Raw genomic sequence first — 144,179 nt, forward strand, 5'->3', positions numbered from 1 at the left:
CCCACCTTGGTTATCGTGTGTGGCGGTGGATAGGTGCATGTTTATGGTGAAGTACTAGTGATAGATATTATGGTGTCCAGTGGTCAACTCTCAAGATCATCACTGGACTAGGAATGCTCGCAAACCCTGTGTTAGACCCACATTGGGTGTGTTGGTTATGCCCTTTGGCCTTGGTGTCCCTATTGGACTTCTATGTGCTCACAGGTCTTAAGTGTTGGATTAAGGGACAAGGTCCCCTAGATTGTGGCCTCACTGGTTCATAGCTCCAATCAAAAGAAAAATATTACCAATAAAAAAATCAACATAAAATTTACTAGAAAATAATAGTGGAATTTGTCAACAATTGAGTGGTACAGATCACGTAATATTGATATTGATCATTCCCAAAAATACATCATCTCACATAGTGCTAATTATGATCATTCCCAACAACATAGTTCAAAAAAGGAAAATAGTGAATGATTATCAAAAAATTATAGCTCATAGTATGTCGCTCTTGACAACTCCCAGCCACAAATGCCACTAAAGAGAAGCAGCTAGCATCAATCCATAATAGTGCATGCTTACTCAAGAGAGTCTATGACATAAGTATTACAATCAACCTGAGCTGAATCTAAAGTGTGTATCTGGAGGAGAAATGTGCATTGCTAGAAAACTATCCCCATTACAAATATAGCATAGGCTTATTGGTAATGGAGCCAAACAATATCTAATTCAAAGATTTTATTTCAATAGTATTCATAATCCATACATTTAATTTCAATTGTGTCCAATTAAGTACCTGCCTAGTCCATGAAATACACTTCTACATTAAGTCTTTTAAGACAAAAAAAAATTTATTACCAAAATTACCTATTAATTAACATCATGTTCTCCACAAACTTGTCTAAACATATATCAAATGATTTCTCAAATTTCCCTTTCACATCTCTTCGTAGTACCTATTGCACACCACAATACATTTAATAGTATATTATAAATTCAATCATTAACCTAAAGTTAAACTTCCTACCATGACAACTACCATTCCTCATTAGTCGATAGGCTACCTTGTGCGAGGACACTTGTCGTCTTTCAATGTTAGATGCCAAGAATTTGTGCTAGAAAATTCAAAGTTAGACGACCAGTTTTGGTGTGGTGAGGATGTCACATATTTTTCTCATCCGCTGATAAAGGATGTTAGTCGAGTTGTTAAAGAGATTTACGCATTTGTTTATATGGATAAACAAAGGGGATAGGATAGAATGAGACACCCAAGCATGTAATTGGCATGTGTAAAAGAGACAATCAAGTACGTCATTGTAACGTGTCATTTGAATGAAAGCCATCGTTATAGGGAAAAGACATATAGCATAGGTATTTTCCTTTTCAATTTCATTTTGTACAATTCTATTGTTGCTTATACAACTTTATTAATTCAAGCTTGCAGTAATACATAGTGGAAATTGATATTCCTGGTTGGTGAACTTTCTTTATGGATTTCCTTTCATTTTAGATTTTACAAAAGAAGTATGTTTCTGATCACATCCACAGAGTTGATAGATTTGAACATGTGCCTCTACTAGAAATGATTGCTGAGGTAGAACTGGGGCTTTGATCATGGAACACAAAAACCATTTCATTGGCAATTTAGATTTGGCTACACTTAAATTAGGGTGCGACTATCCTCCCTACAAATTACACCATTGACTAAATTTCAAAAAAAATGAAAACATTATGGAATTGGTTGAAATTTTCAGCATTTGATCTTCATGATTTATATGTTTTGTGATCAAAAACATTAAAAAAATTGAGAAATTTTTGTTGTGTTTTTGTGAATCTGAAAAAGGAATCATGTTTAACTTTTTTGTGTCTTTGGTGCTTTTTGTCTGGAGAGTAGCCAACGCCCTTAAATTAATCCTTCTTCACAAAGGAAGAGTGCATAATTGCCATGGTCATACACTAGTATCCTTTGACATTTGATATGGAAAGTATGTTATGTGAATTGATTTGCAAAATGCACGAAGAGTTTATTCTATTATGCTTATGTTAAAATGAGGGATGGAAAAATAGAGTTACGTCCCACACTTGGCCATTTTGTTTGGGCCTTTGGAAGAAGTCAACTTCACCAAAAACATTTTGATAGTATCCCAATTTTGGTTAGATCAACTAGTAGAATTAATGAAAAAAGATTTGTATCATAGTTGTTATGCATGTCAAATTTTCATCCACACTGGTTTAGACAACTGTTGTATGGCCTACAACCTCATGTTTCAATCAAGTTTTTTGGACCCTGAATTTCAAAAGATATGCAAATATTGAAAATGTATGGATACCTTTCTTTTTACTGGTATCTTCTTCTTTGGACTGATTTTCCCCAAAAAATAGTATAACAACAAGAGACTCAAACTAACAAATGACCCTTTCCCCTCCAACAATCATACTTGAAGGTTCCCCGTCATCTCTAGATTTTTTCCTTAGAATTTGCTAGCCTCTCTTTCTCTTAATCTTTCAGCAATTTATAAATCTAACTTATGAATTGAGAAGATTTGATCCATTATAGTAGGACAACCTCATCTAAATGCCAAAAGAATGATTGGTCATGGAAGACATCTCATTAATAATTTACTGAAACTTTAAGAAAGCCTCAGATGACTGAAAATGTTGAAGTCGCTATGCTAACATTCAATAGTCAATGCACATATTGGAAGCCGAAGAGGACAAAATAGGGTATTTGGCCATGAGTGATTGACTGTCAGCCACAACACAAGTGACAAACTATTATCAAAATATGTGGCAGCAGGTATACTAATTAACAAAATTAGAATTTACAATATTAAAAATTAATTAATTAATTAAAGAAAATGTTTTTGACAAGTATTATTATTATCCAATTAAATCAATCAATAATATCAAAGCCGAGGCGAATTGAGTATCAAATTTACGTGTTAATATAAGAATATCAAAAACAAATATTCACATTAATTATAAATATTTTTAAAAGTTAATTGTAATTGATTGGAAGCTTGGCTGACAACCAATTCATCAAATAGTTCCAAATATCGATAAAGACTGATAGCTTGATAATGATACCACCCACATCACTTCCATGCTGCATTTGCTTTTGAACATTTTCTCTCTCTACAAATTTAGATTTTGAATTATAATTTAGAAGCAGGTTGTACTCAATCCTTGAACATACTTCTTTCGATTCTCTGATGGAATTCTCGAGGATTCTAGATCACTACTTATATTCTTAGTACAAATCATTACATATTACATTAACATTATAATAGATATCATTTCTTAACATTATAATAAATATAATTTCTTAATAATTGGAGATTCATGGTTAGGACAAGGGCTTCTCAAAAAACTAGGGGATATCTTGGATGAAAGCGTGGGACCCCGAAAAATATGATCTCATGTTTTCTTTCTATCCTTTTGAGAAACTTCGAACTCAACTCAACTCATATAGACGCTAATGGCAATGAATCAAAATATGTATGAAGGCCCAAATACACTATGTCTTTCTATCCTTTTGAAAAACTCCCAACTCAACTGACCTCCTATAGATGCTAATGATAATGAATCACAACATGTATGATGCCCCAAATACACTGTGTCTATAAAGAAGGATTGGAAGAAAACAAATAGTTTGAAAAGTATTAGTTATTAGTCAAATAAACGAGACTAATATGTGTCTACCTTCATAATAAAATATTAAAAAACATTAATTGAGTATCTTGCATTTTATATTTTAGTGACAAGAATTCATTAAAGTTATATAAAGAAGTTGAATATATTAAATTATTATATTTTATTTATTTGTCTTTTTAAAAAACGTTAATGTTCAATCATAAAATAAACATATATGAAGAAAAAAAAATGTATGTCATATATATATATATATATATATATATTTATTTATTTATTTATTTATTTATTTATTTATTTATTTATTAATTTTTTTCTTTTGTAGTGTGAGAGGGCTCAACAACTTGAAAGAATGATCTATTCAACCAATTTCTATTTCTCTTTCCTACATTTATAACTATAAAATAGTCGATCCATCAAAATATAATGTAAAATTTCTTCCCGTATTGATCTTTTGACTTTTCAATACAATAAAAAAATATTAAACAAAACATAGTTTTCTATCAGCCTAACCAATGTACCATGGTGGTGCAAGTGCTGGTTATTAATCTAAATAAAAGTAACCCCCAAGGGAACCTCTTAAACAACCCATGAATTGTTTCCATAGTCCTCACAAATTTAATGTTTTCATAAAATGGTGGAACCCACATTAGAAAATATGAGAGGAGTACGGTCTACTTACATGCATTCCACCATAAACAATAATAAGAATCTCAACTTCCAAAGAAAAGGACAACATAAAAGAGATGGAAGGAAAGCAAGGTTGGCGCGATGTTAAACCTTACCTTTTTCCTTAGGCAATGCATAGACTTCAGCGTACATACAATATTTCTCACTTTTTCATTTACTTTACATCATTCCTTTTTATGTTGACACGTACTATCAGTTTGTAAGATCGGGACCTTTTAAATCATTTTATGGAGGTTTGCCCAATGATTAATCTTCTATTTAAGTCTTTTTGTTGTTTAAAGAATCTTCCAACTACTCTAATTTTTTTAATAATATGGGTAAGAGTGATTAGATTTTCAAAATTCATTATGATAAAAAAATTCTTCACGTGTAATTTTATTTTTATCAATAGTTCAATTTTTTTAATGTATTGTTATGATAAGAATTGTAGAATATAATAAAGATTATATATATATATATATATATATATATATCAATGATTAATGTCATGTTTAAAAAGGACCAACCACCCCATCAACCTCAACAGTGATGGCAGTTGGATCCTTAACTCCGCATGGCAGTCTATGCTTGCTTCCCAGTATTGTCTTGAGGGCTAATCTTTTTCTGCCCCCCTCTTCCTTCTGCTTTTGTGCCTCCTCTTCGTCAATTGGTTCCCTTGGCTCTCTCTGCTACTTGGGCGATATGTGCCCCTTCCTCTAAGATGGTGTCTCTTCTGTGTTTTGCATGTTCGTCTTATTCGTCTTGCTCCTTTCTAGTTGCTCACGTGCTTTGTGGCCTATGCTTCTCTTTCGGCTGTTGTGCCTTTGGTTCAGGGTCTAGGTCCTAGGTTGTGATGTGTATTTTGTTGGTTTCTTCTCTCACTTTCCATTGTTTTTTGTTTGTTTTTTTGTTTTTTTTGTTTAAAAAATAATAATTAATTAATTAATTATTTTTCCCCTCGTGTATTTGTATATTTATATATCTTTATGGTTTGCTCATTTGTCTCGATATATATATATATATATATATATATATATATATATATATATATATATATATATATATATATATATATATATATATATATATATATATATATATATATATATATATATATATATATATATATATATATATGCTTTTATGTTGATATTCACACACACACAACTCGGCATAGGCTTTGTGTTATGAGCGGTTTGCTTGGTTTACTCATTTGTCATTTCTTTTTATTTTATCTTTGCATTTTTCATTTTTACATTCTTCCTTATAGTTTTTATTTTATTTATTAGTTCCTGCCGTATGGCAGGATACTATAGCAATCGGGTTGTTGTTATTTGTCCACTAATGTTGATCAATGGGAGAACTTTATTTTTTTCCCCATGACCTATTTTGCTATGTTTTGCTTTTCTTCGGAGTTAAATTATTTTTCACAAGTGCTTTGTTGTCACATTCTCATTGGTGAGTACTGCAAACAGTAGGGTTTCCACCATCTTGTGATGAAATGGTGACATTTCATCTCGTTGATGGGTATTTTGCAGTCTTTAATTTCATGATTTTGTTTTGTCTTGTTAGTTTTAATGGCTGTGTCAGGGAGGGTGCAGAAAATCTAACCAAAATCTCTTCCTTTGTGGCCTAAGTACAAATCATGAACTGTTGTGTTGGCATATGATAGCACATTTTGGGATAAAATAAGGACACGATGCATTTGGTCTTACACTGAGAATTGACAGTGTTGAATATTTGCCTACAATTCTCTATCATCATTATTTTTAAATCTTTCATTGTCCTTGCACCCTTGCTCATTCTTCTGAGTAAACAGTGACATTATTAAATTTCTGAATCTTCAATATCCCTGAATCCACGGTTGATTTTTTTTATTGGTCTCTGTGGATGTCGGTGTGCGTGAGTTACAAATAGAGAGATGAGCAGATTCTGGGGTCATGAAAACCAGAGAGGAAAGATTAGAGAGTGCTTGTTCCTTCTCAGGTAAGCATGCTTTGCATTTGCCATTCGATTCTGTGTTTTTCTTTTTGCTTTGTGTTTGAGCTGTCTTTGTTTACACAGCGTGTTATAGTTGAAACCTGTTATATATCTACATGTATATTTAATTGCAGTAGGATGGGTACAGGCGAAAATGGGTTCTTGTTTATACTCCTTGCCATACATGATGTCTATTTTCAGATTGTTCTTCTTCGTTGTCGTCCTTCTCCTCTTCTAGCTATTCTTGTTCATATACATCTGGCTGTAGCTGTACAGATCTGCACAGTTTGCTTCTGACACTGCACTTGCTATGATTTTGGTAAAGGATGCATTTTTTCATAGAATATGACAACTTTAGTTTATTGTTAGCTCATTTTGGCCATTTTTATCAAACTCGAGCATACCCACAAAGAACCCAAAAATGTCATGAGCTCTTTTCTCAGACACTTACCAAATCACATTTAAAAGTAAAAAGCCCATGCCTCCAAGTAATCAACAAACTGTTATGGAAAGCAGTTATCACCCCAATATGCTTCCGATCAGGTCCTATGGAATTTGAGCGCTTAATGGACTGTTCCGGAAACAACAAACCTATTTCTTTCTCTTTTATAATTGAATCCAAATTTTGGTGGTAGAATAAGCTCGAATATTGCTTCATGCGCTTGGATGACTCTTTGTAGAATAGAAAGAAATTATGTTTGAGCGTGACTGTGAGTAAGCGCTTACAAAAGGTATTTAAGACTGAAAAACAGTGAATTCTGTTAAGACTGAAAAACAGTGAATTCTGTTAAGACTAAAAAATAGTGAATATTTTCAGCCCTCTTGCTCTTTTCCCAAAGGTGCACGCATCTTTTCAAATCTTGCTTCGATGGGGGTCTTGGTTTAATAGCTTTTTAAAGTGCGTACTAGAGTTTCTGCACCTATATTGATTGCTGGTCAGACTATTATTAGTGAAGTAGCAGGTCGCATAAATCTTTTCATCCAAAAGCATCTGCAAGTTAAATTAGGCTGAGATAATTTTTGTTCTCCTTTAATTCATTGGTCTCCACATTGGCAGAGTGGTTGAACCGTCAAGTTTACACAAAGTAAAAATATAATCCCTCTGCCAAGCGCCTAAAAGGAATGATGGCTCTTGACACGATGTCAGAGGATTTAGCAATCAATTCTTGCCGCCATCATCTTGGGAGAATGTAAGAAGGGCACTTGCCTAATTTAATGCGGTTGACTATGCTAAAAGACCTTCCTCCTTGGGCAGCGAGCACATTCAAAAGAGATAACAAGGTCTTTATGGTGGAGGGTGTCTTGGAGGACGCACCCACTTTTCCACCTTTCTCTCAACGACCTCCACTCACTCATTTACGTATCCCCATACATTTTAGACTGCCATAAAAGTTTTCGCTTGAAATGGGATTGGCCACCTTTCCACAAAACTTCATAAAGTTTAGAAAACAAATATATATATATATATATATAAAATGAAAGGCAATGTAATTAATATTTTTTTTTTTGAAAACGTTACTCCCATTCTTTTTTGCTGCAAACGTACCTCAACCTGTCGAATGCAGGCGTGACGTGGGGAAACACTAAAGTCTCTGTATTTTATGCAGACAAACCTGCACACCCCACTTTGTTTTAGCGTATCCTCCGACTTCATCCTCGAACCACGTACAGGGTGTTTGGAATGTTTATGGGCGTCAGTTTGAAACCAAGGGCGAGCAGAGTTTGGAACTAAAATCTTTGGATTTAATGCCAGGATAAATCTTGCCCATCTCTGACATGACCAGGAACTTAAATCTTATCTTTTTCCCCCCTCCATTCGAATTTCTACTCAGACACGCATGTCACATGTAATCTGTATGTGTTGGAGAATTAAAAGGCCAAGTCTTCTAGGAAACATTTCGCTCACATTTCTTTAGATAGTTAATTATGTGTTTTAAGGGAAACTAAAAGGTCAAGTCTAGGAAATATTTTAAATTGGTTGACATTTCTTTAAATATTTAATTATGTGTTTTAAGGAAAAATAAAAGGTAAAGTCTAGGAAATATTTTAAGCATTTCTTTAAATTGTTTTATACTATTTAGTCATTAGGATATACTATAGTATCGATGGTTGAATGTTGTATGGAAGTTTTGACTTCTTATCAATGATGATCATAGTAAGTAGGAAATTTTAGTTATGCAACATTGACTAATTGATGTCATGGTGCATCTTGCTAGTTAGATAGTTATTTCTCATTTTATAGTTTTATAAAAACTTAGTTTGTGGGCATGTGTAGTAATAACTTATATACGTTCTCTTCTTACAAGGAAATAGTTTAATTGGTTGTCCTGCCTTAATATGGCATCGTTTGCAGTTCTATGAGAACCTAGCTTAGTGGAGAGAGGGTCTTATAGTGGAACACACAAAATTTTATGTGATATTTCATATCATTCTCAATCTTATACATCTACTTACTTGTCAAGTCTTCTATCAAAACAATTGGTTTCGAACCCCATGATCATATGTAATGACACATCAACATTTTGTTTTGCTAAGGCATCCAAAATGGTCTAAAAATCCTAAGATCACAGTTGTGCTTATTGGTACATTAATGTGGAATCACATTATTGGTTGTATAAAACCTAGTTTATGGGTATTTGTAGTAATGATTTATATCTATTCTCATATTCTAATGAAACATTTTAATTTGTTGTCTTGTGTTAATATAGCCTCATGTATGGTTGTATGAAAACCTTGTTTAGTTGAGAGAGTCTTATAGTAAAACATCCAAAATTCTATGTGCACATTTCGTATCATTCTTAATCTTGTACAACTCGTTACTTGGAAAGTCTCATTTTGAAAAAAATGGCTTCAAGTCTCACCTATCATATATAATGGCACATCATCATTTTTTTTTGTCTAAGGCATCCAACATGGTTTTAAAAATGCAAGATCATAGTTGTGCACTAAGTCATTGTGCTTATTGGTACAGTAATATGGAATCACATAATTGTTTTTTTAGATTTGTCATTTCTTTTTGGGAATAAGTATTCATGTGACACTTTTTGTGCTCCAATAAAGGACTAAGTATGCCCAACTACTATGCCTATTATTGGACCACTACCAACTCTTCTTTTATTATGATTTATACCTTATACCTATATACTTAATTTTATTTTAATTAACTTTTTGTTATGAGTAGGTTTGAAGAGATTCTATATTTGTTTATAATAGAAATCAGGAAACATAATTGAAGCTAGCTAATATTAAGATTATAGTCTAGTTAAAGTTCTCAGAATTTGTTTGCAGGAAAACACATATCATTAACATATTTAACATAAGTTGATAACAACTAGGCATTTTTCTACCTCAAAACATTAGTTATAAATATCATCGATTATAAGAATAGTTTAATAAATATATGAAATAACTATATTTGTTTCAATTAAAAAATGAAATATATTGATTTTATTGTTTTATTATTGTAAATAATTGTCAGTATATTTCGGTACAAATTATTTCAATGAGTAATATTTTTAAACAATTTTAATAACTATTTATGTTAAAATGATGAAATCTGAACAAAGAAAACAAAAAAATTACACGTAAATGATTTAAATTTTCTATGAAATTGAATATTCAACTTTCATTGATTTATTTACTGACATGTTTTAGTAGTAATTCTTTTGAAATTTGTATGGGTCTAATGTGCCAGTATTCATGAAACTAGTATCGGTTTTCCCAAAATGTAGTTTCAAAAGTCATGACACTATTCGTAGTTTTTTGAAATAAAGAACACGCTCAGTATAGCTTATGTTGTAAGTTGAAAAATGGTTTAGTTTGTTTGTAATGATGAACAAAAGCTAGTTATAGTCAAAGATCAATGCTTTCAAAGTCTAAGGGATCATATTACCATTGTCTACTGAAAAAGTTTCAAACTCCCACAAATAGCTTGCCATTTTATTTTAATTGCTTGTTTATCAAAGGCTACCAAAAGTGTTTGGGACTAGTATTTGAAACTTTGACAGTGTTGAATATTGAAATCTTATGAGCCTTCTCATGGCCACAATGAAATTGTTTGACTAGAATCTGTCAACTTATACTTTCTGCATATAGCTTCACATTAGGGTCAAAGATCTGGTAAATCAATGCATGTTTTCCCATATTTGGCATTTAATCAGTTCTTTCTCCTTGGCATTCGAAATACCCATTTGATTAATGTTCAAGCAAAGCACAACATCACCTTATTCTCTCTATATTTGCCTCCATGTGAGAAAACTAGCAAATGATTTTAATAATTTCACAAATAATGAGTCAGAGCATTGGATACCAGAGACAAATTTCTCAAGTTCAAGTTCATGAAAGTGAAGAAATAATTTAGCAATCATAGAAGACACAAACAACATTTTCAAGGGTGAGTAGTCAAATCCATTTCAACAAGGCCAATAGACTAATCAAACAAAATTACAGTATCATTCGCATTGCAAATACGTCAAATAAGAATACATTATTCCATGTCTAAAAACATATTAATTATTATCTATAACTCTCTTTTTTAATCTAATTTCGTAGTCACTTCTCGCAGATTTGGACTTTCAGAATGTGTGACCGAATTTTTATTCCATGCCCAAGTGCACAATGGACTTCTCCAATTATTGGTGCAATTGACTCAAGACATTTGGAGACTGTGTTTATTATTGAATGCCCAAATGTTGAGAAATCTTTGCGCATAGTGCTCAGTGAAGAATTCTTGCAGAATAAATCTAGTTCAACACATTATGCAGACATTGTTTCTAAATTCTTGACCAATTGCATGGACCTTTTAGAAGATATACAAATTGTGAAGCAATTAGCAAACGCATATGTGAAGCATTACTTCAAGCCTGAAGAAGACTATGATCCATACATTGCTGCATATGTTATAGAGATGAGTAATGACCTTATAGGTGGACTGTTTTCACTAGAATCTTTAAGTTCATGTGCTGTCACAACTTGTGTGTACAATTCCCTAAAAATTGCGATTAGTAGTAAATATAAGGCAATTGTTGAGCATGCCTTGCATGCTCATTGTTCGCATTTTTCACAGTAGAGTGCTTTGAGAATCTCAGCCGTATGCAATGCACTCATATTCCTCCAAATGCATATGTCTCCTCCTCCAATCAGAACTTATGCACAAAACAATTGCTCCTTGGCAGAAATGACTACTTCTTAGCTCGCCAAAATTTGAATACATGACTTGTTATCATAGATAACATGTCATGATTCTATGTACATATTCCATAGCATATGTAATTTGTATACAATAATTTGTATACACCTCTAACCTTGCTAGAAAAATGAATTCTACTGCTTTGTAAAATCAATGCTATAAATAGTAAACTGTTATATTTTGGACTAGTCTTTAACTATGTGATCTTTTAAATCAAAGCCAATGATGATCAAATTTAATGCATATACATTAGATAGGAAATTATTATTTGATTAAGAATAGTATTGAAAATGCTCTTTAAATTCTGAACATTTGATGTCGATAAATTAATTGACATGTTTCTTGTGTGGTAAATGTTGTATCCATAGTTAATAATATGTCTTTTTGTTCTCCATATTGCAAAGTGTGATTTTTTTTACGAAGACTTGTTGCACTGAAGTAGTTTGTACATTAAGTATTACATGTATTAGTAGAAATGGAGAAATTTGAACATAGATTGAAAATCATTACACCAATTAAACAATGGGTATGTAGCATGATAAATAATGCCTAATTGCCTCATAAATTATGTTTTCCTTTGCATATTGTCATACTTCATTGTAAAAAATGTATTCTGATAAGGTGAAAAAAAATTATTTATGGATTATATGTCTTATATTGGTGACTTTTGAATTTTGTAGATTTCGCAGATGTTTGAACTGTGCTAGGAGTTTTGGAATTTGTTCAGACAGTTGACATTGCCAGCTACAAGTAATCGGTATGTTTCAATTCAGAGTTTTCAAACTAAAAGTCCAAATTTTATTTGTAATTGTAATCATCAAGCAGTCGTAATTATGACAATAATTTATAGAACAGTAATATTTCATTAGTACTGATATTTTGGGAAATTTATCTACTTGGTTTTCCATATTCTCTTCTAAATTATTGATTGAGGGATGTTTGTATCAATTGTCACTTAGAGAAAAGAATTGATGTTTCAAATTCACATGGTTTAGATACCATGAAACATAGTTTTTCAAATTCACATTGTTTAGATACCATGAAACATAGTTTGAACATATTTTCTATCGTGTGTAGTCAAAAAAATTATGTATATAAATCCTACCCATAAAACAATGTTTATTTACTTAGATTCGATATATATTTAAGATACAAAATAGCTTCTAATAAAGGATAAATGAACTGAAAACTAACTAAAACCAAAAAAAAATCATAGATTATAAACTGGTTACAGATATTGAAATTTTAGATAAACAAATATTCAATTATTTGAAGAAATCAATTCATTATCATTTTGTACTATGTAATGAAGTTAAGCTATGTGTTAGAATTCATTGACGCTTAGCAAAATCTAAGAATTATTGGCCATTGTTGACAGGTTTCCTGTACTTCTATTGCATGAATATGAACACTCTAAATGCATCAAATACAATAAACTACCCATCAGATCATGAAAATCCAGAATCTGAGGTCCTTGAAAGAATCCAACAACTTCCAAGTGAATGTCAAAGGAATATATTGGAAAAATATTTTTATGAAAACCATGATGCAATGTTTCAATACAATGGATGGGGAAACATTCAGACAATACCAGAGACCAATCAAATTCATGTCTTATCTCCATTCATGACAAATGGAGAATTGATTTACTTGAAATATCTTGTGCGAGTATATACTGAAGCTCATATCATAGTTCACTGTCAAGATATTGTAATCCATTTTCCTTATGAGAATCATAGTATAGAACAATTCATAAATGTTTTTAATCCAGCATGCAAAACACTATTCTGTCAGCTATCACCATTTAAAACCCCTGTTGAAAGTGAGACACTTGTATGCATAATAAACCTTCTCATATCATATCCAACTCTCTCGCTTGAATGGATTATAACATATGACAGTATACAACTTCTAGGAGAATGGTATGATGGTACTACAGGTGCTATAGCTACTAAAAGCATAAAGCACCACTACTCATACCATTATTTGTTTGTATTTCCAAATAACGAGATGCCACCTGGCATTCATCTTGTAGCAGATATTGGAAGATGGCGCATCCTCTATGGATGAATTAATTTTTACAACATGGTTGTTGCCAAAAGTAAATACTTATAATGTATAAGTATATGCTCCATTGTGCTATAGAAATAGATTATTCGATAATTTGTACAATGGCAACCAATGATAAAAGAATCAATTTCATGTAATATTTTGATTCCATGAGAAAAAAGTTGTATTCATGTCTCTTTGTTGTTGAAATTCCAAGTTTGCAAAGCACATCAAATTTGCATATGATTTGTTATGCTTGCTTTCAAGCATCATAGGATACTTCAACTATAATTACTACAATTTCTTCATGAAAAATTTATGGAAATTGAAAATTCATTACGGCAATTATAGCTTTTCGATCTGCAAAAGCATCAACGACATCTGTACGTAATACCTAATTTTTTACACTACAATGTCACTTCAATGTAATTTTTTACAGTTTTCCACTAATAGCTATAGATGTAGTTGCATTGGAGAACGAACATAGCATAATGATAGAAGACCCAACCATCCATTAGTTAGTAGAAACAGTCAGTATTTATTATTTTAAGTTGTCATATTATTCAATATTTGGCATTAGAACATTGACACAATTTTTTGAGAAAATGCTAGAATTAGCATTGCATATTAAAAAGACATTAGAACTAAGGACATTCATGGGTGTCCACTAAGAAAAAACCAAATTTTGAATATTGCACTCCACATGAAACTGTGCGACAAATTTATGTGACTTTTAATCGGAGACAAAAAATAGCAATGTCAATCAATAGGCCTTTCAATTTATTAATTATAATACTATTTGAAGATAATGTTAAATGATTTATAATTACATGGTCTACTAGACAGATAGCAATAGGCATGTAACAAAAGGTTTCAATATTCATATGACAGGGTAGACAAGCTTTGAAGACATAATTGTGGTATATAAAGTTCAAGGTTCCACATACAAACAAGTTCCCCAAAGCAAATTGTTGTGGTGATTCCTAAAGGCACCATGCCTTTACCTGAATTGTTCGCGGTACTTAACATATGCATTCTCTTAATGCTATATTTTACTGTCAAGGAAACACCTTTGTTCATATTCCTATTAGCATTTGACGTAATAGTTTTTTATGTCACCTTGTACATAATGGAGAAATATATGTAGTTTTTAGGAGCTCGAAGGACATAACATAGAGACTAGTATACATTTGGAGTGTCAATTTTTGAGAATCATGTAATTTAATCAATGCGAACATATATAATTTAAAGGAAGTGTCTGGCTACAAAATACTTGCTGCACCAAGAACATAACATCAAGTCATGTTAGCTCTTTGTTTTCTTGGACCCACTTTTTGAATTCTTATGCAACTTTTATTTCATAATGGATCTGGACCCTTACATGATCTGCATTGATTTATCTAAAGAAGTGTTAGACCTTAAACATCATCTAGTCTTACTGATTCACAGGATCAACTCATGTTACCTGTTTCTTTTGTTGCATCCATTTTCTGAATTCTTGTGTAAGTTTATTTTTATACTGGATCTGGACCCTTACATGATGTACATTAATCTGTCAAAAGAACTATTAGAATTTAAACATTGTCTACTCTTATTGTTTGGTAAAGTAATAATAAAGGATTGCAAATTGAAAAAATTAGATAATTAGATCTCATTACTTCTAATGAGATCTAAATTACTATATTCAAAATAACAAAATCATGGTAAACATTTTGAATTGTTCTACATAGCATTTTAGTAAAAAGATACTATATCGATATCTTTGTTTCTTTCATCTATTCAATTGGTCTACTTTGTCTAAATTGTGCACCATCTTTACAGAACCAAGAATATAGATGACTTGTTTCAAGGCAAAAAGAATTATAGATTTGGAGAATGAAGACACGTCCACCTTTAAAGAAAGCAAAAACTTGTCTTCCAGGTCCAAAAAATGTCCAAAGCATAGGAAATACAAGGGTATCAGGAGACATCCTTGGGGTCGATATGCTGCAGAGATAAGGGATCCAGAAACTAAGCGACGCCAATGGCTTGGAACATTTGAATCGCTAGAAGAAGCTGCAAATGCATATGATGAAGCAGCACTTTCTATGAGAGGAGTGATAGACTGTGCAGACTGCTATAAGAAAAGTGCAATAGAAACCAGTGATACATTAGTGCATATTAACCCATTAATAATAGAAAATCCGATCTACCAGACCACAACCCATCAAGAGGAAAACATAAAGCTTCATTGTGCACCATTGTCTAATATACATGATGGTACACTATCACAAAGACCATCCTTAGATGACATCCCATTTGATAGCACAGTAGTACCTGATGTCCATTGTGTAATGACACCTACAAATTACAATTTTGATGCAGTCCAACAAACTAAAGATTGTCAATCATCAACAATTTTTCCTAATCAATATCAAACTAGTTATCTCCCACCATATACACATACATCATCGGGATTACTAGGAAACATAGTTGCCCATAACTGTGTTGGAAATGATAGCATCAACGATGCATACAAATTGGACAATACTTCGAACATGCATTCAAGCTTTCAAGGAAAACCATCGTCAACCTACGATTCCAATGTTGCAGGTTCAGATTTATTGCAAAATGCTATTGAAATTTTGAAATCTGAGCACTTTCAATATAAAGGAGTACAACAACAAAATGGTATTTCCTTTTACCATTTTTGATGCATTTTCTAATCATAGTCAATGAAAAATATTAGATAGTGTAGCCAAGTAATTAGAATCATTTGCACAAATAAACGTGAATCAAATACATTTGAACATGAAAGATATCTAATTATATTTTTTGAGAAATTGTAGGGTACGAGAACATGAACAACCGCAAGCTTAAACCAATGCTCCCATGGAACACAAAAAGTGGACCTAAAGAACTAGATTCAAGCACCTATGATATGAGTCTCTATAGTATGAATGAAACAGTGGACTACAAAAGCAATTTTGTGGATGCAGCAGAACATAATATAGGTTGCAGAGCATATGGAACTCTTCTCTTGACAAATAATGTTGATAAGAAAGTTTTGTCAATTAATGACAAGATAATTTTGGAGATTGGTATTCTAAAAAGTAAGTTATCTGAAATTGTGGATGTGATAAATAATATGGAAAGCACACTCCTCAAACATATACCTGCATCTGTGCATCCACTATAAGATCTTTGTGAATATACAAAAGTGTTTGCACTTAGAGATTAATGTTGAAGATGCTTGCACACATAAGCAAAAATCTTGAAACATTTCATTGAATTCTCTATAGTCAGTTTTTACAGCTATATTGTAATGCTTGCGCATATATATTTATATCTTGGTGATTATAAACAGTATAGTATCTATGATTTGTTCTAAGACAATCGTTCTTTTCTTGTATACTAGGATAGATTATGAATAGTACATATTCAAATGTGGCAAACATAAATTACTAAGTATTGTTAATTAGTAAGAAATATTTTCTTCCAAATTTGTCTAATGTCTCTTGCAACATGATCATGTACATATTCGTGTCTATATGTTGGAAGAGTCAAAACAAAATTATTCATCACAAAGTTGAAAAGTGTAATTAAACAAAACTAACAAAGTATCTGTCTTGCATGCGCAGGCTAAGACACGATAGCTAACAATTAACCAAGGAATCCAAAATTCATAGAGAAGTTGACTAGTTTCATACAGTGCATTCCACCCACTTCCTATGAAGATCATTATCATATGTTAGAAGTTACTATGTCTTAAATGCATTAAGTACAAGTGTGCATTGCCAACAAATACTCATCAATTGCAACTTTTGATCATCAAATATTCACATTGTCAACATGACTAATAAAGATCAATCATGCAACATTGATATACAGTTGGCAAACCAAGGACTTTGTAGACTACAAAAATTCAAATACAATGTTGGCGACTGCTTGTTTGACTCTATTGAATACTTACTTCAGTTTACAAAAACTGTCAAAGAGCTACGAAATGGTACAATAGACTATTTTTCAATGTGCCTTGCAAAAGCAGATCCAGAAGCATTACATGCATACAATCATGAGTTGCATCCTCTTCTGATCAAAGACCTCCATAATGTAAACGACCAGAACACTTACTTGCGACGAATGCATCTATCTGCAAAAGAAGTAAACAATAGTAATGAAACTGGTTTATGGGGAGACATATTTTGCATTCACTGGCTTTCCAAGTGGTTAAATATTCGTATTTGTGTCTTTTCACTGAAAACAGGAAAACAATACCTAGACTTCAATAAAACATTGAACACAGAACCATATCGTATACTATTTCATGATACGAATCCTCAAAGTGGCCATTTTGAACCTTTGTTGCAATTGCAACCAGTCCAACACATAAACCATACAATCAATTTTCATAAGTTTAAAGAATTGCTTGGTCAGAATATGGACATGTTAAAAAATCACAATATTAGAGAACAAAAAATGCAAAAAGGTCCTAAAAACAATAAAGAGCAACAAAATATGCATTCTGCTAAGGAAATTATTTCGCAATCTCTCAGAAACACAAAAAAATTCATTAGATCTAAAATGATAAGCAATGAAAGTAGTCTACTCTGCAATAAACCTAGTTTGAATAGTCATAAACAACAATTCAATATTAATGTTGTACCTATATCACCAAAAACTATATCACCAACAACTAATAGCTTAAAAAGAAAGCAAACAAGATCAAAGAAGACACCAGTAGAAATATATGAATTTGAAATACAAGACACTCCGAAACATACCTGCCCGATTTGTCAGACTTTGCATTTCAAAAAAAATATCAAACATGTAAGAGCAAAGGAAAAAGATATATACAAAATGTTGACCCAACGTAATTACCCAAATGATAATGCAAACATATGCAAAATATGTAACAAATCACTTAAACAATCAAAGCTTCCAAAATTTGCAACACCAGAAAACATTGGAACAAATAATCCTTTACAACATGTAAAATGTCTGAGTCAACTAGAGGAAAGACTAGTGTCCTTGAGAATTGCTTTTGCTCAAATATGGGAACTAGGACATAGAAGATCGCAAATTGGTCTAACCGGTTCTATCATAAATGTGCCTGTCAATTTGAACATTGTCCAAAACGCTTTGCCCCTATCATTCAATAACACATCAACTGTTGCAGTCTCTCTTAAGCGACGACTTGAATATAAAAGTGCCTTTCAAAAAGGAATGGTAAGGCCTAATCTTATTATGCAAGCTCTTCATGAATTGGAAGACACAACATTATACAAATTAGAAAATGTTCAAATCAATGATGCATTGTTGTAATTACTAGAGGAAGAGAAACAAGATAAAATATTATGTCAATCTATGTCATCTGATTCTTATTCAGAAAGTAATAGTGACAATGCTAACCCATTAGAAACACTGATACATGGATTTATAGATTTAAGAAGCATACAAAACATGCATGACAAAATTATTGAAATAGCACCTGCTGAAGAATCTTATCCAATAGGAATATTCAAAGATAAACATGCAGAGGAAATGAATTTTCCTACACTATTTTTTGGAGAACCACGAAAAAATCATGTTTTAGAAAAATTAAGTTATCAAAAAGTAGCACAATGGGAAGTCTTAAACAGTCACCGTAATTTTGCACTGCATACAACAAATCTTTTCTTCAAAGCAATCAAGATACTAATACATCAAGTATTGTCAACAATGTGGGTCAGAATAAGAAAAGGTCAACTTAAAGGAAGGAAACTCATTGCAAAAGACGTCAAAAACAAGCCAAACTTAGAGAAGATATTGAAATCAGACATTGGCTATGTTGACTTCAAAAGGATACGAATATCTCCGGACTACTGCCAACAACTCAAAAAAAATGCCTTTGCTATGATACGTCAATTGGGACCACCAACTTTTTTCCTTACTTTTACAAGTGCAGAACAAAATTGGGAACCATTAACAAAAACTTTACACTCTTTGCACAAAATGAATGAATCAAAACCAGAGAACAATGAAATAACTTCTGAAAGTAATACTGACATAAACACCCTCATTCGCAAAGACCTAGTTACATGTGCACGTTATTATCGCCATCGAACAAAAGCTATCCAAAAATTAATAATGACTGATGTCTCCTTCTTTGGTAAGGTTTCTGACTTTTTCTCTATAACAGAATTTCAAAATAGAGGTAATGAACATGACCATCTTCTGATTTGGGTACATAATGCCCCAATCTATGGGAGAGAAAGCAACATGGACATAGTTAATTTTGTCAATAACTACATAACTTGTAGTACAGAGCACTTACAACAATCTTTAGCAAAACTGCAAATACATAACCATACAAAACGATGTAAAAGATCACAAAAAAGAACATGCCGATACAACTTTCCCATCCCTCCTTTTCCAAAAACAATGATACTTGAACCTTTAGCAGAAAGCTCTAATACAACATCAACAAATGCAGCAAACATATTCTCAACACTAGAAAAAGCAAACTATGATAGTTCATTCACATATGATATGTTTCTAGATGAACTGCAATTGACAGAGTACGACTATGTCAACTCAATTAGGTCAACATTAGATAGGCCTACTCTATTTCTCAAACGAAAACCTTGTCAAATATGGAATAACAGTTTCTCAAAGAAAATGCCATTGTTATGGAGAGCAAATACAAATGCACAATTTGTACTAAATGCATATGCCAGGGCTATGTATTGTAGCTCATATATGGCAAAAGTAGACAGATCAATGACAAATGCATTCAAACAGATTCGAAAAGACCACCAAAGAAATAATATAGATGCACTTCACATGATAAAAAAACTAGGAAATGCTTTACTAAACTTGCAACAGATGTCAACACAACAAGCTGCACATTTAGTCCTCTCAATGCCACTCAATCAAAGTTCCCGAAGATGTATATTCATTGACACAAGACCTGATGATGAGCAGATTTTTGTTCTTAAATCTTCAAAAGAGTTGAGAGAAGAGCCAGATGAATCTGAGAATATAATGGCAAAATCTTCACTACATTACTATGTTAACCGTTTAGAAACTCTAAACCACATATGCTTTGCCGAATTTGTTTAAGAATATAATGGAACTAAACATTTTACTAGAAAGAAAAAAAAACTTGCTATAATACGTTTTATGAATTACAACATCCACATTGATCCAGAAAACTACTATAGAGAACAAGTCCTATTATATGTTCCATTTATAATAAGTATTCAAACAATCTTTGAAAATTTCAGCTCTTCGCAATTAGCATATGCATACCATGAAGAAACAATTATAAGAAATCGTGCAAAATTTTGTTATAATATGAATAGCAAATGGGGAAACATTGAAGAAGAGGAAAATGAACTACAGCTCAAAGACTCCAGTAAACAAAACAAGGAAAAAGGAAAAAATGACATAATACATGAAGCTTATGACATATCAACAGACATTCCAACAAATTCATATAAAAACTTGTATAAATCATCAAATGTTGGATTTGACATAGCCAAACACCCACAGATAATGAATAACATTGACTACTTCAACTTGCGTCGAACACTCAATATTGAGCAACAAATGATAGTTAAAGACATCATAACCAAGAAACAAAAAGATAGGGTCACACCAATGCACCTTTTCCTCACAGGTGGTGCTGGCACTGGCAAAACATTTACAGCTAAAGCTATTTACCATGCATTGCTACGTCTATATAGTAATAACATCAATGACGACCCTGACAAACCAAAGGGATTGATAGCTGCATATACAAGAAAAGCTGCCTACAACATTGGCGATGTTACAATACATTCTGCATTACACATACCATTTAATAAGTCTGAATTTATCCCTCTAAATAGTGATACACTTGACAAAATGTCTAAGCATTACTGTCAGCTTCGAATCCTACTCATAGATGAGATATCCTTAGTGGGATCCTGTTTCTTGAGATACATTGACTTACGTTTGCGTGACATCATGCAAAAACCTACTATTTATTTTGGAGGATTAGACATGATCTTCTGTGGTGACCTATACCAGGCATTACCAGTTCTAGATTCAAATGTCTTTGAAAGCAAACCAACAGGCAAAGACTTGATGCCTTACAATTTCTGGAACGACAATATAAAGTGTTTCTCTTTGAGAAATACAATGCGTCAAAAAGACACCACATTTTTTCACATTCTAAACAGAATCCGTATAGGTGAACAAACAATAGAAGACATAGAATACCTTAATGACCACTGCATAAAACCCATACCAACTGACCCCACTCTTCCTTTCCTATACTTTAGGAGATCGGATGTGGATAAACACAACAAGAATATGTTATCAAGTATGCCTGGAAATACAATTACACTAAGAGCAATTGATGATTTTGAGGAAAACTACAATGCATTACGACTTTATGCTCATACAACATGCCTTCCTACTGAAATAAATGTGAAGGAAGGAGTGCTCATAGAAATTTATTCAGGAAACTACAACACACAAGATGGTATTGTCAATGGCTCTGACGGAATTTTCAAATTATACACTAGAAATAATGAGCACGACATTGTATGGATCAAATTTAACGATGCAAACATAGGCCACCAACAAAAAACAAAGTATATTACATACTACAATGATGAAATTGAACAAGATTGGGTACCAATTCTACGCATTGCAAGACCAATCCTTAAAACAACTGCAAATAAAAAAATAACCATACGAAAACAATTTCCAATTCAACTTGCATGTGCTCGTACTATCCATCGATCTCAAGGACTAACAATGGACGTGCTTGCTTTTGACCCAACAGGAGTGAAAAATCACGGGCTCGCATATACAACACTTTCATGAACAAGAACAATTGATCACTTATACTTCGTGAAGCCTCTTACAAGCAAAAATTTCAAAGTCAAGCAAAAAATAATTAGAGAAATGGAAAGGCTAAATACAATTGCACAGTGGAAACTTCAAAATCATGACATATGCTTGGAATCATTACAACATTTGACCATTTGCTCACTAAACACTCGTGGATACCATGCACATTTACTTGACCTCTCAACTGACTATGACATCGTCTCTTCTGACATCTTATGCCTACAGGAAGCCAATAGCAAAATTGATGCCTCAAAACCTTTTACTGACACATACAACTACTTTTCTATTCATGGTATCCATGGTTTACTAACTTTGACAAGAAAAGGATTATTAGCAACCAAGATCAGTGAACACATTACAGAAAATGTAGAAATACAAAGAATAATAATAACAAGCTTCAAGAATAAAATTAATATAATCAACTTATACGCAAGGCCAAACTCCGATATAGATGAGATACAAAGAGCTCTAAATTATGTACTAAACAACATAGAGCAAAATAACATATTGTACATATTAGGAGATTTCAATATAAATATGCAAACAACAAACAACCGAGCTAAAACTCTTAATAATTACATGCAACACCACAAACTTAAATTTCTCTTACAAGATACAGACAATATGAACACTCCACTTATTGATCATATTTGGTCCAACATAACTACAAATATATGCAATATTTACAAATCAGAAGCATACTGGACTGATCACCTATCAACAATATTAAAAATCCATCCGACAAATGACAACTTTTCCCAACATGACCAGAATTACTGAAAATTCACCCAACAACATCCTACATTTCTCCAAATACATTTATCACCAACAACTATCTACTCCACATAATCACATCAAACTCACATAACTAGACAACATAACAATTCCTTTTCTCATTTCTTGTTGCCAAAAAAACAATGTAGTACAACAAACAAAATATGCAATATTACAATGTTTAAAACGAAAACAAGTTAGAATATTCCATGGTAAACAATTTAAGACAAAGTAGTTTAGTAATTACTATACTAACATGAAACTTTCAGATTCAATAACCACATTATACAAATTACAAAATATCTACATAGCAACAAAGAATTTGATGCACTGAACAAATTTTTTCTACCCACAATTTATGCAGACAAATCAATGGATGCAAACAAAAGAGCAGGAAAGGCTACACAAATTAGACAAGAACAATCTACAAAAAGGTAACCTATATTTTCTTTTAACAATTTTTTAGTTTCATATTCAGACGAAAAATACACTAACATACGTACCAATGCAGGACAAAACTGAAAACACTTGGCTGCATTTCTATAGAAGACTTGAATGCAAGAAAAGGAGGCAACACATTTGAAGGAGATGTCTTGGTTGTCTACAAAGTGAACCTTGACAAAGTCAACAAAACACGAGAAGTGCTACGGGCAGACCTAACAGATCCTAAAGCAGAAATGACAATAACAGTGACTGTTACTGAAAACTTAATCCACCAATATGAGGACAAAATAATCCCAGGCATGGGTGTCTCTATAACTGGATTTGAAATTCAATCAAAATCAGACTATGATAGAGGTGATTGTGATTGCATTCTTGTACTAAATGAAACAAGCATTGTTGAAACAATCAATCGCATATGCAATGACTACAATTTCATCCCCAACACTACAATAAGGAACCTGTTAAATAGCACAAGCAACTACCCTATTGGAACAGTAGGTGCATTGGTCGTTGCAGCACAAAAGCAAGGCAACCTCAACATTCTAGAAATAAAGGATGGTCATTCTGAGGAAGACAGGGCACAGGTAACAATTAATACAAATTACTTCTCCAATTGTACTTTTTCAAATTAGCACACTATTTATTATGGAAATATTCAATTCAATATTTTAAAGTCTATCTGTATATTCTACGCAGTTGGAAATCCATCCAAATTTTATTCGGCACTACATCTCAGCAGAAGAACATCTTGTTCGAAATGAAACACCAACATGGCTTTTTAGAAACATTGTAAGAAGGACAGACCGAAAACAAACACTTCGAATAGGCCTATCCACATTTATTTGCAAGCTAAATGACAAAATGACATTGCAAATGTTACATGACATAATGCAGAAAACTAGAGAGGTAAAAGAAAATCATTGTTCAAATGTAAACAATTGTTGCTATAACATGTAATTGACACTTAGAAACTGTACTTTGAAACAGGTCAATGGGAAATTGAAGATTTCAAATCCATTCTCCAATCCATTTGGAGCATTTTGTCCACACTGCCAGCACAAATTTGAAGGATATGGAATCCTCGAAGAAGAAACTGCACACTGTATTGGATGCAAGCAAGATGTCAACTATGTGCACAAGTTACACCTGAAGACATTGCTTTTTAGTGAAAATAAACAACCAATCCAGTGCTTCATTGACAACATGATGGTTGACCAATTAATCCCAGCACTCCGCAACATCAAGTATCATGAATATATGCAGCAAAAATCCAAAGTTGTATTCATGCTAAGAGACCTTTGCATTCAAGCAACTTTCACACTGACCCAAGCCAATGCAATCACACATGTCAACTTGCTTCAAACCACTCAAACAAGTGAAAAGGTGAGCTTATAAATACTTTTAAAAAAACACTAAAAACATGAATTATTGCACAAATGTTTCATGTATCAATAACAAATATCTAACGTAATTCTTTTGTTGACATTGCAGGCAAAAGAGGAATAAAAAAGCTACAGAATACTTTATTACAAGAACCTTTGCTACAAAGTCCATTGAGCCATCATAAACGAAAATGCTATATTGTACATATGCTTACAGACAATATTCTATCAATAGCTTAGGTTGAATAGTAAACCAAATATGTCTACAACTATGTACCTTATTTTCAGACATTTCTAAATTGTTAGTCAGCTTTCACTTCTTTGTCACCCTCTATAGCATCGAAGCTATAAAATTACTTTATATGCCATGAAGTAAATTAAAAAAATGGAACAACTAGTTCCTACCGTCATATGTCATATGTGAACATAAATTTTAGTGTTGTCATGCATATGAATGAATATAATGCAAATGCTTCTTTCACTCTAGAAAATGTTGTTATCATTGTCTCAATGTAAATAATGTCATTGAAAATAAAAATTAATCATCATACAATTAAGACATTCAAAATTGTTCTCGAAAAATTTGATTCTAAAAATATGACAAATCAACTATTGTATTTTGTAGTAGGAAAAGTTAATTCTGCAGTCTTATTGCCTCGTTCACTTAGTCAAATAAAACAAATACAAGAAAATCAAACAATAATAATTAGCAAAATGAACAAGTTATTTCACCTGAACACTACAGCCTCCAATTCAAAATACATGACGGCAGGAACTAGACGCTTTGCGTCCTTGTTTACTTGTGTTTTTAATGGTTTTTAGGGTGTCCTCCGTTGGTTTGTGTGCTTTCTCTCTCTAGTCCCTTATATCTTTGGAGTCGGCCCTAATTTGCCACTCACTTTATTTTGTGCAGGCTCTCTCATTTGATGATAATCACATGGTGTGATTTAAAACATTGATGGTAAAAATTTCAACACAATCTAATCCATAAGCAATTACTAACAAAAATAGAACACTCATAAAAGTTACACATTCAAAAATTGCATGCTTATTATGATTATATAAGAATTAAAAATATGGAATCAATAACAAAATGTTTTAACAAGGCAAAATATGTAGTCATGAGAGCTATGGAATAAAAATATAATACTTTTTAATACAAGTGTCATAGAATGGCTAAGTACTTGCCTCTTTAGTTATATAGTAGAAATAACAATAAAAGTAATAATTTTTAAATTAATACGAATAAATTAGATAATTTTAACATAATATAATTAATGAATAAATATATATTTTAATATAGTTGTAGCAATAGAAAGATTTGTTTGAATATTACTGTATAAATAATCATTATTTATAAATTATAATTATTATAAATTTTATTTTTTATTTTATTAATATATTATTTAATTATATATGATCATAAGACTATATATGATATATTATTATATTATTATTATTTATAATTTATATCATTTTATATTATTATTTGTAGTCTTGTATATTAAAAATAATATTTACACAATTTAATAATCTGCACCTAGATTTCATGACATATAAAAATAAGATAAAGTTAATACATAATATTTTTTATTATTAAAAAATATCAAGAACATTAAAACAACTTTAAAATAAAATTAGAGATAAAAGCCTAGTTAAGTAAATAAGTTTTACAATAATATCTAATAATAAAAGGACTGAATTTAAAACTCCTAAATCAACATAAAAGACTCACTTGGTAAATACTAATAACTAACAATTTAAGGTGTGTTTGATTTAAGAGGGGGACATTTTGAAAAAAAAAAGAAATTTTAACGAGGCCAAGCAAACATCACATTATACATTTATAAGGCGTGAGAACTATAATGATCTTATTTAGTAAAATGTGGGAATTGTAATGATCTTGTGATTTTATTTTAAAAATAATCATAACTTTTAAAATTCTTGCTTGTACTTTTAAAAATTTCTCTACATAAATACTATTTATTTCAACTATGATTGGTTTATACTAATTTGTGCTATAAGGATGCTTTTTTCAAAACTCCATATTGCACTATTACTAGATGGTAATATTCTTCAAAAATTATTTTTATTAAATAACTAGATTTCACTTTATAGTACATACTTAACATACAAAATTCATCAATTTGTGTTAAAATTGTATAAAATATTATTTTAAAAAATCACATTCTAATTATGTTAAAAATAAATGAAATATTATAGTTTAAATAATAAAGTCAAACATTATTTTATGAAAAGAAAATTGAGTGAATACTTATACACTGGTAAAAGTTCAAACACAAATACAAATACTATTAAATTCCATTCATATTCATATAGGTACTTTATAATAAATTTAAGAGGCAATTTAAAGCTAATATATAATTTGAAATTTCTAATTTTATAATTTTATAATTTTATTTTATAAATTCATATTTTTAAATTCGCATTATATTCCTACATTTAAAAAAAAAAAATCACTTTTATCTTTTAAATGATGGATATGATAAAGTACAAATAGTAAACTACTCTATTTTTTCAATAAAAAACGTTTCACTTTTATCTTGTATATGATAGATATGATAACTTATAAATAGTAAACTACTAATTAAATATGAAAATTTATCTTGATAAACTATAAACATAAAGAACTATAATATAAAACTATGAATTATAAACACTAAACAACTAATTAAATATGAAAAACAATTTTGATAAACTATAACATGAACTATAACCCCAAGTACATGCCGCTAAGTGGCACTTGTTTAATTAGGTGGATGACTGTTTAATATAAATGAGTACTTTTTTTTTTGAAAAGGATGTACATTGAATATTTAACTTACTTCAAACTTGAATCCAACTTTATTTGTTTTATTTTCTTTCATTAATGATTAATAATAAAATTATTTATAAAAGACAATATACAAGTATTGTTTTTATTTAAAAATAAAACTATTATAGAAATTTCTAGAAGCCTCTTTACTTAAGTTGACAACCATTTACTTGAGTTACAGAGCTTATAGCACTATGTGTGTTTTGTTCTTTAACTTCTCACACACTCAATAGTCCATCATTGGAAATAAGAAAATAAAAAATGGCCAACCATACAAAACATACACATTATCTCAATATAACAAAGCGCAGAAAAATAATGCAAGCCATTTACTTGTCAATGATAACAAATTTTCAATATTTAAAATGTTGATTTTTCTATCTTATGGCTCAACAAAGGGCAAAGACATTCTCAATGAATTCATTGACACTATTGGTCATAAGAACTCGATAAATTGGTCTCATACACGTGTCATTTGAGTGTAATACTCACTTTTTAATTCAAAAACAAATAATGTAGTGATTGGGCAAAAATCATGTATAAAAAATACCTGAATGAATTAGACCCAACATCCCTTCTAAGAATGTGAAACCCAACTAAAGGATCACTAGTTTGGAACTTTATGTCTAAATGTTGCCCCTTAATCAGAAAATATGTAACTTGGGATTTAAGTAGAGGAGAAGAAGCTCTATTCTAGGAAGATTCATGGGATGGACTCCCCCCTAGATAATTTGTACATTCCAAACAATGTTAAAAACACCTTAGTAAACATATGGGGAACAAATGTAAGCAACTATAAACAATCTCATATAGAAAATGGGAAGGACATATGAGAATGGAAATCTTTGGAAAATATAAATCTTGAACCCAAAGAGAAGGAGGTCTTTGAGGAAATCCACAAATAGAGAAAGGTCAACCCTAAAGATAGAAGTGACAAACTAATCTAGGGAGCTTTCAAGGATGTAAAATACAATGTGGAGAAAGGATATAATATTATTATCCAATCTCAAAGATGGGAAGAAATCAATACGCCACTCAATCTATGTTGGCATCCTGCATGCCTACCAAAGGCACGAATCTTCCTCTAGGCAGCAATTAAAAAAAGAATTTTAACAGTGGATAGATTTAGGAAGATAGAATTTGAGGGACCCTCAAGATGTTACTTATGCAAACAAGATAATGAGACAACAGACCACCTCCTATACCAATGCACATATGCCAAGAATTGTTGGGAGTGGCTTTGTCAAGAACTAAAATGGACATCACTATTGACTAAAAACTTGGAGAGTCTCTTAATCGGTTGGCCAAAGGACAACTTAACCAAAATTTACAATAAATTATGGATGATAAGTCCATCCATACTCATGTGGGAGATCTAGAAAGAAAGGAACAGAAATATATTTTGTGAGGTAGAGCTCAACATTTCATCCCTTCTAAATAAAGTAGAAGCAAGTATAACGAAAGTTATGAATATCCATTTAAGAGGAACAATGAAAGAAGAAGGGACCTTTATAGAATGAGATGAAGAAATGAAACGTAATTGGACCAATCTAATTAATCCACCATTAGTATATAATAAGGCCAATCAAAAAGCCAGGACTGATTGTAAATGCAAACCACCACTGAAAGGGTAGTTAAAGTTAAATTTTGATGGGGCATTAAGGAGTAATCTGGGGAAAGCAGTTCAATATGTTGTATTATAAATACAGACTCCAAAAAAATAGATCTATAAAAGAGCCAAACCTATGGGTATTATTACAAATAATTTAGCAAAGCTAGAAGCCCTCCAGGATGGGCTTCGACTAAGTTTAAATTTAGGAGTAAAGAAATTGCTAATAGAAGGGGATTCCCAAGTTATTTTGAATGTCAAATGGCCCTTGGTCTACTAGTGAAGTTGAAAGGCTCACAAATAGCCCACTAGGGATCGAGTCCTGTCAAGTGCAAGGCCCCCGACATCTAAAAGGGATAAGGTTGGGATTGTGCCCCAGGTGAATTTGGCAGAATGGATACCCTTCAGTCCTTGGTTCTTAACGAAAGAGGCTAGGTGAAAAAGTTGAATCTTCATAAAAAAATAATTTAATGCCATAAGAAAAAGAACTACACCAAATTGGGTGATGAATTTAGAACTTGAAGAAGTATTAAATCGAATAGACTAAGTAGAAGAAATTAGGATTCAACACATCTATCGAGAAGGCAACAAAGAGGTTGATTATCTTGCAAATAGGGGAGCAAATGGAGAGGATATTTTTATTGCAACAAACTGAGTAGACCTATAACAATCTCTGTATTAGAGAAGTGTAGAGGAATTTTGTGACACACACTGGTAACTTGTAAAAGATAAAGACTTAACCTAATCAAGAAAAATGACAGATTCACAATAATGGCAGAAAAGTATTCAATAAGTTATATCTACATTAAATACTCGAAGACGTAAAGATCATAAGATTTGATTTCTCCACAAGGAATATAGATCTTCTTAGAACTCAACTAAGCACTAAAAAAAAACCTTCCTATTGATTTCTAAATCTGCATTGTAAGATTTGTAAATTGGAGGGAATTGAGAATCGATCATAACATCATGCCCGAATAATACCCTTAACTCATAAATAGTGAGTAGATACTTGAGAATAATAATCTTAAAAGTTCCTTATAAAAATATTGGTTTCATGAACCATAGGTATCTTTTCTTTCATTCTTCATATCTCATATTATACCCTAATTTTTAGTGATATTAGCTAATTTTTCCAAGTCAGAATTCATATAAACCTAAAACAATTTTATGAAGAGATTTTTGTTCTACTCGATATTTAATCCCTATCCAAGACTGATAATAATAAAAAATGAACGAGACACCAAGTGATAAGCTATATCTGTTTTACTCTAATTGCTAACTATTTTGATAGTTGTTAAAATGATCATTTAAGGCACTTAGAAACCTTGACTATTCTAAGTACATATTTTAGGGAATTGAAATAGGGGATATATGAGATTAGTGAATATTGGGATTGATACAAGGATGATATTAATTTTCCTAATAGTATTGACATTTCAAATGAGCTTCAACACTATGACAATATGTAGAAAGGAACAAAGAAAGACCTATTCATGAGAGACCCCAAGACAATTAGACATATTCATTATGGATTATATCAAAGAAGACACACCCGAAGCCCCTTGATACTGTGGAGAAGGAAGACTATAACTCTCTTCAAAATATGAGAATATGTAATATAAAATCAATGTATAAATAAACTGGGGTAGGCCCCTTTTATATTGTAAAAGGGTATAGGACGAAAGTCTTGGGCAAGACTGAAGATTTTCTTCTTCGTTCTTTCCTACAAGTGACTGTTTGAACAGAGAAATATGTAATTTGAATTTATATTTCTCTTTATATAAGCAAAGGCTTTAGCCGTTAACCGATTTTTTTTTTATAAAGAAAATAAAAGAAAAAGAAAAAGAATAAGAATGTAGTGAAATATTAAAATGATTTTCGAAAAAAGAAAAAGAAAAAAAGTGGTCAATGTTAAGTACATTTTCAAATTAAATACTTTGATGTTAATTCTATTCTAATTAGGGAACTATAGATTTTTTTTTTTTAAAGAATCAACATTTATGTTTAAATATTGATATATAATTTTGTTTTCAAATATATTATTATGAAATTATAGAAGAAAAGTAACAATTTTTGGAAGTCCAAAAAAACCAATTTATCAATATTATCAATAATAACTTTCTAAATAATAAAAAGTTGTCAAAAATAAAAAGTTTATGTGTGTATGGTAAACAAACTTTAATAATCTAGAAAGATGTAGCTTAAAAATATAAGCCCATGCTTAAATTTTGAACATCTATGGTAATTGAATTATAATTGTTAAAAACATGAAGACCTTCCTTTCATGCAAATTTAGCCTCAAACAATAAGACTTTTATCTCAAACCAAATTATTTCAAATACATATTTCATAGAGTTTTTCTCATTTTAAGATTTCAAGGAAGATCCTTCTTTCTTTTTTATGAAAAATACTAACCAATTAAATTAAATCGGTAAACTAAAATTACATCTAAATCAAAAAATAATGGGAGGATAAGGTCATTCCTTGAGAGTCATGGGGGCATAATCGAGAAGTATAAGAAATAAGGGCCTTTTCCTAAAGCATTAAAATCATAAAACTAATTGGACCTAGCTTAGAACAAAAACAGTCTCAATCAACCAATGTCTTAGTCAAAGGAGGTGAGTCTCTGGTTCATACTTCTTTCCCTTAACCAATACATGATTTGGCTTAGGGTCTAGCAATGTCTAAACATCTTCATTATCTTCCTCAACCTCTTTTTCTTTACGTCATGGAGAAATAAATAAGCCACCCTAGAAAATCCTCTATAAGAGGAAGGCCAAATTGAATCAACCACCTTAGTTGGCCAACTAATAGTTGCTAATGGAGCCCAAGTAGGACCTACTATCACAGGCCAAGCCATGGAAGATCAACGTCGACATGGAGGAATAGAATTGAACTAAATGGTAATAACTGACACTGGGGTGAATGATGAGGAGGAGGTTGAGAAGAAAAAGTGTCAGTATGTCGCTAAGAAGAACTTTCACCCTGACGTTGACCAGGAGAAGTGGAATGACAATTATAAATGAAAGGTTTTGGAGGAACTCTAGCCACTGTATAGGCAGTGTTTTCCCAATGTTGTAATATATCATGTAAGTGGGTCACCTTTAAGGGCACCTTATCTACTTGAACTTGTATTTGTAACATCACATTATTGCACGTGTTGGATTAGTAAAAAAGGATACATTGCCCAAGGGGTTTAGCTTAGTTGGTTGAAGCAATGAGTTCTCATTGTGGAGACTCTAGTTCAAATCCCAAGAGGGACATCTCTGTGGAATTCTAAGTTATGACTCCTGGTCTTCTATTATTTGTATTTGTCTCATTGTAAAAGGTGTATTCTAAGTTGTGACTCTTGGTCTTCCAAATGTTGTTTCTAGTGTGGTTTCTTGAAACGAGCTTGACAAAGTTTGGAATTCTCATGTTGTTGCTTGAATAAGCACAAGATTTGTAAACAATTTCAATATAAAAAGAAGGATGCATTGAAATCAATTAATGTTTATGAAAAAAACTTCCACAATTTTTTCTTTTCAAATGGAAAAGAGAATTAAAAATATATATTTTGTAACGAAGTTGTGAAAAAGGAAAGAGAAGTGTAGGGTTATAGATCCCAAAAGAACCATATTCCAATAAAATATTTGTGGGTGAAATGGAGAAAAAAAATCATGAGTCTAAACCTAATAATCATGGGCCTTATCACCTAACCAAAATAAATGAAAGAATAAAGAAGTTGTTGAAATCCCACAAAAAAGAACAAATCAATAAGAAGTCTACTTTTTTCATTAACACACTAGTTTCTCCTATTAATATTACTACCTCTAATTCCAACAATGATCTCTTAGATTATGTAGTTGATGATCCGGACTTTAAATATTACTCATAATAGTTAAACCTATGTAGTATTTTTCGAATTGGTCGTTATCTATGTATAAAACTGCATACTTTGATATTGGAGCTTGGGATCATCATGACATACACTTAGTAGTCTAAGAAGGGTATACTCCTCTTACTCAGAAGGGTATACTCCTCTTACTCACAAACACTTTATTTTGTTGTTTAATGATAATCAATAGAAGAATAAATAAATGAAGGACTATGACTAACCACAAAAAGGACATGAGGATGTGAGATATCCAAATGATGGAGACACGATCCTTTCTTATTATGCATTCCTTTTAATAAATTTAATACACTTATTATTATTATCTTTGATTTACATAAATGTGTTTAAATTATCTATATTAGTTCAAATATAAAATAATGTTATCAAATACTATATTTATAAACAAGTTGTTGAATACACATATACTATCTCTTGTAGATGAATAAATAGATAGGTGGGTAGGTTTAGAGCTAAATTGTTAAAGGTGTAAACTTAATTGGTAATAAAGATAATACAAATAGATTTTACATCATTATATATATTTTAATTAATTTTTAAAGATATAACTGAATAAAGAATTTGGTGTGTGTAGTTTGATAATATAGAATAAAATAGAATAAAAAAGATAAAATATAAGAGATTATGAGAGTGAATGAATGAAGAAAATTTAATGATGTTCATGAGATCAATAGTTTAAGGGATTCAATAATAAACTTATGTCATCCTCATGTCCTTCTCAACACTTTTCTCTTGCTACGAATCTTTGAAAAGAAATAAACTATTTTGTGTAGCCTTTCCTTTTCAATAAGAAGGTTTGGACAATCCTATTTCAAGTTCTCATACTTTCCAGATATATCTTGGTAAGCAACACTCTAAAAAATAACATTTCATTTAGTTTCAACCACTCTTTTTTTTGCAGAAAACATATGTTCTTTCTTCTTAAATCCCTTTGGGAACTATCCTCTACCTATTTCACACCTTTGATAATGAGACCTAATTCTATGTTGTGAAACTAGCAATATTGTCTTGCCCTTAAATACCACTCGTAGATAGTCTTTCTCATCATTGTCCCAAGTGGGGTTAAACTCTTTCTCATTGTGGGCTTTTTTCCATCCCACTTGCTTTGTCCACATGACAACCCTGTATGTGAAAAAAGTGATATAAACTTTATTTAATTTGTAATTAAATAATATTGAACTATATGAAAATATTTGTTTATAAGGTTTTTTGATTTACAATTTTAAATCCATTTAATGACAAATTAGAGTTGACAACTATATATGAGTTAAAGATGCTTAGTTATATAATGAAATTTAGACTATGGGATGATTGCTTTATGGTACATGGAAAAAAAAATATTGTAATTTGGAAAACCCTTTTAGAAGACTTTACAAAGTTAAATCTTGGAAGTTGGCGTAATGTAAATATCACTACATATTTGAGTCTATATAAATATATATCTGAGCGGACGAAATATAAAAGTTGGAAATGGACACCAACAATACATTATAACTCTGGATACTTCTTTTAAGGGCCTAATGCTCTTTTGAATTTGGACGTTGGTATCAAGTAAACATCAAGTAGTTTTAAGTTAATGTAAAAACAAATTAGACAAAGATATTTGAAGTTGGAAATGTTCACTTAATTGTGTAATGAAACTTGTATCATAAGGTGACAACTTTGAATAATAAATGCAGAAAATAACTATAAGCAAAGGAAGCAATTAATACATTCAAATCACATTAATATGATATGTGGTAAAATATTTAAACAATAAAAATATGATTTTTGATAGATAAAGAGTCTTTCTTGGAAGAATTGTAAAAATGAAAATGAATATAAGCAACAACATAAACACCTAGCTGAGGGGGGTTGTATATAAAACCAACCACCCTTCACTTAGTGTCTACAACCACTATATAAGAGGTGACTTTGTGATTACAATATTGTCGAGCAATGAATAACAACTATTTGAATTCGATCTCCATGGTGGATATCTGCCCTTTCCAAATGCACATTATCAATTTCAATCCCTTTTGTTGTCTTTTTTTGCCAATTCATTTTTAAATCCACTCCATTCATGATCAATGGAAGACACTTGATGTTCTTCAAATTCCATTATAGTCTCTCGGATTAGTCTTGTCCATCTATCAAGCAACCAATAGAGTGCAATATTTTGTCTATGGTATTAATGGTGATGAGGGAATTATCTTCAAGGTGCAAACACTTGACCTTCAACATGAAGCCAAAATATAGTCCTAGAAGAGCAACCTTTTAAACTCTCCATATTGTTGGTGGTTACTCCCAACAACTCAAATTTCTTATATAGAACTACCATCAATGATATCCATATGCGCATCCTGCACCATTTGGTCTTGAATTCCCTCTTGAAGCTTTGTAGAAGTTTACCTTTATTCATCATTCTTTTGGTTCCTTCCACTTTACCCCTTTTCTAAAATCCAACGGTAGGTCAACCTTTTTACATTCATTAATTGGTGGAATAAAAATATTTTGAAGATCATAAGTCCACTTTTTAATAAAAATATTATTATTTTATCAATTTTTTAAAAAAAGTATTTCATATCATTTTTCTACAAATAATGGAAAAAAAATCAAAATACTTGGTATACTAAATAAGTAAGACATGATTTACAGATAATACAAACAAGTTTAAACTAAAATATAAAATAGTAAAAACCACAAGAATATGAAAGAAGTGACAATAACTTTAGTCAATTAATTGCAAAATATTAGTTTATATTAAAATATAAAGAATTTTCAAGGTTGCAAAGAATAAATGTTTGCATATGATTATATAAATTAATAATATTATAAGAAAGAAAATCACTTAGTATAAATCATATAAATTAATTATATAATAAGAAAGACAATCACTTGGTATAAGAGTTGTTTGTAATAAATATACAAAATATATTATGACATTAGTGATGAACACAACTTCTTAAGAATTTGTTAAATGACTAGAGTTGATTTGCAAAATTCAATTCCATATTTTGTCATATTAGAGTGGACAAACATATACTAGTCAAAGACGTTTGTAGAGTTATAGGAAATATATCATTTTACAAGCCCTTAAGCTCTTTTGTACTTGGAAGTTAGTGCTAAGCATATATCAACAAATCGTTCAGTCTATATAATAATACATTAGAGTAGACAAAAATATAAGAACTCGAGATGAATACCATAAATGCATTTTAACTTTTTCATACCCCTTTAAAGGACCTAGATCTATTTTGAAGTTAAAGAGGTTGGTATTAAGTAAACATCAATCATTTTTGTTAGCTAATAAAAGGACATATTAGAGTGAGAACAAATATTGAAGTTGAGATGTTCAATTAATTATGTAGGAAATCTTATATTATATGGTGATAATCTTATAGTAAATGAAAAAAATGAGTTGTAGTTTGGGACAACACTTAAAAAAACTTAGCTCTTATAGACTTGGAATTTGATATAAAGTAAACATCAGTTCAATTTTTGAACCTATACGGAAAAAAACTACAGTGAACAAAAATGAAAGCTTTGGAGATGTCTACTTAATTGTGTGGGGACACAAATATTTTTTATATCTTATACAAAGGCAAATTAGAGTGGACAAAAATAAGAAGAGTTGAACATATTTGTTTAGTTATATAGAAAAACTTATATGACATAACGACCTTCTTATAACAAATACAAAATAACCTTCTAAACTTAAATTCATATGAAGTAGACATCAACCAAATCAAAATCACAAATTTCTATTTCATAAAAATATCATTTATATTTTGAAGACAAAAGATAAACATTTTGTATGAATATAAAAATAATAGTTCACATTTATAGAGTAGATCTTTTGAGGAGATCTCTAAAATGATAAAGATACAATGTTGGAGAACCCTTTCATTTTGAAACAATGAATTTACTATTATTTGCACATTTCATTGAATATCATAACATTATATGAAATTTATACTTCACTTTTTTCAATAATTATTAGTTCGTTCTATAGGCAGGAAACCATACTATTCAATGCACTTCAACTTTTTAATTTTTTTTGTCTAATTAGAACAATTTATTATTCAAATACTTTTGAGCTATAAAGTTTGCATATTTATTGCATGAAAAATAATTCAACACAATATATTTATTGACACTTTGATTGGTTGTTTGTGCTAGAGTGCAACTTTTTTATATGCTTGTCCAATTATAATAGTTTATTTTTCAATTACTTTTTGGAACTATAAAGTTTTAAAAGAAAATTGTAACTATAGACTTTTTGTTCAAATTTTTAATATTTTATTTTTCAGCATTTTTTTGTAAGTATGTAGTTTATATTTATGTTATTTTTTTTACAATCTGAAATAAATTATTTATATAGTATGTTCATAAAATAAAGCTAATGTTCATAAAATAAATCTATCCTCAATATTTGTTACCTACTATAACAAAATTTGTAACATCTATTTTAATTTTTAAACAACACTTTACATGAATATTACTTCTTTCCATTAAACTCAACAAAACTCAAAACTACTATGGACGCATTCCGTCTTGTTTATGAAATGTTATTGGATTCTTTACATTTGTTTTTATTCATGTGATACATTGTTGTCTCATGCTTTATATATATAAAATACCAAGAATGTAATAATGAAAACAAACAATTTTTTTTGTTAGTATCACTTTTTTTTTGGTTTCTACCATTATTACAAAATTGACATAAACATCTTCAATAGTTTTTCATTTTGTTCTTCTTTTCATATTACTTACCAAATTTATTTCAAGTTAAAACCTAGACCATTTTTTTAATACTCTTCTTTAAAGAAATTTATATGAAACAATTTACAAATATATATTTAGAAATTTATTTTCTTATGATTAATTTTTTTAACGCACTCCTTTACCAACAAAACAAACAAACTAGTTTATAGTCTTAAGCAAGATGTATAAATGATTAAACTCAATCTAAATGATTTGAAATGGACTAAAGACAATCTAATGATTTGAAATTCCAATAACTCTACATCAAAATTAACATATGATAAACTAATTGTAATATTGTGATGTGAATATCAGGATTTAACTGTGTGATTTTGAGTCAAACTCGATGACCCATGTTTCATTCTAAGGTGATTTTGAGCATCACCTAGATCCAATGAGTGCTAAGTGTTCCATTTATTCTCATGAGAGATAGATTCATGTTGAATCACTACTCATGAAACATGGGTCATCGAGTTTGACTCAAAATCACACAGTTAAATCCTGATATTCACATCACAATTTGACTAGCTGTGGAAATCATCTCCTACTTATTAATTGTAATATTATTATAACTACTGATAGATTAGGTCTGTCTTGTAGGAACCGTGAAAATGTAAGTAATAATATATACAATATATATATGTGCATCGTTTCAGGTATATATGGACATTATATAAGCAACCACATTAAACCCCTGGTGAAGGTATATATACATCGTATATGTCTTGTTTCCGGTATATATACACATTATATATATCGTTTTAAAGAGAGAACGACATGAGAAATCGAATGCATGCATATGAACGGTGAGGTAAATGCGAGGGAAGCTCAAAACAGTCAGACACGATAACATGCATTTGGATTCCAAGCCGTCCGGTCATTTGTCCACATCTTTTATCACACGCCAATTCACCGCCTGTTGTGGACTCTCGAAAGATCTAATTCTAAATCACAGCTAAATCTAGAATCATTCCCTCTAAACACACGCTTTGTGCATTCATCGCTTTTAAGTCAGTTCTGCTGGCACTGGATTCCAACGTACAAAGTGGAGGACCTGCTGTGTTTAACTCTCGACAGCTGACACTTCTGACGTTTTCTTTGTTGTACGATTTTGTAGTCAATTTAGCCCTGTTTTAGCTAGCTCTGGGGAAAATTTAAACAACCATTTTGGCAAGCTTTAGGCATTCCTTGGTAGGTTTTTTGGCAAGCATTTAGGCCTGTTCTAGCTTGGTCTCTGCTGGGTTTGGTTTGGAGCAGCAGAGGACTTATGGGTTGAATCGGAGTTTGGGATTTCTTTCAGGGTCTTGAGCTGAATTTTGAAGAGAGGAGTAATGCGAGGAAGGTCTGCAATTGCAATGGGTGATACGACGGTGAGATTTAAACGCATTCCATCCAGGGAGCCCACAGATCGCCGTGATCAAGAAGTTGCTACTCCAGGTGTGTTTTGTTAAATTTAAGTATATGTCTAAGTGCATTTTGTGCCTGAAAATGTGTATATCATGGCTTTTTAACGAGATCTCAAATCAAGGCAAACAATAAGAGCCTAAAGAATTTGATCTTGAGCTACACAACCGCAGAAATAACGCAGTAACACGCCTAAGAAATATTAGTTTCCATTCACAATTTGTTAAAATACATTTTGCTTAAAAAAAAAAATAAAGAAAGATTTTAGCTAGAATTTTGAATTATTCTTACAGAGTGGCCCCATTCAATGGGAACTACTAGAATTGTATTTGCGGATTCTGCCAAGAGAATCTAGGAGATCTTTAGGATGAAGCGATCCAGTGAAAAATTCTTCATTACTTGTTTTGCGGAATATGTACAGTAACTTCCAGACAACATCTGTGTGAAAAGATATAGCAGATGTTAAAATTATATTCAGCTGCTATTGAGACAATTTAATCTTGAAATCTCTCCAGCAGGTGCAGCAATCTTTAATTCGGGGTCGGTTGTCTTCTCAGTAAATCACTCTCTTATTTTGCAATTTTAGATCTATCGACTGCATGAAACTCCACGAACAAAGCGAATCGCAGCAGTTAACTCCCTCCTTGGTACAGACGAGTTACCAGATCTTATTCTTTTTCTCGTAAATTAGGCATTAATGCTTATGCTTATTTGTCCTTCACAATGGAAGGAAGCGTATTATTCTACTGTACTTCTAAAAAACATCGAGTCCCTTAAGATTTTCCTTGTTACGGAAGGATTTGGCTTAAAAAATGGATATGGGTTATCTATATAATATTTGATAGTTAAAATTACGACAACCAAATAGAGAATCTATGTTTAACTTGTAAAGCTTGACTTCCAGATATTCAAGCATCTAAACAACTAAACAATGGACATCAAGAGGAAAATTTAATTTTACGACAAGATACACTTTGAGAGGTGCTCCAAACGAATTTTTCTGAAGGTCTCGTCTAAACTTCGATAGATGTTTCAGATGAATTTGGCCAAAACTGATGCATATAATTTTGGACACTCAGATCTCCAATAATTTTTACCGAAACTTGACATTTGCTTAAACAATCATCATTTTAGCTCATAGATACACTTTGATAGGACTTACAGGTGAATTTAGCCCCCAACGAGGTTACTATTAAATGTTAATCACATCTCATTTCATACACATGTTTACAGTCACAACTTAGCATAGCAAAATTAAAATTTAGACAGTGGAGTTAAGCCTGGACAATATATTTTAACTCTGTACATCCGTAAGAACTGTCAACTAAACAGATTTATTGACTTTTAAAGTAGTAGTACATACCATCCTTGGCTAATGGGCGTTAATGCCATTTTTTCTCTTTTCATATATGCTTGTCCATATTTTCTCTTTTCATATATGTTTGTTCATAAATGTGAATGGACTGGATTTCTACTAAGGTGCTTGTTCATAAATGTGGGTGGACTGTATATCTACTAAGGTGCTTGTTCATAAATGTGGGTGGACTGTATATCTACTAAGGTGCTAGTTGTTACACAGATCAATTTGTGGTGTCAAATTATTTACGTGGGTGTATTGGTTGTATAGCATATTCACAGATGCAGATGGAGATGGATCAGGAGCCTATCAATTCCAAACCTTCATGGAAGCTGTCATTGCCACATGTATGCGTGTCCATCATGGCTTCTTTTCTGTTTGGATACCATCTTGCGTAAGTAGGAACAATTCGTGGATGGTGTTTTCTCTCTCTATCTTTGGATAATGTTGCTTTTGTTGTAGATTTTTTTGTTGAGATAGAACAGAATATTGTATTTTCATGTCAGATGAAAGTAGTTTTCAGTGGGTTAGCTTTTGCTAACATAAAATTCTGATGGTGGTGATCTGCAGAGTTATAAAATGCACCCCTGTGAAACTTAATGGGATGCATGTTCTGCTGAATGTTTCATAATGACTGATGGAAGAATTCTAAATATATGTTTGTTTGGTGTTATACTAGTTAATCTTAAAAGTGATTGTGATAATGTGCAGGGTGGTAAATGCACCCCTCGATTACATCGCACTTGATCTTGGTTTCTCAGGGAATCCTTTGGCAGAAGGTAAGGACTAGATTTATGTGTTTACTGTTCAATCATGTGCAAATGTTGGATGAGTTTGATATAGTTGTCTATGCACCGTGTGTGACCTTGTGTTTTTGCATGTGATGTAGGTCTCCTTGTGAGTATGTGTCTAGTGGGAGCATTTTTTGGGTGTGCCATAAGCGGTTGGATTGCAGACGGGTTAGGCCGTCGTCGGGCCTTCCAAGTTAGTGCATTGCCAATGATTATTGGTGCATTATTCAGGTTATCTCATTTCCACATCCTTAATGAATCATCCCAATTGTGTCCAATGGTTCATCAAACAGAGCTTTTATTGTTTAACTTACCCAGTTTAGTCATCCTAATTGATATGCCTCAAATGTGAAGGGAAGGCTTCTGGAAAAACAGTTTACACGTTTACATCAACATATAGTATCACATTCTAGTATTATGTTTCATTCATCATAAAGATAATATGGAATAGAATAATATAAAGAGCCAAGAGTTGTTAATGTGGATACTGGATAATGAAGACAGAGGAGGGTGGGGAATTACAAGAACAACCACTAAAATTAAATTGTACAGAAGTATTTTTCTGTTAAAATATTCCTATCAACATAATACACTATAATACTATAATGAATTGTTAAAAAGGGTTGAGCTCTGTTGGTTGAATTATTGGTTTCTCATTGTAGAGATCCATGTTTGAATCCCTAAAGTGATATCTCAAGCTGAATAGTGTTGATATCTAAATTGATGAGGTTGATGTTGATGCTTGGGAGGAGGGGTCCCCTATTTTGTGGCCTCCACCGGCTTGGGTTGGCCCAAAAATTCCCAATTTACCAATTTAAAAAAACTAAATTAAATTTTATAAATGCACAATATAATCATAATTATTAATAGTAGTAGCTATAATTTTTTTTTCAATGTGACTTTCAGAATTAATTAATTGTTTTTAAGGATCAGCAAAACGATTATATATTTATTATTAACTAAAAGCTAACAAAAAAGACCAAAATACTGATGTCCACTCCAGCTTATATGTCCATATCCACCTGCACAGTCTCATACTCTGTGACCCTACCTATACTCAAAATTCCAATCTTCTTACCCCACAGCCACATAGATTATAATTGAGAGAAACAAATACTGCTCCATTTTAGAAAAAGGAGCCAAGTCTGGGAGCTATCACAACTAACCTACCGATGACAAACTTCTGTCACAATTTGCTCAAATGAGCTACTTCCAAACATTACAGACACTCAACTCTATCATAAAGTAGGCAAAAAGGAAAGGAGGGCACACAGAAATGAAGATACCACACCAGTTTTAAGCCTTCTTTGGCTTTCCCATATGCCCATTGTACTAGTGATCTTTTGGGCCATAAACCACCTTTTTGCCTTTGCCTTTCTCGGCAACCCTTGATGCCATCTCCATCTTCTTTTGATCCAGGTCGCAAGCGTGCAAGAAGTCCTTTAGGGACTCGCATCCAATTTGCTGCTTGGGGCCCCTTTCTTCGCTATTGCTGGTAGCAATCCATACTTGGAAGGGGTACCTTGGAGGCAGCAGGTCTCTAATCCTCTGCTAGTCACCTTGGTGAGCCCTTTTGGTAGGATTGCATCTAAGGGCAGCTATCTCCTACGACAGACACAATTTGTCAAGAACCTGGGCCAACTATAAGGCTGAACTCCTCTTTCTACTTTAGGCGCTGCAAAACCTAGGCAGGTAGACCTTTAGATTTGTTCATATGGTACCAGTTCAAAGCATACATCTGAATCTATACAAAGTAGATTAAACCCTTATTTCTCCTATACTCATGCAATAACAGAGGTATGTAGTAGAAAATTACAGAACCTATGAAATCCACAAGCTGAGTGAGGGTATCCTTTCAACTCCTAAACAGAAAGGGAAAATGGATGATTGATATTTGATTTTGAATCAACAAAACCCCATATGCAACAACAAGCTAAATTGATCCTGTAGCTGATTAGTGCCCTATCCATTGGGTATTCCACAAATCATAACACACATCCAGGATATCAATGATCTATCTCATACATCATGATATTAGATCTATCCTATCACTTGTAAATTAGACATCAATATTCATACTGAACCTCATACTTATGAGACATCCGTCTCGTGAAACTCACAGCTTTGTCAAAATGTGTCAAGCATTTACATGATTCTTTGAATCAAAGGCAAATCACATCAAGACATACAACCCGAAATGAGATACAACTGGGTCTATGCTCTTTGTCCATAAACCACAAAAGATTGTAAACAACAGAGAAAGGAGACAAGAATCAGAATGACACTAAGTAATTTGTTGTTCTTTGTATTCATTCCTTTGAAACAAGTACATTCAAGATGCATGAAAGACCTATAAAAACCACCAACAAACAAAATTGTACTCTATCTTTATTATTTCTGTTCATACAAGAGAAATATTGAAAGAATGGTGGAAACCCAGCCGAGAACTTGCTCAAAACTTTGGGGACCAACAATATTCAACCTTGGCGGTATCGTAGCCATGGAAACCTGTCTAAGAGTCTAGAACCAACCCTGTACAATAAGAGAAGAAAGAAAGATATAGAGGAGGAAGGAATCTCAGATTTGATATGGAATTGACACTTGTCCACTTGAATCTCCCTCCAATGCTGTTGCAAAACATCTTTCATCTCTCTAGAACTGAAAATTGGATCAAATCCCATCATTATGTATAACAAACTCTGAAAATATTGTCCTGAATGATGAGAAAAACCCCTTTTTGATAAACTATCAGATTTGATGTCAGAAGTTGCCAAAATCCACATTGCAAAACTTTGGAGGCAAAACAACATTCCTGCTAAGGCCCTCTCCAAATTTGACACCTACCCATTTCACCGTTTTATCAGAAACTGAAAATGAATTGCCTATACCAGAATGTAGTTGCATAAGGAGCACCTCAGACAAAACCTAGTATAACTTATACCCACTGATACCTGTGTAGAAACAAATGACAAAGCTAGAAACTAGATCTATGAGCTTTTTGTCGATATATAATAGTCCTATATTTGCTTAAGAAAAACGCTTAAGGTAGCCATTTGAAGTTATAGGTTGTAGACTGAGTCTCTGGCCTTTGAATTTTTGCAAATGTTTAAATTTTAACCCAAGGTTAAAATGTTAGAATAAAACTTTCTTTCAATTTAAAATGCTCGTACCTTCAAAAGAGGAAAATAATAATTTTTTTTTTTTTTGAACTCTATATTTTTTTTCTTTTTCGAATTTGGGTCAACCTTGGTTTGATCGACCTATGACAGGTGTCATCTTCCTATTTGTTCGAATTGCTCTGTCATCCTGCCCTGTTAGCACCATCTGGACAACTTTGCCACTTGGGTGCCATGTGGCGCCCGCGGATTGTTCTCCTGACTTTGACACGTTGCCACGTGTCACCACCTTATTGATCCTCACATTTTCATATTCCTTAATGGGTGAGCATCTTCATTTTGTGACTTTGCGAGAACTGTTGATTTTCGCCACGTGGTGAAATCTGGTGTGTCCATTTGCGAACCACCACATCATCACCTCTGTCACACGTCGCATTGTTGCATACACAAGCAACACTTTGCCATTTCATCGTGACAATGTGACAATGTGACATGTGTCCTCTTTTGCCAGCTCACCTGCCTCAAACTGTGTGCTACATCACTAGTGCCACCTTAGCATCTTGCCACATGTTGCCTTGTCACATTCTCGCATACACAGTCACCATTTGCCACGTATTTTGTGACAATTCGACATTTCATGATGATGCGCCAAGTGTTAGTCGTGCTAGCTCACTTTCCTTGATTTTTGCGCTAAGCCTGGGAGTGTGTGTCACATGTTGTCTTACCATTGGTCCATCTCTGTCCACGTGTCAATTGTTGATTGGTTTTCAAGCTGCTACATCATTCATCTTTCTCAGTCTGCTTGTTCAAAATTATGTCATGTGCCTTAATTTACTTAATATTCGAGCTACTCCTTTATCATAAGGCGTGTGTCCTAAGACACTTACATATAATGTGTCGGTGTATTTAAATAGTTTGAAAATAGTTCACAAGAAGAATGTGGGATAAATGAAACATCACTTTCTTCCCTATCTGCGTCCAGTTGCCCCCAAACAAACCCCAAAAAACATGTCGATCTCGCGAGAAACTCCCATGGCAAAGGAGAAAAACTATATGAATCATTCACCAGTCACCAGTCACCAGTCACATTTAATGAGTACAACTAATCTCAGAAGGTAAAAATCATGACAGAATAAATGTAGAAAATATGAGAAATACAATAGGGTAATTTCGCGCATCTCGGTGGCTGGGAGCAAAGATATTTTACTTGTGGTATTGACCTTACCATCGATTTCCATAACTAAACTGTCCTTTGAAATGAGTGATGAGAATGTGTTCTCAATCAATACTAACACATGCCCAATAGAGGTGTTTCGATTGCTGACAAAGGTGTTAACTCTTTATGGTTGATGCGTACTAAGAAATCCATCCATCTAATTCTCTTCCTGCGGATTGGGAACAATCCCCACGATTTAGACTCTCAACCTATGAAAAAAGAGGCATTAGCCTGCTTTACCATATTTTCATTCCATCATTCCATCATGCGGCTCCATGATGATTACGCCTAAAACAACATTCTTCGCTATGGGGAGCCCCTCAACAATCTTTTATGTTTTCCCTATGTACTGCAAGTGAACAAATCGATGAAAGTAACCCAGGCTAGATGGTCTCGCAAGATTTTTACTTTGTACTCCTCCTTATTCATTACCTTCAAACAAATTTTATTCGTGTAATTATGGAAAATAGCTATCTTGGCTGAGAACAAATGTAATAACCCCTGCTATTTGTAATTGAGGATAGATCTTAAGAAAAAGGTCACATACCTAAGGCTCTCTACTTAAAAACTAGTGTTCCCACAATCATTAAATGTATATATATCTGGCTTTAGTTGTGCCTCTCAATCGGATTTGTCATGGGCTCAAATCTGGAACATAGCATGTGTCTGACCCCCAGAATGCAACGCAAAAAGAAATTTTTCAATAGGGTCAATTGGGTCAAAGTTATAACTGGTCAAACAGGGCTTCCTGGAATTTTGAGAAATATGCATCAGCATGACAACAATAAACAACCAACTTTGAGGGATTCAAAACCTGGTCAAAACATATCGAAATGACTTGAAATCTGAAACATAGGTTCTTTGATATGCATACTAGACACTCCCAAAAAGTGGTGAGTCATGAAACTAAATTGGGTGCAAGATATTCAACTGCAAACTAGGCTTCTTGTCACTGTTTCACACTTCGGCAAAATTGCAGATTTGAACAATGCTAAAAATGGAACTTCATGGAATGACAACTTATCATCATAGGACGCATGCATATACTGAATGCAAGGTGTTAGAAACATGAAATACTTCATAGGCCTCAAAATGACAGTCGGGTACATATGCATGAAAAGCACTTATGGGGGTTCAATTTGACTTGGTTTTTAGAATGGTACTCAAAATTAGAGCTTCAATTTTGAGTCCGAACAAACCCACAAGCTGATTCTTGGTTCAGCCATTGCGAATATTGGAACCATACCATAGCTCGACTCAGGTCTTATGCACTCCTTCATGACTCAAAGAACTTCCTTCTTTGAGCCTAACTCTATAGTGCATGCCATGAAAGCATATGCAGTATCAACATTTGATTGGTACTGATGCTCGGAGCGCAGAAATTCCTTGCCAAGGATTAAGTCAATCGTTTTGCAGAAAAGGCTTTATTAATTTCAAAGACTTCTTTCACCCGCTTCTACGTAATACAGCCCAAGAAACACTGCTGCTGTTTGAGAATGATCGGGGAGAAATTTGCCTCCATTATAATTTTTACCCAATTATTTTAATATCTTCAGGTACAAGAATGGAAAAAATGTTACAGGCCAATACATTGCCACTGGTTTTAAGTATCCTTTGCATGCCCTCCATGTGCCTCACTTGTCAAATCACTTCAAATCCCTTCATCTTGTTGTGTACGACGAGTCTACATCTGCACACCTAATGTCTCAAGAATCCACCAAAATTACCTTCCTCTGATCCTGTATTAATGTCAAAGCATGCTTTCAAAAGGCAAATGCCAATGTGTTAATCATTTTGTTTCAAGAGATACATTGTAGTCCTCAAAGGTGATTAAATCAGCTCAAAGTTTCAAATATACTTTATCAAATACCAAGCCGCCTACTCTGACATATGCAAACCCCTTAGGTCTTCAAACATTCCACCAAGGTTGTGAAAAGATAATGCCCAATTTGATAGGGTATCAGTAATGTGATTTTCTTTTCACAGTATGTGTTATTGTGAAATTTTGAAATTTATCAATCTTTTTGCAAACTATTTTTCAATATTTCATGCATGCAACTTGTCATTAGCTTTTCGCATTGACTATTATTTGAGAGTGACCTTCTAGGTGGAGTTGTTCCACTTGATTTTCCTATGCCAACTCGCTGGCCAGCAGACTGCCTTCACCTCCACATCATTATTTATACCAACTTAAAGTCTATGGGTCACCATAGCCAAAACGTTGCCATTCGTATCTTTCACTGCACACCCTGTGCCTGAAGGGCTAGGATTCCTCTTGGCCACACCATCAAAATTTATCTTAATCCAACCTTTTCTGGGTTCTCCCATCTAACCTCAGACATAATATTGGGAATAAGATGACCCCACAGACCATAAGCAGTGGGAGAATTTTTTAATTGATGCAAAGAAGAAAATTAATTATCAAAAATTTCACAACTTCAATGAAGAATGAAATTATATTAACCGTTTATTTTTATTAAAATATCATGATTTTAATGAAGAAAGAAATAATCTTAACCTTAAATTTATATTATTTTTAACCTTATAATTTTTTTTTTCTTCATTGCAATTGATTATTTGAAAGGGTACATTGAATGATTATTTTTTTATAACTGATTAATATTATGATTATTGTGCATTAATATAATTTTCTATAATAGTATCATTATGTTATACTCATTTTAGGAATATTCTTCTAGGTAATTTCATTTTAATGTTTATATTTGAAATTTCCCACCCACTTCTTTGGCTTCTCTCTACTCTTTATTGTAGCTACATCTGTAATCTGATTATCTTTCGCTCTCATTTTGGCGGTGGAGGACAAAATGTGATCCAAAACATTGATGTTAACAATGGTTTATAATTTTTCTACAAGATTTTGCTTTCAATCTACTGCACTGTGAAAATATCATGTACATAATCTCCTAATGGGCTTCTTTATGTTTTTGCACTACATAGTGAACCAGGTTTTCTTCTACTGGTATTTTATTAAATCTATTGTTAGCAAAATAAATTTAATCACCATTGGTGAGTTTCACAAGTTTTGCTTGGCAAAATTATATCAATTTTCCCACTTTTATCTCTGAATGTAAGATTCTGGTCTCTAGAATAATATTGTCATACTGGTCACTATAGAGTCATAGACGCCTTTCTTCTGAGGGCTTTTTCACTGCAAGATATATTGGTTTACATATTTTGATATCAATTTAAATGATCAAGAATATTAACATTGAATCAATGTTATGTGCGTACCATGCATTAAAATTTAAAATTTAACAATAACAAAAATTAACAGGTCACTGCATAATTTATAATTGAAAACATCATCACAAATGCTTGGAATTAAGTGTATCGTTAAAATCCTAAGTTGATTATTATGTTAGATGGCTTAGTCTTTGGATATTGATAGTCCCAATAAGGCTTATTTTGATGTCTGAGACCGCTGTTTTAATGTTCTATTGAAATTTATTATGTTGTTATGCTACTGCTCTCATGATTTATTAGATATTGACATATATGATATTTCTCACTATTTTGCTACACACACACACAGAGACCGCCATGTTGGAAATATTGTCCTTGATGTCAAGAAGCTAGACAGTATTATAGAAATTTTGTCATTGATGTCAAAGGTGCGAAGAAGAAAGTTGCCATTAACGTTAAACATGAGAAGCAATATTTTCATAAGGAGCATGTTGTACATCATGATTCAAGTCAAAATGTATATTTGGAGATGGCTTTTCAGCTGACAGAAGAGAAAGTTCCCTGCATTACCTTTGTAGAGGAGGTTGATACAATTGAACCAAATGGTTTGACAATGAAAGAATCAGTAATTGTGTAGAATAACAATAATGAAGAAAGTGCAGAGATTAAAGCAATCAAGATGATATAAAGCAGTTGTATAAAGCAGACAATTTATCTATGCAACAATTTGCTTGAGAAGTTTAAAATAAAGACTAAATAGATGCAGTAATGTTAAACACAAACAGATTCATTATGCCAAATAGATTGATTTAAGATAGAGGGTGCTGTGATCAAAGATAACCATGAAAATTTCATATGAATGCAAAGGAATTGGTGCAAAGTTCCTCAACATAATATCGTATAGATAAAAGCATAAAATAAAGACTAAATAGATGCAGAAATGTTAACACAAACAGATTCATTATGCCAAATAGATTGATTTCAAATAGAGGGTGCTGTGATCAAAGATAACCAGGAAAATTTTATATGAATGCAAAGGAATTGGTGCAAAGTTCCTCAACATAATATCGTTTAGATAAAGTCATAGTTTAATGACTTGGGCTCACCATGGACTTAGCAAAGCCAAAATGTTGGACTTGGACTCGGACTTGCAAAAGGACTCCGCAAAAGGAAAAAATGTAGTTTAACATATAAACACAAAGAACTTAATGCATTTCAAATTTTAAAGAACACAAGAGCCGTAATTGATACATCACACTTGTCATATGAATCTCAAACACTCAATATATGAAGAATAGCAAAGACCAAATGAGAGAAAAAGTGCAAAAAAAAAGGCTTTTTATCATTTGCCTGGGTGGCGTGAGTCAATCAGAAAAATGTGCAAGTCCTTCTCAAAGACTCATGTGAGTCATTGGGGAAAGACTTGCCTGGACTCGGCTTTCGAGTCCATGGTGAGTTGACTTGGCTCGCCATTGAACTTGTGAGTCCATGTGAGTTTTTCAACTATGGATGAAAGCATTTTGTGTAGACATTAAGCAGAATTATATGAATATGAACTAAAGACAACATATAAAGAAGACATATCTTATGAGGGACTAATGAGCAAATTCATGTCTTATTTCAAGGTCCAGAATTTTGAAAAGTTGGAGTAGATTAGAGATAGACTAGTACAGATAATATATATGCTGACAGGAAATTTATATGACAGAGAGCATCAGAGATTATTGGAAATGAAATTATCAGGTCTTGCAAACGTGGACTAGACAAGTAACATACAATTGCAATGATCGCACTGGAGTATAGGTGTGAACACAAAGATATTAAGTTTGTACATGTTGAACATCTGAATAAAAAGATATATATGAGAGACATTTTTAGATTGTATAAATTTTAGAAACTGCCATTTTCAGAAAGAAATCGAAATTGCTCCGAACACATGTATGGATAAATTTTCAAGACATTATCTGACGACAACGGCTCACATAACGAAATAGCGATGATCTTTGTATCTTATTGCAGTGATTAGTAAAAGGCAAAGTAACTCGATTCAGACCCGGGTCGAACTCAGCAAGGGTAACTCGACTCGTGACCCGGCTTGGACTCGTTTGTGACTCGGCAAAGTGATAAAACCCTTGAAATTTAGAGATTTTTTTGGATTTAAATTAATTCCATGCACCCATTATTAAACAAAGATTTAAGTCACAATAACATCATAAAATAAGAGGTAATTTGATCATATACATAATATACATCAATTATGTAACTACAAAGGGGAAAAAAAGAAAAATCAGCCGAGTCAGATGAGTCAGCTGAGTCACCTACGCGAGTCAGCTGAGTCACCCTGCCGAGTCAGGCGAGTCAACTCATTTGACCCGCCAGGCCAGGGTCACTTGTCATTTTGACCCGGCTAAGGCAACTTGGCTCGCTGACTCGGATGACTCGCTTGACTCGTGGCGAGTCTCGTTACTATGGTAAAAGGAAATATTGTCAAGATTAAGAGATAGCAATTTGCTTAAAATCTGAAATACAGCGGTTTGTATTATTAAAAGATAGTGATGACCGTTAAACTAAAGCAGCGATCCATACTAGTTATATCTTACAGAAATTAATATGTTTATAGTTTAATTTGAGTTAACAGAAAAAAGTGCGATCTAGTTTATTAATTAAAAGATAAAGAATGAGATTAGAAGATTGTTGAATGTGAAATTGGAGTGGTGCAATTTATGAAGGGATAGTTTATCAAGGAGTGATTTTTAATAGTTCAAAAGACATGGCTTTTAGAAAGAGATATGACCTTTCAAATAAAAGTGAAGATATATGTAGAGATTGTATGAGGATAGTAAAGAGAGTGTGGATGTATAAAAATATGTAATAGAAGATCATTTATATTAAAGAGAAGACTTGCATAAGAAGAATGCAAGAAGAGATTCCCTGAGTAGATTTAAATAGATCCTTGTATCAGATTATAAGGCATATATGCAGAATTAGAGAGGACTATATGCATAAGATGAATAAAGTTTGGAAGATAGAGAAGTGTGGTGTGTGTTTTATTAAGTCAATCTGATATACACACCAGATTTAAAACATGTGCGGTGAGATAGAAGAAAATATACTGTAGACTGTCATAGCTGGTATATTGAAGTTGAAGAATAATCACACACACACACACACACACACACACACACACACACACACACGCACACGCACGCGCACGCACGCACGCACGCACGCGCACACACACACACACACACACACACACAAAGAGTTGAAGCATAAAGAGATCATTGCAGATTGATGGTAAGGATACAAGAAACATGAAAAGTGCGATCATATTATAAAAGAAGAATTTTCAGATATCATAGCAGATTTAATAAAAGATTTATGGGAATATAGTGAATACATCATCAATTGAGATAGCAACATTGTCAAGGCGGAATATGAGCTTTAAGTGAGGTTGGTGCTTTGCTTTTAGAGGTTGACGCCTACAAATTGTGGGAGTTGGTGCTTCCAGTGAGTTGGTGTTCATAAACTTAGGAGCTGGTGCCTACAAAAAAGTTGTAAAAGAAGAATTATATAAAAACATTAATTTGTCATTGTTTTCCTCCATTTGGGTTTCCGTGTAAGACATAGTGTCACTGTGTTCTCATGTGCATGATTGTTAAATTTATAATTGATAATCGATGCTATTTTATTGGATAAAGTTTAATATGGTAAAATTCGCTGTGATACTGATTTACCCCCCCCCTTCTCAATATAACATCCTCACGCCTTACCCTGTTGTTCCCTATTTTGTGTCTCGGAAATGTGTCCCCTACCGTATCCCATCCCTGTCCCTGAGTGTAGTGGAACATAGTGAATTTACCTAGAGAATCGCATATGGTGTCAAAACAGGATTAAAACTAAAATTGAAATGGAATTTTTGAGAGCTATTATGAAGTAATTGGTAAAATACTTGCTTGTTATTAACAGAGATTGAGAGGTCTATATATACAAAAGAATGGAACGATGTTTCCTTTGGAAACGATTATAAATAATAGAAGCTTTCTATTCTAGCTCAGATAAAACTAACAGTTTTCTACAGCGAACTAAATATTAGGAACAATCTAATATTTACAATAGATTACCAATAGATTAAAATTAACTAATAATATATGCTTATCTATTATCGTAAAACCCTCCCTTAATGGTTACTCTATCCACAACACCAAGTTGTCCTCTAAATTTGACAATTTTATTAGGACCAAGAGGCTTGGTGAGAATGTTTGTTGTTTGATCTGCGGTAGGAACATACAGCCAATCTATTGTCTCGGCTTCAACCATCTATCATAGGTAGTGATAGTGAACATCCACATGCTTGGTTCGTTCATGGAAGATTGGATTTCGTGCTAACTTGATAACGTTGTCATTATCAACAGAGTAGTTGGTCCCGTTGGTGACATCTGCATATCCCCAAGCATTCGATGAAGCCAAACAATTTCACATCCTGCCTTAACAGTCCTTCTGTATTCAATCTCTGTGGAGGAGAGAGAAAATGCCTGTTGCTTCTTACTGGTCCATGTGACGACACCAAATCCTGACTGAATACATATCCAAAAGTTGACTTTTTATTGTCAACAGAACCCGCCCAATCTAAATCTGTGAATCCACTGAGTTTAGGATTAGAACTTCAAGAGTAAAGAAGTCCATAATTTGAAGTGCCTTCACATAATGAAGCATATGCTTTGCTGCCATCCAATGACCAACCTTGGGAGTTGTCATAAAGTGTGAGATGTAATTGACTGTGAAGTTAATATTAGTTCTAGTAACAGAGAGGTAGATGAGGTTGCCTAGTTGCCTGTATGTAGTTTCATCAACGGGAGGAGAATCAAACTTGGCTGATAACTTGAGACCTTTCTCCATGGGTGTAGATGCAGGCTTGCAATCTGATGGAGACACAACCCCAAGACAAAATGGACACAACAGAAAGGGAAAATTATATTAACTGAGAAAATAAGCTAGTACAAACCGTACAAAGAAAATAAACTTCAAAACATGCCCTAAGGGCTTACAATAGCATAAATCTGGAGATAATTTCTCCTTTCAGTACCTCCTCTCAAACTCCACTCCGAACTGCCTTTTACAATACCAGAAATCTCCTTAAATAGACCCCAGAGGGTTAAGGATTAGGAGTACATTCTAGAAAGTGCTAGTAGGCATCCACTGACCAAATAGAAGGTTCCAGAAGCTGTGTTAGAAGTCGGTGCAAATCTAGAAGAATCCAGAAATGGTAACCGAACTTCCGGGAGGCATAACTTTTGAACCGTAGCTCCGATTGATGAACCGTTTACATTTTCGGAAAGCTCTCGAAGCACTCTATAGCCCTATGAACAAGCTTCGATTGTCCCCCATTTTTTGACCCTTTTCGAGGTCATTTAATGCCCCTAACCTGACTTTGAAGCATTCTTAGGAGGTCTCCAAAACCCGAAAAACTGCAATAACTTTCAAACTGTGGGGCCTTTTGACCTGATTCTTTTTCTGGAATGCTCTAAATCACAATTACATTCATCTGGCCAATTCACACCTTCTAGGTCACCAAAATGATGGCCAAATTGCATGCTCCTATTTTTTCGGGATTTTCTAGCACACTGATAGTTGAACTGTGAGAGTTGGAACCTTTATTTGACCCAAATGGGTGTCCAAAAATGAAAACACATGAAACAGAAACTAAGTCTAAGTACATTTTTTTGGGTGACACAGGATTGCCCTTATACCTCTGGATGCTCCTGCATCACAATCCTGCATACATAATTTGTCTAACAGAGCCCTGACATATTTGGACTGAGAGATGAATATACCATAAGATTGTTGCCAAACCTCAACACCTATGCAATAATGCATGAGCCCAAGGTCTGTCATATCAAAAGAATGGCATAAACTTTGCTTGATTCATTGAATCAAGGATGCTAAACTGCCAATGACGATCAAATCACCCACATAAATAACCAGAAGGATGATGTCACTGTTAGTAGTCTTGATGTACAAATTTGAGTTTGAAGAACTCCTCTAGAAGCCTTGATCACTGAGGTACTTGTCAATTTTTATGTAGCATGCCCTAGGGGCCTGCTTCAAGCCATAGAGAGCTTTCACCAATCTGAGAACCTGATGGTCTTTACCAGCAACTTTGAAACCAGGAGGCTGTGTCATGTAGACCTCTTCATGGAGATCACCATTTAGAAAAGCACTCTTGACGTCCATGTGATGGACTTTCCAGCCAAATTGTGTTGTGATGGCTAGGACTAATCTGATTGTGCTTATCTTTGCAATAGGAGCAAAGGTCTCCTCATAATCAATGCCTTGAAGTTGAGAAAAACCCTTCGCAACTAAACGAGTTTTGTACTTATCCAAATTACTATCAAATTTATATTTGATTTTGTAAACCCATTTGCAGCCAGTGTGTTTCTTCCTTGGTGGAAGATTAGAAACGATCCAGGTGTTATTCTTGAGCAGGCTCTGGTGTTCAAATGTCATGGCTTGTTCCCACTCTGGAATTCCTTTAGCCTCGGAATATGTTTGAGGTTCAAACACACTAAGAATGTGGGCCATGAGAGCAAAGATAACAGACTCTGTAGGTTTGCTCTTTTTTCGAGCAGTTCTCCTATCAATGAGCTCATCATCATGAAGATTAGCAAGTATCTTAGCCCACCACTTAGGCCGGAGAGGAGAACGACCAACATTAGTATGAGGAGATGCTTGGTGATCAGGTTCCTCATCAGAAGAATTTGGATCAAACTCAGGTGAAGCATCTACAAATCGAGGTGATCCTGCAGGAGAAGTTGGAGGTGTCTGTACAAGGATCACTAGTATAATTGGAGCTGCAGGAGCTACTGGAGCCCTCCCATCAGGTGGACCTAATGGAAGCCTAACCCCCAATTCATGAGCCTTCATAGGCTGGTCTGTTGGATCAGGAACAAGAGTAACATGCATGAATGGTCCTCGTTACTCATCAAAGACTACATCACAATTGTACAGGAGATGAGATGTCTTAGTGTCAATCAAGTGCTAGACATTGTGAAGACTACTGTATCCTACAAGTATGAGTTTCTGACTCTTGGCATCCAACTTGGTGCATGACACATCATGGATCAAAACAAAAGCAAGGGAGCCAAAAACCTTCAGGTGACTGATTTTGGCTTACGACCTGACCAGGCCTCTTCGAGAGTTTTACCTTTGATTGCCATTGTGGGTGACCGGTTCAAAAGATAAACTTCAGTGTAACTACTTCTGTCCAAAACTTCTTCGGAAGATGTTTGTGTTTGAGCATGGATCAAGCCAGCTCGGTGATTTTTCTGTTTTGACGTTCAACTAGATTGTTCTATTGTGGTGTGGGGGGTGTGGTTAACTAGCATTTGATGCCATGAGTATCCAAGAAGCTAGAGAATTCATTAGAACAAATTTCCCCACCATTGTTTGATCTAAGATTAATAATAGGTTTTCCAGACTCTTTTTCAACTAAAGGTTTGAACTTCTGAAATACAGGAAATGCATTTGATTTCTTTTTAAGAAAATACACCTACATTTTTCTACTGAAATCATCAACAAACAACAGAAAATACCTAAACCTAAGGACATAATTTTGTTGTGGTGTATGTTGATGTATAGCATTAGTCGAAGTGATATTGAGCACTTGAATTCATGATTTACATGAACTCTGTTTTACTGGTGAGAATATATACATATATACCTATATATATATATACACATATGATTATATATATATTCAATTGTTCATAAAATGACTTCATCTTAATCGGGCTCTTATCCTTGAAGAGACTATTATTATCGGGGCCTTGTATATTTTTGTTCTGCCGCTGATTGCAAAGTAGACAAATTACATTTGTTATAATTGAAACTAATATTAGTTATGTCCACGTAGGGGCATGACCCTACGTGGCCAAGTAGAGCCATGTCTCTACAGGGACGTAACTCTCCATTCTTATATAAATGACGCCGAGCAGTCGTTGAGGAAATATATCAATAACAAGGCATATACAGTCCCAACGATTGCTCTCCCTGTAGGTAAACAAAAGACAAGTTCATCGATCCTTCGTTGGCATTCAAGTTTGAAGATTATCTTACACAGACTGCTATCCAAGGTTGAAGATTTGCACCATTCAACAACACAGTCAATCTGAGATATAAGTAAATCTAAGTTTGTACAGTCTGCAATTATAGTTTATCTCTATTAGAGATCTTTATATTTAACATGGTATCAGAGCCATCCTGATAGGAAATTCTATTAATCAAAATTAAAACTAAAATCTCAAATTTATCAAATGTAGAATTTTATCCTCAAATTCAAAATGGATAATCACGTAAGATTAGAGGATAGACTTGAGGGAGCATCAAACTTTTCATCATGGAAAATTTGAGTCACGATAATACTAAGAGAAATGGAATTAGAAGAGTACATAGAATCAAACAAATCCATTCCTAAAAATGATCCAGATAAAACGACATGGAAAAGACGCAACAACAAGGCCATGAAAATTGTTATAGACTCCGTAAAGGATCGTATTCTCCCTTCTATATCTAGTGTTAAAACTACATTTGAGATATTCTCTACTATTAAGAACACTTTTGAAATCAATAATACTAGTAGATTGCTAACTTTAAAGAAAGATCTTCTATACATAAAGATGAATAATGGGGAGTCAATTACGTCCTATTTTCTAAGAATCTTTGAAGTAAAAGATCAACTTGCAACAATTGAAAGTCAAGTTGATGACAAAGAACTTAGCATTATAGTTTTAAGAGGACTTCTACTATCTTGGGAAACCTTTATTTGAGGTCTAAGCTCCCAACTCGAGCTTCCTAAATTTGAATTACTCGAAAATGAATGCACCCAAGAAGAATCAAGATTAGTTTCAAGAGGATTAAGCATAAATCAAGAGGGAGACATTCAAGCTCTTCATGCAAATTCAAACAAGAAAGGAAAATTCAAACATAATAAGAAGGAATTTAACAAACCATATAAGAAACAAGATTGGTCAAAAGTAAAATGCTTCAAATGTGACAAAATTGGTCACTCTCACAACTTCTGCCCTAAACGAAAAAGAATTCAAGCAGCCCTCAAAGAAGAGGAAGAAGAAAAAGAAGAAAACCTTGCATATTATCTAGCTCTATCAAGTGAATTAAACTCCAACAAGAACACTTGGATTATAGATAGTGGAGCATCTCGATATATTACAGGTTTTAGAGACAAATTTGAAAGCTTCTCAGAATACTCCTCAGAAGAACCATTGGAGATAATTCTACTCATCCGATTAAAGTTATTGGGTCTTGCTCAATTCATATAAATTTAGGTATCACTCTCCAACTTAAAAATGTTTTATACGTACTTGGTATAAAAAGAAATTTGTTTTCTATCTCCGGTCTTGCTGATCAAGGATTCAGAATCACCTTTCAAGAGGATACAGTAATATCTTGGCCAAATAACTCTAACATCAAGAAAGCTATATCTATTGAATTTAGAGATGGAAGTTTAGATAAACTTTGTAATCAACAAAATTTAGCCCTATGCCATGAAACATCAAATTCTACCAAAATTTGGCATAGGAGACTAGGCCACCTCCATTTCCGTGCATTGTCATCAATAGGGAAAATTGTAAAAGTATTACCTAGTTTGAAAACTGATCAATTAGGCATTTGCAAAGGATGTGCCCTAGGCAAAAACACCAAGCAATCCTTTCCTAAAAGTGTTCACAAATCAAAATCTGTATTTGAACTTATTCATATAGACCTATGTGGTCTTATGTCTATATCTTCCCTAAATGGATGTCTCTATTATGTAATTTTTATTGATGACTATTCTAGAAGAACTTGGATCTACTTCCTCAAACAAAAGGAATCAATTGAAGTTTAATCAAAATTCAAAGAATTCAAAGCTCTAGTTGAAAACCAGTTAGGACAAAAAAACAAATTCTAAGATCAAACAATGGAGGTGAATACATCTCTGAAATTTTCAAAGATTTCTGCAATACTGTTGGGATTAAGAGGGAGTTTTTTGTACTATATAATCCTCAACAGAATAGAGTTACAGAGCGTAAATATGGATCAATTATTGAATTAGCTAGAGCAATGATGCACAACCAAAATCTTCATACTTCCTTTTGGGCTGAAGCATTTAACACTCAGTGTACATTCAAAATATATGTCCTCACTCAGTATTAGAAAACACCACTCTTGAAGAAGTATTTATGGTTATCAAACTAGATCTAAGTCGCCTAAAAATATTTGGGTGTCCTGTTTATATTCATATTCCTAAAGAGAAAAGAACAAAACTAGAACCATCTGGAAACAAGGGAATACTCATTGGATACAGTGAAACAACCAAAGGCTACATGATCTATGCTCTGGGTCAAAGAACAATTGAGATCAGTAGAGATGTTAAATTTGAAGAAGATATTGCTTTCAATCTTTCTAAGAACAGTGATGAATCGTATACAAAATTTGTCACTAAAATAGATGAAGATCACCTAGTAGAAATTGAGAGGGAGAATGATACTAAACCTCCTTCACCTACTATTTCAAATCCTGAGAATATTGACAATGCTAACAATAAAAAGAGGCCACTTTGGGTTAGGAAAATGATAGAAGAGAATCATGTTTTCTCTGATGAAGTAATTAGAGAAAGAAAGAGAACAAGAAATTGGTCATGTTATGTGGTACTATTAACTGAACTTATCACAAAACCTTCAAATGTTGAAGAAGCCTTATCAAGAAAACCTTGGAAAGAAGCAATGATTGAAGAATATAGTTCTATACTAAAAAATGATTTATGGGATGTTGTACCCAGACCTAAGAACAAATCAATTGTTTCTTCTAAGTAGCTTTACAAAATCAAGCATGCACTTGATAGCAGCATTGAAAAATACAAAGCCAGATTGTAGCACGTGGGTTCTCTCAAAAGGAAGGTATCGATTATGAAGAAACCTTTGTCACAGTTGCTAGATACACATCTGTTAGAACTATCTTGGCAATTGCAGCATCCAAATGATGGAAAGTTCATCAAATAGATGTTAAAATAGCATTCTTAAATGGTGAAATTGAAAAAGAAGTTTATATTGAGCAACCAGAAGGGTTTATCACTTATAACAGAAATTCTCATGTGTGTAAGTTAAAGAAAACACTATATGGTCTTAAATAAGCTCCCAAGCATGGTATGAAAGAATAGACAACTATCTAACAAAGTTAGGGTATTCTAAGAATGAAGCTGATCCTAACTTATGCTTCAAAATAGATGGTGATGACATAATTATTCTTGTGTTATATGTTGATGATTTGTTGATAACAGGTGAAGAACATCTTATAAACAAGTGCAAGCAAGAACTAACAAGAGAGTTTGATTTGAAAGATCTAGGTCTTCTCCACTACTTCCTAGGACTAGAAGTCTGGCAAAAGGGGAAGTACATTTTTCTGAACCAGGGAAAATATACTATTGATATTTTGACAAAATTTGGAATGATGGATTGTAAACTAGCTACTACTCCTGTGGAAGTCAACCTTCATGATTAAATCTGAACCTATGAATCCTGCTCACTATAGGCAGATCATTGGATCCTTAATGTATTTGGTGAATACTCGTCCCGATATATGTTATGCTACTAATACCTTAAGTCAGTTCATGCGTGCACCAAAAAGATACATCTAATGGTAGCCAAATATATCTTAAGATATCTAAGAGGTACTATTGGCATGGGAATCAGATAGGATTAAGTCGAAATCAATCTTCATGGATATTCAAATTCTAATTGGGTAGGCAACTCAATTGAACTTAAAAGTACTTCTGAATGTTGCTTCAATCTTGGATTTGGGATGATTTCTTGGTTCAATAGAAAACAATCCTTAGTTGCATTAAGCTCTACTGAAGCAAAATTGTAACAAACACTTTTTCCGGGTCTTAACTAACAACTAACATATCAAAGATATACAGTTATTACTTCATATTCATAGGAAGACAGTTATATCGATTATGTTCATGTGAATGAGATTAACAGTTACAATTACTTAAACAGAAAACTCATAACTAACAATTGAAGATACCATCAATGAATTTACTCAAGAATTTAAAATCTACATATCGTAGTATTCAAACCGAAACCTGTCTAAGGATGCTTATGCAAAACCCAAGTTAGTCCATAAAATAATCTCTTAAGGAACAAATAGTTGTACTACTATATCATAATGACAAATACTAATATATTATCTAGGGCATCAAATACCACTATATCTTTTAGGGTGTCAATGCCATTGTATATTTTAGGGCGTCAATACCACTGTATCATTTAAGGCATCAAATACCACTGCATCATTTAGTGGCATCAGATACCACTGTATCATTTAGGGCATCACATACCACTGTGTTAATGAGGGCATCAATTACCATTTGATCATTTAGGGCATCGGATACCACTGTATCATTTGGGGCATTAGATACCATTGTATCATTTAGGGCATCAGATACCACTGTATCGTTTAGGACATCAAATACCACTATATCATCTAGGGCATCAGATACCTTTGTTTTATTTCTTTTCTTCCAATTGCTTAACTGCGGCAATAACATAAGACTAGAAGATATGCTCATAATCATTATGCTTATAAATGAAAGACTGAAATAACAATCCTATCTCTTGCATATAGATATATTCCATATTCAGTTGGAAGATCATCCGATCTAACAGGTTACCAATTACATTGACGAGAAAGGTTGCTTACATTAAAAGAAATAACTGAATTCAACAATATAAATTAATCCATCATATCTTCTACTTGTATAAATATCATAAAAGTAAAAATACTTGTTACCAATAAATGTTTGAATGCTCATCTTTCTCTGATATATGTCCTGACATTTTGTGGGGAGGGGAAACATTGTTAGGGGCTTAATATCCCAACCACGGACCTCAAACTTATCCTCACACTTTCTCTAATTAGAAAGGCCCTTCCTACTCGGAATAGACATGGAACACTTTGTCAACCACTGAGCATCCTGGTACTTAAACACACTACTCGACTTGACAATAGAGAATGAATTGGACATGCATGAGCTATTAAATGATTTCCCTTTTGAAAATAATATATTATTGTTGTATCTTTTTTTATTTTGTTTTCCATGTTACTGTAGATTCCTTTATCACCTCTTCACCCCTTCCTTGGCCATTCGGTCGGGTGAGTCCCAGGTGTTAAAATCTCAGAGTAAACCAATTCATTCTGCTGATCCTCAGCTAATGTATGAATATCACATGTTTCAGTATCTCATAGCTTCTATGGTTTGAGAATAACATCTAAAGACTTTCATAAATTACCCATTGATTCTGACTTATAGTAGTAAAATAAAGATGTATAAACTTGTTATGAACATTTGATCTTGACTCAGCATGGGAATAATTGTCTCACTGAGAACCCCTATTCGGTGACATTGAACAAAGATGAAGTACAATATTTTATGGAAATATTCCTTTCTGCTGAAAGTGCAGTAATAATTGATAAAAAAAAATTATATTTCTTTCAAGTATGGGAAACTGACCACATAACCTAGAAGTTTCTGAAGATAAAATGAGGCTTGGCTGAACGCTATCAACCAATACCTTCACGAGAGAAATTCCAAATGTAATCTCAGTGTGATTATGAATCATGACTTCCAACAAACTAGTAATAAGGAAAGGGAATAGCAGAACAAAAATATGCAGAGGTATATCGTGAGGAGGGAGAATTCGATTCATGTTCTTCGGGTTTCTCATGGCTTCCAAATATATAGAGACCTTCGATATATCAAGGCTTCCAAGAAGCCATAACTCTTAAAGAATTAAAAGTTTTGTCTTCTTGAACATTGATATTATATGCCAAGCGTGTATTTCGGTTTCTAAAAAGAATTGAATAAATATGGAAAAGAACTTGAAGGTTATAAATCAAAATAATATTATAAACATATTTATTTACTTGCACGTAAATATATTTTATTAAGATGGCACATAGTAATGTTTATCCAAGGTTGTACCTTTTAAATATGTATATCTAAATACATGTTTCATCTTGAAAGATTTATTTTATCTTGTACATGCATTATGCATTTAAATGCATGTATTAAATAGATAAAATCTTGTATAAGAATAATATTATGATGTCACCTTTAATTTATATGTATGTGTACGTACATAAATATGTATTATAATGATGTGGTGGAAAAGTCAACCAAAAATCATTTGAGGTATGCATTAATTAAGCTAAAATGATTAATATTTTAAATGTTTATTTAATAACTTATGCGTATCTAATGTGTGTATCCTGTTATGCAGTCGCTAGGTCCTCAATCATGGTGATTCATGATTCGCACCCATTTACCCAGTGATGGTGATGCTCCTGTGCCCAATTCTTTTTTGACAATGCTTCCACCCCTTTGAAGTGCTCCTTACAAGGGAAATTCTCTGCAGTTAAATCATATTACCATAACAAGTTATTAATCATAAATAATCATAGAGGCTAACCGTCTTTTCAATTCCATGAATTCATGATAAATAATCAACTAGCATGTTATTTTCCTATAAAATTATAACGACTTAACCATCTTACCATTTTGCAAAATTATAACAAATTTTAACTGTCAACTGACTTCATGTGAACCTCAACGGCTATATGAACATTTTAGATTGGGTAAAAAATTGGGATGTAACAAGAATATATAGCCTCTTCCTTGGGAGCCAGAGAAGCTTTATGGTTATGAAAGTTACTTGTTGATTTGTTTAAGAAGCCTTTGAAGTCCACCGTTGTTCACTGCGATAATTAGTGTTGTATCAAGCGTTCAGCTTATCCAATTTTTCACAATCGGTCTAAGCATATTGAAATTCCTTATCATTACATTCGAGATATGGTAGATTGAGGTGTTATCAAACTAGAGTACATAAGTACTAATGAGCAAACAATAAATATTTTTACCAAGCCTCTTGCCAAAGTGAAATTGGAATACTTCATAGGAAAACTTGGTATGATTTAATTGTAATGTTGAATATTGAATTTAAATTTAAATTAATATGTGTTTATGCTTCTATGGTTGTTAGTTGCATCGGATATGTAATGAAAGGTGACGATCTTTCATGGACATATATATTCAGAAGCTAATCTTTGTAAGGTGACGATCTTGCAAATGATTGGCCTGTTATTATAACAATTTTTTTTTGGACACGCTAGAAGTCATTGATAATGAATGCATTATGATTACTCTAGATATTGTTTTGGACAATTAGAGTTCATAATATATGTTATGATAGTGTTCACAACATGGTGATTATAATTATTTGAGAAGTCACTATTTCAAAGTATTAAAGTTAGATAATGTGTTATGTACAAATATTTTATATTTCGGTGTCTCTTGAAGAGTTTGTTACTTCTCCCTTGCTTAGAGGGAGTGTTGATGTATAGCATTAGTCGAAGTGATATTGAGCACTTGAATTCATGATTTACATGAACTCTGTTTTACTGGTGAGAATATATAAATATATACCTATATTTATATATACACAAATATTATTATATATATATATATATATATATATATATATATATATATATATTCAATTGTTCATAAAATGACTTCATCTTAATCGGGCTCTTATCCTTGAAGAAACTATTGTTATTGGGGCCTTGTATATTTCTGTTTTGCGGTCGATTGCAAAGTAGATAAAGTACATTTGTTATAATTGAAACTAATATTAGTTATGCCCACGTAGGGGCATGACCCTGTGTGGCCTTTGGCCACGGAGAGCCATGTCTCTATGGAGACGTAACTCTCCATTCTTATATAAATGATGCTGAGCAGTTGTTGAGAAAATATATCAATAACAAGGCATATATAGTCCCAGTGATTGCTCTCCCTGTAGGTAAACAAAAGACAAGCTCATCGATCTTCCATTGGCATTCAAGTTTGAAGATTATCTTACACAGACTGCTATCCAAAGTTGAAGATCTGCACCATTCAACAACACAGTCAATTTGAGATACAAGTAAGTAAATATGAGTTTGTATAGTCTGCAATTATAGTTTATCTCTATCAAAGAACCTTATATTTAACTGTGTGGGGTGTGGTTAATTGGCATTTGATGCCATGAGTATCCAAGAAGTTAGAGAATTCATTAGAACAAAATTCCCCCCATTGTCTGATTTAAGAGTAATAATAGATTTCCTAGACTCTTTTTCAACTAAAGGTTTGAACTTTTGAAATACAAGAAATGCATCTGATTTCTTTATAAGAAAATACACTTGCATTTTTCGATTGAAATCATCAACAAACAACAAAAATTACCTGAACCCTAGGACAAAAGGAGTGGCCATAGGGCCGTAGATATCGGCATGAACAAGCTGAAGTACTTGAGAAGCTCAACATGAATCGCAATTGGTGAAAGGTGTGCGATGTTGCTTCCTAGCGTGGCATGCATCACAAACTCCAAGCTGTCGAGTCTAAATCTCTGGCAAATCGAGGACAAGCTCTTCCTGAGGAAGTTGAGAGAGATAATGCACATTTAAGTGCCCATACCGTTGATGTCAAAGTGTGCTAGCAGACCGTCGGGTAGCCATAGCTAAGTCCCTAGAATCACCCAAATTAGTAAGTCAAAAAAGATCATGATCCTCAAGACCCATTGCAACAATTGTTTGAGTCGCCTTATCAGTGATGGTACACTGATGTGAACTGAAGGTGACATCCAACTATGGAGAATGTCGTAGTAACTGACTGGCTAAGAGTAGATTTAGTTCCATTCTTGGAATGTAGTACACATCGAGGAAAATGAGATTTCTCCTAGCAGACTAAATTTGAATGTTACCTTTACCAAAAACAGTGTACTCTTCTCTGCCACCAAAAATAATAGAATATGACTAAGGCTGGTAGTCAGTGAACCTATCTCTGCGGTGGGTGAAGTGACGAGAGGCACTTGAATCAATGTACCAAGTAGATCACTTCACATGATCGATAGGTCTTTTAGCCATGAAGGTGTAAAAGACAAATTCCATTTACTTAGTGTGCTCTGCACTGTTTGCTTTGGGTTGCGAACCTAATTACTTAGATTGGGCAGCTAAGCATTTTTGACATTCAACCTTCATGTGACCAAATTTGTGGCAATAGTTGCATTGAATGTTCTTCTTCCGGGAGCCTTCTGTAGCTGAAGAAGAGGACTTTTCCTAAGAAGACTACAAAGACTTGCCTTTATCCTTCTGAAAGTTCTGTAGTTGAAGAAGAGGACTTTTGCTAAGAAGACTACAAAGACTTGCCTTTATCCTTCTGAAAGGATTTGGCAACAAAGGCTTGTTCTGTGGAGGTGGAGTTGGAATTGCTACCTAATTGTTGTTTCCACCAATCTTGTTGAAGTAGAAGTGTGCAGAGACCAGTGAACTCCATGGAGATCAACACCAGAGGACGTGATGTTGAGAGTCTCGATAAAATGCTTGTAGGACTTTGGTAAACTCTGGAGAGTGATAACCACAATGTCCTCTTCCTCCATCTTGCGACCAATGGCAAGCAACTAATAATAGATTTCCTGAATCCTATTCAGGTGAGCTTGGAGCGAGGTTCGCTCATCCGTGATAATAGAAAACAGAGTGTTCTTCAAGAAGAAAGCTCTGCTTTTGTCAGAAGTCTCATGAAGACCTTTGAGATGGGTGTAATGTCCCCTACTTAATGTGACCATTAGGCTCAATAGATTAGCCTATGACAGGAGCTTCCATAGGCTAGTGGAGTGGTTAGGGAGCTCATTTGGCATTATTTTCAGGAGTTACTAACTTTAGTAAGTCAATGGGAGTCAAGTGATATGGAAATTTCAGGTGTTTGGCTTGGTAGATTTGGTTGAGCTCTTTCCAATGAGCTATCATACATGGCATTCTGAGTTCGACTCATGATTTTAATGCCAAAGTTAATTTACTTCATTATAAAGTGATAATTAAATAAAAGACTTATCAATTAAGTCACTTTATTATAAAGTTGTTTTAAAAAGGTATTTCCGATTTATCCCACATTGCTTATGCAAATGAAGTTGATTCCTAGGGGGGACTTTATATTCTCTTGGCTGGAATGAGTTGGGGCATGCTTGGATTATATTATTATTATGCCGTTGGATTTCTAGGAAATCTAATTGTTGAGCTTGGAGGATGAAACCCCTCTTTGCTAGCATTCTCTTTGCTGTTGAAAGATACAGTCAGGAGGATTATCGGGTGTTTTCATTTAGGAAACACAGTGGGATTTATTCGTGATTTTACACATGATTTAAGAGCTCTGAAGTTCAGGTTATGTAGCCGTGAATAGTGTTTTTGCTACAGTGGCCGTGAATAGTGATTTTGCTAGAGTGTGTGAATAGTGATTTTGCTACTGTGTGCGTGCACAATGTTTTGCTATAGTGCTTGTGAATAGTGAAATTGCTATAGTGTCGTGAATAGTGCTGCTACAGTGCATGAACATTGTTGCATTGAGTTTTCTTGCCCACTCTTGATGGTAAAAAAGTTGGGATGTTGTCATTTCATTTGCAGATCACTACTTCTAGGTTCCTTCCATCATACTGTTCATTTTAGGCATTGTAATTGTTAAATATCAGTTTGAATATTTGTTGCAGCCTATAAGACAATTGTATGAAAACATTTCTATTGCAAAATCAATATTTTATTAGCAAATAAGGAGGTTCTTGACTTTGCATATTGATTGTTGTATGTTGCTAAGTGTTTGTCAAAATGCCATTTTGAAAATTACACTCTAATTGATAATACTTAGTGGTTTGCAAGTCTCCTCAAAAAACAAAAAAGGGGTGGTTATTACAATGTGCCCATATCTTGGCAGTTGTCTTGTTGGATGGAATCTGAGAGAGCTGATCATCAGCTACGGATAATTTGAGAAACATCACTGCCTCCTAATTATTCAGATCCCATGTATCTTAATCAGTACTGGGGGCAATCAAACGTTATGTAACACTGAGAACAATTTGATCGATATTTCGATATTCAAAAATTGCTATGGTCCGCTGCTTCCAAGTGCCATAATTCCAACCATTGAATTTTGAATTGCTCTCGAGTAGAATATTGGTCAATGATGCCATAGGATGTTTTCCAATGAAAAAGCGTGAAAATTTGTGAAGGCACATTTTTCAAGGAAAAAAATGGAAGACCCCAAAAATTTGAAGGGGTGCCCAAAAGAGAGTTCAAAAAACCCAGAAAGGATATGTTTCTGGATTCGCTGGCTCAAAAATCAAGGCACCCAAAAAATTTGACGACAACCTAGTTGAGCTCTCAAAAAACCCACCAAGAATTTGAAATTAGTAAAAAATCGAGGTCAAAAAGTAGGATTTTCAAGCAAGTCCCTAGTTGGTGGCCATGGAAGTCAAAGTTTGTAGGAAAAATGAAGTTTTCTGGTGTAAAAAGTCCCTTTTTTTTTTTTTCCGCATAGGGGCGTTTAGTTGAGGCAACATTGAGAATGAAGATGTGATACAAACAGAAGGGCTTGTTCACCCCAAAAAAATGCCATTGAAAAATGGATGCGCAATCGTAGAAAACAGTCCATGCATACCGCGATTTTGCACAAAATAACTAGTCACAACAACTGCAGTGCAAGCATACAAGGAAGCCCGTGTAGTCACTAATTTTTTGACAGAAAATCGCAAGTTGCAAGCAGAAAATCATGATGTTTCCAGACGCGATTTGTAGAGAAAATTGTGAGCAAAACCCTCAGTGCAGTAGCCACGATTTGCAAAGAGATCTATTGGAAAAGACTTGATGTGCAGAGAGAGTGCCGTCTATAAAAAAAGTTGCGATGTGTGCAAAGAGAGCACGATTTTTACCAGTTGCAAATAGAAGAAAAACGACCGTTGATAAAAAAAACCTTCGTTTTGGATGAACATGATTTTCAGATTGTCAAACCCTAGCCAAGAACCAGGTGAGAATAGAGGAATTTCTTGAAAAAACAGAAGCCTGAGATGGGCTTTAGAGATAATATTAGAAATAATATCGAAAAATCTTTAGCAAATAATTTTAAAATGAAAATATAATTTTTTTGAAGTATTGGCTCTTATACCATATTATGAAGTAATTGGTAAAATGCTTGTTATTAACAGAGACTGAGAGGTCAATATATACAAAGGAATGGAGCGATGTTTCCTTAGGAAACAATCGTAAAAAATAGAAACTTTCTATTCTAGCTAAGAGAAGACTAACAATTATTTATAGCTAACTAAATATGATAAACATTCTAATATTTACAATAGATTACAAATAGATTACCATTAACTAATAATAGACGCTTATCTATTATCGTAATAAGAATCTTACCTAGTTTAGGACTCATGGAAGGATTCAGTTATTGGATCGAAGGATGGATGCCATACTGGTCCCAACTCCATTAGTTCTTGCATAGTATTGTATTTCTGTCATGTACATTGTCAAAAAATTTAAAAATGCTACAAAAGAACTTCATACGCGGATAGATTTTTACATCACTGCCTAGATTATGGCACCAAGTGTTTGTAATCCATGTGTGCAAATTGGATAGGCTCAGCCAGAATCCTCAAGTGGCCTATGAACCCCAAAAATTTATTATTCAGTCATATCTCTGGAATTACACTCCCCCAGACATACAGTGAGAGAGGCATCAATACATTGAAAAGGTTGAAGCCTTTGCTTAGGCCAGTCATGTTCTACTTTGCTACCTAGAAGATTTGCCAGATCTAAAGATAAGCACTCCTTATTAACAGACAGAGGTATATTGAGCTCCCTGTGTCGCAAAGCATGCTGTGGCCTTGCTTCGAGCCTAGGCATTGGCTGCAATGCCAAGCCCTATATTTTGACCTCCGGTAGCACATGAAGGCTGTATTACTCTGCTCTAAGGTCGCAGGTCAGGTAAACATCCCTTTGCCTTGTCTAACCAATCTTCAGGACACTGTTGCCCATATCCAACAAAAATTCGAGCTGAAGTCCCTGCCTTTGAATCAAGCTGCCTTTGCCATGGAAATTCACCATATGAGCTTCTGCCCACAAAGCTAAAGCCCTAGTTTCAGTTGCTCACCACAGGCATGACATATTGGGGATCTAGAATATAATATTAATTTCTTTGATCTTCGATCTTTTTACCATATATTAATGATCACACTTTTCTTATTATATTTTATTAGATTAGATTTTGTATATGTATTCTTACTAATTAGAAGAAGAGTATGCAGCTTGAGAACTTTGTTATCATTTATAAACCGGTAATTAGCTCATTAACTTATTAATGATTGTATTTCAGTGCAATGTCAACAAACTCAAATGCTATGTTTTTGGGGAGATTAATAGTTGGAGCTGGAGTAGGTCTTGCTGGGCCTGTCACATCATTATATGTAACTGAGGTAAGTGTTACAGAAATAGGTGTTCAATATGCATACAAATTACAAACTATCTATTGCAGTGGCATCTTCTTTTTCTTTCTAGTCACATGCACATACACCAGTATATGAATTTATACATAACTTATGTAAGTGAAATAGACAACATCTAACGTTTTTATTTTTCTCTTCTAATGATAGATCTCACCAGCACATGTGAGGGGAACATATGGAAGCCTTTGTCAAATTGCAACTTGCGTAGGTATTCTAGGAGCTTTGTTCATTGGCATCCCTGCAAAAAGCATTCCAGGATGGTGAGCTTCTACAAAGTAATTTTATTGCTGATATCTTGAATGAGCACAATCCATACTCATAATAGATAATTCTGGAAGGAATTACAGGAGCTTACTTGTAATAGATAATGCTTGAAGGAATTATAGTGGATTTCTAGTGGCTGGGCTTTGGTTTTGCAGTTTCATTTGCCTCTTTTTAAAGTGCTCTTCTTTGTTATCCAGTTATATTTGTTTGTATTTCACTTGTTTGCTGCTGCTGCCAACAAGCACTATAAGTACTATTTTGTTTGATGCATTTGAAGCTGGATTTGTTATTAGGTGGCGGGTGTGCTTCTGGATGTCTGCTATACCGGCAGCTTTATTAGCTTTGGGAATGGAACTTTGTGCTGAAAGCCCACAATGGCTAGTCAAGGTTGTTTTCTTTTCTGATAATTTGATTTTATGTAAATTTGCATGAATCTGCTATGTTGAATTTATTTCTACTTTCAGAAAAATTAAATATTAATTGATACCATCCACAGGCATTTTTTTGGCCTTCCTTAACTTGAATTAGGTCAAGAAAATTGAAGCTAAGGATTATTTGATTGATAAGTAGGACATATTTTTCCACAGCAAGTCAAATTATGATATTGCTATCAAGATTTAACTCTGTAGTTTTTGAGTCAAACTCATTGACTCATGAAACATGAGTAGTCATTCACATGAATCCATCTCTCTTGAGAATAAATGAAACACTTAGCACTGATTGGATCTAGGTGATGCTCACAGAGGTGAGGCAACGGGACTTCTGGGGAGGTCTGTGGAGTTTCCTCCATGGTTAAACCCACTCTGCTTGCAACCCCATTCGCAAAACCTTCACCAAGTGTTGTGCCTTATGAACCATTCACGAGTTAATGAGTTTGACTAAAAAACTACAGAGTTAAATCCTGATAGCAATATCATAGTTTGACTTGCTGTGGAAAAATAGGTCCTACTTATCAATTGATGAGCTTATGGGGCTTTTATGAATGGTTCATAAGGCACAACACTTGGTGCAGGTTTTGCAAATGGGGTTGCAAGCAGAGTGGGTTTAATCATGGAGGAAACTCCGTAGTTAAGTGCACTCGAGCTGGAGTAGTAGTGGGATGGGTGACCTTCCAAGAAGTCCCAGTGCTTCACTTCTGTGAGCATCACCTAAATCAAATGAGTGCTAAGTGCTTCATTTATTCTCATGATAGATAGATTCGTGTAAATCACTACTTATGTTTGATGAGTCAATGAGTTTGACTCAAAAACTACACAGTTATATCCTGATAGCAATATTATTTGATTGGTTGACATATCATATAACAGTTGCCTTACTTTCCAGGAATTGCTAATGTTCTATATCAAGAATTTGACAGACATATACTTGATTGGAAATGGTTAATTACATTCCTCAGTTCTTGAAACAAGAGATTCAATCATTAGTTAAACCCCTTTCAAAACTAAAATTGCTAGGACATATCCATTAATTTAGTCCAGTCAAAGTAATCATTTAGATGTTGCACATATGCATGTTATTTCCAGATTTGGACGGTATATAGGATGACATTCTGGTTTATGAGAAAGCTTGTTGTGCGGTCTATGAAGGAATATGGTTTTTGAAAAGGAAGTTGAAATTTCAGGCAAAAATGAGTATGTCTATCATATTTGAATTGCTTGTTTTCATAACAATGGAGGATTCATCTTCTGGCAACTCCTTTTGTTCTTTGCTAGCTTTGTTTTAAGTTTGGACACACTGAGTCTGTATAGAATATAGCATCTTCAGATCTGCTGAAGCATAATTCTAATTTGCATGAGTGATGATTATTGTCAATCAAGATGAAGCCTCTTTATTGCTAATGACAAATCAGATTGTGAACTACTAAGCAATAATCTATATAATGGTTACTAAACAACCTGTAATAGTTGTCAGAGGGGGACATGAAAGCAACTTTGTGTATACAGTTTTCATATAACTATTGTGCCTTCTTGGTGGATATTAGACTCTAGGATCTAGTTTTTATGAATTTGCATGAGTGACTATTGTTCCTATATAAAACTTAGTCTCGTTTGATTTGCTGAAGTAAAATTTAATTTTGCAAGAGTAATGATTACTGTCAGTTAAAATGAAGCCTCTTTATTGGTGATGACAAATTGGATTTTGAGCGCTTAGGCACTCAAGCTATATGATGGCAACCAAATTTTTTTCTAAAGGGATGTGAGAGCAACATTGGCTATACAGTTTTTACATAACTATTGCGCTCGTTTGTTTTGCCCTCTTATTATCTGCTCACATGTTACTTAGGGAGTTTTTGCAATATTTTATATTGTAGTTCTTGACTACACTACTGACATCTTTGTTCCTCACCTTATCTTAAAATAGCAATCAAGATTGGCTGAAGCTGAATGTGAATATGAGAGGCTTTGGGGAGCAGCAAATGTGAAGTTAGCTATGGCAGAGATAACCCGTTCGGATAAGGGAGAAGAAACTGAAGATGTTAGCTTTGTAGATCTTCTAAGCAGGCGGCACCGGAAAGGTATGAAATATAGATAAGTGTTGATATCACAAAAAGCAAAAATAAAATTAAAAAATATTCAATTTAACTCAATTATGCATATTAGCCACCCCATTTTTGGTCATGGTCTCTTTGTACCAGTTTGCTAAAATGTACTGTGACTAATAAACCTCATTGAACTGTGCAAGATATGTTTGCCCTTTTTATGTTTCATTTGCAAGAACTTTATATGGAAGGGCTGCTTTGGCTTGTAATGCCCCCTTGCTCTACCACTCTATATTTTGCTCTAACTTCACAAAACTAGATAAAGAAAGCATATAATATTTTTATGGGTACATTCTTAAGAATAACATGAGCTAGGCCTGTTCTGGAAACCTGCAATCAACTTAGGGAACATTGCAGTCACTGTTCATGAAATAAATCTATTATTAGAACAGGGAAATCATATATTCGTCAATAAATGGTAAATCTGATTTGTATGTGAATTTCAGTCATATAAGATATGGAATAAGGAGGCTTGGTAGGTTTTCTTAACCATTCTCCCTTTATGAAATCCCCTTTCATTCTTACATGGTTGGAGCTCTCTGGGTTTGCCAACAGTCCCTCAACATACTGGCTGGAGCTCTTTGGAATTGTCAACAGTCCCTGTTCGCTACTGTAGCAGGGTGCCCCTGAAGCTGTTCTCCCTTAATACAGATTCCTTGTTTCCTGTTTTTGATGGATTCTTGCAGTGCTGTTATGTATATTTAATAATTATTAGCATATAACAGAGATGCACATATATATACACATGTATAAAAGCTGAAGATTGATCTCTACATTACCACAGGAAATTGGAATATTTGCAGATAACAATTTGATCTGTATATTTCTCTTTCATTGTTTGATCTGAATATGTGATAATTCGTCTGCTGGCGTCTTGTGTCTTCGAGGCTGATTTACCGATGAGGGTTTTATGATCTGTGATGATTGATAATTGCTTCTTTGATCCACTTCTTGTTTTGTTCAATGTGATTTGCAAATTATTGTTGTAATGCATAATCACTGTAGAACTCAATCTGATTCCTTTTATTAGATTTATCCTTGATCAATTTATCTACCTTTCTCTTTTCCATTGTAATCCTCTCTCTATATATCTTAAGTGCCCGATTAAAGAGATGTCTTTTGGAGGTTGCCAACTTGCCGCCCCTTTGGAAGTAGTTACAACCCTTCCTAAATCACAACTCTTCCTGAACAGCTGGCTTCTAAATATCAAATTTTGTTAAATTCTTATTTCAACTATCATTTAGTCCCTTTCTTATATCCCTGCTGTCATGCTAAGACATTAATAATATTATCTAATAATGATCGTTGTCGCGTGCTCTGCTTTTTCTGAGTGCTGGCTGCTAATTTAATTGTTCTCAGTGATTGTTGGATGCCCCCACTCCACAATAAATTCCCCTTATTTATACCTTTAATAACTGGGTCACATCCTTTTGTTTTGAAGGGATGTGTCGTTTCATAAAGAATTCGCTGCCTTTAATTATTTGAATGCTGGTCCAGTAGCATATAAATGATGTTGATTTATCATCAATAAGAATGTTGATGCTTAGCCAATCACAAGAAAACATTATCTAATTAATCATGGGGCTTCCTTTATATTTCAAATTCACAGTTCACTCATAATATAGAGGGAAGTCGGCCCATGATCTGTATTATTTTAACATTGTAAGTTTTTTTTGTTTTTACTTGTCATGGTTGAGTCTTCTCCTTGGACTCAACCATTGGCATATCTCCTCCACCTGCAAATATTAGTCACTATTGCACCCCCTTCACACACTTTGCCTTAACCCCTCTTTTCCTTGCCCTTGTGCAACTTTGAAGTTTTAAATTTTGTTTTGTTATTTGAATAGTGTTTGTACTTCTACACTTAATTAATTTGCTTTTTTTACGTGGTATCAGACCTAATGGAAGAGTAATTCATGCCATTTATTTAATCTCAATATTCAATTGCTTAACTAAAGACCTGGTTTAATATTGTATTCTTACACACAAAGCAGGACAAGCTTCTTGAGGTATCAAGGATTGCAGTGAGGATAGTTTCTACGTCAGTACTTCTAATTATGCCTTATTTTGTTAACAGTTGTCTTAACTGGAGCAGCAATATTCATATTTCAGCAACTATCTGGAATAAATGCTGTATTTTACTTCTCTTCTACAATCTTCAAGAGTGCAGGAATACATCCTGATCTTGCAAATGTTTGTGTGGGAATAGCAAACTTATCAGGTGCTTGCAAAAGAAATAAAAATCTATACTTCCCCTTTTCATTCCACTTTTTATATGGGAAGAGTAATTCTTTGCATTGCTTCTGGGTTTTCAGCATCCATAATAGCATCATTTTTGATGGATAAGCTGGGGAGGAAAATACTGTTACTATGTAGCTTTTTTGGCATGGTGGGTTTTGAGTACAAACTTTTTAAAATAATTTTCTGCTTGTTGGAAGCTATTGTCTTTCAGTTAATGGTTTTGTGATTCACTGCCTCAAATGTTTGTGAATCAGGGTGTAGCAATGGCAGTTCAAGCAACTGCAGCAAGCCTGACAATATCACCATTTGGAAAGGCCTTTGTTTCGATTGGAGGAACGTTGGTGTAAGTTGATACACAGTTAAGCATGTATTCATGGTGTGATCATTATTTATAGTTTTAGTCATTATTGTGATTTGATAAAAGGTGCAGCTTTTAAGTTGAATCTTAGGAGTGTTATATATTAAGAATTATGTCTTTTAGCTAGCAATTAGGTCAAGGATTCAAACACAGATTCTGAAGTAGAACACAAGAGTAAAGAATAACTTAGTGAACTTAAGTGTTAGAATTGAATGGCGAAAGAGATTTCTGCCTATGGAAATAGCTATCTGGATTTTTTCTTATGGTGAAACATATCTTTCTGTACATGTTTTGCTTCTGAAGAGCTAAGAAGTTTAGAATTAATGTTGTGGATGAGTGTTTGTATTTGCTTTTGTGTAAATACTTTTAGAAATATAAAGTCACTATGTGACCAGTAGGCTTTCTTACAATTGAATGTATGCATTCCGAGATAGTTCACTGCAAAAATAAGGAAGCTACAGCAGAAGAGTACTAAATTAAAAAAGCTAGCATCCTGATAATACATGCAAAAGCCAAATAACAAAATATTAACAACTGATTGAGGCATAATTAGTTCCCTATTGTTCAGCCAACCTGAACAACAAACATATATGTGTAACGGCAATGTCTAACTGTACATTATCTAAAGACTAATACTGCTCGTTAATGCTAAATTTGATATGGTCAAGTTTATCAGATAACTTTAAATTTGACAAGTTTATCTCTACTAGGTGGTTTAGTTTTATATCTGCAGTAGAACAATAATAAAAATGAAAGTCTTCATTATGAAATGACAGATGTAGTCGTTATGACTTTCAATGTGTGATTTTATGATGGAAAAATGGTTTCTTCAGCATCTTGAGGACCCCTTGATTATCACAAAAGATTGAAGTTGGTATAGTTGAATCAAGTTGGTTATTGCTGTAACTTGCTCTCCCATAAAACTACTTCTGACTCAAGAGTAAATATATATCTAATGGTAGATTGGCAAGTGTGAAGTATGCTGGAAAACGAGCCATACTTGAACCAAAGATGGGACTGGTTAACAAAAGGGTCAGTCAGAGCACCCCAGCAGTAACAAAGGGTCCTCATTTGGCTCCTAACTAGTTATTAACAAATTTAACATAATACGAGAGCTTCAGATTTGCAATTTGTAATACCCCCATTTCGAAGTAGGATTCAATAATAAATAATACAATAAAATAAAATATTATATAATTACAAGTTAATTAAATTTAATGAAATGTTAGGAGACATGCAATGGCCCGCTCAAACTTGAGATATAAAAGGGAGGAGTTCATTTGAAAGAGAGATATTGAGGACCGAAGATGTGAATCAACAAATACTTAACAGGAGAAAAGAAGAACGAGAAAAAAGAAGAAGAAATTGACTCCTTCAAAAAATAGCAATGATGAAAGCTTGCAACCCTCTCAAACGGCAACAATGATGAAGGGTGTAATGTTCCGTTCTAATGTTTCCTTATGAAGTCCCGTAGTATGCTTTAGGTAGTCTTCTCGTGTGCTTCAAGTAGTTTGCTTGTGTGCTCCAAGTAGTATCCCTTAGTGCTTCGGGTGGCCAGTGCTTCAGGTCAGTGCTTCAAGTAGTTCTCCCTTAGTGCTTTGGGTGGCTAGTGCTTCAAGTCAGTGCTTCAGTCAATGCTTTGGGTGGCCAGTGCTTCAGGTCAGTGCTTTGGGTGGCCAGTGCTTTAGGTAGTTCTGCCTTAGTGCTTCGGGTGGCCAATGCTTTGGGTCAGTGCTTCAGGTTAGTGCTTCTAGTCAGTGCTTCAGGTAGTACGGTATTACCTTAATGGCAGTACGGTAGAGTGTATGGTTGTACGATGTTTGTATGGTAGTGTGTAGAGTGTATGGTCGTATGATAGTGTAAGTGACCGTACGGTGGATGCCTGAAGGTTGTATGGTTCTCCCTGGAGGCCGTACTATGGAATGTCACTATGGTTGTACAGTGTGGGGAGAAGACAAGTTGTACGGTATGATAGCAGCAATATAGTTACGAAGTTGTCCAAGTTGTACAGTTGCAGTACAGAAGATGCACTTCGTGATGTGGGGGATGATGGTGTATGGATAGAGGAGGAATGCTGAGTTATGCAACCATAAATTTATAGATCCGAATTCATCAATAAACCAAACAAGAATGGAGATTGAACACGAATATCCTTCAATTAATATTTGCAATAAGATGGTGCTCTAATTTGCTAGATCCGAATGAAGTATTACATGCAATGGAATAGGGTGAGAGGGTTGAATCCCACCGAAACCGAATAAGCCAAGTAGGGAAGATCTTTCACTTCCGAAATGGTGAACAACAGAGAATCCCAACGGGAATTCGCAATACAAAATAAATAATCAGAATGCATACCTACAACTACATACAAGCCGTGCTTAAATAACTATCAGGGAAAGAGGGTGTACAAAGATAGTCGACAATAAAACCTACCAACGGAAACTAAAATAAAAATAGGTTTGAGATATATTAAATCAATCGGAACCACAAATACAAATAATAATTTGGGCCCATATTAATTAATTAAAGTAACTAATTAAAGGTCCTTTTATTATATTATTTAAATTTTGGGACCAGTGAATTAATTAATTAAATTAAATTATTACTTTCAAATTTGGGGACATGACAAAGGGTCGTGAATCTTTCAATAGTGGTAATTATGAAAGGTTGTGAATCTCTCAAAGGCGAGAAGTGACGAAGTGTGGTGACCCTTTTGAAGGTGGTAATAGGGAAAGGATGTGAACATTGCAAAAGGGCAGATATGATGAAGAGATGTGACACTCCCTCACATTGGAGGATATAACAGGGAGAATGATTAATTTGAGGAGGAGATTGAAGGGAGGTCAGTTTGGGGATTGAGAGGAGATCTAAGGTAGATCAATTTGGGAAAAATAATATATTATTGTCAAAGGAAACAATGAAAAGTGGTCACTCAATTCATATGAAAGGTGGTCTCTTTCACCAATGAAGTATGAAGGAGATCATTCCAATCATTCAAGGATCACAGATCATTTGTCACTCATGATTTTATCCAAACAAATCCTTCATCCATCAATCATTAATCCCTTAAGAAATCAAGCAAACATCAATCAGCAAGGTCAAGCAAACAGTCATCAAAGCCTCATCTATCACCACTTCATCATGGGATCAAGAAAACAAATAGTTCAGCAATCAAATTGCCATACATTCAACCATCATTCACCAATATTACAAACCCACATTCATTACATTATTGCTTAACAATCTTTAATCAACAGTTAATTAATCCTAACTCATCAATACCTCGAATCATCAATCGAAGAAGAGATGGTTCTCATACACATATATCTGAGTATAAGCAGCAGATCAGATTGATATAAGGAAAAACAGAAGACTTGTGCATATCAAGTATTTGCTATGTAATAGGGATAATGTTATTATGTATCTATACTCCCTAATATATCTTTTACAAAGATGTTATACATTTTGTAAATCAATTATGTTTCTTTAATTAATAAATAACTTTATCTATTCTTTATTCTTACAAACAATCATATGAGAATGAAAGGAAATATGTTTTAGAGAGGCAGCAGTAGAATGGTTCCCTTGAATTAAGCAGGTCATTGTAATGTCCCCTTTTTGGGGCATTAGGAATTCCCAAGTTAAATTAATATAATATTAAATTTAACTTATGAGAGTTTAAAGAAAATTTATAAAATAAGTCAATTTAATATTATAGAGGGAGGTAAAAGAAGACAAAGACGGAAAAGAGGAAAGACAGAATGGGGAGTTGAAGAGTCACTGTTTGAGCATTAAAGAGGAAGTCTCGTTCATTTTCGACTATGCTTGGTTTATTGTTCGTTTGGAGAATTTGAGTTTCTCTTGGAGAAATATTGGGAAAGATTACATCTTCCATTTGAGACCTGAGGACATCAACCTTCAATCAATTTTCTAGATGGATTGGACGTAGCCCCGATTCATCATCTGTGGTGGATTTAAGTCAGAATTCACCCTTGAGACTACAGGTGCATTTTATTGTTTATTTCCAATCTGACTGTATTTCCGTTTTTAAGATTGGAATAATGTTTGTTACTGCATTGCTGATGTATAATGCAATAAAATATTCCTTAGGAATTTGTATGGATTTGCTGGTTATGATATTGTATTGCTGAAAATCATAATACAGTAGTAATTTTGGAGGTCTTCTACATGAGCATTTGTCATTTTAATCTGAAAGTTTATTGCATGAGCTAAAAGTATTGGGAAAATATCTTTTGGGATACCCAGTGATATCAGAGCATCAACCTTGCCATCGTGTTGGGTCTAATCAAAGGTTTAATGAATTACAGAGTTATTTGTAGTTCAGAATTTTAAAATCTGAGTTAGATTGCATCAAGGAAAAAAATTATATTAGAGGGTTGGCAAAGTTTGGAGCTGATACATTCTGAAGGAAATATTATATTACTTTTAGATATATGTTAACTGCAAATCATAATCTCTTGCAGTGAATATATTTGTTTGAGCAGTTAACCTTTCCTTGAATTTAAACGTCAGACTTCAGTTTTAATATATTGACCTGGGTAGACCGATAAGTAATGTTTGACACTTGATTTAGAATGATGTTCACATGGATGTCATTGGTTTCTGCAGATGGTCCTCTGTGACTAAACTTACCATGAATGCCATGAGATGTACTATTACAGGCATTATAAAAATATGGAGCTTGTTAACATCTCTTTCCGCTGAGGTAGCATTCCCATAATAAAGAGTAGTTGCCGACGAGGCCCATTATATTGCTAGCCTGAATAATTTGAAGAACTTTGTATTGGCCGTTTTAGTCCTTGTATTCATTTTTCCGAATGAATGATATCTACAGGTTCTTGGGTTCAGAAGCTGTTACATAATGGGAGTGACTATTCGTTTCAGTTTTGCCATATATATCATTGGTGATTGAGATTTTTGCCAGGCATAGTCGTGGGTGAAATGTTTGTAGGTCACACTTAGATTGAAAAAGACAGGAGTTTGCAGTCTATAGTTGACATAATTAAAAACACTGATGTATGTACAAGCGAGCTTGCAAGAAAATTTGAATTTGCCGATAGAATGTGAATAGGCGTTTGGAACAATTTCATTCAGCATGATGTTCAGAATTAGAAAAGGAGGAAAATCTAGTGGTCATGGTTGTTTCGATGACACAAAAAAAACCCATTTGAGAAATAAACGGCAAACAATATCTTATGTTTGAAGGATATGTAGATGCAATTTGTGCCATTCATTTTATGAGGACAGTGGAGGGATGATGAAAGTCAAATGCTCCAGATAAGGTTTTTTAATCAGGAGTTATTGTTTTGTTACCACGTTGAAAGCGACACCTTGATATGAATTGTCGTGTTTGCTTGAAGACAGGGGAATATGAATGAGGAGATTTTCAGACAAGTGTAGGGTGATCAGAAGTTGCAGGGAGGCATTACAAATAGATTATTATGCCATTTCTCAAATTATCATGAGAAAATTATAGACTAACAAGAGTGGAGATGTTCGTATATTGGGGGAAAGCATCGCATTTGTGGAAGAATATTTAAATTTGTCGTTACTTAAGAACGTTCATTAGGTCGTGTAACTTCCAACAAATTATTGAACCTTGGCGGAAACATTTAGAGAACTGTTGCTGTTAAGAGATGATTGCATCTAGCCCGACCTTTGCAAATTCAGAATTCCGTCAGAGTTGGTGCTATCTTCAGTGTTCGAAGAATATGTCCAGGATGGAATAAGTCAGGTAATTAGGAGAAAGGGGGGCATTTCGTCAAGATTCTTTCAGGAAGTGTAGATGAAGCAGAATAGACAGACGCACTGTTGAAGCTCAATGTTTACTACAAAGATTCAGTTTATTGGAACACCTACCAATTTTAGGAAAGCCAACTACCTTGGGTGTCCATGTTAAAGGAGAACAACCTGGAACTATCAAAGTGGAGATTATTCACTATGTCATGTTCATACAAGAGGATCTTCTGAATGATTGGAGCCCAACTTAAGGTGCTGAAGACGATATATCATGGTCTTGGTAGCCTCATTGATCCGATTAAATTTCAGTTGCATCCATACTCTTCATTGCATGTGCAACATTTTGCATTCTGTTGAAGCTCAACATTTACTACAAAGATTCAGTTTATTGGTACACCCACCAATTTTAGGAAAGCCAACTACCTTTGGGTGCCCATGTTAAAGGAGAACAACCTGGAACTATCGCAGTGGAGATTATTCACTGTATCGTGTTCATACAGGAGGATCTTCTGAATGATTGAGGCCCAACTTATGGTGCTGAAGAAGACGATATTTCATGGTCTTGGTAATTCAATGCAAAACGTTTGACATTTCTTCAAACACTTTGCATGAAACCTCTATCTCGCTGTCCTTTATTTTTAGGTTACTTTTGCTCGCTTGTAATGGTTTCAAATTTAGATTAGATGCTTGCAAATGGTTATTAGATATCCAAGTAAAGAACTGAAGTATAGATGCAATCTTTATTGATCATTAAGGTCCATACATATGATTTCTACATGTGAAATGTGCATCGACAGCCAGTAGACATTTCTACGAACACTTGGCATGCTTACTAGTAACTGAAACACATAACTACAACTTGGCACTTGATCAAACAGTGGTGGTGCAACCTTATAACTCCTTATTTAATACCAAACTGTTTACAAAGAGCACTAATAAATCTGAAGTAAACTTCCAATATCCAACTAATGCCTGCAATGAAATGTTGCAATTTGTTATGCCAATTCACAGGAGATTACAATTTAAATAAGGCACTTGTAAGTGACTGCTGTAGGAATCAGTTTGCAGCTGATCAGTCTTGGGGCCACGCACCAGCAGTGCATTTTTTCCAACTCTATGCAATTTGCAACTATTATATATAAAACACTGCCCAAACAAGGAAGTGCCCAAACTCCTCCATGCTAAACCTTCATGCATCTGCCAGGAAAAGCACCATCTATATATACAAGATTTATTCATGCCCTCAAATCACAATGGCTTAAGTTGACATCATCATTAGACACAAGTTAGAGGGAACATAGCATGCAAGTACATTGAGATCTTAAATTAGACTTCACCACTTTTATTTTTCTAATTCAACATTTTAATCTTAAAATTTCTTATAGATTCATCTCATTGCACAAAGGCTAGATGGACTACTTACAAACAGAAATCTATATCTTTGCAATGACACATTTGGATCAGTTTCATATAGCTCAGCCATAAAATTTTAACAAGCCCCGATGGAAGAGCATGTGATTTCATTGGTGCTATGACCTAGGTATATCTTTGCATTAGCTACTACTTAGGTCATACCCACAGTAGTATAGAAGACTTCTTTTATGAAGTCAATCTAGTATCTCACTATTAACGTAGGCCACTAATAATATTTGCATATATAATGCAATATACTTAATAGGTGTAGAAGCAAGATGATACAAGTTTTCTTTACCATAGTTCAGTTTCATTTTTGTACAATGCAGCCTAGGAATAAGTATTCTCTTATAGTAGCATTGTATGAATTGAGAATAGCCAAAACAACACAATGAATATCAGCTCTAAACATCATTACTGGCTTTTGGCACTAGTACTTCGATTATATCAATGTCATGATAAAATAGCTCGCAATCCTTGTCTCCCTGATAATTAAGAAAAGGGATTATAAAATGAGGACATGGATGCTGCTATACATACCGAGGATAATGGCAAGGTTATCAAGTTTATAACATCTAGATCTTTATATGGCATTGTTCGCTAAATATTTTGTAAGCCGCTGTAACCAAAACTTACAAAATGGGAACTTTAGGCAACGGTGTAGTGAGACAAGTCTCTCCTCTCAACAATAGGGGAGGCTCCCTTCTTACCATAGGTGGCTACTAATTGGAATTAACAAATGGGTGGTTCATGGGATCAATTCCTCTTTTTTCAGGAATGATCTTATACTAACAACTATTTGCAATTTAACAAAAATAATCTACTGCTACGGTAATACCGGTGGCTTAACGGTTGATGTGAGACCAACCTTAAGACAATAGTTATAACTTAATTTGTGTGATTGATAGCAAGAACCCAAAGTCTCCTACAAGCAATCTCTTTGAAACAAAATGAGGAACAACCAACAAAGCTCAAAGTCTTTGCTCAACTATTCAGATATGAAATAATATACGAAGGAGTAAAGCTCAAAGTCTTAAAATCCTAGTACTTGCAGCCACTATTAAACTATATCAATCTTGTTTATGAAAGTTCAAAGACTTTCAAGAATAACATCAAATACTCAAATGCTTCACAAAGAAAGAAGTAACAAAGATGAATCAGTCAATGCAATGTAAGAGACAAAGACTAATTCCAAATATCACAACACAAAGTTTGAGAAAAGCTGCTTCTTTATTCACTTCAAAGATTTGCAACAAGAAATACAAAGCTTTCTAGTTACAAGCCCAAGGTTCTCGTATAAAAAAAAAGATCATTATTTACAATGAGCTCTCTCCTTTATATAGAAAAAACGAAGAGAGAAAGGTGGAGTGAAAAGTGGAACAACTTCAACCACTTTGGCTTATCTCTAACTAACTACCTTGACTTTATTCAAAGTTGCATGCCTAATGCGATTGCAACCTAACTACATGAGCTGATTGTACAAGTACATGTTATCATGTACTTGCAACATAGATGTTCTTTACATGCAACTTTCTTACTACTATTCTACTTAAAGCATATGAAAAATTGAAATGTTCATAGTCTCAACAACTTTTGTAAATTATGTAGTGAATTTCGCACAACTTTGGCATTGGGCTCACTGGTGTACTCAACAACCATTATGATCCTTTGATATGTGCTGGCTGCCTCAGAAATTTCCTTGATAGAAATTTCCTTTTTGCTTTGTAATTCATCTAGTGAACACTTCTAGCTTGCAAATGTATTCATTATATTGAGATTGAAATTGTCCGCTTCAAGCTGTAAGCAAATTGCTTCAGTGAACCTTGTGAGAATATCCTCTTCTTTCTTGAGTTCTCCGTTCTCAGTGATAACTCCATATGACAATTTCTTGTAGCATTCATTGATCATGTGTTCCTGCTCATCAATCTTCAATATTGCTGCCTCTGCATCCTTCATGAACTGTTGTAGGACTTGTTCCTTGTTAATCATCAGATGCTTGTAATCATGATACATTTCAATAGATGAGATGACTTCATAATCACATAAACCATCCAAATCAAGCTCCATTACACTCTTCCATGCACCAATGTCACCGTCCAGCAATTGTAATTGTCGTTTAAGTGACCCTTGAATATTACTGAATTGAGCAGCAACTTCGTTTCCTTTCTTCAGCACCTTGTAAATATCACGAACAAGTTGATAACTTTGTGATTCAATGCTGATTGTCCATTCATGTACAACTTGCGCCTTCCTTTTGATCCTTTCAGTATAAGTATCTGGAACAAATTCAGCACTCAAAGAAGACTTCTTCAGTTCCTCAATGATCCCTAGGAGACGTGCATTCTCCTCTTTGAGTTTTCTCTTCTTATCCCATAGATCATCATTCTTCCGAGCTAAGAATTTGATAACCTCATGCACATCCTGTTGATAACTTAGCTTGGTTTGTTTACCCAATTCAACTCTTGTAATTCTATAATCAACAGGTTGCATGTCTTAAGTAGATTTTTCCACAAGTGGTTCAGCTACTTTAGCATACTTAATGTGATTTTCATCAATCACAACTTGAGAAATTGTCTTGGCTTTCTTTTTCTTACAAACCCTTGGTTTGTTCACTTGCTTTTCAGACTTCGTAGGTGGAATTGCCTCTTTCTTTCTCTTCAGTGTGACAGTACTTGTAATAACCCCAATAGGTTATAACTTCTTCAAACACCAAAAACTTTATACTTTAGTTGTTTGACATTTTGTCAAACACTTTGCAAGCAAGCTCTGATACCACTGTAATAAGCCACCTCAAATCTGCCCTCAAAAAAAATGCTGATGAAAGCTCAAGGAATTTCATCAAACAATTCACATGCAAGGGACGTATGACTGATATAGTATTTCAGCTAGCTTCAAATGACTTTCCCTTCAATTTGCATCAATGAGAATCTTGTGCTAGAAGACTACAATGGACTACACAATGACCTAACATGAGTGTGCAACTTATTTTGACAATATTCAATGCATACATATGATCTAAGCATGAGAAATGAACACCTACAGCCAACTGGCATTTCTACAAACAGTTGGTATGCAAACTAACTAGCTAATAAATAATAATATTGAATTGCTCAAATGACACCAGCAATTATTATCTCCTTAATTGCAATGAAATTTTCAATGCTCATGAAATATGGCCAAGACTTTTTTGGCATTTACATGGATTACAAAAAATGATAATGCTGGTATAATGCACACCTACAGCTGAAACTTATCACATCCTAAAAGAAAGCAATACTAACAAAGGAACCTGGTTGTAGATGGCTGTAATAATTTTCTTCAATGTTGCCCCTTTTGCTTTGCTTTTTTCCGATCTGCTTTTTCCACTTGCTTTTTCGATTCTACTTTTTCGGCCTTGCTTTTTTGGACTGCTTTTTCAGTTCTGCTTTTTCGACCTGCTTTTTCGATTTTGCTTTTTCGGCCTGCTTTTTCGGTTTTGCTTTTTGGACTGCTTTTTTCAGCCTACTTTTTCGGTTTCGCTTTTTGGACTGTTTTTTTCAGCCTGCTTTTTCGGTTCCGCTTTTTCGGATTGCTTTTTCGTATCTGCTTTTTCGGACTGCTACCATGTTGAATTTCAAGACCATATCTTTCAATGGCGTCAAGATTTTCAGCTTGAAGGGATTTCGTCGTTCAAACTATTGTGACATAATCTCCAAATTTTTTTCCAATTTCTTTGATATTTCCAAGCATGAATAAATGAGAGCTATCCTCTTTCTTTTAATCCCTTCCTCGCTCCACGCTTCCGTCTTGCCAATGTGGGATAATACATGAGTTTTAATATTACTTCTTTTTTTTCCTTTTACAAAGTCCATGTATGTACTCAAAAGGGGAACTCTTGATTTTTTTATAAAGTGACTTTATAAAATATTTTATAATTCAAGTCATTTTATTAAATTAATTAAATATAAAGTTACTTTTTAATATTTATTTATTTGATAACTTTATAAATAATTAACTTAATACCACTTATTTATTTAATTATAATAATTAATTAGTCATCCTCATAAAATATTCATTATTTTGGACAACCTAATTAATTAAATTAATTAAATCAAATTGCTTCCAAAATGGGGACATGACAGTACTCAACAATGGAGGAAGGCTGAAGATGCATTGGCTGAAGCGGTTGTCACCATACTTAACTCTGGAATAATTTGCATGACAGTAGTTATTGTAGTAGGTGCCTCTGTTTGAATGGCCACAGAAGTAGGACTACTATGTGTAACTTCAGTCATGAATTGCTTTAACTGAGTTGAAGTCACATCAAGCAATGCCGTGGAACGAACAGTGGCAGAAGGAATTGACAAGGAGTATGTATCAAAGACACTCTCATAATCATACTGATCTCCCCCGGTTTTTAATGTAGGCACAACTGAGGGCACAGGCAATGCTGGAGTAATGGTCACAGGATACTCAAGAGATGGATACTCTGTAGAAAATGCATCCATAGCCATGCCCAAGGGTGAATCATGAGATTCATCTGACATTGGTGTTGAATCTGGAAGAGAAGTCACAACAAGAACCTCAAGAGAACATGAAACCAACGGTGAAGGCTCCTTTGATTTCCTTACTTCATCATCACTTGAGTCAACATGAATTGATTGAGTTTCAATCCCCTTTACTTCGAGTACACTCGAGTCCTTTCCTCTTTTGATAGATAGCTTGGGCAAGCTCTGAACAAGAGGTTCAAATGTAGACGATGATGTCCCATCTTTACCTTTACTTTTGATTTCTGATCTCAAACCAATCGGACTAGCAGGATCAAAGGCTTTTCCAGGCTTTATTTTGATGCATTTGAGACCCCTTCTTTTCATCCAAGTGTTGGCATTAGCAAGAATAGTCTGAAATCGATCCCAAATTGAGGTACTTTCCTTGTGTGACCATGTAGGGGGAAGAATGGGTAACTTCTCCACATCTTGCTGAAAATATTCAAGATCTAAGATTTGATTGTTATCCTCAAATCCAGGAGGGATTGATGCCAAGTTGAAATCCACAATGTGCTTCACAATCAATCGAGTATAGTCTGTGCGTCGTATATCCACCTCACTATGCACATCAATCTAGAGATCTTCTAGAAGATGTATGTGTAAGAACTGCTTCCTCATGTAGCCCTCTCCAGTCAAAACAACTCCTGGCTGCAAATCTTTTTAGTGTGATCCTTTGGATTTCAAACTCCATGTTCTTTGATTTAGGCAGAGTATCCAATGAGTACCCACCAATCTTCAATGGGTTACGTGATGAGATCTCCACTTCTGGCTAGTGCAAACTGGATTGATAAGCATGTACCTCCATGAGTTGTCTTGCCAATACCATGAGTATAATTCTATCAGTATGGTACCTTGGCAATGTGTATGGTTCTCCCTTGAAGTATCCAACTTGTAGATATGTGAATTTGGGAAATTGTAGGAATATACAACCATACTCATTTACCTTAATTCCATGCTTCATCAGAGACTTGCTTGTTTGGGAGTTATTTATCAAATAAGCAAATGAAATGCCCAAAGAAGATATCTTGAACCTTTCAGAAATGTATCCGACTTTGCTTCAAAGGCAGTTGCTCATAGTACTCCCACACATGAACTATAGACTTGTCATTTTTTGTTGACAAACCAGAAAAAGTACCCAAGGCAGCAACAATATACACCATGTAGGAGTTCATGTTGAACACACCGGTAGACAACACATTCACTAACTGTTCACAGATTGAATCACTCACTAATTCAGCCCATAACACATTCTTTTTTGACCTTATTATGAGAGATGTACTTATACATCCAGGGTTCAAAGGTGTTTGAATCCTTGAGCCTTGCCAAGCAACTAAGCAGTGTAATGAGGTCATTAATTTCTTCCTTGAAATCACATCAACGCACGCCCTTTATTGGCCATCTAACAAGATTTGGCCTCTTAGTGACCAACCAGTTATCATTGACGAACTTGGTACAATAGGAACATGAAAAATACGATTAGTGGTCTAAGGATAGAGACTATTGTTAGTATTGCCATCCTGATCTTTGATGGTTCGAGAGGGTGTATTAAAGTGCTTTGCACATGCAAGAATGAATTTTGGCTCATGTGTTGCCAAGGGGAAAGTAGACAATAGATGAATATGGCTTCGCTTGGTTCATGTCATATGCTCAGTAGCTTCAACATTGACTCTTGCTAGGAAATCTTCAATGTTCATGTAGGATATGTCAGTATCCCGCACTTTATCACAGTAGGAAATTACTTGCGATGGTGGAATGGAATTGTGATGATGGTCACATTGATACTTCATCTTCTTTTTTCCCTTGCCCTTTGCTAGAGTAGGTTCTCTTGACATTGCAAAATGATACGCTTGCACAACTGTCACATGAAAATCCCATAATGTGAGAACATCTTCATGTGAGGGATCTATGATTAATTTTTTTGATGTAAAAACCGAGTTTCAGATAGGATATGGATAGGGAAAATGAGTGGAATGATTAAGTATGGAGAATGAACAAGTGGGTTAAGCACAGAAAGGCTTAAATATGAGTCAAATAACTAAAAACGAGTTTTTTTAGAGTGAATTGCATATGCGACCAACAAGCTTGAAATTTAGTGAACAAGGGGAAAAATGAGTAACACATTGAGCATCACATGTTTTAACATGTGCAAAATGTGAGACTATCCGGTAGGCATGTGGGAGAAACTTCAACAGTAGGGCAGCCATATGGAGGTACATGGAATGCGTAATGGTGGGGTTTTAACTTGCATTTGCATGTGAGGGAAAAATGATCTTGCCTTTCTTTTAGGAACGGGATTTTACACCCGATTGCATATGCAAGTAAAATGAGACCTTGCATATGCAACGTGGAGAAGAAGACGAAAGATAGGAGGAGCAACTTTATGTACATAGAAAGAGATGCAATTCTAAAAATGGAAATGACAAAGATTTGCAAGAACAATCAAAACAAATATATATAAATGCTTTTAGGAAAATAACTAAAGAAATTAACCTCAACTCCACCAAGAATGAGAAAAACAAGTCTTTATCCAAAACTTGACCAAATTTGAAATAAATCCAAGAGATTTAGGATTTAGATTTGTCCAAAGCCAAAGACTTAAATAGAATTTGAAATCCAAACAACATGGTTTGAATTTGGACATGTGGAGAGGGTTAGAGAAATGCAATGCCCAAAAAGTGGAACAAACTTTGACCTAGCAACTCCATATGCAAAAGCATGTAAAAATGGCGTATAGGGCAAAAATTAAGTTGCTGAAATGATGAAAAACAAGTTTGAAATCAAAATACTTAACCTAGAATGCTTCTTGAAGGTATTCAATGCCAAAAATGCCTTGAAATGCAATGTTTTTGGTGAAGATCATGCCCAAAACGGGCTGTTTTTGGCAAAACACATATGCAATAGCATATGCAAACGCTCTAAAAATTGCCAAGCAGCTTTAATTAGAAAACACGGACTTTGAACGCCTTTTAGAAAGCCATTAACATGTCTCAAAATGTATAGAGGTTGAGGCATTTGCTAGTGTAAAACACAACTTTGGGAGATTATTGCATCATCAAAAACTCATGCGTTTTGCCAAAAATTGCCACCAGCTTTAGATAGCGCAAAAATGCATTTTGGGAAGGCAAAAACACGTGTTCAAAAACATGTGTACTCGCCAAACATCACTACTATATGAAGACCATTTAAACACTTAATGGAAAATGCGTTTTAAAAAGTCATTAACATATATTTACAAAGTACATATTTTGTGATGTCAAAATCGAGGACAACAGGCATATGACTTTACAAGTTCTATTTTTTAGTCTGCTAATAGTTGGGCATTATAATGCCCAAAACTTAATTGAAGGTTCTCAAGAATACATAATTATTTTCTGTACTTTTCAACGCTCACCTAATTGTAAGAGTGTACTTAGTATTAACAGCACCATATGATATTTGTGAGCACCATTTAGCTGAACTTATTATATTGGCAAGATCTTCAAATCTACATGGTTATATTATTTCCATCCATATAGAAAGAAATATTGATGTTATAATTCCCTTTACCAAAATTATTGAGCATTAAAATATAATATATCTTACTCAATATACCCTAAATTGTAATTGTGTTTTATAAGGACAAATTGTCAAGAACCAGTATATACCCAATAAGTCATGCACAACAGCTATCTCAATACAAAATGCTTTCACTCATAACAAATCATATAGTTATGCTAAATCTCTAACAACAAGTGGGACCATCTAATAACTAGTATAACTATATTTGTTTTTAAACAAGCTGCCTTCTTTCTCACCTGTTTTGCATAAGCGAAACATAATATCTCTTATTGATGGACAACTTGCCTGGCTTCCATTGCAGATTTTCCTCACCTTTTTGTAATCCATGCCTTGATAATAACATAATCCTATTTATATAAGGATTTAAACCTCATCTATATATATATATATATATATATATATATATATAGATATCAGTTTACAAGGTCTGTTGATATAAATAAATACCAACATATGTTATGGGGCAGTACTATCCAGCCCAACATATCATATGGGTGAGATCTATTACCACCAACATGAAATTAACTATTTACATGTTTGTACCACACCCACCCTTACACAAGCAATATTGATGTAACCTTCATCAAGAATATTTAACATTAAAATACATTTTAAATGACACACCTTATAGTGTAATACTTAATGGTTGTGGGGAGCAACTGTCATATCTAAATTTATAATGTTTCCTTGAGAAATGGCTGAAAAACCCAATAAATGAAGAAATGATGAAAATTGGAGCACCATAGGACAATAGTGCCTAGAGAAGACACGTGCGCCCAAATTGACACTAACACCTAGGTGGGACATTAGCATCCAAACGCAAGTGCCTATGTCTAGTGTTGTGTAGTCCTAAACTAGTCTTGGTCTAGCATTGGTATTTTGACTAGTGAGCAAATACAAGTTAGGGTTTGGTCTTTAGGACATGTTTAGTCCATGATAACTACAACTAAGGACGTACAATGAAAATTGGATTCCAAAAATGATTGAGAGATTGAAGTAAAAGCTCACAATCAATCTCTAAATCCATAAGCCCGCAAAATAGATAACTTCAAGGAGCTACAAAGCCGGTAAGGGACTTCTCCATAACTACAAAAACATAGCAGGTAAGGGGGAATTGTATACACATTTCATTCACATCAAGATGCTAGGGAGATAACGTAAACAACACTGAACAAGGTGGGTACACTTAACACACTAGAGACACAAAATGGAAACTAAAGCTTTGAAGACTCTAAATTTGTGTTAATATGAAGCTTTTACCCAACATCGCATGAAAATAAAATGTACATAAAACCATATGTATGTTTGACATCAACATCAATACACAATAAGTTTAAATATAACATTGATGCGACTTATGTGGTTAGATTACAATCCTTGCACTTAGGTGGTTCCAATGATTCATTACAATTTAATTTGGAGTACTTAAAAGTTAAATGTCTTACTTTATGCATTGCCCAAAATTCAATCTACTAAGGATCCTATATGCTACCTTAATGGTGAGCATAGCATTCAAACACCTGCAAGAAATGAAGAGGGAGAAGATTGGACTGACCACTCAAAGTTTTGGTTAAGTGGTGGTGTTGGTGTTGTGCTTGCCAAGGTTCGAACTGCCGTTGGGCCATTATGATCAGGAGCTTGTGCCTTCATTGCTTCAATGAGCTTGCAGATTTGAACCTTAGCTTTGCTAAATGGGGATGAGGTCCCCCATTTGTGGCCTTACTATTTAATAAATTCATGTTAAAAGCATTTCACATTGCTGGAGTGTGTCGTACCAAAGTCATCGGTCACACTAAAAGGTTTACTTGACACTTATTTTAGGGAAAAAGAGAGTGAGAACAGATTTAGCACTCATTTTGATTTTGCCAAAAACATGATTTATTCAATTTAATTCAAAAAGATGTAGTGGAATCCCAAAAACAATGCAAACACCTTTTGATCTTCACAATTCAATGCAGTTGAGAAGCTCATCTCATCCAAAATAATATGTAATGTCCCCATTTTTGGCTAGTCTGCGTAGTTGATGGAGTTAGCTCATCATAGCGATCCTTGTGAGCTGACAGGGTGTTTTGGGGGTCTCAATTGTGAGTCTATTTTTGGCAATGCTGTTTTTGGTAGTGCAGTGGTGGCTTCAGCAGTTGGTCATCACTTGCAGTTAATAAAGTAATAATTGCATGAGCTCTTATTTTTATTAATCATTGAGTTGCATTATTATAATAATGACTTTAAGAGATGTTTCTAAAAAGCAAGTTGGAAAGTTTCTAGTGTTGAGTTCTTTTGGGAAACTTCCACAATTTCTAAAGTGGAGTTTTAAGGAAACTTTGGTTAACGAAAAGCTTATAAATAAGAGTTCATTCATTGGGAAAGACACACTTGATTATATATTTGATTTTGTGCTTTCGTGGCTTTTTCTTGGGTTCTAAACTGTATGCCCTTGTTGATGTATAAGGGTTGGAAATTCTGAGAATTGCATTTGCAATTTAGCTTCTGAGGTATAGCTAAGCTTGTCCAACTTCTCTATTGTTCTTCACTGTATTTGATAAGTGTTTTCATTCCATTGCTGAAGTATAGTGGATTTGATATTTGCTAGAAATTATCCTACTGTTGTTTGCTGTGGCTAAGGAGAGGATTCTTCCAGTTGATTATTTGCACAATTGGACTCATTGACTTTTACCCAAGGGCCATATTACAGATCTGATTGGCTGCCGGCTCCATTTCATTAGCAAAGTTATTCCCAAACTGGAACACAGACCTGCATTTTTGGAGACCACGTGTGAGAGGGGGCAGTCTTTGCGTGAGAGCTGCTGGGCCAAACCAACGCAATCAACAAGGGAATCGATTATAGTGTTGGACCTGCGGTTGTTTCTTGAGTGAGCCGTCAAATACATATGGCCTGCGGTTGCCTTCCTAAGAGTGCCGTCAAACACATACGACCTGCAGATGTTTCCTAGGGAGCCGCCAAACTCTACACAACTACTGTCAGCTGATTATCAATTGCGGCAGCTTCATTGGGAATTCGAAATTCATTTAGTATGTGATCAAATATGCTCGTAACTGTAATTGCATTTCAAATATCTCAATAAGCAACGAAGTGCCACGCATAGCAGCTAGGTTCTGAGTTATATGTTTTGTTCTGGAATTTTAATAATATAGAACTTTGTCTCAAGTTTGGTGAATGTTATTATTTGTCAAAAATTAGGAATTTGGAAATCATTGTTTGAAAACTAAATAGAACAAAGACACAGTTATATTGCTCATTGACATTGGCAATTCAGCCAGAGGTATACTTAGGGTTATTACATCCCAATCCACCAATTTTCAATTTTTTAAAAATACGGTTCTAAGATTCCAATCTCCCAAAATGTAGGAATGAAATAACCCACTTTCATTTACGTTATGCACTTCTTCATTTTCATTTTTTCATTTTTCTTTTATTATAACTTAATTTATTTTTCTCTGAAATGCATTACGCAATAATTTAAAATATTCACTTTTATATTAAAACTAATTAATCTTGTTAAATACGTTCATATTCCAGTGGAATTTTTTAGTTTAATTTGTAATTGTGCCTACTTAGAATATACTTTCTGAGAGAAAATGAATTTTTACTTTATTCAACTTTAAAGCATTTAATCTTAAAAAGCCCCAATTAATGTATATAACTCATATATGTAAAATAAACCATAAAATTAAAACACATAATTACGGGTAACCCATATTGCAATGATTGTAGAATCAACTCAGATTTGAATCCTGATTTAAGGAAGGTCACAAGACTTGCCTCATACTTGATTCAATGATGATAGGGGACAAGAGATAGACAAGGCCCAATGCAATATCTCTAGAATAACAATTGTTGGGGAACTTTTCAATACTTGCGGATTCAGGTAGAGAAATACCTGGTGCCTGCATTTGTAAGACTAATGTCAAGCGTACTTGCTGAAAATATAATAGCCAAATTGGTGTAGAAGTTGAGAAATCCAACTTCACAGACCCTCAAGAACACCTGCATGCAAATATCTTGCAATGAAGAGAAGCTAGAAAACAGAAAAAGCAGAGCTTAGAAGTTCTCAAAAAATGAGAGAGCAAAATGTATTCTAAGTTATGTAAACAAAATACAAGAGTTCAACCTTTTAAAGGTGAATGAAACCCTAAAGGAAAGAAAAGCTAGGTTTGCACATTATAATTAATATAAATATTAATTATGTGCACCTAAGAGAGCTAAAGCCTAGAGTTAATAAAATAACTTACTCTAACACCCCCCCTTAAGCGAAGCTTAGGAGGAAGCTAACCTAGCAAAGCTATGAAAGTAGGAAAAATGGGTCCCGACAACAAGGCCTGATCAGGTACCCAATACAAGGAAATCTCTGTAAACCGGAGACAAAGGAGAAAACCCAGTGGGAAAAACCCCTCTCCAAAAAGAGAGAGAACAAACATGCTGAAAAAAAACAGAATATTTATGGCTCAAGAGACTCTCTCAAAACCATAAACAACCCCCCCCATGAGAGAGAGAAGAGACAACAAAGCCCCCCAGAATGATGAAGTCCCTGTAGAAATAAACGAACCAATGGAACTCCAATGCGGAAGAAACAAGGGCACAAAACAAGGAAACCACTGAATGACAGGAAGGCCTAACTGATGCTCAAAAGAGTAGACATGAGGATCCTAAAAAGGAATCCCCAATGTAGGTGCGCTGAGACTGTCATGAAAGAGGAGATGACCGTCCTCTATAGAATCCGCAACATGTGCTCCTGAAGGCTCGATGAGTGGCGCTGGAGGGTCTGGCAGAGCTGAAGAAGAAAAGACGTCAACGGAATGAGGTGCGGTGAACTCAGGAACAATACAAAGGTTCACATGTCCTGATTGCACCACATGATGCTCTCGTGAAAGAGAAGAAGAATGCTCCGATAATGGAGATTGTGGACCAAAGTGCAAGAAGGTGTAGAGATGGGTGGTATGATCAACTATCCTTGTAGCAATAAGGCCTCCTGTTACACTATCTCGAATGTAGATTGAATCTGCAGTGAACTCAACTGTCTTCCCTGATCCACTGTGTGTAATCTGATACATCGAGAGAAGGTTGGCAGAGAGAGATGGAACATACAATACATCATTGAATATGCCATCCTGAATGCGAATTGAACCTTTCCCGCAGACAGTTAGAGCAGTGTTATTCCCCATGAGAATATGAGGAATCGAAGAAGCCTCAATAGAGGAGAAGACCCCTTGAGAAGATGCCATTTGGTGAGAAGCACCTGAATCCAGTATCCAAGGGACCTGGGAAGGGGATGCAAGAGAAGCCCGTAATGCATGACCCTATCCAAAATTCGGTGAGGATGTCGAAGAGGTGGATGAAGACTAAAAGGCAGACCCCTGAGAGGTAGAAGAGGATGGGGATGAAATAGAGCTCTTTTGAAGAAGAGCTTGCAAATCTGCAATCTATTTCTCATAGCCATCAAATCTCTTCTGAAAACAATATGCCTCATCATGAGCTCTTTTTTGATAATAGGAACAAGGAGTCTCAGTCTTCTTTTTCACCACCTTCTTAGAAGAAGAGGATGAATCAGATAGCTGCTTCGGCTTCTGCTCCTGTGTATCCTTTGCAAGTAATGCCTGTGATGGTGAACCTGTAAGTGAATCCATCTGAGTGAGCTTGGATTGCTCACGAGTTAACCGGTCACAAAAAATCTCAAAAGAGGGCATCTGATGTCTGTTACCCAAGGCATCCATAGTGGAGTAGAAAGTAGAAGAAAAGATCTGATATTGTCCTCACAACTTTGAGAGTATCAAAAAAATACACTCATCTGTTTTGTTTCTACCACATCCCTGCAAAACTGTGCACAGAGATTTGAACTTCACCAAGAAGTCCTCAATGGTGGGAAAGCTGCTGGGTGACAAAGAAGTCAATTCTGCATCCAATTGAAGTGCTCGGAACTCATTGACCTAGCCAAACAAAGTCTGAAATCTGAGCCAATAAGCCCGTGGAGTAGTCAAACCATCCAAGTGAAATAACAAACTGTCTGAAATGTTGAGTGCAATTAGTCCCATGGCTTCATCCATTTTGTTCCTGTGCATTAGAACCTCATAAGGTCGCGTAAGAGCAGGCTGATTCGCATCCAGACAAGACCATAGACCTCTTGAAATGAGAAGCCTAGTCATCTGTGTCTTCCAGGTGTGATAGTTGTGCGGCGTGAGCTGGATCATAGAAGGATCCGACATTGAGAGAAAGAAAAGACGGAAGTAGAAGGGTCTGATTCTGAAGCAAATTACAAAATAGAAAATGCCCCCCCCCCCACAACGAATAAGATAATATCCCCCAAAGCCAAAGCAACAACTATGGAAAACAAAAAACTGGAAAAGAACCTGGATTCGTTGATGCAGAAGAGGAGGAAACAAAAGCCTCTACTTTGACGCCAAATTTGGAAGCTCAAACGAACTCGGAATCAAACGAAACTAGCACCATTGTCTCTGTCTCTGAGTCAGCTTTCCGGCACTTCTTTCGGATCGCAAAAATACATTCGTATGCTCAAGTTATGAGCAAAAAATCGACTACTGCTCAAAAAATGCACCTTGCCGGAAAAATACAGTCTTAAATTTGACGGCCGTATGGACGTCACCAGGACGTTGCTGGAAAAAAATTCGGTGAACAGAAAATGACGTCATCTGCTGAAAAATGACGTCATCATTCTGAAAAATGACGCCAGCAGTCGCCGGAAAAAGATGATGTCAGCCCTGAAAATGATGGCGTCACGCCTGAAATAGATGACGTAATATAGCCTTTTTGTGACGTCAGCTATCGGGATGTTGATGTCACCCGTCGAAGGAGGGCGATGGCGCTGCTGGTGGCTCGGTCGGTGGAGGTGGCGGCCCGGCTGAGCAGTGGTGGCTGGTGAGCTGCGTTGGCGGCGGCGGTTGCGCCTGGGTGGCGCGGTGGCGGCTGCCCGGCGGAGTGGCCGAAAACGGGCCTTTTTAAAATTTTTTTTTAAATTTTTGTGCAGAGATTGTCTGTACGACCGTACGGGAGGGCTTGTGGGCAAATTTTTTTTGCCTCCCGGAGCTCTGTCTCCAAAATCGATAAGCTTTATATGAATCCTGACTACAAACGGCCTCCTGGATCCAATGGAAGCGTTCGTTTGAGCCCAAAATGCTCTGAAAATATGCTCTTCCTCCCTATTGAAGAAAAAACCCAAAAAAAGCTGGGGTTTCTAACTCCGAATCGCGGCTTCAAAAATCATTCAATAGAGAAGCAGCAGGGAGGCTCTGATACCATGTAGAAGTTGAGAAATCCAACTTCACAGACCCTCAAGAACACCTGCATGCAAATATCTTGCAATGAAGAGAAGCCAGAAAACAGAAAAAGCAGAGCTTAGAAGTTCTCAGAAAATGAGAGAGCAAAATGTATTCTAAGTTATGTAAACAAAATACAAGAGTTCAACCTTTTAAAAGTGAACGAAACCCTAAAGGATAGAAAAGCTAGGTTTGCACATTATAATTAATATAAATATTAATTATATGCACCTAAGAGAGCTAAAGCCTAGAGTTAATAAAATAACTTACTCTAACAATTGGTTGTAATGACCCGACTAGAAATGGGGCAGATTATGGTCAGGATGGATACAAAAATGCTTCTGTAAGAGACTTGTACAGATTAGTGAGGCTATCAGTAGGTACTGTACGGTGGCAAAAACGTATCCAAACTGAGTTTAGAAGTCCGTACGGAAATAGGAGGCAATATGGTGTCCGGAAGAATGTCCGTACGGATACAATAGGTGGAGTGGACGTATGACAAAGTGCAATTTAGGGAGCTTGTATGGTGATCACCAAGGAAGCTGTACGGTGCAGTTAAGTTGGCCGTATGGTAGGACAAGATGCCGTATGGTGGAGGGGTGTTGACAATCATACAGATGGATGCCGTACGGTACGTGTGGAGACAGGGAAATGCAGGCCGTACAGTTATGAAGACTTGCCGTATTAAGCCAATTTAGGCCATACAGATGATGAGAGGTGAATGGGTGGCTGAAACAAATGTTCATTCACAAGTACGGATTGTTGATGGAAGGTTAGATGAATTGGGAAGCCGTACAGATATGAGGAGGGAGTGTGAAGGATGGAAGCCGTACAATAATGTTCCAGTAAACGAATTAACAATGCAAACCAATTGATACCACTTAGAGTTGTAGGAAATACATACACAATTTGCATACGCAGAGACCAAGGATTCACCAACAGGAATTGTGATATAATTAAGCCTTCAAATTTCCAGATTCAGACCAAACACCAACAGAATAGGGTGAGGGATGAATCCCACCGAAATCGTGCAAGCCAAATAGGGAAGGTCTTTCACTTCCAAAATGGCGAATAATGCCGAAATCCAATAGGAGTCCGCAGTACAAAGAGATATAATCCAAAGCATGCCTACAAACTGACTACAAGCCGCGCTTAAATACCCATTGGGAAAAATTATCCGAGGGTGTACAAAGTTAGCCGACGGCGACACAAACTACAAAAACTAAATAAAATGGGTCCGAGATAAAATAAATCAACCGGCCGATTACAAAGAATAAATGAGTACATTTATTTTATGACGGGGACATTACAATGGTGCATACACACTCGACATGTACAGTAATATATAAATCATATAACTTATGCATAAAAATATGGTCAGCAATACATCTCATAATACACAGAATAGAATGCTAAATATAAATGTCTCCAAGGCAAGGTAATAGGTATAGATGGGCATTGCAAACAGCTTCTATACCTTATGCTAAATTGGTGTCCGTAACCTGTACCCAGCCCTCATTATGGCTTAGGCAGGGAGAAGATAGAACACTTACAAAGGTTGTAGAATCAGGCTTTATATCTACCACTTGCATTTCCTTGAGGTTTTCCAAGGCTTTTTTGGCAAAAATACCATACTCTTCACATCCTGCAATCACTGCATTCAATGAGACCACGTTTGTTGAGGTACTTTTAAAAATAGTTTTTGTGCCTTGCTGCAAGAAAGTGGCATTCAAGAAGAGCTGCCTGGACATTGATCATGCTTCAGTGAAGAGTATCAAATCTTTTTCCTCTTTGCACACCTACAGATTATTGCTGATGAAATTCCTCTATTTGTTCTACATTGATGGATGTCCATGGCCTGTTGTAATGCTTTTATTGTGATGCAGGCAATGGAGGATGCCAACAGAAGTTGTGGAGTCTGGCATTTTACACCTACCAGTTGCATTTGCTGAAAAGTTACTAAAGCCTTTTCAACTGATCTATTTTGTGCATATCTTGCAATCATGTGTCTTCCTCATCCTTTTTGCGGGCATAATTAAATGGGGAGAGGAGGAATGCCGTTACTCTATTATGGGATGGAGGGCAGACCTCTCTGTCCACCCTCACCTCTTTCTGTAGGCATTTATTTTATTTTGTTTGTGCTTCCAATTGTCCACTATGAGATAACTGATGTGGCAATGTGACAGGAAAATAAGTTTTTAAAGTTTTTATACATCTTCATGAATCAAGGTAAATTAGGAATCATGGTAGCTTTAGTTATACAGAAAGATGCAAAACTAGTAGTTCACAAATATAAGGGCTGAATCGTAAACCAGTCCTTGAATTTAGCCTGATTCAACATCAAATTGGAAATCATTAATCAAAATGCAATGTCATCTCTATGGATTTTAAATCTAGGTATTTAGAACTGTAATTTGAGAGAGTGATAAAGGGGCATACAATTTGTATTTTTTTGAAAGGCAAACACTGATAGTTTATTTGGATATAGAATTTTTTTGGCAATGAAGGCCCATTCACATTAGACGAAATGTTACAGATATTGTTGTTGGGACATGTAAAAGCTACACCATCGAGTTCAGATAGAATTTTTGAGATTCTTCTTCCAATAGGATTGATTATTTGTAACCTACTGGTGGTCAGAAGATCAGTCTCATGAAAACTGTGAACTATTATTGACTAGATGATTTCATAAAGCTCTTTGCTAAATATGCAGTCTCCTATGAACATAATTTTTTCTTCTCATGGTGTCAATCTAGTGAGAGCAGATGCTTTCCTTATTGACAAATGAAAACTTCTGCTTCTGTCAGCACAGCTCTTTTACTGATGTTTGCTTCTATGGCACACTCATAAAACTACGTACTACATTAAAAAGGATGCACAAGGGTGGTGGCTTGCAAAGTATACAATGCATATTAGTTTAATGACTGGAAAACAAAATTCGGAGATTAGTGTACATTCTTTAATCAGTGCAATTGGGACCATGATATTTGCTGGCAATCAAATGATCTACTTTCAAAGCACTTGAAGATGCCTTTTTTAAGTTATTAATGCCATTCTTGCTCCTTGCAGGTTTGTGTTCATGTTTGCTCTTGGAGCTGGACCAGTTCCAGCACTACTGCTTCCTGAAATTTTCAATAGCAGAATCCGTGCAAAAGCTTTGGCTGTCTGCATGTGTGTGCACTGGGTAATTAATTACTTACACTGTTCTCCACTTGACTTATTTTTCTGTGCATTGAGGCTGGTAATCTTTGTGTTGATAGATTAGCTTTCTGATTTGCCTGCACGAACTTTTTAAATTTGAAATTTGAAATTTATCAGGAAGTTTATTCAAATTTATTTCTAGTAACAGTGAATATGTCTTTGTATAACAAGCATTTGCATCTGTATGCAGGTTGTAAATTGTTTTGTAGGTTTATTGTTCTTGGAGTTCTTAAAACAGTTTGGAGCCCAAGCTTTATATACATTTTTTGCATTTATATGCATGATTACAGTTGTATTCATAAAGAAGAATGTAATGGAAACAAAGGGCAAGTCTTTGGAGGAAATTGAAATCGCGCTTCTGTCTGGGCACTGACCATTGCTGTCTATGTGGTTTTCACATTAGAATGGTAATTGCTAGATTTTGGGAGGATAGCTTAAATTTCAATAGATAATACTATAGATTTACTACCGTTTGTCCTTTAGAGGTTGAACTCTGTTATTAACATGGGTGGGCTAAAGGAAAGGGGATTCTATCAATTAAGGGCTAGTAGCCCTCATCCTACATGGAGCTGATATCAGAGAAAGTAACCGGAGTTGTATATATAGTGGCGGCACAGTAGCATAAAGATACATAGCAACATAGGTTTCTCGTCTGTGCTAGGGATTCTTGAAGTGTTGTACCGGATGAATGTAGCATGGGTTTCCACATATCTAGATCTTAAAATGTTTCAACACTCTTGAGAAAAAGATTTGATTCTTATCAATCTAGGAGGTGTCCTTGTCTTTCTCAAAAAAGATTGCTGGTACATTCTTTGAATTGTAATTGAATAAAATGAGATTTATAATGCAAGTCACTAATAAATCTAGTCTGGTTTCCTTGGGAATCAAGATGGGACATTATCGAGTTTTTTCAATTGAGTAAATTTAACTAACATGGATACACGTACATAAGTGATGTGCGTTCAATGAATTAGATCATCCTTACAGTAAAATAATCAGACAAATTGAAATAGATTAAAAAATAATAATTATTAATTGCGAAAAATTGCCTGTCAGAAGCCCTTTTGATGTCTGCATAGACATGTCCTCACTATGTATTTTGGGAGTCGTAGATAAAGGTTACCCCTTATTACCAACCAATACTATTCATTTAGTTAGAGTGAGTGAGCATTAAATGATTATGTATAAGCGATGTTTACAGTTGCACAATTAGAGGATCCTATCAAGAACAGGATAAATAGCGATGGAAGGTGGAATAGGTCTTGTTCATGATTATTAAATAAAATTGATTGTTCCCTGACGATTCTTACAATGTCAACCCTTCAAATTACTCGATGGGAATAATGCAACTTTACTTGTTTAAAAGTAGTTTATCGTTTTTTCATTAGGTTAAATGCTTTGTGTGTAGAGCTACAAACTTAAGAGGGTTTTGAGAGGACTGCGAAACTTTTTAAAAGTAAATGCATATCAATACATGCAACAAACCCATCATAGGCTTCCAAACATATAATCTGATCTGCTGGAACAAAATTCAAATATTATTTTTCCATCCTCTTTAAACTCCTGATTTAATAATGGATCACAAAGTGTGACTCACACAATCAGAATCCAGAACTAGAGATAATATCGATATAGGTTGTGGAAATCTGCTATAATACTCAAGCCAAAAATTCCTCAATGGAAAGTCGCTGGCTATTAGTGATACCAAATAGGCTGTGTGCTGAATTCTATTTCCTTCTATAGGATCTAGATTGTCTTTTGGCAAGCTCCTAGAGCCAACCCTTTCCAATGTTTTGATTGGGTTCTTTGGTGGAAAAATGTTCGAATCCTTCCAATAATATCTCTCTTTTCCTGCTACCTGTAGAATAACAACTAAATTGAATAAATGAAGGTTTCACACTATGTTACTATAGGTGGATTATTTGTCTACTTCCATACTGCCCCCATTTCACTCTCTTCAAAATCTATCCTTATGTCTTGCGTGTGGGGATGACAGTTTTCAATGGCTGATCCTTATCGATCCCATCCTGTTTCGAAATCCAGGGCTCCATGTTAGATCTGCCTATTTAAAGATTCCTTCTCTTTAAACAAGAGCTGTGGCTGAGCTAGAGTCCATGCCTTGTATGCCGTTTAGGAAGTAGATGATGCTGGATGTGTAAAAGTTGAAAGCATGTTCAGTAGGGTGGACCTATGTCAAAGGATTTGATAGGATATAAGATTTGTTATTGTAAACATCCTACCTTATGTGTTGAGCATCTATGAGACAAAGAACAAAGAACAAAGAACAATTACTTTGGGACATGGGTTTATGGAGTTTGCAAGGAGATAAGGCTTTACCTTGTCTCTCAAATTGATAAGAATAAGATATTTCAACAATTATAGACTTGGTTCTCAAATGTATACATTATATGATACTTTTATCTTAAATAAAAATTCAATTTGAAAATTATAGTACTAGTAACGTTTTTTTATAAAAAAAATTAGTTTACATAATCTGAAGATTTGATTTTTTTATGCTTATTCCTATATTACAATATTCTAATGTTTCTTTAATGACCATCTTAGTTAGTCTTTTTCAGCTTTAGTTCACGATTATTTCTTTTAGAAACATCATCTTTGCAAATCTATAAAAAGAGTTTGCATTTTCTCAGGTTAATACAACTACAACACTATTTGAATTTTGGCCTCTATTTGAAAATTTGGCAGAGTTTTAAAAGAAAATTCGAGCCTCTTTTGGTTTGGAATTTTTTTCCCCAAAAATTTGCTTTTCAATTTTTAGAAGAAAATATTGTTAGGTATTTTACGAAACTTTTGTGGTTTGCCTTTGAGGATTTTTGTTGGAAATTGTAAGCCTAGTTAAGGGTTTTGATCTCCTGGTGATTTCCTGGTTGCATAAGTGTGATTTTTTAGGGTTGCATGTGCATTGGTTTATAATGCAAAGTCTTGTGTTTTGTTGCCCATAAATTTTTTTTATGGGTTTCCATAATGGGTTTTAAAAAAAAAATTCTAATGGGTTTTCATAATTTTTTCCTTAAAAACTCTTATGATTTTTAAAAAATTTTCTCTTAAAAATTTCTGATTTTGTAATTTGCAAAGTTGGTGGGATTCCTTTGTGGGTTTATAATTTTTTCTTCAAATTATTTGGTGGATTTTACCTTTTTTCCTATTAAAAATGAAGCTTTGTATTGTTTAGTTTTGATTGATTTTTCCCCTCAAAAATTGTTTTCAGATTTTTCAATTTTCCTTCTTAAAAAATCACACCTTTGCAGTCTATTTGAACCATTATGCACATTTTCAAAATTTGGAGGGTTTGCCAAATTTTTCTCAAAATTGTGCCAGTTGTTCTTAGTGTTTTTATCTGTCTCCAAGGAAGAGCATCTTTGTTAGCCAACTTGAGGTTGGATATTTTGCGATGATTTCTAGTCGGATGTTTTGCTGATTTTGGGAGGCTTGGTGGCATACTCATCTCAGTGGCAGAGTTAGTGGTAGGCTCTTGTCTCTTGTTACAAAACATTTTGAATAAAGGGACACCCTTCTCTGTTCTTTTATGGGAAAATTTTGGTGGCGTGGTCATTAACATTTTGCAGATCTATGGAGGGTCTCAACAACGACATAATTTTTTTTAGAATTTGTGATTAAAAAACAATTGTTAGACAATGACCATTAAGGGAGGGTATTAGAATAATCTAATGTTTCTTTAATGGTCATCTTAGTCTTTAGTTTATTATGTAGTTTCTATATTCATCTTTAGTTCAAGATTGTTTCTTTTAGAAACATCGTCTTTTTAATCTATGTAAAGAGTTTTCATCTTCTTTGTTTAATACAATTACAACAACATCGATTTACCATAATAGTCTATAATCACCACTATTATATTGAGTTAAATTAATTATTCTTGTTAGTCCCTACCTATTTATAGGCAGGAAACTAATGTTTTCACTTGGTGGTGGCAATTAATTTTTATAATAATATGTGAGTTTCTTAAGTTTAAAAATCATTTTATTTGTAAATTATTTTTCAAACATCAATTTCTAAATTTCGATTGACTATTAAGAATTTTTGGTAGAGGTAAAATTCATTTTTATGACACAAATATTAAGAAAAAAACCAATCTCTAGAATATTCTTAAATAATAAAAAACAGCATAAAAACTTTACACATTTGTGGCAACAACCTTCCATAGTTGTCTGAAAGATTTCTGCAACTTTCTGTAAAACTCTACTGCCTGAAACCTTAGTGAAGTCCTATCCACTCGCCTACCATGCCAATCTTTAGGAGTGTTGCTTACAAACCTGACTACTTGTTGCTTAAATCTCTCATTTCCCCTTTCTATTCTATTGTTGTGTAGGTTTTATATGCAAGGCGTGGCCAATATGAGAAGCAATCATTTTATTATCAAATCTTTTTCAAATTTTATTGTTTTGGATCGTCTGGTCTGCACACTCAGCTGTGATTTTTTTTTTTCCTTTTTGCTGGTACGAGCTTTTAGATTTATTTCTCCTTACTGATAACAAAATATACAATTTTACGTAAGAAGTAGAAAAGTTAATATAAAACATAAAATGTTAGACGAAACTTTAAATATAATAATTTTTTATTTTTATTATTTAACTGAATAGAAAATTAGAATTTAAAACTAAAGAAATATGAAGTATAAAATATAAATTCTATTTGAATTTTGAATTGCAAAATTTAATACCAAATACAAAACACAAATAGGTTTTTTAAATAAAAATATATGGAGTATCAAAATTTTAAAAAATAATTTACATAATTATAATATTTGTGAAATGGAAAATAAATAATAATCAATTAAAAATTTATAGAATTAAAAAAAAAAGAATATTTCAAATAATAATAAAAAAATTGTAATAAGTAATTAAGCTTGAGTAAATTCAAACGATTTCTTAGATAACATGATTATAATACTTTTGTCTTGTAATATAAATTTCTTTAGAATAAAAAAATTTAACATAAATTTTGGTATTTAAGAATTCAATTTGACAATTTTATGATAAATCTAACAAAACTATTTTAAACTAAATGTAAATTGTACAATAATTATATACAAAAATGAATTATACATTTATAATAATATTAAAAGTTAAATTAAAAAACTAGAATGGTTTTAAACAATTGAACAACTTTTAGCATAGTAGATGATTTTTTCCTAAATTTTTTTATTAGACCCTTGGCTCTTAGTTGTAGAGGTATTTTAAAATTTAAATTAAAAAACTAAAATGATTTTAAACAATTGAACAACTTTTAGCATAGTAGATGATTTTTTCCTAAACTCTTTTTGTTACACCCTTGGCTCTTAGTTGTTGAGGTTTAGCATGAGGCTTTCACTCACGTATGGGCAACTACAACAACTTTGTGAATGAAAATTCCTCCAATCATTACACTCTAAATAAAATACAATCTCCTCTTTCTTTAGTATGTAGGGACTTAGCTCTTTCAGAGCTCTTGTTATATGAAGATATATAATTTAAGACAAAGTAATTGTTCTTATTATGTTAAGATGCGTAATTTATATTATATTGGTAAGAAAGAGAAGAAATCATGTCTTGATGTTTAAAGAAACATTATTTAGAAACAACATTCATTTTCTAAGTATAAAGACTCTATTGTTATAATAAGATAAAATATATAATAAATAAAAGAAAGTCTTTGATAGAATAAGATAAATATATTATCTTTTAAACAATATATAAAAATGATACAACTCTAAAATAAATAAACATAGTGTGTATAAGAAAAATTCTATATAATATAAATAATTTAATTTTAATCAAGCTAAATAAATATCATAATTATGCCTATTTTTAAAATTATACAAAATATTGATTTATTTTAAATAATAAATTAAATATGTATAATCTTTAATATTCATAAGAGAAATATAAGATGTCAATACTAATATTTCTACTAATAAACATGCTTTTATTATAATATTTTCTATTTACTAGTAAATCTAAATAAAATAGACACTGGTTATTAAAGATCTAGTGCTAAACTTGATACAATTAAGGACAACAATGAACTCAAATAATAGAAGATTTGGTTATTAAAGGTCTATCTTTTACACTAGCATTAGAACATTGTAAAATTTTCAAGGTATCATAGCCTTATTATAATATCATCTTATGATCTTCTAGGAAAAACAATACATGTCCAAGATAAACCTTTGGAGCTAGTTCGATATTCACAAAATCATTGGTTGAAAGGAATGTTTCATTTACACAACATTGAAAAGTACTCACAAAACATAAATGTAATTAAATTCCCAAAATCTAAAATAGTAAACACTCTTAAAATCGAAAATTAAACCAATATTCTTTGAACAGAGTTAATTTTATTTTTCTTATTCCATGTCATATATGTGCATAGAGATACAAAAATTAGTACATTAAAAAGAATAAGAGATTTGAAAAAAGAAGTTAAACCATGATAAAACTAACCATTATATATTTTTCATAATTTCCTAATAGGAAATAATGTTCTTTTGGAAAACTTCATGATAAACATTGTAAATCAATTGGTAAAATCACTTGCAATTTCAATAATATTGGACACAAATTGCATTGTGATATTGATATACATTAAACTTGAATTTTGGTTGATATTAAAAGTTACAATGTCATATTTTCATGAATAAAACAACATAATTGGATTTAACATAAGGGTCACTTATTGTCAATTAATGAATTTAACAAACTATCAATCTACAAGAATAACAGATGATTGTTCAATAACGTAAAAATGTCAAACTGATATATATTATCACACACAATGCCTATATACATCTTATGATTGTAATCTCAATGATGTTAATGGTAAAAGCACAAATCTGTGTCACCTTTTATAAAGGAGAAGTGATATCAAAATTTAAAGTCTTCAACTTTAACGACATAAAAGTGGCATTTGTGCTTAGAATAAACTAATGAAATGTGTAAAATTAGATGAAGTTTATGTCTGTAATTTTTTAAAAAAAATTGAGTGAAAATTTTATCTATTTTTTTTAAAATGCTGAAAATATAGAGTTTTTTTCCCGTCAAAAAAATATATGCAAATTTTCATATTTTGGTCTGATTTTCAAATATGTTAGAGTTGACATGTATACCTAGTGCACCAAAAAAGAAAAATTGAAATTCGGCTAATATTTTTCAAGTTATAACTGATCAAAGTCAAAGTTATCAGAAATTGACAGTTTTTTTCTCTCGTCAAACTTTTCCTATCAAATCTACATATTTTTTAAAACAAATTACATATTCTTGAAGAAGACTCTATCCTCTAGTGTAGCATTAAAAAATAATAATTTTTGGACATGATTTACTATTTTTTTCTTATTTTTGAATAGAGAACTTCCTGAATCTTAAAATACCTACTTGTAATATTTTCAAATTATAACATATTATCCATAATCAAAACAATAAAAAAATTATATGATCGTAATCTTGACTTCGAGACCTACAAAACTATATTTTTAGTTTTAAAAAAACTTCAATTTAGTAGGTCAAATTGGCCTTCAAAGTGAGAAGTTTGCAGAAGTTCTTATTTTTTGCTTGTGTGGTGGCCACCTAGGATGCCACATAGGTAGTTTCGATCGAAACTCTTCCAACCGAAACTGTTTCGGTCGAAAGCGTTTTAGCCGTAACTCTTGTCGGCCCAACTAACTGCTAGCAGTTAGTTTGATGGTTTCAAGTATAAAATAACTTAGTTTCAAACCGTTTCATGTAACAAACAACATTTGTGTTTTCTTTATTTTAATAAATATAGAAAACAACAAAAAATAGAAGAGCATTTTCGAAAGACGACTATTTTTGAAGTCATTTTCAGCAATTATTTCGTGAAATCCTCAGAATCGCAAAGGATCAAATATTTGTAAGGTGTTTTTTCCTGTCTACTTATTTTTATTTTTATGTATTCTAAATTGAAGCATTCGTTGGTATTTAGTATTCAAAATCTTATTTTTTCTTCTTCTATAGATAAAAGTATTCAATGGGTAGTAAAAGGAAAAGATCAAGGAAATATGATAGGAAAAGAGATGACAAAATGAAAGGTCATACTAAACATAACCAAAACCAACCTAGTGAAATTCTTGAACAAGATGAAATTCATGAAGAGAATGAAAGTAATGAAGAGGAAGAAATTGACAGTTCTACTGATAGAAACAAATTAGAAGGCATAAAAAACTTGATGGATTTGGATGAGGAACTACTTTTAAACCAAATTCCATCTAAAGATTTGATAAATGATAACACTATTAAAAAGCATTGTTAAACATGTGGGATGAATATTTCAAAGATAAAAGTATATTTGGATACGCACAATTATTTGACAAGTTATTTAGGAGAAAAGATATGAGACTTGTTTTAGAGTTGTTGGGTGTTGATAACAGGAAAAACCATGTGCATAATGTTAATAAAACAATAGTTGAAAAGTAGCAAAATGCTTATAAGAAAATTGACAACACAACTCGAGGAGGTGATTTGAGTAATGTACGTAGAGCATTGATGACTACTATATCTAGTAGAAAATTGACACAGAAAATAGGTACATGCAATTTTTGATGTAGTACATATATCCAGAAGAACTATTTAGAGATACATCAAGAGGAGAAATATGCTAGATGATAACATTGAGAATAACTGGATGAATATTTGTAGAGTTCCTCGAAAAGATAGAATTTTTGAAGATGTGAATAGACAAGTTATTGAATTTTGGACCACACATTCTCGTATTTCTTCCAACAGGTGTGATACTATACAAATTAAAGATCAAGAGACAGGCCAAAATTGAACATCCAAAATATTTCATAGATATAACTCAAAGTGAATTATTTCAAATATTCAAGCAAGAATTTTCAAATGTCAAAATATGTCAAAGAATTTTTGAGAGTTTGCATCCTTCCTTTGTACGCATAAATAATATGCGTGAAACTTGTTGTTGTCGAAATCATGTTAAATTTGGTCTACACTTGCAATCATATAAAAAAGTTATGGTAGTACTTGATCGTAATTTGGTCATCCCTAGTAATACAACACAATTTGTGAAGTCCATATTATGTGATAAATTAAAAGATTCAGATGAGTTCAAAGTGCAATGCATCAAAAATTAGTGTGAAGATTGTGGAGATTTACGCAAATTTTTTGAAATGCAAATTGAGAATATTAATGAATCCACACCAGTCTCATGGATGAGATATGAGTATGAGACATACCAAAATAAGACAGGAGATGAATCCAGAAAAATTGTATTGAAGGAGAGTGAATTGCGTTATGATGAGTTTATGACTAAGTTTCGTCCATTGATATATCCACATATCCAACATTGTCATGGTGCACGATGGCAAGCTAAATAGTTTCGTAATTCCAAAAATTGTTTTCCACCCGCTTTTATACTTTCAGTTGTAGATTTTTCTGAGAATTATACATTTGCATCAACAAACAGAGCTTCAAGGGCAATATTATCATTTTGAACAAGTTGCAATATTTGTGCAAGTGACTTATAGACATGCACAATTCGAGGTGGATTAGATAGAAATGTTGGATGAAAATGAACGCATCATCATCAAAGAGGTTCATTTTTATATTAGTGATGATAGAGTTCATGATAGAAGTTATGTGGCTCATTGTTTTGCAATGTTCTCTGAAGATTTCAGAAATCGTGGAATAAATGTTTTAGAGCACTGGATTTGGTTTGATGGATGTACAGGTTAGTATACATGAACTTACACATTTATTTAACTTTATTTTAACTTATATTCATTTGTACACATGTGCCTATTTCGATTTGATACATGTACACAGATAATTGTAGATACTTATCATGTTTCATGTTCATAGGACAATTCAAATCTACGAAAGCATTTAATTGGTTAGCAATGCAACATGCTAGAACCAATGTTAGGTTTTTATGGAATTTCTTTCAAAGTGGACACGAAAAAGGGGAGCATGATGGAGTAGGAGCATGTATAAAGCGTGCAATTCGACAACATGAACATGCAAGTAAATATATGCATTTAATGTGCATGTTTAATACTAGTAGCATATATACTTTTAAATTTTATATATATGCATATTGTATGTGCATACAGGGAGTAGGATAGAGAGTGCAAATCAAATTGTTGAATGGTGCAAAGTTTTGCTACTCGAGATACTGAATACAATAAGCGTTACTTTTGGGAAGTGAAAGGTGAGTTCTAAGTTATATTTATTTTTAAATGTATTTTTTCAAATTGTTCAATTTTACATTAGATATAAATATTTTGAAATATGACAATTATTTTTAATGTATTTCTAATAGATATAGATCGATCTAATCCTTACAATTGTCAAACGATCCCTGGTATTAGAAGTTTGCATCAAGTGATGACTACAGGAAACCCTAAACCTTCAGTAATTAAAATAAGAGAAAACATGTTTTTGTGATGACTGCATTAAGGACAATCCAGTGAGTGCATGTGAAAATATTGTGAATGGATATGTTTCACATTGGGATTTGAAGGAGATAGTTAGAGAGCCTCCTTTTGAAGATGCTAACATTGACATTGACATTCATGATCCCGTATATTCAGCTGATTATGAGCGCATTTCTGATTTAATTATGGTAGGGTTGTGTGCATATATTATAGTACATATATAAAAATTAATATACATGCATATTCATTTAAAAAAAAAAATATATTTATCTATATTTTTATATACATGCATGAGATATTTTTGCAGTTCAAGCCTTACTAGATAATGCGAAAAATGTGGACTATTATCTTTTAAGATGCACAAAAGCAAAACACGAGTTGCTAGAAGGAACTATAGATGCTAATGGACAATCATATCCAATTGGTTCAGTTGTTATTGAAGGAACATATTATCAACAAACAAGGGTAACTGATAGTGGCATTGAATTTATTGAATACAAGCCTAGAGAAAAAGTTTTACATTACAGTAACTATGTTATAGCAACAAAGTTACAATTTGAAGCAATACAAAGAAGAGGACGTCGTGGAAATCAAAAGTGGAAACTGTCTATTGAAGAACATGAAAAACTTCTAGAGATAATAAAAACTAGAGAGGATCCTAACAATACATTGTTTGTGGAGCTCTAGTTTACCTATGTACTTATTGTGGAGCTTTAGTTCAGCTATGTCTATATAGCTAGATTATACTTTCACATTTAACATTGACAGAATATTTGTTTTATAATTTTGTATATATTGGATCATTTATCTTGGATATGTGAAATTAGACACATGTTTTGGATAAATTTATATACATTGTTTATGTTTTTAAGATACATATGATTGTTAATAAATGTATTTATGTTATATTCTATGTTATACTCTAGATTTATAAATTCTTTATATGTTCTTACATGTATATGTTATATTCTATGTTATACTCTTTATATGTTACACATGTACATGTATATGTTGCCCTTAGGACACATCATTATTTAATATAGATAATTATACTTAGATTAAGGCATTAAAAACAATAACATATACATTTTTACATAAATATTGAAAACATATATGTCTGTACATTTAACACATGAACATAGTTACATACATCTATGGAATAAATTATACATAAATATATTGAATTTATGTATTAAATTTATTTCAAAATATATATTGAATTTATGTATTAAATTTATTGAAATATATATATATATATATATATATATCAAGAATAACACATATACATAAACATGAATAACACATGTACATAAACATAAAACATTAAGACATTAAAAGATCAATTTAACATGTGTACATACATAAGACATTAAGTTCTAATACCCTTGAGTTATATTCTTAAATACATGCATTAAATTTATTGATTAAATATTGAAAACATATGTATACATTCAACATGAACATAATATGTACATCTATACATAAAATAACACATCTATGAAATAATGTATACATACATGGGTAAAATGTATCCAAAATGCCATATAAAATGTCTCCAAAATACGACATCAAATATTTCTAAAATACCACATGCATGCATCAAATGTATCTGAAATAACATGTACATCCATATAAAAGTATCTGAATAAGACATGTATCTAAAATAACATACATATATCCATATAAAAGTATTTATAAAATAACACATGTATCTGAGATATAACATACATCTCTGGATATAAAAGTATCTGAAATGACATGTACATGTATATATATAGAATATCCTGGCAACATCAATGAAATAGACATGTATGAGTAAACTAACATCAATCACATCCCCCTCTTGATCCTTGACCCCAAAAGGCTCTATGATCTAGATCTGAACCCTGCACGTCAAATGAAAGAAATATATATAATAAAACACACACACACACACACACACACACACACACACACACACACACACACACACACACACACACACACACACACACACACACACATCATATCATATATAATAAAATATATAATAAAAAATACGTAACATACCTGTGACTCATGTCGTGGAGGATCTATTGGGGTTTGAAAATCTCCAAAAGGCAACAAACTACCACTAAGACCCTATAGAACACACATGTACATTTACACACAAGTTAAATTGAATCACTCAAGAATATGTATGTGTAAATTTTATAGTAACAAATAAATATAAACATATATAAATTTACAATATTTACTGTAACATAATGTAATGCTCTGCCAATCTGACTGACATCTGAGTCATGTAGTGATAGAGTGATCTTTGAATCATGGAATCTAGGTGCTCTAAGGCCAGGTTGTGTAGGAGTAGGTGCTACAAGATCCCAAGTAGGTGTGGGGAATGTTATGGGGATAGGAGTTGTGGGGATAGGAGCTGTATGGCCCTCTATAGGAGTAGGTCCTGTAGAATGTGCAGGGATATCCTCCTATCCCTGTGAAGGCTGTGGTCCTACTGTGTGTGACAAAATATGACTGATGTGTCCACCAATGCCACGAAGAGGAATCCTTGTGACCGTCGACAATGCCTGATATGCTCCAAGAAGATCATATACTAAATAAGATGACATACGATGCAATGCATCCATTTATGATATGGCTGAAACCTCTAGTGACAATGGTAGATCTACCATCTCATATAGATCATCAACTCTTGTGCTAGAGGATGCACCTGTCAAAACGAGTGTCTCATGAGATCGTAACATGTATCTACCACATCTATCTGAAGATATCTCCTGTAACTGTGTGACAACTGTGGCAATGCTAGAATATATTTGAGTCTTGACTGTATCATTAGGAACACTCAAACCCACAATAGTCATCTATGGATCTCTTGGCATGACCAAAAGGTTTTGACCCACCATTGCCCATTTATTAACAGGCATAGGGGTGTCTACAGGTCTAAATTTCTTTGACAATCGGTCTCGACCCTATCCAACATGACTTGGAAAATCTGTATAGTCGACATCCTGATGTAAATGAAATTTTGCAAATAATTGTTTACAGAAATAAAGGGGAAACTCATCCTTCTGTGGCCACCTTTGATGCGCGGCTAACCACCGAGGATACATAAATGGAGCGACAAGAAGATCTGTACACTTCATCACTAAATAACCTCTAACGCTAGGCCTATCTGTATAATAGGGAAACATGGTCTTCACCATAGCGGTGGAGACCTGACTATCAATCTGTGAATACTTCACAATGCCAGTGAAACTGTGAGAAAGGGAAGAGTAAAATGTCTCAATACTAATATCATCAAATGGGTTGTACCTAGAGATCGTGTTGATCATTTGGCACAACTTATCTCTAATAGAAACAACCTTCTCCCTATTAGGGAGAGTGGTAGAAGCTAACAATGTAGAATCAAGATACTCGACAACACGAGATAATCTAGCAAGAGTATCTATAAATAAGTGCCGTCTCTCCTTAGTAGATGATGTTTGTCTACGTGCTGTGCCCGATTCAGCACTAGGACCCCCTCCATGAACACTAGCCTCCTTTGAGGACATAGGTGCTCCACCAGTACCGGATGCCATAATGATATATATGCAAAGATCTAGATATCTATAAATGCAGAGTTAAGATATACATACATAAGTACATATAAAACTGAAAGTTAAATTTAATTTAAAACATGTATGTATATAAATATGTACAAAGTTAAATGCAACTAAAAATATGCACATGTTATTTAGTACATCTAGCTCAAATGCACATCTAGCTCATGTATGTGAATAAAAAATATGCATGTATGTTATTTAGTATATCTAGGTTTACTATGTTAATGTTTTCCAAAATGTAACTAATAGGTTTGTAAAATGTAATGTTATTTAAAGGACATGTATTGGTTTACTATGTTAATATTTTGTAAAATGTAACTCATAGATTTGTTGAACTAATGTTTACTATGTTAATGTTTTGTAAAATGTAACCAATAGGTTTGTTGTTAATCTGTACTATGTTAATGTTTTCTAAAATGTAACTAATAGGTTTGTTGAACATTAATGTTTACTATGTTAATATTTTGTATTTAAATGTAACTAATACTTGTTTTTTAAACATTTTGTTGAACATTAATGTTTTGTAAATTGTAACTAATATATTTGTTGTTAATGTATACTATGTTAATGTTTTCTAAAATGTAACTAATGTTTTATTATCAACTACTAAACTCTATGCTAATGTTTTATAAAATGTTTACTATGTTAATGTTTTGTAAAACGTAACTAATGCTTTATTATCAACTACTAAAAAATAATTTAAAAAATAATTAATTTAATTAATAAAACATTTAAAAATAATCTATTTAATTATTATTATCATCTAATAACTAAAAAATATTTTAAAAAAACAAAAAAATCACCTACCTATTATGGCTGAGACACTCTAATTGCACTGGTGACCGCTATAGTGAAAATCAACAGTGAAAATGATTGCCTGGAGAGATTTTGGGATATTTATAAAATCACGTATGTTTCAGCTGAAACACTTTCAGCTAGAAGCGTTTCGGTCGGAACCTTGGCTGCCACGTTGGTGTGGGAAAGTGCCACGTATGTCCGGTCGAAACAGTTTTGGTTGAAACTGCTCTGGTCAAAACTCTTCCGGCTGGAACCCTTGCAGATATCACAAAGGGTGACATAGATTTGTGCTTCCAACCATAACTAATAGTTTGGACTTGGACATCTTGCAAACAAGGACAATTTCATTCACCTCCACAAGCAATAAATTTGGATCCAACAAAAGGAGCTAATCACCATTGTCCATGTCCAACAACATGTTATTTTTTCATGCAACCTCAAACTTTAAAAGAAAAGGTCTTAATAGGATGATTTTGATAATGATACAATTTTATTCAAAATGCTAAATTATCTTTTGAAAACAATATTTTAAAATTAAGTCATTGTAGTATACAATACTCAAAAAATCAAATCTCTAGGGATGCATGATGTGAGGTTGTCAATTGATGTTGTTGAACTAGAGGAAAAAAAAGTCATTCAAGCATATGCTTTTGGACTTTACTGGTTCAACATCTAACACACTGCTCAAACTTTCAATTTATTGATTACAGGGATTTGCTCCAACAAATGATTGTAGATCATTGTTTGAGTTCTATAAATTGTTGCAAGAGTTCACAGCCACAAAATTGATCTAATGGCTAGAATCACTTAAATAAAAATGGGAAATGCTCTAATATAAGATTGGTTGAAGCAAGACCCTAACCAAAAACCTCCAAAACAAAAACCTTACAAATCCTCAATGCTAAGACAAGGCATCAAAAGCTTGTTATTCACGATAGCATAAAGATAATTTTCCAAGCATTCAACTCTTTCTCACCCCTTGTCACACGTAGTATAAAATGTTGGATTAAAAAATATGTACTGCTTTTCCCTATAATTGCAGATTGAAGAGACTTTTTTTCTTTTTCAATCTTAAAGGTTATAGTAGAAACATTGCACTTCATGTACTTGGAAGTGTAGATAGATTACGACCATTTCTCTCTCAAATTTTCTTAATAAAAATTAAAATAACTCCTAGGAAAAATACAATCATTCACTATTATAAAATGTTAGGCATATAAACTCTAGGAAAAAGAAAATTATTTAACTTGTATGTTCACAAATTATTAGGCAAGAGATCACATTAGTTCCTTGCCTATATATAGGAAATAACTAACAATTTCTCTCTTCTTAATCATGATTGGTTGAGATTTTCTAAAACCATCTCCAATTTTTTTGTAATGATTTCTACTCCTTTCTACCTCAACATTGTTTATTTTCCATGCAAATCTTTGTATTTAATCTCACCATACCATTTTTGAAGTTGTCATCTACTCCCAATAAAAATCCCAATGCCCCTTGATCAACCTTAGAGACTCTAAATTCTAATATTCAAAAGGGCAATGAATCAATTTAATCTACATTGCATCATTCTCAATGCGACACTGAAATGGATGAAAATTTGTTTCCCCATTATAAGCAACAAAAATTGAACCCAACAAAAAAGGTGACTAGCATGCAAAATTTGTTTCTTCAACAATAAATTAATGCATTTGACTAGAAAAATCATTAGGTGAGGTTCTAATGTTCAATTGTGCATCAAATTTGTGTTTCCAACTGCCTAGGATCCACCTCCTTGGACATCCCCATCTATACCATTTAATAAAGAACACTCGCTAACACTCACAATTTTATATAGTTTGTTGTTGAGATAGGGTTTTCTATTGTATGAGAAGCTTTTCTCTTCAAAGACTTCATGAAACATTTTGTCTTGTCCTTTGATCTATTCTCGTTGTCATGTTTCTAAAACTCTTCCCTCATGATCTAAGACTGTAGTTATCTTTTTTGTCAATATTTGGTGCTTTGAAATCTTGTATTTACACTAGAATATCCTCATGCCGAGAGAATTACATTTTCCCTTATGATAAAAGTAGGATTCTAGAGGTCATCTATGTCCCTCTTACCTTCTTGCCTTTTTTGTTAAGCATCACATGCGAGCCATTAATTTTCTTTAAAGACTAATCTTAATATGACAACACTACATTTTAGTATTTCTATATATGTACCATTTACTTATATAATAAAGGAGGATAAAAATGTAATTTTTTGATACACCATTTATACATTAGTGATGATTTCATTAAGTGAAAAGAGTTACACTTTTTCAACAAATTGTGTGGTTGGATAATTGTATATCATAATATAAGAATTCATGGTGGGTCAATAAAGGTTTCATCCATCCTTGAGAAGTTGTTGGTTTTGATTTAGGTTCAAGATTCATGTTCAAAATTTGTTTAATTTTTTTGGGGTGTATTCGAATTCATATTGGTTTTATCTGCACAAAAATATATAACATAGTATAGAAATACATGTGTGTGTACACACACACAACAACAACAACAACAACAAAACAACAACAAAAACACATAAGTTCATACACCACTATGCTAGTATTAAAGCAACATAGAAAAATACACCACAATATCAATGTTTTAGTTAAAAAGTAATAATGTCAATATTAACAATTAACCATCACTAATAGAATATTATCCAAAATCATCAAACATATTATCATCATCTGGTTGTGGAAAATTATAAGCACAAATAGTGTCATGTACATCGGTACTAGTGACCGAAGCAACCTAAGTATCACTAGGGAGCTTGCGATCATCATCATCAACTACAAATGCACCAAACGTGCAATCAAATATTCCTTTTCTTTATAGGTATTTTCTTTGTATGGTGAACCTAAAGTTTCAATGCACATACAGAAAGCCCTCCACCTTCTTGGAATGTAGTGTATCATTTTTTATTGAGTGGATGAAGGAGTATGTGCTCCAGTTCCTCTCAAATGATGACACACTAGCAACTTTTCAAGATTTTCAATTTTGAAATTAGAGAATTTATATTTTTGAATATAAATTCAATATTCATCAACAAGAATTTATAAATTAGAATCTTAAGGAAAAACTCGTGATAAAATTTTGGAGGCAACTGGTTGTAGATGTTTGTAATTTATCCATGGAAACCACCAATTATGAGCATTAGCACCATTCTCATCTTGAAGACCCTCATAACCACAATTATCAATGCTTATGAAATTCATGAATTCAATTCTTACAAGAGGCCATATGTGATTGGGATAGATTTTATGAAGGTTTGCCTTGTATTTGTGAGCAACTTCATGATCTTTGTATGGGGCAACTCTAGTGGTACTCTCCTTGAGGATTGATTGAATATAGTACTTGGGATCTAAAGAAAAGGCAAGGAGATGTGGAGGGGTAGCATTTTGTTTCATCTCTCTACGATGATATTTTATATTTCCTTGAAAAATTGTTTCTTCAAGATCTTTCTCTTTCTCATTTTTTTTAATATTCTCAATCATGGGATATATGCCATCATATACCTCATCCAACCAACACCTATACATGTTAGCACATCAAATCATGTTCAAAATAGGCTCAATGAATCTCAAGAGGTACTCATATGGTCCCACCAAGAGTCATCTAGTATTTTTGCCTTAATGTTAATTGCTATTGTATTACTAATTGTGTCCATATGATCCAATTATAATTGATTACCATTCTAGGAAATGCCTGTTTAACCTTTACAAAACATCTAAAGATAATAGTGTTGGAGGAAAAATGGGGCTCAACCAACTATTTCAATATCATAATAATAAAAAATTAAAATCAAAATCAACATTATAAAACATATATTTAGTTTACTAAAGTAGAGTGTAAAACATTTTTATTGAAAAAGATTTGACTCACCTTTAAGAGCTATAATCTCAAGAATCTTTAATAGGTGGCTTGTGTCATATGGTGGTTTGTGATGAACATTTGGATCTCCTAGGAAAATTCATAATTTTTTTTGATCCACTCAATTTAATTGACATTTTTTTACAACATTAGGTTGAGTGAGTGGATAGTACATGCCATCCAAAAAATGTGTTCGAAGCAATTCTTAATCGATAACTTGGCAACCCTATAATTTATTGCATTGTCGCTTGTTACCTGAACAACATTTTGAGGGACAACTTGATCAATGGCTTGGATGAGAATGCTTGTAATGAAGGGACCATACTTTTCTTCCCTTCACAATCTACATCTGTAAAAAAATGCATTTCTTATGGACACTACAATAACATTGACCAAATGGCAATTTCTTGCATCTTTCCATCCACCATTTACTATGGACACCCCTATTTGATCCATGAATCCTTGATGGGTTAAAAGGTATTCTCTACACTTTTCACCTCTTTTTATAATAAATTGGCTTACACCTCATAATGTAGGCCCTTGAACCCCTTTGAAGCTTCCTTAATTGATCTCACCATTTTTTGCTAATACAATAAGAGAACAACATTAAATGTCTCTCTAATTGTATATTGCTAGTCTTGTACAACAATATCTCTAGTCTTACCCACAGAATGGTGAGTGGGAGTGGGAATGGTGGTTTGGGTGAGAATTTGATTTTGAATTCTACGGGATCTGCGCTAGGACTGTGATCATTGTCAGCAGCAGGTGATTCCTCTATTTCTGGAGATGCTATGGATGGAGGTACGTTGGAGGACCTGGGAGGAAGTGGGCTTTTGGATGATTCAAGAGGAGGGCCCAAGCCAATTAAAAAATGGTCGAGCTTGTTTGGAGTACACCACACTGGCAAATCTAGCTTCTTGTCAGTTAAAGATACGTTAGCAAAGGATAAAGGTAAGTTTTCCATTGAAATCCCTGACCAGATCATTGATAAAAACATTTCAAATATGGAATCAACTCTGGTTGGAAGGTTTATTGGGGCTAGACCTAACATTGATGATGTGAGGAGTTTTGTGTGAAAGAAATGGTGTTTGAAGGGTCAAGTTGATGTTTCAGCGATGGCTAAAGGGTGTCTCTCTTTTTTCCTGTGATAAGGATAAATGGGATATCCTTTGCAATAGTCCCTAGGTGATGGGGAGGCATACATTGATCCTCCAGAAATGGTCTCCCAATCTTTATGCTATGGATGACTCTAACATTCAAGCCCCTGTATGGGTTCGGTTACTTGGCCTCCCCCGTGAGTTCTGGGTGGAAGATGTTTTCCAGGGTATAGCCAATACTTTTGGTGAGCTCCTTTCCTTAGATTCAATGACTGTGTCTTGGAAAAGGATGAACTATGTAAGATTTTGTGTCAGATTTTCACAAGGGGTGGATATGCATGAATCTATCTCCTTAAAATCTAAACTAGGAATATGGGACCAACGTATTGAATTTGAATCTTTCCCCTTTGTCTGCTTTCATTACAAGAAAACTAGGCATTGGGCCAAGAAATGTCCCTCCTTAAGAGACAAGCCCAAAAATAATAAGAAAGTGTGGATGCAGAAGGATATTATCAAGGCAGGTGGATCCATCAAGGGTGATGGGGTCACTTCAGATGGGATTATCTCTTTTAAGGAACAACATAAGGATGTAGAGATTGTAAAGATAGACGGGGTGGTGGCAGGTGAGAGCTCTGGTTTGAAGGAACAAAGTTTTGGCCTAAATAAGGATGCAAGTAATGATGGGGTTGAGATGGTTAGGCCTCCTCTCTAGAAGCAACAAAATAGTCTAGTTTGTGAAGTGGAGGATGGTCAATCCAGCCTGGATTCATCAGAGGTAATGGAGAGAAGTTTGGAGCTTAATGCTTAGAACATGAAGGAGATTTCTAGTAGAGATAGCTTAAAGAAGACCCCAGAGGATAAGGATGTTATTACTAAGGATGGGTTGGGTCCTATAGTTGTTGGGACCCAAATGGAGTTTGTTCTACCTTCCGGTCCTGTTGTCAAGGATTCTTTAAAGAAAGGAAACTTTGTTAGAGGTGTAGTTGAGGACCTACTTTCTGTTTCTCAAAATGAGGAAGCCTAGTGGGAAGAGGAGGGCTCTATTGCTATTTGGTTTCCAGTTGGTAAAAAAGTCAAGGGAAAAAATAAGGGTAGGAAAAATGAGGGGGAGATTGTGCCTTCTAGGAACATGAAGAAAGGCCCCAAGACTAAAGGGGAAATCCTATAGAATAGGTCAAATGGACTCTCATCTAAGTCCCTTGGAGCTACTCTTAAGAATGGGGATGTTGGGTCTTCCCCCTCCCCGGTGGGAAAACCTTCCAATTTGTAGAAGAGAACAGTTGAGACCAACAGGAGCATTGCTGATGGTAGTTAGAGAACCATCCTTGAAGCAAAAAATTTCCATAAATTATGAAGCTAATTCCATGGAATATTCAAGGGTTAAATAATCCTCATAAACAAGATTTTTTGAAAAATATGATAAGGGATAATAGGCCAAATATTTTAGTTATTCAAGAAACATAGGTGCTCAAGAATAAGGTGGAATGTCTTCCAATTTTCAAGGGTAGAAGGATTATAGGAAATGATTCAGAGGGAGCTTCAGGTGGTATGACTATTTTTTGGAAGAATAGATGGATTCAAGGGGAGATTATTTCCCAAAACACAAATATGATGAATATTAGATTCAAAAACTCTAAGGATGACTTTAGCTAGGTTCTCACTAATGTATATGCTTCCAACTCCAAGTGGGGTAGGAAGGCTTTATGGGTTGAAATCTCTAATCAGAGGAATCTTTTTTCTGAAGAGAATTGGATTTTTATGGGGGACTTTAGTACTCCACTAAAAGAAAATGAAAAATGGGGGGGGGGAGCCAGGCTAATCTGGACAATAGAATTGATTTAATGGAGTTTATTGATCAAAATCTTCTACATGATATTGATTTGCACGGGTTTGAGTATATGTGGACTAATAGAAGGACTGGTAAGGATCTTATACAGGTTAGGTTGGATCGTGCTCTCATTAGTAGTCACTGGCTCCTAAAGTATAAATGTAATCTTAGTGCCCAAGTAAGGGTGTGATCAAATCATTGTCCCATTTTTTTGGTTGTTGAAAAGATAAATTTTCATAAGAATTTCTCATTTAGGTTTGAAAAAATGTGGACTCTTCACCCTGACCTGGAGTCTCTCATTAAGGAGTGGTGGGGTATCCAAGTTGAAGGCACAACAATGTTTAGAGTTGTTGCAAAACTGAAAAATGTTAAGAAAAATATTAAGATTTGGAACAAAAATACATTTGGTAACATTTTTGAGAAGAAAAAAAAGAATTTGGAGGAACTTAAGGACATCCAAGATAGGATTCAGATTGAGGGTTATGTGACTTTTTCTAGGGAAGAGGAAAGTGGAAAATTGGTTGAACTTCATGACATCATCCCTAAAGATAAAATGTTTTGGAGACAACGCTCTAGAAAGGTCTTTCTGAAGGATGGTGATCATAATACTAAGTACTTTCATGTGACTACTCTTAGGCATAGGATGGTAAATAGAATTTGCAGACTCAATACAGATGAGGGTCCTATAGATGATGAAGAGACTATCAAAAGGGAGGCAATGAATTTTTTTTTAAATCTACTACAAGGCTCCAATTTGGACTTGGAAAAGCACGAAGTGTTCCTTGAGTGCATCCTTTCTTGTATCTCTGAGGATCAGAATAGGTTTCTCTCCTCTACCGTTTGATGAGATTTCTAAGGCTATTTTTTCCTTTGAAGTAGACAAAGCCCTTGGTTCTGATGAATTCCGGTTCCTATTTTTTCATAAGTACTGGCATATTATTGGGGAGGATGTTTATAATGGTGTGAAGGAATTTTTTGGGTGTAGGAACATCCTTAAAGAGCTGAATGGTACCTTCCTTGCTCTTAATCCTAAAAAGCTAGGTGAAAATAGTATGGATTTGTTTAGACCTATCAGTCTATGTAATTCATTTTATAAGATCTTTTCTAAGGTTCTTACCCTAAGGATTTGTCTCTTTTTCTAGTTAGTAAAATAGGTTTGTTCCTAGTAGACAGATTGTGGACTCCATTATTACCGTGCACGAAAATCTTCATTCTCTCTCAGTGTCTAAAAATGAAATTTTTTTGCTCAAGCTTGACCTCTCTAATGCTTATGATAGAGTGGACTGGCACTTTCTTCTTCGTGTCCTTGAATCTTTTGGCTTTAATAAGAGAGTTTGGGATCTTATCTTTATGCTGGTGTCATCGGCATCTTTTTCAATGCTTGTGAATGGTTCCCCTACCTCTTTTTTCAAGGCTTCCAAGGGCCTCAGACAAGGTAACCCTATTTCTCCAATTCTCTTTATCATTTTGGTTGAATGTTTGGGGAGATTTATTGATAATATGGTTCATAAAGGGGATTTTGTGGGCCTTAATCCCTCCTCTTCGGCTCTAGTATGTTCTCACCAACAATTTGTTGATGACTCTATTGTTATGGGAGAAGCTTTGGTGAAGAATGCTAGGAATATTAAGAAGGCACTAGTGGACTATGGTAATGCTACTGGTCAAATTATTAATTGGAATAAAAGCCTAATCTATTTTATGAATGTTAGTGTTGAAAGACAATTGAAGATAAAAAAGATTATTGGTTGTGAGATTGGATCTTTTCCTGGTTCTTATCTAGGTTTACCTTTGGGTTTATCCCCTCCTAATAGTTTTTAGAACTCATTGATTGATAAAATCCAATCAAAACTTGTGGGTTGGAAAGGATCCCTTCTTAGTAAGGCATGTAAGGTGGTTGTTTTTAAATCTACTTTGCAAAGTATTCCGTTTTATGCTTTAAGTCTTTTCAAAATTCCTAGAAAATATGCTCTTTCTATTGAAAAGATCTAGAAAACTTTCTTGTGGATGGGTATGGAGAATTAAAAAAGAGTCCCTCTCATTGCTTGGGAAAATGTTTGTATGCCTCAAAAGAAGGGAGGGCTTGGTTTACGAAGGGTTACTTGTATGAATGATTTATTATTGGCTAAACTTTTATGAAGATGGCACAAAGAGGTTGGGGAATGGAAGAATATTTGGAATGGTAAATATAACATAGATAACTCTGATTTTGACCACTTCCTTAATTGTAATATGGATGAAGGGGGATCTATGATTCGGAAGAATATTTAGAAACTCAAACATATAGTTAGAAAAGGGGTAAAATGGAAGGTTGGTAATGGTAGGAGAGTTCTTTTTTGGGAAGATATTTGTATTTTGGATCACCCTTTGTGTGATGATCCAAGATGGAATAGGTATATGGAGCTTTGTAAGACTCAGATTGGAACTCTTGTTGTGGATTACTGGAAAGAGGGAGAATGGGTGGACCTCAATAGAGTGGATCCCAATTTGGTCGAACTTCGAAAGTGTCTAAATGCATTCTTCCTTAACCAAAATGAGGATGAGCTAATTTGGAAAAATGATCCCACTAGTGTTTTTTCTATTGCTTCAGCCTATGCTGATTCCTTTGATGCTGTTGAAGAACTGTGTTGGGCTAAGGCTTGGATGAAGGGTATGACACCCAAAGTCAATATTTTCTTTTGGATCCTTTTGTAGAATAAAATTTTCAGTTTGGATAATCTTAAAAAGAGAGGGATTATTATTAATAATTAATGTGTTCTCTGCAAGAATGATAGGGAATTGGTGACCATATTACTTTGCATTGTCCTTTCTCTAAGATGATTTGGGATAAAATTTACTGCTTATTGAATATAGAATGGGTTTTCCCTTCCACTATTTAGCTGTTCTTTACTAGCTGGAAGGCTCCCCCAACAAATACTCTGATTGTTAAACTGTGGGACTTCATTCTTCCATATGTGAGTTGGGGTATTTGGAAGTAGCATAATGATAGGATCTTTAGAGATGTGGAATCTAGTCTGACTCAGGTCTTCCATAAGATAAAGATTCTTATGATAGAGAATATTAAAACTTTGGGATCAGAACAAAAACCTTGTAATGACTGGGAAGCCAATGTTCTTCATAATTAGAATATGAAAAGTATGAGTATGGGTGTTCATATACCTAATCCTAGAGAACACACAAGATGGGATTGTCCTCCTGACAATTGGTTTAAGATAGGTTTTGATGGGGTCTCGAAAGGAAACTCAGGTAAAGCATGGTGTGGTATTGCGATTAGAAATTCCAATGGAGATAATATGGGAAGTATGGCTATACCAATTGGAATTCAAACCAATCATGTTGCTGAAGCCTCGACTGCTCTTCATGGTCTTATTTATGCTAAGAAAATGAACTTGAATAATATTTGGGTGGAGGGAGATTCACTCAATATTATTAATTGTCTTAACAAAGTAACAATACCTTCATGGAAAATTAGTAATATTATTGATGAGGCTATCCATATCATAAATTCCTTTGACACTTGTATTATTTCTCATAATTGTAGAGAAGCTAATGGTGTTGCTGATTGGGCAGCAAATGTGGCATGTAGAAATGATCACACTATTGTTTGGGGAATTCATGATCCCTTAACTTTGGATGGTCACCAAATTTTTAGTCATGATAAATGGAGGTCTCTACAAAAGGTTTTTTGATTATGACAGGGCCAGTATAGGATTATTATGTGGAGTTAAGTGGCCGTGGAATTTGGGCTTTTAATTCCAATGATTTGTGCTTTGTTTCACATGGATTCTGGGTCTTTTGTGCTATTCTTCTCTTGGTTTTTTGGAAGATTCTACTTTTGGGAATTGCAGATGATGAAGCTTTGGTTTTTCAATGACAGGAATATGGGAGGAAAGAGGAAAAAGGTGGAACTAGTGAGTTGTATGGAGTGGATGAAGAAGGAGAAGGTGTGGGATATCCTAAGGTAGGGTAATTTTACTAATTATATGGAGAGGCTTAACGACAATAACCCAACCATTACGCAGTAGTTTATCAAAACATGGAAAGAGGGCTCTTTTATGGTTGGCAACCAGTGTATGCAAATTTTGGAGGAGGTGATTGCAGAGGCCACAAGCTTGGAGCTTGAGGGTATCAATTTCTACAGGGAGTGGAAATTGTTTGATAGAGCTATTGAAGAATTCGAACATGAGAAGAGTTGCCTGGTCAAAATTGGTAAGTCTTATATCAATCTGGCCTCTGTCTTGCACCCATGGCACTTTGTTTTGTTTGTGATTATGGAGTATTTGACCCTGGATGGGAGGTTTATGAAATGTTATGGGTATCACTTTATGCTGGCCAACCACTTTAGGCACAGTATAAAGATTAATTTTCCTTATTATTTGAAGCAGTCTCTTAGCATTTATGTTCAAGCCATTCAAAAAGACCCAAATGGTGAACATGTTTGCCATGAGGGCCTCATGATTCTCATCATGAATGTTTTAAAATCCAAGAGGATAGTAAGGAGCAGAGGCCGCATGAAGGATGGTGATTATGATATAGAGGGGAGCATCCAGGAGAAGGGTTATGACTCTGAAACCTAGGATGAAGCCAAAGGGGGTGAGGAGAATGTGAACAAGGGCACCGAGGGTAGTTCAAAGAAGAAGAAGAGAGAGGTTGGTCACTCTGATTCAAAGAAGAAGAGTGATTTTGTAGAAGAATTGGTGAGGGATTATAAATCAAAAAGTGAGATTAAGGGTAAGTAGATTAAGGGTAGTTCAGTTGGGAGGGCTTCTTCCCCCTCGAATGATGAGACCTTAGCTCACAGGTTGGAAAGAAAAAGGTTTCCTTCAAGACGTCTAGAGAAGCATTTTGGATATAAAGGAGACTTAGGAGATGTGGATTCTCAGGAACAGGGGACCCTCCCCAATCCTGGTGAGAAGTATGTTGGTACTCTAGGGGCTTTGAATGGGATGTATGGTAACCCTAGCACTATTCTAAAAGAAATTAGGGTTATGAAAAAGAAAATGTAGATGCTTGGTAGGGATATGCAAGCTTTAAGGAAGGAATTTGGACATGCCAGCAAAATTGCCCGCGGAGAACACACTCTTGGGAAACATATTGATAGATTAATGGAGGAGGTCGGGAGTGTTGAGGATGTCAAAAACCTAATGCAGAAGATCCCATAGCTTGAGGCTAAGAATAGGGTAATGGACAAAGATTTTACTGCCAAGCAGGGAAAGATCACAAAGATGGAAACCATGATTAGCAATGTTGAAAAACTGATTAAACAAATGGTTGAGAATGTGACTACTTTGTTGAAGAAATTGGAGATGGAGAAAGGTCAAGATTCTCCTTAGGTTGTGGAAAGTCAAGGTCCTAGCAAGCATACCAGGGCTCACTCCAAGAAGATTGAGGACGTGGGTAAAAAGGATGAGGTGAAGGCAGTGGCTAAAAGCATGCAAATTTTGGCAGACCAGGCATTGGACCTAATCAAGGCTACTTAGTTGGTTCTTTTCTATCTTGTTTACTATCTTTTTGTTGGCTTTTTGCTATCTTTTTGCTGTCTTTTTCAGCATATCTCTTTATGACCTCTTTTTTGTTCTCCTTGAAGGTCTGTTTTGTGTTTTCTCTTAACTACTATCTTGGTTTCTAGCTAGACTTTTTGTAATTTGTAAAAAGGTTTCAGGTCCTTTAAAACCTGCTTTTACTTAATCAAAACAATATCTCTAGCCTTATTCTCATATGAAATTTCCAAGATAACCCTTTTCTCTCTTATATATCATCGGATCTCAAGGAACACAGAATGTCCCTCTACAACTTGTCCATTGGAAGTGGAAACTAAAGCCATAAATACTTTTTAATTTTACTCATAGACTTTTGCAAAGGATGGGCATCTATATTCTCAATTGTTCCATTTTCTTATTGTAGCCCATGAATATATTTTGTTGAAGTTGATGAAAGCTCAACCCCACAACTTGAAAGAATCACTGCATGCAAACAACTATCACAAAAAGAGAGGAGCAAAGCTATGGAGGTTTGAATTCAAAGGTCCACAAAAGATGAGACTTTCTTGGTGTGCGAAAAAGAATTGCAAATTGTATTGAATGAATGAGTAACTACAAAGAGATAAATCCTTATAAAGGAGATCAAAATCCTAAAAGGTATAACCTAGGTTGCATGATATTAATTATTAAATGACTAAAGTTTAGCTTAATTAGAATATAGTAATTTAGAAAAAATCTAATTACTCTAACACCCCCCTTAAGATAAACTTAGGGAGTAGCTAAAAACCTAGAAACTACTACTAAAAATATATCTGGGTCCCAAAAACAAGGCTTGATGAGGTACCCAAGCACAACCAAATCTCTGTAAAGAGGAGAAATACATAAAACCACATGGGAAAAACCCTACTCCAAGAAGAAATGGAAAAAAATGCTAAAAGAACTAGTGAAGGATTACATAAGCCTCCAAACTAGAGAATATCCCAGAAGATAGGAACAAAAGATGATCAAGAACACCATTGAAGAATGTAGAAGCTACAAATCCCTATTAGAAGTAACTGCTGATATGAAGAACATTCATTGAAATAGAACCTGACCAGGTAGAGAAGCCTATAATTTGCATGAGTTCTCTTAGAAGACACTACTCGAATCATGAGGAAAATAAGGAAAACAACTAAACTCAAAGATACAGATGGCATAAAGCACCAAAGCCTGAAGAGCTGATCAATGAAACAGGGAAGGTTGCAACCAAAGTAGGAACAAAAAGAAGAGTGTCTGTATGGTAAATGATCCATCTGACTGAAATGTATAGGTACTTAGACACTACATCCATCCAGTACAAAGGAACAAATACCGAATGCATAACTCACTCCATCGAACCAAGGAAGCATAATAAATAATAGAACCCCCCATAATACAGACAAGGGCGAGGTTACAATCAACTAGAAAAGTGGGCCAAAAGAACTACATGTCAAGGTACCATGATAAAGATGTACAAAAGAATACATATGTGTGTACTAAGGTGATCAATCTTAGACACATCATGAGGCTAATGTCACAAAAGGGACACTTACTTGACAAAGGAAGATGACAAACAAAGGAAAAACATCAACCCCCCATGACACTTTAATCTGAGTAGTGCATGCACAATAAGGCACAAGATATGGAGTATCTCAAGAATACAATAATCTGCATGAGTGTCCTCAGATGACACTGCTCGAATCATAAGGCAAAACAACTAAAATAAAAATACAGATGAATTATGACACTTTATCTCAATCTGTTTGCAAGAATGCATATAAGTGATATCTAAATATACCAAAAGAGACATAAGGTTGATACAATAGATAGTACAACCCATGAAAAATTATCTAAAGCAATGAAATCGATCCTTAGACCTAAACCAACCAAGATATCTACCAGAATGCAAAAATGAAAAATAAAGAATAGAATATTTTTGGAGCATAATATGGAAAAATAACTAGCATCACTAGAAAGATTATAGAAAGACCTTTCCAGTGATATAAAGTTTTCATAAAACAGAGTTTGGATGCTTAAGATATGTCTCTTAGAGTGAAAAATAGAACCCCTAGCTTTAACTTCATAAATAGGCAACCAAATAGCATCAAAAGTCCAAATAACCTGCACCATCATGATGGGCTTGGAAAGATCTTTCTGACGATATAAGATTTGTAAACAAAACCTCCTTATGACAAATATATGACCAAAAAAGCATCAATAGCTTTTTAGAACAAAACAAATCAAAGAAATGATAGTTTGAAGGCCATCAAATTTTGGCTCAAAAATGTTGATGTCATGACCTATGACCCAATATTGCTGATATCAGAAAATGGATAGGTGATCTAGCATCCTATGACACTTTTAAAAAAATATTTAGAGAAAAACTTTAAAAGCATGCACTTTTTACAAAAAATACATGCAATTTTCCAAACAAAGTTTTTAAACATTGTGATTTTTTTTAATAAAACAAAATATCACTAACTTAGAAAGCGTGCCCAGATCTAGGGGCATTTTTTTGACTTACTAGTTAACTATGTCCAAATTGGATGTGCCTTACATGGAAATGGGGATTTTAGGGTGCTACAAATCCAATAGTGAGGTCCATTTGGGCTCAAAGTGCACCGAAAAAAGTGATCCCCCAGATCCAATACAAAAACTTTTGAAAAACAACATATTTAAAAAACTAAAGCCAAACCTCTCATGAAGAGAATAGGGGCATGGGAATATGAAGCTTTGATACCATGTTGAAGTTGTTGAAAGTTCAATCCCACATTCCCAAGAATCACTGCATGCAAAGGCCTGTCACAGAATGTGTAACGCCCTGCCAAGGGACCCAAAAGAAATGACCTAAAGTTTTACTAAGTTTGGTAACTTTTTTTTTTTTGAAACAAGAAAGAATAACATACACATCAAACACATAATAGCAAAAGCAATAACATACAATCAACTACAACATACATGACAGGTTACATTTCTTAAGGATCCCAAGACGTTGAATCACATATAAATTTATTTTAATACTAAGTCCATCAAATACCACATCCATATGAAAGAATAATTATAAAGTCCAATGTCCATTTAATATATATTTGTTCCGAATGCCTCTTGGCAAATTGAATTCAGAATGCTCAATCATCCATTGTACATGTCACAAGATATGAAAGGCATAAACGAATATACATATGTAGAAATAGAAATACATTATCCTCCTTGGATCCATGATACAAAGTACAATAAAATAAATGAAACCATCCACCGTACATGATACATCCATCAATCATAAAAGATACAACATCCATCATGAAATATAAGCATCCATCAAATGATACATATAAAGAATGAAAATAAATGTAAATAAGGAAGCTCCAACCACAGTGACTACGGACAGATCTCAATGGTAAGAGTGAAAAAGCACTACCACTTGACCACATGGAACTTGAATGGCCCACTCCCACTGCGCTGAGGAGATAGTTTCAAGTCCCAAACAAGATATCACACCAAATATCAAAATACTCTCTACATCCAGGAGATCCTAAAAGTAATCTAACTCAAAGGGTTCCAAGATAGATCAACATCTATACCCAGAGGCACACAAGACACGTAGGAAGCGTACTATGTAAGCGGGCAACTGTCATCGCACAAATCATGCTAGAGTTACCTTGGTAGTCTCTCAGGACCCCGACCACCTAGTGATCTCTATGCGGCCACTAGTATCCTCTCATACTAACAAGGCATACTATGAAATGCAAGGTCGCAACCAAGCATTCTCTTTACTCCCATCCTAGTCTGTACTAGCACTCGAGGCATGGCGAGAATATACAAAGACTCTTATTTGGTTCATTTTACTCTCATTTAGTGTAATATTTTCACTTATTAAACAACTTACAATGAGTTACCCTAGCAACCACTTACGGCCCCGACCCCCATTGCAAGCCATTTCTCGATAGTACATATAGATTTCCTACCCTAGGCTCATGAAATCACAAATCATAGAATCATGTTAAAATTACTTCAGTCCTATACAAGTGACTAGAAAACATCATAAAGATAATCATAATAATCAAATCAGTTCTTTGTGAGCAACTGGAAAGCATCAAAGATAAATCATAATAAGCATTAGTTCTCAATGAGAAACTAGAAGGTATCCAAACAATATTGATCAACAACTCAAAAAGGATAAGTCAGGTATCTCATAGCATAAATCTTGCTATCCTACAAAGACACTAAAGACAGTAATCAACAATATAATCACACTCAACATAGAGCATACCATCACATACCATGGTTAAGTAAAAGTAATCAAGATTGAGTCAGCATGATACCACACTCACAAAACCGTCGAGCCTCTGGTAGATGTCCTATAACTAGTCAACAATCTAGTCAACCCTAAAAACCCAAACATAGATAGCATATAGAAACAAGATGCAATTTTCATATTTTGGTTTGTTTTAAATCACATGGTTGAGTTAAATGTGGGTTTCAATTTCCATTTCAATGTATGTTTTTCAATGAAAAGATTCACCGTTTACCCTATAATTTAACTCATTCATTTAATCAGTTAAAATATAGAATCGCCCCATTATATTTAAAGTCAATTATCTAAAATATTCTAAGGACAATAATGTATTTGTTTAAAACTTGCTAAAAATAATTCTCCTTAATTTTCTTTTGTAAGGTAATTGTAATTTACTAAAATCAAAATTTAAATAACTCTTCAACAAGATTAAATAAATTCCCAACCTTCTTAATTAACCCTCGTTATCAAATAAGTTTAATATCTATTTATTTCACAACTAATTAATTTTAAATATAAATAAATAAATAAATAAATAAATAAATAAATAAATAACTAAATATATATATGTATATATATATAAATATATAAATATATTTATATATATGTGTGTGTGTGTGTGTGTGTGTGTGTGTGTGTGTGTGTGTAAATATATATACAAGCTAATTATTATAAATTTAAAAACTTAGACACACACACACACACACACACACACACACACACACACACACACACACACACACACACACACACACAAGTTAATTATTATAAATTTAAAACATTTTAATAAATTTTATTAATAAAATACTATCTTAAAAATAAATTACAATAAACAATATTTATAACTTTAATTAAATTAATTTTTTTTTAAAACATAAAAAAATATTAAAATGCAATTAAAGCTCGTCAGATTGTATGATGGGCCTATGGTGATAGGGTACAACGTACACTGTCGTCACAGTACCTATGATGGTAGGTACTATTGTAGGAAGGTGACAGGGGGTGGTATAGGGTAATTCCCTCCCACTCCTTTTTAAATTAATTAAAAAAAAAAAATTCCTTTTTCAAATACAAAATGTGATCAACCCCCCTTTAATAATAATTTATTATTATTTTTTTAAAAATTTATTTTATTACAATTTGTAACCAACAAAATTTTATAAAACAAATTTAGGTAAGCACATAATAATTTATTTTATTCAAAACCCATAATTAATCTGATGGGGAAATACAACATACCAATTTTTTATTATTATTAATTTTCTCTAAGAAGATTTTCTAATTAAATTCGAACTCTTCTCGATAAATTTCTCATTCCCTAATCTACTGAAAGAGGGTTATACAGATCTTATGATTTTCCAATAAATAGAAGATTTAATATTCATAATTGGAATGCATATTACTGAAAACATTCGTCACAAAAATTCTTCAGAAAACATTCAACAGACATGATGAAGACAGGAAAGAAAATAGCGTATTAAATATGTAAATATCACGATCATCTACCTAGACATTGATGCTAATTCACTACGCCTCAGAAAAATAGTAGAGAAAAATCCCTCCTCTTAGAACCTTCTCTTTTCCAAAAATTCCTTCCTTCTTCAAAATTCATAGTCCTTTGAAAATGAACTCCCAAGTTGTGATATGGAGTTCTCTCCCAAAAATTGGGGCACTAATTATGTATTCACCCCAGAGAACTCCTTGCTCACAACTCTTAACTCATTATTAACTTTTATTTATCTTTCTTTTATCTTTTCCATGTGCATTAATTAATTAATTAAATTACTTTATTTAATTTTCACTTGACTCTTTTTAAATTAATTTATTAAATTTAATCTCATGCACGTATCATGCAATCATGCAACTTTAATTAATTAATTTCTTTTCCACTTCTAAATTTATTTTTGAACATTAAATTTGATAGCTATTTATTAACTTAAATAATAATATTATTTAGCATTTATTTACAAATGAACTCTAAACATATTATTATTAAATTAAATTAATATGATCACGTTCCAAATTTATACTTATAGCTTTTATCATCAAATTTAATTCTTTTTATTTAATTAATTTCCCAATTAATTAAATATTAAAATATCATATTAAATTTCCATTAAATTAAATCATTAATTTAATCTTTTAATTAGACTTAATTAATAGAAAATTCACCAAAGATTCATAAAGTAAAATACGAAAACCCATCACAGAAAAATATATACAAAATCAAACTAAAGGGTTATAATCACGAACTAACATCATCCGATGCATTCAGAGGGTACATGACTTAGATACTTGTCCTAATTATCAATCAGGACAAATGGCTTAAGGGTTTAGGATTTGGACTTAAGCATTTAACTCCCTTCTCTTACCATTGAGATAATGCGATAGGGTATGCTCATCCTGGCAATTCGAAGAAGTCGATACTTGGTACTGTTGTGGTGTCCACAACACAGGCCCCATTCCTTACTAGGAATGGGGACCCCCTACCTTTTTCGACTCCTGGACTCATAGTTTGGGGGTCAGGAGAAGAAAATTTAGTTAGAATTTTAGAGTAAAAAAAACCTAAAAACCTAAAAAAAAAGAAAAAAAAAAAGAAAAAGAAAAAAATTAAATTAAAATTTTGCGCTGCCACCAATGGAGGCACCTCGCATTGCGTGCACCCCATGTGGAGGCGCACCGTACCGAGCCCCTCATGAAAGGCACTGCGTGTACCCACTAGTGTAAGCGCCCAAATAAAAAAAATAAAAGATCCAAAATTTGTCTTTCAGAGGTGTTTGTCTTAATTAAGCATTTTCAACTCTACGGACTAATATTTGCTTATTTGTGTAGGTAAAAAAGGTATCCTTAACTTGACGGGGTCATAACTTTTGACTCGGAGCTCAGAATTCAGAACCGTTTACACCATTGGAAAGAAGAACTGAAGATCTAATTTCAGTCCCTAAAATAGCTAGCCTTTGGCTGCCTAATTTTAAGGACCAATGAAAGTTTCAACTTGAAATTTTGAGTAGAAGACCTCCAAAAAAGCCATTAAAAAATGCCTAGAAAAATTTGCAAAAAAATATGAAAAAGTTTCAAACATTTGATCACCTGGATCAGTTGGTTTCTTGCCGGGAAGGATAGGGCAGTTGGAGAGAAGACAAAGGTCGAAGATACAGAGGTTGGACACATGAAGTGGAACAGGTTCCTCATCTTATGTAGCTATTAATGACAAGATTCAAAGCAAGTGCCTTGGGATTTTAGATTGAAGAAGCAGAAGGAGTGCAAGTTTATGAAAGTGATTGGCTATAAAGAGGGTGTAAATCATCAAAAAAAGGGCAAAGAATGTATACAAAAAATGATCTAAAACCCCATTTGAGCAAAATCTAGAAACCGTTTTCAAAATTGAGAACTTTGATTTTTTGGCGAATTGAGCTTTCGAGGTCCATAGCTCCGCAGCTCTGCAGCTCCAAATTTTCATGTAGCTCTAAAATTCAGAGGTGCACTGACAGTTGACTGCTAGTTCCAAAAATAGCACTTTCCATGCATTGGGAGCATATTCTAATGGAAAGTTAACTCCAACACACGCCTAGTGAAGGACTAGTTTATATTTTTGACGCCTCCATGCACTTCCACTTTGACTAATGGCCTCCTACTTTCTCTCTCACGCTTTCATTGTTTTTGACATGTAAAGGGCTCATGCATCCAATTAATGAATAAAATATGGATTGAATCCCTCTAAGCACCAGTTAGATTGTCAGTTTGTATATATTTAGTTTTTTTTAATGTTTTAAAAAGCATTTGATTGCATGAGGATATCTCTTACTCTCAACAAAAATTGAGGAGACGATTTCTTATAAATACCTCATTGTAAAATGTAAAAAGGGCCGCCGTTATTATGCAATAAAATTATGTTTTTGGTGCTAGCATTTGGAGTGTAGTTATTCTTTCCTGAATGTGTCATTTTTTTGTGGATTTTATTCATGAGATTGTGATTGAGCCAAAGGTTTATTGTGTTGTTTTTGGTTGTGTGATCTTTTAGTTTTGGTATTTGCTACAGATATATGAATTCTGCCGACGTAATGAGCTTGAGAAGAGATCACCCGATTGTGTCTACATAGCTTTTTCTCTCACATGAGCACACTTTCTGTGGCCTTGCAATTTGATGAAGAGTGAAACATCATTTGATTTGTTAAATATTCTCACCGAAGATTGCATTAGTGGATTCTAGGAAGCACTGCTCCTATTTACATTGGTTTTCTACCAATTTCTTCGAAGGTTTAACTCGCAGTGTGTTGTGTTCTGTGGCTTATGTCCGTTTAGGAATTTCAATTTCAAGTTATTTGATTTCATGTTATTTTCTTTCAATTTCATTATTTTCTTTGCTAACCCTTTGTTAGAATAGGACCTCATAGTAGCTGCATCATTAGAGTTGCATTCATTGAGAAAATAGAAAAATAGAAAAATATTGTTCGTTTGGTGTGATATTTTGAGACATCAAACAAATTTTACTTCGATTCCAAGATAAAAGATTTTTTTAGAACCAGCAAAGGCCTCCTTGTGAACACTCACATTTATCTTCTACTGAGCGGATTTTGGTAGGTCGCAAGACAAACACTGAACCTTGGAGTGGATCCTTAAAAAGATTTTTTTTTCAAGAGAGAAATTACACTATGGATTCCTACCGTTGACCTTGTGCAAAACGAACACCCAACAAGTACCTGCAACCTACATAAAATCCACGCATGTACATATATAATATATACTAAGCTAAATAGGCAATGACATGAAGTGGTGCATTGTGTAGATCCTGACTAGCAGGTGACTACAACTCCCTTCTTTAACCACATCGGAAATGCCATACATAAAGGAAAAAAAAATGCACACCATACACATGTAGTATGGTATAAGTATCCATAAGAGAACACATATGATAATCCATCTAACTAATCATCATCAATAATTGAAAAACATTGTAATATTAATCATGCACACATGAAGTATAGAGTACCAAGTAATCTTAGCATATATCAACTGAGTCTGAAACAATATCTAATAATCTCAAGATAATGCTACCAATCATCAAACATAAAATTGGCCTAAAAGAGTCTGGCAATGATAGAAAAAGTGTAAACTAGGAAAATGTAAACTAGGGGTAGGCACTACATCCACCCTCGCTAAGATTAGGCTTACTCCTGGAAGCCTATAAACAAGTAGGGATATAAATCTCATAATCTAGATGCATCCTCCCATGTAGCTAAAGAGTCATTAGTAGGGTCCCATTGGACCCTTACCTGCTCTATGGTTCAACCCTTGAGGGTCAACTCCCGTTGCTCTAAAATGTGAACCAGCTCCAAAGCTAGCTGCCTATCCTCTACCTGTAATGCATTCCAATCAAGAACATGTACAACATTAGGGATATATTTCCTAAGTACTAAAACATGGAAAACATCATGAATGCGAGCTAGGCTGGGCAGTAAAGAAAGATGATAGGCAACTAGACCAATCCTCTCAAGTATCACAAATGGTCCCACAAAGTGAGGTGCTAGCTTTGAGCCCTTCCCATAATGGATCAGACTCTTCCATGGATGCACTCTCAAGAAAACCTTCTCTCCCATGACAAATTGCTTATCCGTCCTATGTGCATTAGCATACTTTTTCTGTCTATCCTGTGTTGTAGTCAAGTGCTCTCGGATACACACTACTTGTTGCTCTATATCATAAAGCATCTCAAGACCCAACAAGATGCAATCCTCAAGACTATCCCAACTCAAAGGTGTACAAGAGGGATGCCCATATAAATCCTAGAAAGGTGCTATGCTAATAGAACTGTGATACCCATTTTTGTAAGCGAACTCCACTAGGTAGAGATAGTCCTCTCAATGAGTCTACCTATCCGTCACATACATCCTCAACATATCTTCCAAAACCTAATTCACTCTCTATGTCTGACCATTTGTCTCTAGGTGATATGCTAAACTAAAATTCAACTGCACTCCAAGATCATGTTGTAGTAATGTCCAAAATGCAGAAGTAAATATAGGATCCCTATTCGAAATAATCTTTTAGCGAATACCATGTAGTCTCACGATGTCATGCATGAAGACATTAGCTATAGAATCTATAGTGTCAGAAGACCTTACTGGTGAAAAATGTGCCACCTTAGTCAATTGATCAATGGTGACCATGATAGCATCATGATGATGAGTAGTTATAGGTAATCCTACTATGAAGTCCATAGAGATGATGTCCCACTTCCATGAAGGAATGAGATTTGGCTGTAAAAGACCTGCTGAGTGCTAGTGCTATGCTTTGACTCTCTGACACTCAAGGCACCTAGCCATAAAATTAGTAATGTCATGCTTCATCCCTGTTTAATAAAATGAACATCGCAAATCTATATGCATCTTCTTGACACCTAGATGTGCTAAGTAAGGTGCACGATGGGCCTTTGATGGGATCAATGTGTGAAGCTCATCCAGAAGTGGCACATAAATCCTTCCTAAATGTCTTAAAAGGTAGTTTGAATCTAAGACATAGTCTGAAAACTTACCCTCCAAAGGTCTCCCTGAATCTATCTCTCTGCACACCTCTTGATACCAAGAATTGGTAGGGAGTGCCTAAAGTATCTGGCTCCTCAAATTGACACTAAGAGTCATAGATGATATCATGTGTTTCCTACGACTCAAAGCATTTGCTACCACATTCTCTTTCTCTTGAATGTACTTTATCTCGAAGTCATACTCACATAAAAATTCCATCCATCACCTCTGTCGAGCATTCAGATTAGGCTATGTGAAAATGTACTAAAGACTGCGATGATCACTATGTAGTTCAAATCTATGCCCCAACAAGAAATGTCTCCATATCATCAAGGCATGAACTATTGCTTCTAGCTCAAGATCATGTGTAGGATAATTAAGCTCATGATCCTTGAGCTTCCGTGATTTATATGCAATCACTCATTCATTCTGCATCAAAATTGCTCCAATTCCCTCAAGGGAAGCATCTGTACACACCATGAAATCACTTGTAGGATCAGGTACTACTAAGATCAGTGCACTGGTCAAAAGCTTCTTGAGCTTTTGAAATGCTTCCTCATATTTCTCCATCCATAAAAACTTCTTTCCTTTCCTCTAAAGAGAAGAGATAGAATGTGCTATTCTGGACAAGTTTTGGATGAATTTGCAATAATAACCCACTAGACCCATGAAACTATGAATCTCTGACATAGTAGTGGGTTTAGGCCAATCTATTATTGCCTAGATCTTTGTGGGGTCTACAAAGATACCCTCACCTAATATGACATGTCCTAAATACTGTATCTCTAATTGAAAGAAATCATACTTTGCCACATTGGCATAAAGTTGATTATCTCTCAAGCACTGTAAAACCAAACATAAATGTTCCTCATGCTCCTTTTGGGACTTAGAATTTATTAGTATGTCATCAAGGAAAACAAGTAGAAATCTGTCAAGATAGGAATGAAACACTCCATTCATCAGACTCATGAAAACTGATGGAGCATTTGTCAGCCCAAAAGGTACCACTATGAACTCATAGTTCTCATAGCAAGTTCAGAAGGTAGTCTTATGAATGTCAGCTTCCTTGATGTGAAGCTAATGGTATCTTGACTTAAGGTTGATCTTGGAGAATACTATAGCTCGCTTGATTTGATCAAATAAATCATTGATCCTTGGTATAGGATACCTGTTCTTTATTGTCACCTTGTTCAACTGTCTATAATCAATGCAAAGGCATAAAGAACCATCCTTCTTCTTCACAAAGAGCACTAGAGCTCCCCATGGTGAAACACTAGGTTAGATAGTACCCTTGGCCAAAAGTTCCTCTAGCTGTAGGCACAACTCAATCAATTCTTGAGTGGTCATATGATAAGGAGCTCTAGAGATAGGCTCCACTCCTAGAATGAGATCAATGCTAAAATCAATATCTCTCTTTGGGGGCATTCCCAAAATCTCACTCGAAAAGACATCCGCATACTCTTGTAGAATAGGGTGGTCCAAAGTCTTCCTCACAAGATCTTCTTCATCTAGCTCACTTACCATAACAACAAATATATAACATCCCTTATGAAAGCTCTGCTTCAACTGTATAGCAAAAATCATCCATAGAGATACAGGCTTCGATATCCCCACAATCTCCACTTCCTTCTCTTGGTCATCCTAACACATAATAGTGTTCTTCCTACAGTCTATACTAGCTCTATGAGAGCCAAGCCAATTATACCTAAGACCACATCATAGGAGCCAAGAGGAATAACTTGAAGGTGAATTGATTCTCAAACCCTCCTATGCTAAGCCCACACTAATGAACTACAAAATTAGTGGAAACCTTAGTGCTTGAGGCTAGTTTGACTTGCCAACCTTGATCTTGCTCAACTACTTCTAGCTTACACCTAGAAACTAATGATGGTGAAATAAAAGAATCTGTGGCACCTGAGTCAAACAATATAGAGAGAAGTGTACCTTAGGTGGCTCTCGTAGTCTCAACCACGGTCCCCTGATGGTTTGCCTGACGGTGATCAACTACTGAAAAAACCTTATGAGCTCTACCTACATCTTCGACTATAGGCTCAGATTCTGCTAGCCGAGGACCTAAATACTGAGGTGTTCATTGTGGAAAATGAGCTACAATGTGTCCAATCTTCCCACACGTATAGCACCATGTACCTCTTCCATATCCTCTCCCTATAGGTGGTGCATTCAACTGTTGGTGGCTATCCCTACTAGTAAAAGATTGGTTGCTCTATGTAGGCTGAGTGTGCCAATTTCATTTATTGACCTGAGCATTGCGATTGTTCTTGGAGTTAGAACCACTAATACCACTCTGTGCCTGAGGGTATGATCCCTTCTCATCATGCTTTGACTTCTGAGGCTACTGCTACTAATACTAATTCCCCTTAGGAAAAGGAGGCTTCTTGTTTCCACCTGAGTTGTGGTTGCCCTTAGATCTGGATGTTGTAGGTGCTCCCACAAAACCTCCATGTCCAAGGTTGACACTCTGCTCTACAAGGATGGCTCGATGTACCACATCCTTGAGGGTTTTAGGCTCAAATACCTTAACACCCCCAACTATATGGTTGTTCAAGCCTCTAATGAAATTTTGTGCCAATTGTGCTGGGTTGTCAATGAATCTCAAAAAGGGCATGAGCTCATAGAACTTGTGCTCATACTCTACAACAATCATAGTGTACTATCTCAGGTTATGGAATTCATTTGCTCTATGCTGCTTCCATTCCTCTAGTAGGAATTGCTTACAAAAACTCTCCAAGAATATCTCCCATGTGACACTATTCATATTTATGCCCAAATTCTTTTCCTTGATAGTCCACCAAGTGGCTCAAAATTTTTCCAAGTTGGTAATGGTAAACCTTTCTTTGACATTACTGTCAAAGTCCTGCATAACAAAAATCCTGTCAAGAGCAATAAGCCACTGCTCAGCTACATATCTTGAACCATGCCCATTAAAGGGCTTGACCTTGGTCCTCATAAGGTCCTTCATCTAAGAAAATACTATAAATCTATGATGATCCCTCCGAGGTCTCCTAAACCTGGGTCTATGCTCATGTCCTACTTGATGTGCTCTATCCAGATCATGAATAGGAGGTAGGTGATCAATAATGGTCCACATCTTTTGCCTTAGATCCACCTCCTCAAAGTTGGCATGCTGCTCTCTATGGTTCTCTTCCTGATGCTCACTGATATGCTCTTTCCTATTCTCTTCCTAAATGGGGCCTTTATGGACAGACTCATGTACACTGATAGCTTTTCCTCATCCATGACCTCTACCACAGCCAAGGCTACGACCTCTAACAAAAGATCTCATCCCTGATACCATCCTACAATAATATCCAAGATACAAGATACTATAACAACCATAAAACATACTACTGTAAGCATGTATATAAAAGCCACATGGTTTTGAAAACAAAATAAGTTTCAATGTTTAGCTTTGCCTGTGCTTAGGTTTAAGTATAATTTTTAGTTTGACATCTAAGTGTTGAAGTATGAAAAATGTACAACTAAAAGTTTAAGTTTTTTTTCAGTTCAACTAGTTCAAGTTTTAGTTTGATAAAGGTACATATAATAGGTTAAAGTTTTATTTTTTGTTCAACTAGTTAACAACTAGTAGCGTTCCAATATACCCAGAGCTCCCAATGTAGAAACTTGGGCTCTGATACCAGATGTAACACCCTACCAAGGGACCCAAAAGAAATGACCTAAAGTTTTACTAAGTTTGGTAACTTTTTTTTTGAAACAAGAAAGAATAACATACACATCAAACACATAATAGCGGAAGCAATAAGATACAATCAACTACAACATACATTACAAGTTACATTTCTTAAGGATCCTAAGACGTTGAATCACATATAAATTTAATCTAATACTAAGTCCATCAAATACCACATCCATATGAAAGAATAATTATAGAGTCCAATGTCCATTTAATATACATTTGTTTCGAATGCCTCTTGGAAAATTAAATTTGGAATGCTTAATCATCCACTGTACATGTCACAGGGTATGAAAGGCTTAAAAGAATATACATATGTAGAAATAGAAATACATCTTCCTCCTCAAATCCATGATACAAAGTACAATAAAATAAATGAAACCATCCACCATACATGATACATCCATCCATCATAAAAGATACAACATCCATCATGAAATATAACCATCCATCAAATGATACATAGAAAGAATGAAAATAAATGCAGATAAGGAAGCTCCAGCCATGGTGACTACGGATGGATCACAATGGTAAGAGTGAAAAAGCACTACCACCCGACTGCGTGGAACCTAAATGGTCCACTCCCACCGTGATGAGGAGATAGTCTCAAGTCCCAAACAGGATATCACGCCAAATATCAAAACACTCTCTAAGTCCAAGAGATTCTAAAAGTAATCTAACTCAAAGGGTTCCAAGATAGGTTGACATCTATACCCAGAGGCACACAAGACACGTAGGAAACCTACTATGTAAGCAGGTAAGTGTCATCGCACAAATCATGCT

At 34.0% G+C, this 144,179-nt stretch overlaps 2 protein-coding genes across 4 annotated transcripts; both read left to right on the plus strand.

Annotated features, from left to right (window-relative positions):
* Positions 1-20,839: 20,839 nt before the first annotated feature.
* On the plus strand, positions 20,840-22,360 carry LOC149551149 (ATP-dependent DNA helicase PIF1-like). Its single transcript, XM_089790061.1, has one exon. The coding sequence runs from the start codon at positions 20,840-20,842 to the stop codon at positions 22,358-22,360; it is 1,521 nt and encodes a 506-aa protein (XP_089646187.1).
* Positions 22,361-38,855: 16,495 nt separating this feature from the next.
* Positions 38,856-102,615, plus strand: LOC149551150 (putative plastidic glucose transporter 2). 3 transcript variants are annotated; one of them, XM_089786735.1, is made up of 14 exons: positions 38,856-39,179; positions 39,377-39,513; positions 41,108-41,231; positions 41,549-41,616; positions 41,727-41,859; positions 70,451-70,550; positions 70,728-70,840; positions 71,138-71,231; positions 73,206-73,359; positions 75,461-75,604; positions 75,699-75,772; positions 75,879-75,967; positions 101,596-101,710; positions 101,918-102,615. In XM_089786735.1, exons 2-14 carry the CDS (start codon positions 39,408-39,410, stop codon positions 102,098-102,100), a joined length of 1,497 nt encoding a protein of 498 aa, XP_089642861.1. In that variant the 5' UTR covers positions 38,856-39,179; positions 39,377-39,407; the 3' UTR covers positions 102,101-102,615. The 3 variants fall into 3 exon arrangements, 2 of the variants coding, with proteins under 2 accessions (XP_089642861.1, XP_089642862.1); XR_016352687.1 differs by having other exon boundaries at positions 38,916-39,513; positions 75,879-75,982; XM_089786736.1 differs by having other exon boundaries at positions 39,149-39,513; positions 41,119-41,231.
* The last annotated feature ends 41,564 nt before the right edge of the window (positions 102,616-144,179 follow it).

The sequence above is a fragment of the Cupressus sempervirens genome, chromosome 6 (assembly GCF_028749045.1).
Source record: "Cupressus sempervirens isolate cs-2001-9-10 chromosome 6, ASM2874904v1, whole genome shotgun sequence".
Lineage (NCBI taxonomy): Eukaryota > Viridiplantae > Streptophyta > Pinopsida > Cupressales > Cupressaceae > Cupressus > Cupressus sempervirens.

Coding starts and splice junctions, on each gene's coding strand:
- LOC149551149 (XM_089790061.1), top strand. CDS start 20,840: ATGAATAGCAAATGGGGAAACATTGAAGAAGAGGAAAATGAACTACAG.
- LOC149551150 (XM_089786735.1), top strand. CDS start 39,408: ATGCGAGGAAGGTCTGCAATTGCAATGGGTGATACGACGGTGAGATTT. Junction 70,551..70,727: donor CATCATTATATGTAACTGAG/GTAAGTGTTACA, acceptor TTCTAATGATAG/ATCTCACCAGCACATGTGAG. Junction 75,773..75,878: donor TATGTAGCTTTTTTGGCATG/GTGGGTTTTGAG, acceptor TTTGTGAATCAG/GGTGTAGCAATGGCAGTTCA.